We start from the raw sequence: 144,179 nt of genomic DNA on the forward strand, positions 1-144,179 counted from the left end.
TTTCATCCTCCCATTTACTTCTTAGCTCTAATAAGTATCCCCACCCCACTGACTCCATCACTTCAAGTTTTCAATTTTAAGCATCCCACTATCCAACCACCACCTCCACCTTTCCAGTAAGAGAAAACCAATCCAACAACCCTTCTGCTTAATAAGACTGACAAGCCATTGATCCTACCACCTTTTTACTGTCCTTTACCCCCTTATATCCTCACATCTCTCCTTCCATAGTCCATCACTATAATTACACTCTTGCTTACACCTGCAACTCCCTAGTTGCATTTTCCTTGTTGTGCTCACTTAGCAAAACTTCAAACCTGATTAAATCTAACCCTACCCACCCCATGCCTGCAGGCATGGCTGTGGCATGCTGACAGATCCACTTAAAATTCATGACCACTAACCTCCAGTGGGCCTTCCATTGCTCAGCAGTAATACTATATTTCCCTTAATCTCTTCACTTTCCTACTCTCCTAAAAATTTTTTATATCTTCTTCAGGACCCTCAAACCCTCCAAATTTCCTCCATTCTCACTCAGTTCATAACTTTGCATCTTTATTCACTGAGAAAATAGAGGCAATCAGAAGAGACTGTCCACAGCTCCAACTAGTACTATGCCTTCCTTGTTAAAATATAATTTTCAAAAAGTTAAAATCGGGCTTCCCTGGTGGCTCAGGCGTGCGGGCTGCAGTAGCTGCAGCACGCAGGTTCAGTAGTTGTGGCGCACGGGCTTAGTTGCTCCGCGGCATGTGGGATCTTCCCCGACCAGGGATCGAACCCGTGTCCCCTGCATTGGCAGGCGGATTCTTTTTTTTTTTTTTTTTAATTTTTATTTATTTATTTATGGCTGTGTTGGGTCTTCGTTTCTGTGCGAGGGCTTTCTCTAGTTGTGGCAAGCGGGGGCCACTCTTCATCGCGGTGCGCAGGCCTCTCACTATCGCGGCCTCTCTTGTTGCGGAGCACAGGCTCCAGTCGCGCAGGCTCAGTAGTTGTGGCTCACGGGCCTAGTTGCTCAGCGGCATGTGGGATCCTCCCAGACCAGGGCTCGAACCCGTGTCCCCTGCATTGGCAGGCAGATTCTCAACCACTGCGCCACCAGGGAAGCCCGGCAGGCGGATTCTTAACCACTGCCCCACAAGGGGAGTCCCATGATGGTGGTTTTCTTTTGATGCTTTGAAGATTTTCTTTCTGTTGTTGGTTTTTAACAATTTGTATGCTGTGTTTAGGTGTGGATCTCTTTGTAGTTATCCTAGTTGGGTTGGTTGAGCTACTTGGATGTGTAGATTAATGTTTTTAATCAAATTTGTGAAGTTTTCAGACATTTTTTTTTTTTTCTGACCTTTTCTTCCCTCTCCCATTACACATATGTTGGTCTGTTGTCCCACAAGTCTCTGAGGCTCTCTTCACTTTTCTTCCATTTTCATTCTTTCTATTCTTCAGTAGATAATTTTGGTTGATCTCTCTTCAAGTTCACTGATTCTTTTTCTCTGCTATCTTGAATCTTCTTTTCAGCCCCTCTAGTGAATTTTTTGTTTCAAGTATTGCTTATTTCCACCTCTAGAAATTACATTTTTAAATTTTTAAATTATGTGTTTCTTTATTGAGCATCTTTATTTGTTGATATATTATTGTCCTAATTTCTTTTGATTCTTTAAACATTGATTTCTTTTAGTTCTTTGAACATATTTATAATAACTGCTTTGATGTCTTTGCCTGCTAAATCCAACTTCTCCGAGATAGAGTCTATTGATTTTTTCTTTCCCTCAGAATGAGTCATACTTTCCTATCTCTTTGCATATTTTATTTGAAAGCTAGATTTTTAAATACTACATTGTAGCAACTCTGGATTCTGATTTCTCCCTTAAGGCTGTCTTTTGTGTTTGTGTGTTTAGTAACATGCCTTGGTTAAATCTATGAAATATGTCTCCTCTGAAGGGTGTGGCTGTTGATATCTCTGCTCAGTTGATTTTTTCTTGTTTTTATTTTTAAGTCTGGCTTCCTAGGGGTCACTCCTGTGTCTAAGTAGCCTAATGGTTAGCCAGTGTTGGGAAAGAAATTGGCTTCTGTCCTCTGGTAATGGGTGTGTGGGCAGGGGAACACATTTAAAGTTCAGGCTGTTTTCAATTCTATTTGGGCTTTTATGTTTACTTTTCATTGGGCCCTTTCACAGCTCCTCCATGCTCAAATCCTCAAAGTCAGCCAGGAGTATGTGGCTATCTTAGATCCTCTGTTCTCAGCTGCAAATGTGCACAACCTCAGCCAGGAATACTCTTCCCCCAGCCACAACTGCAACCTCAGGTTAGTAGTACCACTGGCCCTCTCCTGCTCCAATTCAAGTGAGCCCTCTTTGACTGTGGCAGCAAAGCTGCCAGTCCTCACAGCATCCCCCCATCCTGGCAAAATCTCCATGCTGACTGGGCTGGGAAGAGGGCTGGAAAATGGAAGCATCCTCAAGCAAGGATGCCACAGAGTCCCACTGTTATTACTGAATTTCAGCAGCTGTTCAAGCACAAACACTTCTCAGATTATTCTATGCCTTTGGTCGGTCGATTTTCAAGGTGCTAAAATGGTGGTTCTCACCAATTTTTTCCAGGTTTGTAGTTGCTTTTGGGGGGAGTTGATTTGTCCACCTCTTCACTCTGCCACACCTGAAGTCCCACCCTCGTCAATAAATATTTGATGAATAATAAGTGACTAAACCCTGTGTTATCTGTCTTCTACCTCTACCACACTTTTGAGACTGTCCCATCAAAAATTATCAGTTGCCTCCCAGGAAGTAAAACAGGCTTTGAGTAAAGCAGACATTGGTTGAATTCCAGCTCTGCCACTTAGCAATTGTGTATTTGGCAAGTATACTTACCTTCTCCAAGTCTTGTTTTTTTTTTTTCTTTCTTTTCGTCTGTTAAGTGGTTAAAACAATGCCTATGGAGTTATTGTGAGGAGGGTGGGGTCTGAGTAAGCGTCTGGGTGGACACCTCAGGGTTCTTTTCCAACACAGTTTTTGTCAGGAGGCCTGAGCTTCTGTTCAGACTGAGTCTGGGATGCCTCTTGACCTCTTTTATCACTCTTACACTCAATAGAGAGGTAAATGGTGGGAATGCAAGGATAAGATCATGAAACTCCTTTGAGAGCAGATCTATTATACACAACTATAATGTATCATTATGCCTTATGATGTTCTTTGGGAACTGTTAAAAATCCCTCTCCCTGGGAAATTTTGATCACAGAATTTCTAAAAATAGGGAAGCTACTGAAATTACTCCCCTAACTTCCTTTTTCCCTGGACATTTTAACCATTATGTTGATATCTTCTGAAGGACCAGGACTATGGATAAATCCTTTTTAATCTCACATTTTTAGGTATTTCTTCTTCTAAGAACTGAAGAGCATGGTCTCCTGACTCAGAAATAAAACATCAATTTGGTGGTTAAAGATGGAGAAAAAGAAACATGACCAAATAGAATGCTTGGAATTTGAAATGAAAATAGTGTGGCAAGACTATCACCATTTTAGGGCCTTACTGAAAATTCAGCTCTTTCTGCAGGAAATGCATTTTTAAAAACAGAATAAAAAACAATTGCTCTTTCCACATTCTTTTAAATTTTTTCCCGTTTGTCCTCCCTTTAGTTAGCCAAGCATTCACTACTATTACTTGCTTTTTCATGTGTCAGCCAGGCTGCCAGCTCTCTGAAGGCAGGGAATACCTCTTTGTATCTTCCCTGATACCTGGCACTATTCCTTGCTCTCACCTGCAGTCAACAATTATGCTCATTTTATATAAACTGTAAACATCTACCAACATAGGAAGTTTAAGAGGATGACATTTAAAAAGTATAAACAGAATGTGTAATATTTCCTTTCTGTACCTCTTATATATTCCACTCTGGAGACCACTGTTCTGTAGGATAAAATGCAGGTTTTAGTTTTTTGTGTTTTTTTTTTTTGGCTTCGTTGGGTCTTTGTTGCTGCGCGCAGGCTTTCTCTAGTTGCGGCGAGCGGGGGCTACTCTTCGTTGCGGTGCGCGGGCTTCTCATTGCGGTGTCTTCTCTTGCTGCGGAGCATAGGCTCTAGGCGCACAGGCATCAGTAGTTGCAGCATGCGAGCTCAGTAGTTGTGGCACACGGGGTTAGTTGCTCCGCGACATGTGGGATCTTCCCGGACCAGGAATCGAACCCGTGTCTCCTACATTGGCAGGCAGATTCTTAACCACTGCGCCACCAGGGAAGTCCAAGATGCAGGTTTTTTAAAACCACAGTCTTCAAACTGGAATCTAGGTAACTTAAGGGTACATAGCATAGATAGTATTAAGGGGCTCAATTTCCAGATTCTGAAGTACCAAATGTTTCCTTTCCTGAAAGTGATCTGCCTAGGAATGGCTGACATTGAGCTGATTTCTCTTTTCCAGCCTCCCCTTTCCAATTGCTCTGACCCTTCACAACAGAAAGGCACTCCTCAGACATCCTGAACTGTGTTTTGTCCCCAAAGCAAGGGATGATTTGAGAATGCATTATGCCTGAGGGAGAATCTCTTGAGAGCCAAGTAAGAAACACTGACAGAGCAGCAGCTTCTTTCATCCCCTGAACAAATTCCTGGCAAGCCTCTGTGCCTTGCACAGTGGCTATCTTAGAATTAGAAGTCACAAGTGGGGTGGTGGAAGACCTTGAAGTAATATACTGGGTTCTTTTTTTTTTAATTTTTAATTAATTAATTTATTTGGCTGTGTCGGGTCTTAGCTGCGGCACGTGGGATCTTCGTTGAGGCATGTGGAATCTTTTGTTGCAGCGCACAGGCTTCTCTCTAGTTGTGGCGCTCGGGCTCTAGAGCATGCAGCCTCAGTAGTTGAGGCACACGGTCTCAGTAGTTGTGGCTTGCAGGCTTAGTTGCCCCGCGGCATGTGGGATCTTAGTTCCCCAACCAGGGATCGAACCCATGTCCCCTGCATTGGAAGGCAGATTCTTAACCACTGGACCACCAGGGAAGTCCCGTAATATGGTGTTTTTAATTTAAAAATGGAGCTAAACTTTTTCTGATAGAAAATAAGTCTATTTAACTGCCCAGTTTGATCATGTACACCAGTTTTGCCAATTCAGTGATATTTTCCTTAAGTGAAAAGGGGTAGATCTGTGACTCCACCTTGTTAATGAAAATACATGCAAAGTACTCATCCGATATACAATACACCAAAAATGTCACCATTTGCAACTATTTCAACTTCTGATGACCACTGCCTTAAACTAACATTCACAATATTCATAACCACCCCAGACTCTTTCCCATCTTATCTCCTGTCAGTCCCTTTAGGCTTCAGCCAAACCATACTCATGCTCCTGGGCACTCTTCCAAGTCTGTACCTGTGTGTGTGCTCATGCCAGTTCCTCCATCAGAAATACCCTTTCTTCCCATCTCTGTATGTTGAAAACTTAATATCTGCTTGGACTGAAGCACTAATCAGGCATTGAGGATGCAAAATGAACATAATAATAACCTTAGCCTGTTTTCACAGGGTTTAAGAGTCTAGTATGGGAGACAGATAAGCAATGGAATGTGGTATGACAGAGCTATGATGGGGAACCACAGCGTGTTGGGAACTCAGCAGAGACACCCTCCCTTCACCTGGAAAGGTCAAGGAAGTCTTGGAGGAAGTGACCAGAAAGCTAAGAACCACCGATGAGCAGGAGTTAGCTTGACATTTTGCAGGGAGTGAGGAGAAGAGGACTGATTGGCGCTGAGAGAACAAAAGTGAGCTGAATTGACATTGTTAAGGCAAGTCCTCTGTGAAGTCAGGATTTTGACCATGAGAGACCCACTTACCTAATTCTAGGGTCCAGATAGAAATTTCTACCAAGTTCAGTCTGTTTCATGTTTTTGAAAGAATGGTCACATTTCTCTCTAAAGCCCAATTTAGAACAGGCTGAAAGTCAAGGGAGAGGTCATCTCTAGAAAAAATTTCCCTTGCGTTTTGCCAAACACAAAATATTTGAACCCCAAGCTCAATTGCTGGGGAAATGTGTAGACTTTTTATATTGGGTTCACCAGAAATAGTGCTCAGTGAATACTCTTGAGACATCTGTGAAGAAAGTCACAGGAAGTTTGTACATGGGGCTCTGTTCTGAGGGTGCAGGCACCCTCTAAACAAACAAGCTAATGAAACAAGAAGAACCATAGAAGAGAAAAATTCAGTTTCCAGGGACTGCCTTGTGCCATGCGAAAGAAGAGATCATGAGGGCTTAAGTTATCTGGCTCTCACTGCTCCACCTCTGATCCCCTCCTGCACTGTCCTAAACCAGAGACCCTGAAAGTACCTTCACCGAGGGATGCTCAATTCCACTGCATGCCACCACTCACACTGCTGATTTGTTATCAAGCTATTTATTTCTATGAAAGACACTCTTCACAAATACATTGGTAGAAGAGAGGTATGAGATGTGGCATCAGCCATCAAATATTTCCTCTACTTGGGCTTCCCTGGTGGCGCAGTGGCTAAGAATCTGCCTGCCAATGCAGGGGACATGGGTTCCATTCCTGGTCTGGGAAGATCCCACATGCCACGGAACAACTAAGCCCATGTGCCACAACTACTGTGCCCGCATGCCACAACTACTGAAGCCTGCACGCCTAGAGCCTGTGCTCTGCAACAGAAGAAGCCACTGCAATGAGAAGCCCGCGCACCACAAAGAAGAGTACTCCCGGTTCACTGCAACTAGAGAAAGCCCGCACAGCAACGAAGACCCAATGCAGCCAAAAATAAATAAATTAATTAAAAAATATTTCCTCTACTGGTAACAATTTGGTACCCAATAACTCTTTGCTCATTCAAAACAGAAAATATACTCAATCTTCTAGTTCTCTGATAGTCCATCCATGCATCATCACAATGGATTCTTATTTCTCATCCTGTTTTCCTAGTTTATTTTCTTCAAGCATCCATATGGAGGGTTAACATTTTCTCTATAAAAGTATTCACTGTGGCAGTAGAATCAGGTATGTCTCATCCATGAAGGCTTAGTTATCGAAGTACCAAAGGATGTCTTTATAAAACACTGACTGTATATGGAAGTCACATGACATGGACCCCAAGAACTACATAACCAGTTAGGTTCCAAAAGGTTATATTGTTGGTAAAGTTACTTCATCTTTTTCAGGAAAACCATTATAACCTCATCCCAGAAAACAAAAACTCATTTTTGTTAGAATGTTATTATCAAGCTCTGGAGGGTCAGTTTGATAACATTTTTCCATTACAAATGTTTCCTATGAGTGATACCATATTTTTCCAGATGGGTGGGCCAACTGTAATTCTGCTCTAAATCTTGCTTTCTTCCAGTTCCCCAAAAGCTTTCTAATTATGGCCTTTAACAAAGTTTCCAGCAATGGTGAATTGAGATTTGTTTTGAAGTATGAATATAAATGTGTTTGCAAACGGGTTTAGACCCTTGTGTGGAAAGAGCCTGAAGCCTCCTAAACAGAAAAATCATCAAGTAAATCAGAACTGACTTAAGAGTCTGGAAAATGGTAGCAGGGTTTAGTGACCTTATATCAAACCACAGCCAAGGCCACATTTTAACACCTCCCCACTCCCAGATTAATTTTATTTCTGTCACCCTCTTCAGCTTTTAAATTTCCTTCCATTCAGCAAAATCGGTTCCATTCAAGAGAACAAATACACTGTGACTTCTGTGCCTGATACTTCTCTGTGTGCACTGGTGGAAAATACAGTTTTAGTTTTCAGCTTTGCACCTGAGAATCGTGCGGGAGTAATGAAATGAGTTAAGCCTCCTCTTCTAAAACCCCAGGTTTTCCTAAGAACACCCATATAACATATGCCAGTTCATTTAGGCCGGAAGTCTCCTCAAAACTGAGGCCATTTTCTTGTAGGGTAATTTTAGTCTCTTTTTAGATAAGGGGACTGCATGTAAATGCTACCTTGGTGGCAGAGGCTTTCCTGGGCAAAAGGCCACACCTTCACCTGCAACCCATTTTCTCCTTCCCCGGCACGGTCTTGCAGCGTCGCGGCGCTTCCAGCAGATGGCGCCGCAGCTGAATTTTCGCGACCCTCTCTCTAAACCTGCAGAAGAGTCTGGAATAAACAGGAAGGGGAATTTGTTTTTTTAACCACTCCAATTTTCAACATATATTGCTTTCTTTGTCGGGTCAGAGGCTCTTTTTACTTAACTAAGTTGAAATGTATTTGAGACGTTTTAAAAAAAAAAATCAGTGATTACGCAATCCCAAATACATGTTTTTTTTAAAGAATTTCCACTGTCTCAAAGGACTCAAGAAGCAAGTTTTCAAGTAGCATAAACTGTCACAAGAGCACAGTGGTTCACCAACGTCAGTAGGCAGCGCTGGGTGAAGAAAGACTGCCTCGAAAAAGACCAACAAGGCGTGGCAGGGCATAGCCTCGCGGGGCCGCAGCGGGAAGTGACCTTAGAGGCGGGCGGGGCGGCGGCCTTGGGCGCCCGGAAAACAGCGCCGCCTGCTGGTCAAAAAGGAGAAAGCGCGGATCTCGTCGGAGGCTGCGGTATGGCTCCCCCGACACTTGGTCCCGACAGACATTTCAAACACGTTTGCACTCAAGATGCTGCACGTTATGCCCTCTACCCAACAAAAGTGAAAGTAATGGGCATAACCAGAGTAGTCTTTCTGTCGAGAAGAGACACCTTAGAGGCCCGTCGTGGTTTGGGGATACAATGTTTCAAAGGGCTTGGCTGTTGTTAATACCTTCCTAAAGCTAAAAAGGGTGGATTTGATTTTTATGGAATAATTGTTATTTAAAGCAATCATAAAGGAGAGTGAAAAATAGAACCTGATAGGGGCTCTCTTTCATATTTCCCATCCTGCTTTAAGTTATTTACAAAATAGTAAAAGAGGTTATCAGAAGCAAGTTGGAAAAAAAAGGGCAGAGGGTTGAATTTCAAGGTGATTGTGCTTATCATTTCTTATTATGGCCCCTCATTTTTATTCCAGGGTTGTTGCAGTTCCATTTCTAGAGTCCCTCCTCCTCTCCCCACTTCCTTTTTCTCTTCACTCATTTGACAGGAGCCTCCGCAATCATCTGCCTAGAAAACGTCATCATCATCCACTGGGAGAGAAGTGTGGTACCACCTTTCTCCACCTATGGCTGAATCCCACAGAAAGAAGATGACGGTTGCGCTTCTGCTCTTGAGCCAGCGTGATTGCTGGGAACTGTAACCTGCAAGATGATGCCAAAGCGCAGCTTCCCCCTTTTTATGCGGTGTAGAGCTTTATGTTGCCCTTCATTAAGCTGATGCTTACTCCTACAGAGCCCTGTCCTTCCCGTTCCCCAGAATGATGCGCTAATAACCTTCTCGTTCCTTCCACTTGCAGAGATTCAGTGCCTTAAGCGGAAGAATTGTACATTTCCATTTTTCTTCTTGTAAGGTAGTGAAGGCCCATAGGTGGACGGTTTCATTTGGGCTAGTCATGCTGTTTATCAGGTCCCTGTTCTCCGACATGAAAATTCCCATCTCCCATCAAGGCATAGCTGTAGGCATTAATTATAGGCTCTAGTTCAAAACATGCCCTCTCTTTTGAGCAGTAGCACCAGAAATTAGGAACCCAACTGGAAGAGAACCTTCTTGAGGGTTCTGGAGAAGGAAAGTTGGGCCCCCAAGTCCTGTTCACGACTACTCTAGCCTTCACAATCTGGACCCAACCAGATGAACACTGAGAGCTCAGTGTTCGGAGGACAAAGAAGAGTAATGGATACACAGTAACTTGACTGAGTCAGGGACAGGATCCAAGACATGCCTGACATTTGTTTATCTGCAGAGAAACAGAAGTAAAGGAGAGGAATGTCTCCCTAAGAGTTACTGTGTTATAAAAGTGTCCTTCGGGGAGAGGACACATGAACAGGGCAGCTGATAACATTAATGCTGTGCAGGCAAGCACACATCTCCCCAGGACTGCTGAACCAAGTGTTATTAAACTATTCGGCAGGGACGCAGCTCTGAACCTTCCCTGCTGCAGTCCTCAGAGGGAGTCGGCTCAGACAAAGCAAAGTGGCTTTTCGGAGGGGGAGGGGTGCCCGCTTTCTCTTTGTTCTTCCTTGGAAAATGGGCTCTCTCTCAAGTCTAATACAACAGCTGCTTACATCTCTCAGAGGAGGGCAAAATAAGTTAATTCCCAATAAAGATTTGGACAGCATATTTTGGAGCCCTGAACTCTGACTGTGAAATTGCAGGGTCAAACTGTTTTTAGAATTCTAACATGCTGTGAGTTTTATTCTGGGTTTCTAGGCAAAAATTTCAGAAAGGTGCCTCTCTTTATCAAATAAAAATAAAAAGATCACCTTCAGAAAGGGGTGGTAGAGACAGTGTTCTGAATCCTTCTTAACCTAATAATAGATGTCCTGCACCTTACTCTTAAGAATCTCTTCCTCACAGAGGTATATGATTTAATGAGCATACTCTTTTGTCTGCTAGGAAATCCCTTCAGCAGTAAAACGGCTCTCTGAGAAATCACACTTTTTTACACTACAAGTGATTTTTTTCCTCATAAGAATGATTTACTATAGCTCCTTTAAAGGTAAAAACATTCAAAATTGTCTATCCCTGACTTACGTGTGGAATCAAGACAAAGGGTATTTGTTCTTGTGTCAGGAATAGGCCTGCCACTCCCCAAGCACTCAGAGCATCTGCTCCCTGGACTGATTCTTAAACCAAAAGCCACACATGGCTTCTGTGCTTGACAGCTGAGGTGGCCTTTTATATCCAGTTGGAATTTCAATTTGAGCTGGCTGGAATGGGTTTGCACACACAACAGAAAATGGGCTCTGTTGGTCAGAGAAAGCTTACTGGGCTAAAGACTAGGCTGACATTTTGGAAATACTGTAGGTTCATTTCCTGGGAATTTACCCCCCAAAATAAAGTACCTTCAGTCCCTTCAAGTGGCATCCTCAGGCTCTTCAAGACAATTCTGACTCTTTGGGGATTTTATCTGCCCACTAAATATCAGCTATTTTGTCCAGAGTAACACAATATCTGCACATTTGTACTCCGCCAAGCCTTGGGTCCTGTGGAGAGAGCTCTTCTCTACCAGCTCCTGGGGACCTCATTCTTTCCAGCACTTTAAAGAGGAAGTGAGAGCAACCCCCAGCCAGGAAACCACCCAGCATAAGTGTATGATCTGATGGCTCAAGTCCTACAGGTAAGCTTCTAAAATGATTCTGAAGCTAGACAAGAAACGAATAAGCAGGTGTTAAAGGTTATATATACCTTTGTCATTAACAGAAAATTTTGATAAAATGGCACTGGGCAGGTATAGTCATACTACTACCCTGTGTTTATGTTATTATCTGTTACCTGGAGAGCATATTACAGAATGCCTTTCATCTGACAGGTTCAAAGTTCTTTCCAGTGTTAACGTCATACATTAAGGTACTTCAGTTTAATAACTAACAAGCACTTTGAGGGCAAGAGCCCTGTCTTGCACTTCCTTTATGCTTCACACCATACCCAGCAGGGTATTAGACATGCAGTAGGTGCTCAGGGAATACTTGCTTAAAAAAAAATATATATATATATATTTATATATTTATATATATATATATATATATATAATATATATATAAATATATAAATATATATATAAAAGGAACAATGGCTGTGCTTTAATCCTGAGATTAGGCCTGTCTTTATTGTCACATCTGAAGAAAATGGATAGTGATACTTTGTAGACAGAAAATGGAAGTGGGGATATTGCAACTTCTCTGATAATGATGACAGCAGCTGACTTCCCTGTATGCCAGAAACTGTATACTTTATATACATTATCTCATTTAGACCTCACCACAATCTCACAGGCTAAGTCTACTATGATTACTACTCTTATTTTACATATGACAAGATATTACCCAAGTCACACAACTAATAAATAACTACATCAGGACTTGAATCCAGAGATCAGTCTCCAAGGTGCATTCTTTTAGGTACATCCCTGCTCCAGAATACCTAATAATGACATTCATAGTTCCATTTACTAACTGCCCTTCTTTGAGGGATTGCCTCACAACATAATGTCTGAAGTGGGAGGGAAAGAGGGAAGATGGTAAGCAAACACAGTTCATAATGTACACATTTCAGTTTGCATGGTTTTGATGTTCTTTCCTATATGTTATCTCATTTAATCCTCACAGCATGCTGTCAAGTATGTTACTATTATCTCTTATATATAAGGAATAGATTTCTGGAGAATGGGTGGGTTTTGAAAAAAAGTAAATGCTAAAATTCAGAAGCTGAGAGGCAACAAATCTTCTGATAACACTGTGCCTACCCCAGGCCTCTTAGCTCAAGAGTGTTGGTTCGCACTTCCTATGTTTCCTTCCTTTCTTACTTATTAACACTCCAGTGAGTCATAAAGCTTATGCTTGTCTCTACCTGCCCCATAAATACAAATATGATTAAATGTTGACTTGCCATGCCACCAAGCCATTTCCAAAGCAGAGGCAAGGTAGAGAGGAAACAGTAAAAGTGAGAGTGCATGGAATGCTAAGTGATGTAACAATTAAAAAGAATGAATTAGATTTAAATGTACTGCCATGAAAAGATCTCCACAAGGCATAGTAAGTTAAAAAAAAAAAGAAAGAAAGAAAAGCAAGTTGCAGAGTAAAAAGTACAACAATGGTACCATTTATGTTTTGGAAAGATACAAAACAGTATAATACAAACACACACACCTATGCAAACACACATATAAACAGTTGGTTACACCCCAAATTGATAACTGATTTCTCTGGTGAGAGGATTGGGTCCAGGGTGAGGTACATAGCATTGGTAGACTTTATCTTTCTATGAGATAATTTATTCAAATAACGTGTATGTAAGAAAAAAAAAAGAAAGGACAGGAAAGAAACAAGTGATGGTGTTTTAGAACATAAAAGGTTAGCAATATGCAGTAAAATAAGTGGTACAAATACACAAACTAAAATCCACTGCCACATTCATGTCCATAAAAGACCGATAGATTAGAAGAGAGTCCTCATGTTGGCATTATTATTATCAATTGGACGATTTTTAACATGTAATGTCTGACTCTACCAGAAATACAGAGCTGTGAAGTACATTAGGCTTCGAGCCAGACGACCTGGGTTCAAGGCATGACTCTGCATTTCTCTGTAACCTTGGGCTAATCTCTCAGGGTTCCTTAACTATCAAGATAATAGTAACATACTTCAGAGGGTGCTTTGAGCATTAAACGAAATAATGCTCAGGAAAGAACAGCAAAATCATGCAGACTGAGATTTATAAATTGTGTTTGTGTTTCCTCTCTTCCCATTCTCTCTCCTCCACTTCAGAGAATTATTTATTTACACACCTTTAAGATGTCTGAATGTCCCACAATGAGGCAGAGTTAAATTAACAAGCCATTAGTCTTCAGTATAATATTTGCTGATAATAGATGGGCCTCCATTATTTGAAGCTTTAGATTATGCACATGCGTAGTTTTTAGGCTTCAATAACCTGTATTCATGTATTTATTTTAAGGAACATATCTATTTGATTCTATTTATAAAATATACTCTTTTCTTGTAAAACTTACTTTTGATGCAAGAACTAAAATATACAAATCAGAGGGGCCATTTAAAGTATAAGCCAAAAATGCAATAAATATTTTTGCATCTTAAAATGTGTTTATTTGTGGTTCTACTAAAATTTCAGGCTGTTCTGAAATTTGAGAATCTAATTATAAACTTTACGATAAAAAGGGTTGCCAAAATAATAAGAGAAATACTATCACCAATATAATTAAACACAAAAGAGAAATATGAACAAATTAAAAAAATATCAGTTGCCTACACACAGCACCATGTCCACACTGCATGATGTAACTATTTTCAATTACAGCCTCATCTTTGAAACAGAGCCGGGTTCTCATCTGCTTTTGCTGGATGTGCCTGTGTTAAAAGGCGCAGGGACATAAAGATTTCTGGTGAACTAAATAAGAATCCAGTTTAAGCTGTTTTGCAGTTTGAGTTCAGAAAGGATTCATTTGAAGGAACCTATTCCAAGCACACAAAGCACACATCCCTCCCAGGCTCCTCCACACCATTGAACTGGGCTGTCATTTTAGAGCTGGGTGCCCATTGTTCACTTTCTTCTACACTAATTAGACTTGACAGATTGCTCTTTCTAGCTAGACTGGCCCTTGCCAAGAACAGAGAGAAGAGATGAGGCTGACCTTGTCTTTATGCCCTTGGGATTAGTGCCCCACCCCCCATCCTAGTCCACAAACACAGAAAGGTATCCCCAGCAGCTCAAATCTGTTCCCCTTCTCCTCCAGCCTCTTTCGTACTTAACCCCTGGCAGTCTCAGCACCACTGACTTTTCTTACTTTCAATACCGTGAGATTCAAACCCTAGTAGGCTGTGGGAGTGGAATAAGCGTACGGTAAAATTTTTCATACTAATATTCTGACCTTTGTTTTTTTTTTTTCTGCAGGCCTGGGGGGAAAAACAGACCACCTTTTCTAAAGGGAAAGATACTGCAGTTCCACCCAGGAGCAGGAAATATCAATTGCTTCATAAAACAGAGCGCAGGAAGGATTCAGGCCCTGGCACTGCCTGCACGTTTCTGAAGCAGATCCCTCACCCCGCTGCCCTCAGTTTCCATGTCTGTGAAATTCCATCAATAATTCTTGAACCTTTATCATATCAAAAACATGTTATACTGGTATTATATAAGAATTAGAGAATAAAATTACAGAGCTGGAAACAATCTTAGAGATGATCTAGTCCAGTATCTTTGTTTGGAAGACTGAAAAACACAGGCCAAAAGAAGGAAGTGACATGCAGTGTTATGAAATTAGTTCATAGACTTTAAACACATGGTGCTGAACAACAGCTTGCTAATCAGCTTTGCCACTAACATGCCTTTTCCTAGTTTATCCTATGCCTGATAATAAGCCTTATTGGCCAGGAAAGCAACTTTCTTTCTCCAAGGAAGGAATTCCCCTCACCCAAGGACTATGTTTTCAGAAATGCTTCCCTTTACTAAGAATCCAATGGTCTTGTAATAGAACCTGAGTCACCCAATGCCACATGCCTCTTGTAGGGGCACAGGATGAAATTCAACAGGCTGAAGGTCTGGGGCCCTGCTCTCAAATATGAGTGGGCCTGTCTTTGACCTAAGCCTGACTGTGAGCACAGCCTCAAGAGCCATGAGCAGTAGAGATTGTTAGGAATTTCTTCTTTGAACAAATCTAGTGTTTCCCAGGTTGGAATGTAAACCCATTCATTTGTCATTCATTCACTTACTCACAAGCACTTAATAAAAGCCCATTTTTTGCTAAGCCTCTGAGAGCTGATAAGACTCCTACAATGAGTAGCCTCAAGGAGCCTCAGAAGGAACCAGCAGTGTAAACACTTATGTGTAGTAGAGCACTGTGGGCACTAGGATGGAAGGAGGAGATGGTCAATTTGCCTTGGTTGGGGTTTAAGGAATCAGGAAAAAGTCATAGAGGAGGTGATACTTGAGCTGAGCTTTGGGAAATGAAGGTTATTTTCCAGGTGGAAGTGAGGCAAGTACACGGCATTCAGATAGAGAGCCTGGCGTCTGGGGGGAAAAAAAAGAAAATTTTGGTCTGCATCGTATGAGGAAGCATCATACTAAATTGGAAATTTAGTATGATGTGAAACATTATATGACAAAGGAAGAAGTTTAGATTTTATTGTGGCAGCTCACGGGAACCTTTTTTTTTTTTTTAAACATCTTTATTGAAGCATAATTGCTTTACAATGGTGTGTTACTTTCTGCTTTATAACAAAGTGAATCAGCCATACACATACATATGTTCCCATATCTCCTCCCTCTTGCATCTCCCTCCCTCCCACCCTCCCTATCCCACCCCTCCAGGTGGTCACAAAAAAATATGGAACGCTTCACGAATTTGCGTGTCATCCTTGCGCAGGGGCCATGCTAATCTTCTCTGTATCGTTCCAATTTTAGTATATGTGCTGCCGAAGCGAGCACTCGTGGGAACCTTTGAAGAGTTTCAAGCAGGGAAGTAAAGTGATCCAAACTGCATTTTTGAAAGATGGCTCCAATGGCAGTGTAGAAGATAGAATGGGGAAGAGGTAGGAAGAAGCAAGACCCAAGGCAAATAGACAATACAAAAATTTAGGTGAGACAAGACAGCTGACTCAGTCTCTTCAAAAAGTCAGTGGAGGGAATTCCCTGGTGGTCCAGTGGTTAAGACTGCACTTCCACTACAGGGGGTCTGGGTTCAATCCCTGGTCGAGGAACTAAGATCCTGCAAGCTGCACAGTGTGGCCAAAAAATTAATTAATTAATTAAATTTTTAAACTTTCAATGGGAAGGATCAAATAGAGGGAACTGTTTTACTTTCCAAGAGGATTCAACTACATGAAATGTGTGGACCTTGTTTGCATCCTGATTCAAACAGGCCAGCTGTAAAGAGAAAATTTGGAAGAAAAACAGAGTATTAGATAATATTAAGGCATTCTTGCTAATATTGTTAGGTGTGAAAATGCTACTGTGGTAACATAATAAAACAGCATACTGAAGTGTTTATGGGTGAGTTGTCATGATGTCTGGATTTGCTCTAAAACATTGTAGAAATAATAGATGAAGTAGCTATGGCAAAAAGTTAATAGTTATTCAATCCAGATGATGGATATGTAGGAGTTTGTTATATTCTATGTATATTTGAAAATCTTCAAAATAAAAAGCTAACATTTTAGGCAAAGGATAATGAGATCCTAAATTAAAGAAGTTATACTGAAAATGGGGACTTCCTGGTGGTCCAGTAGTAGAGAATCCTCCTTCCAATGCAGGGGACTTGGGGTCAATCCCTGTTTAGGGAACTAAGATCCCACATGCAGGTGGGGCAACTATGCCCGTGGAATGCGACTGCTGAGCTTGCACGCCTCAACTAGAGAAGCCCGTATGCCACAATGAAGAACCCGCATGCCTCAACGAAGATCCTGCATGCTGCAACTAAGACCTGATGCAGCCAATAAATAAATAAATAAATAAATAAGAAGTTATACTGAAAATGGAGAGGAGAAGAGAGCTATGAGAGACAGTAAAAAGGCAGAATTAACAGTACTCAGTGACTGATTATAAGTGGTTAGTGAAATTGAAGAGTTGAAGTGACTTCTAGGCTTTTGCTTGGGTGCCTGGGGAGACGGGAAAGAGTTTACTCTTTCAGGCATGTGGAATTGGACTTTCAGTGAAACATTGACTTAGTGCTGCTTAGTAGGCAGTTGGACACGTAAATTTTTAAAGCTCAGGAGAGAGCCTGGGGCTGGTGGTGTGGATTTGTGAGCTGTCAGCTCACCAACACTTGGGTGGTGATTCAAATCATTAGAGGAGCATGGCAGGTGAGAAGGGAAGATGGCTGAGGAAGAAGCCCAAGGCACACTTACATTTAAGAAGTGGGGATAGGAAGAACTTGCAAAAGAGATTAAGAAGAATGGCCAGTGGGGTATGAGTAGAAACAGGAAAAAATAATTTCTAGAGAATCTGTCAAGAAACAGTAGTCAATAGAATCAAATGCCCCAAGTTAAAATATGAAACCCATTGGATTTAGCGTCTAAATGACAATTGCCAAAGAACTTTCAGTAGAGTATAACGTAAGAGCGGAGAGTAAGTGAAGCCTGGAAGATGAGGGAGGGCTGGATGGTCCTCACAGGAGGAGCGAGGTGGCTAGAAATGGTTTGCAAATGGGCAAGCTCTGGTCCAATGGGATGATCAATTACCTCTGCTCAAGGGGGCTCAGTAGAAGTGAATTCCTGAGAGAAAAAAAAAAAGTTTCAGTTAGGGCAAGGAGGAGAAGGGTATACTCTGTAGAGATAAAGAATATAAGGTTGGTCCAATGAAGCAAAGATTCCAGAGGGCATTGTGGAGAGAGTTTACAAGAAGGTCAGCAGTGTCTGAGAGCCAGGAGGGTAGAAGGGGACTCCTGTCCTCTGGCTGGAATATTTTTTATTTTTATTTTTTAATATTTATTTATTTATTTATTTTTGGCTGAGTTGGGTCTTCATTGCTGTGTGCGGGCTTTCTCTAGTTGCGGCGAGCGGGGGCTACCCTTCGTTGTGTGGGTTTCTCATTGCGGTGGCTTCTCTTGTTGCGGAGCATGGGCTCTAGGCACGCGGGCTTTAGCAGTTGTGGCTCGCGGGGTCAGTAGTTGTGGCACGTGGGCTCTAGAGCACAGGCTCAGTAGTTGTGCTGCACGGGCGTAGTTGCTCCGTGGCATGTGGGATCTTCCCAGACCAAGGCTCGAACCCGTGTCCCCTGCATTGGCAGGCGGGTTCTTAACCCCTGGGCCACCAGGGAAGCCCCTGGCTGGAATATTTTAGCAACCTCTTTAATAGTCTTCCAAATACAATTTTCTCCATTCTCTGCCATCTTGCAGGTATCAAATCTGGAAAATGTTTATAAAGTATGGCCTTGATCATGTCAAACCCTTGCCCTAAAATTTTCATTAGCTCCTAATACCTACTGAGTTAGGTATAATACAGATATTGAAAGCCCTTCCATAATCTGATTCCAACCTGCTTTTATCAGCCTGATCTTTCTGGGTTTATTTGTTTGTTTTTGTTATGTTTTGTTTTATTTTGTTTTCCTTTTCATGAACCTTCCTTTCAGGATGCCAGGTATTCGCTCTTCTCTGAACATATTTATTATATGAAACATCAGTATTATAGGAAAAAGGGCATATAGTAGTGTCTAGCATAAAGTAGCATTCAACAGATGTTAGTTTTTGGATACTGAACTATTTATAATTCCCCTCCAACCATTTCATGAAGTTCTCTTTACCCTGAAGTCTCTTTCTACCTTTCTTCATGTCATACGGCAAGATTCAGCTCAGGTGTCATCTGTTCCAGGAAGCCTTTCCTGGGTTCTCAGGCTGGACTGTGGGTGCCCTTGTCTGGGCTTCTGCAGCACCCCCATCTCTCCTGACACTCAGCCTATTAGATCTGTTTATATGTCTGTTTCCTCATTAGAGTATAAATTTCCTGAAGGCCATGGCTGAATTTTTTTTTTAACATATTTATAGCATCAGTACCTAGTACAGTACATGGCACTATATATGCTTAAAAAAAAAAAGATATACTGAACAAAACTTCACTTCCTCTCTTCTTTAACTGCATTTTTATAGATGTGTGATATGGTTTCTTATATGATACCCTCACTCTACTCCTGAATGGATGTGGACATTGTTTTTGTCACCACAGTGTCCCTTCCTGTTCTTCTGGCAACAGGCCTGATTTTCTCTGTGAATTCTCTGCTGTTGGTCTTTGTGATCTGGATGGGGCTTCCCCCAACACCTTGCCCAGGGTGGAGGACAAGACACAGGCCTAAATCAGCCAGTTATTGTTCCATTTCCTGTGGCCTCACTGGTTTAGGTGAGCCACGTGCTCTAAGCCTTTCCAATCATAGTAAATCTCAGGACTGTCTTCAGTTACTGGAAGAGGGATTCTTCTCTCTCTCTCTCTCTCTTTCTTCCGCACATGGTCATTAGGCACAGGGCTATTTTCATACCACAAGAGACAAATATGTTTGAAAATGAAGGCAATAGTTGGAGAGAACACAACCAGGAGAGAGAGAGAGAGAGAGAGAAACAGAGTCCTGGTGATGGAAAAAGAACTGAATTCAGCCATACTTGGAAAGAAAACTATTGCTTGTCAGTTTGTGTTGGATTTTCTGTCATTTGCAACAAAACCATCTTAACTAATATAATATATATGGGTATCTAGTACATTGCTCGACACATGAGACTATTCAACAAATGTATTTAATAGATAAATAAGTTGTTGTGAGGAACAGCAATTATTTACTTCTACAGGGCAATTTGGCAATATATAGCCTTAAAAAAGATCATCCTTCTGGAGGTGGATGATGGTGATGTTTGTACAACAATGTGAATATAATTAATGCCACTGAACTGTACACTTAAAGATAGTTAAAATGGTAAACTTTGTTATATCTTTTACTACACTAAAAAAATGAATAAGAGAAAGGAAATGATCATCATTAGACCAGAAATAAAGGTTTATAGCCCAGTTAACACATGAAAACATAGTGTCAGGAAAACTTGCTGCACTCGTATTACTATTAATACTAGTAATCATTCTCTACTTTTAGAAATGTATCTTAGGGAAATAATTAGGTAAGTATACAAAGTATGTTTATCTGAACATTATTTATAATATCAGTAGGGATTGGCTAATAAAATTATGATATATTCAAATAATGGAATATCATATAGTCATTAAAATAAGGTAGATTTATGTGCCACTTCTTATGAATATATACATCAGAGTGCTATTGGAATTATATTAATATCAAATCATTTCAGAAAAATCAGGCAAGACTTTTATGAGATTTATGAATTAGAACGAAATGATTGGAAGGAAGAACATCATTCAGTGGCTGGTAGGAGGTAAAAAAGCTCATCAGAAAGAACTTACGATATTTCACTGAATTTCAGATACCATTGGTTGTGAGATGCTTCCTGATTTCAGAGATATCAAAATGTGAAAAACTATACAGCAGAAAATTATGCATAGAGATAAATGGGATGAAGGGAAATAGGACATGAAAATCATCAGACACAGTAAACTCAAAAGGAAAAGTGTTATAAGGTTTATAGAATAAAATTATTTTATACCTAGTGAAAGGAAGCTTTGAGGAGGGATGTAAGATGGCCACAAAAACATGCACTGAAGGTTGATTTTGTAACTAATCTAAATTCGGAAGCAAGTAACTCTCCCTGATAATTTGAACACTTCATATTAGGTAATAGTGAGTGTTAATTCATTTACATTTGTGAGGTTTCTTTCTCTATTTTTTCTTAAGTGGAGGCCAGGCTTGTAATTTTAGCTTCCCCTTCTCCTGCTTTAAGAAGGGGTTTGGCAGCTGAAGAGAGATAAAAAAGAATGGGAACAACAAATTGCTAATACTCAAGGAGAAGGTCAAATGTCTACATTTTTCATGTAAACAGAATATAGGGAACTCAAGACTTCCCCTTAAGAGTGTTCAGTATCTCTTCCCATCTTTTTTAAAGTAGCCTCACAGGTTAGGAATTTGACCAGCTGTCTATCGGGAAATGGGCTTTTAAAATGTCAAGCATTCTCTCTCTCTCTCTCTTTCCCCTCCCCCCCCCCCCCCCCCCCGCCTCTCTCTTCTCTCTCTCTCTCTCTCTCTCACACACACACACACACACACACGCGCGCACGCACACGCACATTCACATTCACAGATTTCAGTGCTTAGCAATACACTATACGTATGCTATTTACTCACGTAGCTTGTTCCTTATTTTCAGTTATTTCTGTCCTTGGTAAAGTGGGAAGCATTCGGGAAGGCAAATTGCTCTTAGTTTTACTATGACTCACAATGAGCTCAAGTCAGGCGCCCAGGACCACTGCCACCAGCAACTGTTGCATCCAGAGCATCATCATAAGGACCTTCCATTTGATGTAATTACTGACCACAGACAGAGGGACTTGACCAAAAGCCACAGATATGGGTCTAGGCAAAATGCATTGGTAAATAAATTTAACCTCATAGGTAAACAAATTTTCAGTTCTAGAAGGAAACCTAAAGAACATGTAAGCCCTGAAATTCTTAACTTTTGTCAAGCAACAAACTTACCTCAGGACTCTTGAAACATCTTGGGATGAGGTCCCAGGGTTGTATATTTTTCAGAAAGCTTCACATGCAATTCTGCTGTACATTAAAGGCTAAGAATCACTGTTCTAATCCCACTCTTCTTATTTTACAGATGGTGACCTGGGGCCCAGACAGGTGCTGCCTTGCCCAAGATCACACACCTGGTTAAAAGCAGAAACAAGTCTAGAACTCAAACCTCCTGATTCCTGGCCCAGGGTCTTAATTCTTACACTACCATCCTGCCCCACTGACTGTTTTCCAAATATTTACTATTATTCCTTCCTAATACAATTGAAAATATATAACCATTGGTTATTTAATGACAAATCATAGAGTTGCAAAATCTAGCATTTATGAAAGGAGCCAGTCACAAAAGACCACATATCATATGATTCCATTTATATGAAATGTCCAGAATAGGCAACTCCATAGTGATAGAAGTAGATTAGTAAATTACCAGGAGCTGGGGCAAAGGGTGGAAATGGGTACGGGTTTCTTTTGGGGGGTGATGAAATGTTCTAAAATTAATTGTGGTAATGGTTGCACAACTCTGTGAATATTTAAAAACCACTGAGGGGACTTCCCTGGTGGTGCAGTGGTTAAAAATCCACCTGCCAATGCAGGGGACATGGGTTCGAGCCCTGGTCTGGGAAGATCCCACATTCCGAGGAGCAGCTAAGCCCATGCGCCACAACTACTGAGCCCGCATGCGTAGAGCTGGTGCTCTGCAACTAGAAAAGCTGCTGCAATGAGAAGACCGCGCACCACAACGAAGAGTAGCCCCCGCTCGCTGCAACTAAAGAAAGCCCGTGCACACCAATGAGGACCCAACGCAGCCAAAATAAATAAATAAATTTATAAAAAATAAAAATATATAAAAATAAAAATAAAAACCATTGAACTGTACACTTTCAAAAGATGAATTGTACGGTATATGAATTATATCCCAATAAGATTGTTTAAAAAAGTCTAGGACTAACTTCTCACTGGACTCTGAAAGATAATTTAAAAGTTTTACTTACTTCATTCTTCAACATATCTCTAAAATAATAGTTTCCAAATGGGTCTTATCCTTAAATGTAGTTTATCCCTACTTAGGCGCATTTCCCAGTGCCCTATACCCCCCAAAACAGATTAATCTTCCCAGAGCTTAGTCTGGCATTTAGGATTTTTGTCCTTCATGCCACCAGACTTTGTGCCTTTGCCAAGACTGTTCCCTCCACTGAGGAGGCCAAATTGTGTGTTCAAGGCCTGGCTCATATGTCATCTCTTCAAGGGCCTTTTGTCTCCACCACACTGGAGGTGGTCTGCCTTCCAGGGTATAAGAGGTGACTTTTTTTTTTTTTAGAAACAGACTGTATTAAAATTTTTAATTAATTAATTAATTAATTTATTTTTGGCTGTGTTGGGTCTTCGTTGCTGCGCGCGGGCTTTCTCTAGTTGTGGCAAGTGGGGGCTACTCTTTGTTGCAGTGCACGGGCTTCTCATTGTGGTGGCTTCTCTTGTTGCGGAGCACATGCTCTAGGCACGCAGGCTTCAGCAGTTGCAGCACACGGGCTCAGTAGTTGCGGCTCGTGGGCTCTAGAGCACGGACTCAGTAGTTGTGGTGCACGGGCTTAGTTGCTCCACGGCATGTGGGATCTTCCCAGACCAGGGCTTGAACCTGTGTCCCCTGCATTGGCAGGCGGATTCCTAACCACTGCACCACCAGGAAAGTTTCTGTTTTTAATGTATTTATTTTTGACTAATACATCAAAAATAAACAAAAAATAAATAAATCTATTAAAAGAAAAGAAAAAAAAAGTCTGTTTCTAAAAAAAAAAGTCACCTCTTATACCCTGGAAGGCAGACCACCTCCAGCGTGGTGGAGACAAAAGGCCCTTAGATGACATATGAGCCAGGCCTTGAACACACAATTTGGCCTCCTCAGTGGAGGGAACAGTCTTGGCAAATGCACAATACACATGTGGTATACATTTTTGGTGTATTAGTCATGTTTCTCCCAACTAGACTATAAATTTACTTAGGGTAGGAACCATGATTTATAGTTCCTTAAGATCATACATTCTGGAATCAAAATATGCTCAAATCCTGGCTCTCCTACTTGCCAGCTGTATGACATTGGGCAAATGGCTAACTCCTCTGTGCCTTAGTTCCTAATATTTAAGACGGACATAGTAAAAGTGCCTATCTCATAGGAGTGGCTATAAGGCTAAATGAGGCAGCTCATGTACAGTGCTCAGCAGATACCTGGCACGTTGTAAGAACTCAATAAACATTAGCTATTACTATTACCCTCCACATTGCTCAGCATATCACTGAACACTGAGTAGATACCTAAAAATTAATTGTTGCTGATTTATTAGGTTACATATAAATTTCTTTTAGATGCCTAAAAGAATCAGAAACTCTTGTATTAAGACAAAAAGGGTGTATTTGTACAGACACTAATTATTTTTAAACATTTATCTGGACAATTTTACTTCCCCATTTTTGAGGAGCATCTCACCATTGCCCCCATATATGCTCTCACCTGGTCTTGGAGACCAGGTGAGGAAAGCAAGAGGATTATCTCCCTCACTTCATAAGGAAATAGGGAATGAGCATTAGATGATAAGATAAAACTCAGATGCTTGGAGTATTCTGGGTGCCAAGTACCAGCCATCTGCTAAGAATTCATACTAAAGAGTCCATATTTGCATAGTTTTTTTGTTTTTGATTGTGTGTACCTCAAAGAAATAAACATAAATTACTGTATTGGCCTGTTGGTAGTTGAGGGGACAGTATGTCTAGTAGAGTACAAGACAATAATAAAGGTGAGAAGAAGGTAATTAAAGACCCAAGGCTGAGCTCTAGACACACACTACTATTATATTTTATATTATACCAATTACCATGCAGGCCCCTCCCCCCAATACTCTACAAGCTAAATGGCTTCAATCAGCTTATCTGGAAGAGCCAACACCTTAAGTCCCATGTGGTCCCTGGACTGCATCCTGGTAAAATCCTTGGGACTCAGGTTGCTACAGAGAAAAAAATTATTGTTGGAGGGGGAGGGGATATGAGACTGCAGCAGATGATACTACCTAGACAGTTGTGGGATGTGTGTGTGATCCATACCATTAAAAAAAGATCATAGAATGTGAATTGCTTTGTAAAAAAATTCTTTGGGGCTATTCCTCTTCTTTTACACTTAAGTGTCATATTTTCCAAATGAAAGATTAAAAAAATAAGAGCTGATTGAAAATCAGAATTGATTTATTTATTTTAGGATGTGATGATACAAGACAAGGCTAGAAGGCAATTGCACTGAATCACAATCCCATCTGCTGACTGTTCCCTTTGTCCAAACCCTCTGACGGATGAGGGGCCAGAGCTGTCAGGCAAGGTGGGAATCAAATGCAGATGTGATGGGAGGTCAGGATGCCATGAGAAGAGCGAGCACACCTGGCTTCCAGCCCAGTTCTGCCACCACTTGGCTCTGCCTCTTTGGACAGGTCACTCCACTTTTCCTCATCAGTAAGATGACCAGTGAGGGACAGGAAAATCATCGCTAAAACTCTTTCCAGCCCTGACATTTTATGATTCTGCTGAGTCTGAGAAAATCTATGCATTATCCTGCAATGTAGGTTACTATTTACCTAAAAAGTTGATCTTTCTCTCTCCCCTCCTCCTCCCTCTTCCTTCTCCCCAAAACCTCCCAGCATGCACACACTGTCCCTTTCTCCCTCTGACTTTCACTTCAGAATCCGAAAAATATTCCCAAACCTAAAACTATTGGTTACAACAATGTTTTCCCCTGGATGTGTCTAGGAGGCATTTGCTGAAAGCTTGAATTTAAATTTGTAGTTTCAAAGGAGCAGGAAGGATGATGATACTGAATGCCTGGCCATGTAGAGCTGTCTCAAGGCAGTTTCGCTACACAAGCTGAACAGTAGTTCCACATAAAGCAAATGATTATATTGCTTCTCTATTTCCCTTCAAATGGTTCCTTAGAATTAGGATTGCTCTAAAGTCTCCATAATTGTTTTAAATGACTGGGTCTTTCAATACCGTTCTCTAATATAATTTCTGGGTAGGCAGCCAGCATAAAAAAGGACTAGGTCAGCTCTCTCTGTGTCAGTGCTTGGCAGCACAGCTTCTCTGGGATGTGTCTCCTGGCATCCACCCAGCCTAGCTATCAACAATAAAAGCTTCTGTTTGTGCTTCCAGTAAGTCATAAATAAATCTCCTCAATACCACCTGTTTTCTGAGAAGAGCTTCAACAGTGTCCTTTATCTTGGGTTAAAAAAAAAAGAGACATGATTGTTGCTTTAGGAAAATAGGTTTTAAATGTCTATTAAGCAATTGTTCCTTTTCATTGTTCCCTACTCCCAACATTTAGATGTGTAATTTGAGTTGCAGTCCCATTGGTTGCCAAGTTTCTGAGACTGGACTGCTTTCCCACTTTATGTTAATTGCCTTTTTGAAGCTGCTCAGCCTTAAGCGACCCTCCTGGGTATGGAAAGTGTTAGTTGTGGAAGAAGGGCTCTTGACCTGAGCAGCAGGGAAGGCATACCCTCCGGTAACGGTAACGCAACCACACAAGGGGCAGAGGCAGTGGCCTACCTGGCTACGGCTTCAGGAACCCTAATTATCATCCTCAAAAGGTGAGAGGTCCAGGACTGTTGGCCTCTGGGGGAGTACCAGGCACCCAGGCTGGTACTAAAGGAAGAACAAAATAGGGTTCCTGTTTAGCTAAACAAGAAAACAGGCAATCTCAGTTGCTGCCCAAACAGGTTGGATATCTTAAACACTACTCGTCACAAACCTCCTCTGAAACATTAAGCCTCATATTACTGTTCTGAGGTAAACATTAATCTTATTTTCCGGCAAGATGTAGAATGAGATCAAGCACATTGTTTCCTACTGCAGTCAACATTGGAATTAAAGAAATCTGAATCTCTTCTCAAAACTACATAAATGAGTCATTTCAGGTGATTCATCATTGAGTTCATATGAGCAACATGTTTCCTGAAGCATTAAAAATGGAAGCAGGGATTTTTTTCCCCTCTGTCACATTCCACTGGCCATGAAAGAAACCCAGAAGGACCAGAAGTGAATGTTACCAAAGAAAGTCTCCTATCTGTACTTTGGTCCTTATGAAGAGACATAGATTTCTGTGCTTGTGCATACTTCCTTCTCTTGTTATTATCCTTTTTTTTTTTTTTCTTCTTCTTTCCCCCGCGCTGTGTGACATGCGGGATTTTAGTTCCCCAGTTCCCGGACCAGGGATTGAACCTGCGCCCTCAGCAGTGAAAGCACAGAGTCTTAATCACTGGACTGCCAGGGAAGTCCTCCATACTTCCCTCACTTGTAATGCCAAACTCTGCAAGAGAACTTTGCAAATGTTCCCACAATTCAGATATGTCCAAGTTTCACTTTTTATAAAAATACCAGGGGATTAGGGCCCACCCTAATGACCTCACCTTAACTCGATTACCTCCTTAGAGACTCTATCTCTAAATAAGATCACCTTCTGAGGTACTGGAGGTTAGAATTTCAACATATGAATTTTAGGGGAGGATACAGTTCAACCCATTAGACTGTCACAAGTAGGATTCCCAGGGAAGCAGACACTGAGACGGAATTTAGCATGCACAGTGTTTTTTCTGTTTTTTAATTTTAAATTTATTTTATTGAAGTATAGTTGATTTACAATGTTGTGTTAGTTTCTGCTGTACAGCAAAGTGATTCAGCTTTACACACACACACACACGTTCTTTTTCATATTCTTTTCCATTATGCTTTATTACAGGATATTGAATATAGTTCCCTGTACTATATACAGTAGGACCTTGTTTATCCATTCTATATATAATAGTTTGCATCTGCTAATCCCAAACTCCCAATCCATCCCTCCTCCACTCTTCCTCCCCCTTGACAACCACAAGTCTGTTTTCTATGTCTGTGAGTCTGTTTCTGTTTCGTGGATAAGTTCATTTGGGTCGTATTTTAGATTCCACATATAAATGATATCATATCGTATTTGTCTTTCTCTGTCTTACTTAGTATGATAATCTCTAGGTCCATCCATGTTGCTGCAAACGGCATTATTTCATTCTTTTTTTATGGCTGAGTAGTATTCCATTGTATATACATATACCACATCTTTTTTATCCATTCATCTGTTGACGGACATTGAGGTTGCTTCCATGTCTTGACTATTGTAAATAGTGCATGCACAGTGTTTATTGAAGCTTGTCCTTGGGATCAACATCTGGGGAAGTGGGGGAAAGGAAGCAGGCAGGATTAGACAGAGGGATGTCAAGTTGTCATGCAGGTCCCACAGCTGCCTTAGCCAACCCCACAGAGCTCTCTGGAGCAAGAATGGCCCTTCAGAGTTGTACTAAGTTGCGCTGAGATGGTCAGGGCTTTATACTGCCACATCAGTCAGTCATTGGACCTAGCCACCTCAGGAAGTGGCATGACTTTGGGCGAGGCAGTTCTCTATAGCTGAGGCAGTCTCTGAAGGGGCTGACAGCTGAGGGCATCTGCCAACAGCACGCCCAGCAGCTGGGGCAACAAGCCCTCAGTAAAGGGAGATCTGGGCAGTGTATCACAGAGCCCACCACACTGGCTACAAAAATGGAATATGGTGTAGGTCTTCTGCAACTTGCTTTTCAAAAATGTTAATGATTATTTTCAAACAATTCCAAAGTAGAGAGAATAGTATAATTAACTGCTATATACCCATCATCTAGATACTTCAATTATCAAGATTTTGCAACACTTGCTTCATCTATCCCTTTCTCATTTTTGATTTATTACTTTAAAGTTGACTTCATGTCATTTCACCCCTGCATACTTCAATATCCATCTCTAACAAATATGAACATTTTCTTACATAACCTCAATGCCATTTTCATACCTAATAAATTAATAACAATTCCTTGGTCCATTTTTAGATTTCCCTAATTATCTAAAAAAATCCATTTTTATAATCAGCATGTTTCAACTAGAATCTAAATAAGGGGAACACATTATTTTGGTTATGTCTCATTTCTTTTCATCTAAAGCCATTCCTTTCCCCCTTTATCTCCATGCCATTTTCTTGTTGAATAATTAAAAGAATGTGGGCCAGTCTTGTTTATTTGCTTCTTAATGGTTCTTTTAACTTGTCCCTCTATCCTCCATGTTTCCTGTAAATCATAAGCTAGCGCTAATGCTTGCTTAGATCCAGGTTCAAAGATCACAGGTAGTGCTGTGTGCTTCATACCGCACCACATCAGAAAGCACACAATTTCTGGTTATTCAACTGTTAGTGATACTAAGACTCATCAGCAGGTTCAGGTTGTGACTATCTGAGCCCTCCATTGTAAAATTCTCCATCAATCTTTCTTGTAATTGCATCATCCTTTGGTGATCTTTGCCTGAATCAATGATTTGACATTGAGTTGCAAGAGTGATTTTCTAATCCTGGACTTTCCCCTACATTTATCAGCTAAAATTATTCTGTAAAGAAGTGCTATTTGGTTGCCTGAAACATAGTTTATATGGAAAAGATAGGATAAAGCTTAATTCTTTCCCTTTATATTGCCAACTTTCAGAATATAGCGATGAATGTTTTTCACTTTCTCTCTGTAAAATCTCTTCATGAAATCATGATTTTAAAAATATGATCAGTGTGTTTCCATCAATTGCAGTAATTGTTCTTTTGAATACTATGGTGTCCCATTTTTTACCAAGAAGAGTCTCTTCGTGTTAGCTCCTGTGTCCTTTTGACACAATCCAACTAATTTTTTGAGAACTTACTTGCTTTCTGGAATAACAAGATATCTCAGGCTCATACTGTACATTTTATTCCCCAGACAAGGAATTAGCCATTTCTCCAAAAAGCTCTGCTTCCTTTTAGTAGGAAATTGTTTTTTTTTAAATAAACTTTTTGTTATGGAATAGTTTTAGATTACAGAAAAAATTGTAGAGATAGTACAGAGAAAAATCTCATATACACCATACAGTTTCCCCTATTATTAGCATCTTACATTAGTATGGTATATTTGTTACAATTAATGAACCAATATTGCTGCATTATTATTAACTGAAGTCCATACTTTACTCAGATTTCCTTAGCTTTTATGTAATGTCTTTTTCTGTTCCAGGATCCCATCCATGATACCACATTACATTTAGTCAACATGTCTCCTCAGACTTTTCTTGGCTATGACAGTTTCTCAGACTTTCTTTGTGATGATCTTGACAGTTTTGAGGAGTTATGGTCAGATATTTATAGACTGTCCAACAATTGGGATTTGTCTGATGTTTTTCTCATGATTACCCTGGGACTGTGGGGCTTGAGGAGGAAGACCACAGCGGTAAAATGCAGTTCTCATCACATCGTAACAGAGGTTCATGCTGTCAACATGACTTATCACCGATGATGTTAACGTTGATCACTAGGCTGAGGTAATGTTTGTCAGGTTTTTCCACTGTAAAGGTACTCCTCTCCTCCCTCTTCATACTGTACTCTTTGGAAGGAAGTTATTATGCACAACCCACACTTAAGGAGTGGTAAGGTATGTTCCATCTCCTTAAGGGGGAAGTATCGACATAAATTCTTTGGAATTCTTCTGCATAGGAACTTTGTCTATTCTCCTCCATTTATTTATTCATTCAATTATCAGATATTGATTTTATATCCTGGGTGTTTTTTTGTTTTTTGTTTTAATTAATTAATTAATTTATTTATTTATTTATGGCTGTGTTGGGTCTTCGTTTCCGTGCGAGGGCTTTCTCTAGTTGCGGCGAGTGGGGGCCACTCTTCATCACGGCGCGCGGGGCTCTCACTGTCGCGGCCTCTCTTGTTGCGGAGCACAGGCTCCAGATGCGCAGGCTCAGTAGTTGTGGCTCATGGGCCCAGTTGCTCCGCGGCATGTGGGATCCTCCCAGACCAGGGCTCGAACCCGTGTCCCCTGCATTGGCAGGCAGATTCTCAACCACTGCGCCACCAGGGAAGCCCTAAATTCTGTTTTAAAATAAGATACCAGTAGTAAACTGAGCCATGGCATGGAGCCACATATACAAAAATCTGGTACAGTGAATTTCAAACAGTAGGTTTACTACTCATTAGTAGGTCAAGAAATCAATTTAGTGAATTGTGGCCAGCATTTAAAAGGTGAAATAGAATAGAATTTTAGGTAGAAAATACCAGATGATATTATGCATAGTAAGAGTATTATTCTGTTTCGGATATATAATATGAATGCAAAATGTATTTTTTACAATGGGTCGATGGTCAAAGGTTGAAAACACTGAACTAGTGGTATTCTATATATTATGTTAAACCTAAATGTTAATCTTGATCTACATTTAACATAAAAAAATATACCAGAGGGCTTCCCTGGTGGCGCAGTGGTTGAGAATCTGCCTGCCAATGAAGGGGACACGGGTTCGAGCCCTGGTCTGGGAGGATCCCACATGCCGCGGAGCATCTAGGCCCGTGAGCCACAATTACTGAGCCTGCGCGTCTGGAGCCTGTGCTCCGCAACAAGAGAGGCCGCGATAATGAGAGGCCCGCACACCGCGATGAAGAGTGGCCCCCACTTGCCGCAACTAGAGAAAGCCCTCGCACGGAAACGAAGACCCAACACAGCCATAAATAAATAAATAAATATTTTAAAATATATATATATATACCAGAAGGCCTATAAAGGATTAGAACTCAGATTTCTTGGGTTTGAACTCTGGCTCTAATATATACTTGGTGTCTTTCAGCAACTTACTTATAAACATTTTGTGCCTCAATTTTGTCATCTGTAAAATGTGCATATTTGGCACATAGTAATAAATTAAGAAATAAATATTCTCACATCATTTAGCAATAGAAAATTCCATTTTTCTGACAGTTACCGTTCTAAGTTGGGTCATAGGCTTCTCACACATAGGCCCATAGTCTATAGACTAGGCCCATCATCTATAGATTTCAATAAAGACTCTTTGGGCTATCATCTCAGAATCCAAAAGCTACCTACAGATGTTGTTATGAGAAATTATGCTGTCCCTGCAACCTGCTTTTACTTTCACTCTTAGACATTCCCAGATATACCCAACATTCTGACAAGATGTGGATCGTACCATAGCCTGTTCTGTGTCAAATATCGAACATAATTTCTACCAAGTCTTATGCTTGAAGAGTATAAGCTGTATGCCCTCATTTAATACTTGTACTAGTACACATCACTGAGCTGAGGACTTCATTTATACAATACAGGAGAAGTTCAGCAACATTATGCCAGTAACACAAGGATTGACTATGTTTCACTGAAGTTAAACTGTTGATGCATTGCTTTTTGAGAACTCCTCTCTTAGTGGTTTTCTAGTAAATGTTTAACAACTAGCTCTCAGAGAGGGAAAAAAGCCCTGATTTGTAGCACTGGCCAGTTTCCATGGTGTAAATTCTTCCCTCATGACCAATTTCAAGCTACCGATGTGATTCTGATCATTAAATACAGAACTGGGAAGAGGTACATACAATCAATTCTCACGAGCCCTTACAAGCAGACCACCGCACACCACCTGCATGTAACTATTTCAAGCTTTTTGCCCAGTGCGTGTGGAAGAATGAAACCTTTTTTAAATAAAATATTTTTTAATCATCAAATATTTCTTTGCTTTGAAATATCAATTCAATGGAGTTGGTTATGCAAAGAGAAAGATTTATTCTGGAATGAAGATTTTAAAAAATATTTTCTTTTTCTTTATCTTTTAAAAATGTTTGGCCACACCATGCGGCATGTGGGATCTTAGTTCCCCGACCAGGGATTGAACCCATGCCCCCTGCATTGGGAGCACAGAGTCTTAACCACTAGACTGCCAGGGAGGTCCCTGGAATGAAGATTCTGAGACAATGTGGCTCCAAGGCACTAAACCACTCTGGATAATGTAAAATGTTACAGCTCTCCAGATTGTTCTTTTAAAAGGTTTTCTTTTCTAAATTAGAATTCAGACCAAACAGCCCCTAAAAATGATCTCCTGTTCTTATTAGATAAGGAAATGAGAAGAAGAGATCAGGTGAGTACAGGAAGGCTCTAGAGGCAAGCCTTCCTCACACTGAAAAAGAACTGCCAGGTTGACGGGACTGGGACTGCAGAGCCCAATCTGAACCATCCATCTAAAGACTCTACTAGGTGTTATTACATATGGAATAACCTAGATTTGGGGAAATGCAAGGATGGGGAATTGCAGGGTTCTGGAGGACTGTCCTGGTAGGGCCGTTATGGCAAAGCCAACCACAGAGAGAGCAGACGTTCTGAGTTTCAACTACCCTACAAGGGGACAGAGGAACACCAGAGCCTATACTCTTCACCTTGACACAATGATGTACTACACAATTTATTCCCACATGAAAAGCATTCTCTAATAAATGGAATACATAGAATAGTAGTTCAGAGTCAAAAGCTGGAGCAGGATAGGTCCAGGTTTAAACTATCATTTTGCCACTTAGCTGTGAGAGACCTTGGGCATATTATTTAACTTATCTGAACCTCAGTTTCCTCAACTGAGGAAAAAAGTGAATATAACTGTACCTACCTCCTAGAATTATTTTAAGGATTAAGTTAGATAATACATACAAAGTCCTTAGCCTTGATTAGGTGCTCAAAAATTAGTAATAATGACAATAATAAATAACTCTCAGTCCTACTTTTGGAGGCTAGATACCTGATTTTAAGTAGATATTATGTCTTAGCATTATAATAAATCTCACCCCAGATTTATAATTGTTTCCAGGTAAATTCAGAGCTAAAACTGTCTATGACTGGGCAGGTGTTACACAGGAAACAAAATTTAAAGCCTGCATCTGTACAGGATGGCTTAAGTAAGTGGGCTGTATTGATTGTGAGGTTCATCTAAGAGCTGATGTTTAATTTCAAGAGACAATGCCCATTATTCTGGGGATGATGCTGACATGGATCCTTTTTTTTAATTGAAGTATAGTTGATTTACAATGTTTCAGTTGTACAGCAAAGTGATTCAGATATATATATATATTCTTACAAGATACTGAATACAGCTGACATGGATCTTTAACAGAATCTTCTGGATTCCTATTTGAAATGATGCCATCATTTGCACCACGGCTTCTGTGGTCACTACGGTGTCATGCTGTCAGCAAACATTAAGGGGACCACCCTACCTCAGAATAGGAAGTCATCTAAATCTAACAAGATCTTTCTTGTCTGTGTTCCCTGTCTCAGACTCTTTACTGTGTATTTCGTCAAAGCTGGTGACACCAGAATATAAACCTTATTTTATTAAACCATCCCCCCAGAGTCCTCTTAGTGCTCTGCACTGAGAGCACTGGCATTCATGAAGAGGAAGCTGAGGATGAACTCTTTGCGTGAAGTCTCCATTTTACACTGATTTTCACTGAACACAAGATGGACTGTTTGCAGCAGGACCACTGGGGACAACAGGCTCTGGATTTTGCGCAATGATTTCTATCTCTGGTCTTTCTGGCATTGATTAAGGTTTCAGGCAAACAGAGGCACTGAGGACCTAGCAACAATCGCTAGGGAGCTTCCTGGTTGCCAGCAACAGTAAATACCACAGAGACACAAAGACTCAACCTTTCACATGCACACAATGAAACCTAGAGCCTGGTTTCTTATTTCAGATACAAGAGTCCTCTAGGTAGAGCACAATAGCTTCTTCTTTCCCTTCTTTATTTAGATTTGTTAAATTTTGTACAGAAATACATACCACCCAGGAGCCTATATAACCACCTTGTTTCTAAATTTGTACAAGAACATTTATATTATAACCTCCCTCTTAATACTATCTTTTTTTTACTATTTTGAGGGAGAAATGGAAGGGAATAGTGTTGTATATCTGACTTTGGAATTTTAAATAATGTATGACTTGTTTAATGTGTTTGTAATTGGCAGTCTTCTGTAAGAGTTACAATTGATTTCCACCCTTCTGAAAATATTCAGGAATATTATCTGAAAGCTCTTCTCCAAGTTTACTGTCTAATATGCTTCTAGAAAAGATAGAAGCATACAGAATATGAAATAGAGGACTAGCAATTTAAGGTTTTTTCATGACTCATTTAAGGAAATTGCATAATAGCCTTCCTCGGCCAACCTCACACACTCTTCTCAAATACCTTGCTGTTTTCCTTATTCTATTCCCTCATCCTGGTCTCTTTTTCCATCCTTTCTATGGGCCATTAACTTTTCTCTCTTTTATCTAAGGCTGTAAAACTCTCTAGGGTACAGTCATGTGGTATGCAAAGTGATGAGGGAAAACTGAACTACCCTCAAGCTTGCTAGTCTGTCTCCCGGCAACTGTATGATACGTTGCTTAGTAACACGAAGGGTGAGAGTGAAGTCTCTCTTACATACCTAAAAATACTGAAATCATTTAAAAATATTAATACTGGGCTTATTTAGTAAAGTATGCTAAATCCAGAGACCATCTTACCATCATGAGGAGGGACTTATTTCAGGGCGTGCTACCTTGAGTAAACCTCTACATCTCTTATAATCTGTATACTAAATAACAGGTTGCTGTTCTTATAAGCAGATGAAGAAAAAAACCCGCAGCCTTTTCTAATCCTTTCTCTTCAACACATGCATAATCAATGTTTAAGGGGAATAGAGAAATGATCTTTTAGGCTGAGCAGCCTTTCCTCTCTTCTGCACATGCATAATTGATTTTTAAATCTAAGGGAAGATGGAGAAATGTTTCCCAAAACCTTTTGCAGTTGGACATCACTGGGAGTTGCATCTTTCAGGATTACGACTGTCTGGCGAGTAATTCTCTGTCAATTTATCCAGGGGTTATCAGAATTTAGAAGTAACTGAATCACACTACTCCAAAGCATTAAAACTCTTTAGTTCCAAGCAGTAAATTATTAATTCTAAGAGAATACTATTTACTGAATTAGACCTACTGCATCAGACTCTTCAATGCAGGAACTGGAATCAGTATTTTTAACTAGCACCCTAGTTACTTCAGCACATTTAGGAAACACTGGTGTAGTGGATGATTCCAATATGTTACAAAGGGTTATCTTCTACTATTTTGGCTCATGGATTTATACATGTAATGCTTAAAGAGGAAGCTTCAAAGACCAATTCCTAAATATTCTGCCACATCCTCCCCTTGAGCTAAGCCCTTTGGCTAATAAAATTGGTCAAGCTTTAGATGATTAGTCATTTGTTCATCCTGCAAATATTTATTAAGACAATTTTGAAATATAATTGACAGAATTTAGTGATTAGTTGGGATTAACTTAAATCAGTTAATAATATATATAAAGTGCTAAGAATAGCGCCTGGCACATAGTAAATATTATATGAAGTTATTATTATTTTAATCTAGCTTGATAGACTAGAAAGATGGTGACAATGAACTGATATTGAGAATAGAATAATTGAGAGTATAGAATACTGAGGAGGGTAATGGAGAAAAATAACTAATTTCACTTAGATATATTGAATTTGAGATGCCTGCAGGTCATCCAGGGGGGTAAAAACCAGTAAGAAATATAAGTCTCAAAGATGGGGGCATGTTGTATAAGACTTTTAAAAATAAATTCTTACTTTTTGTGTGGCTAGCTCTACATAAAAATGGACCAGTTATAATTCATCAGTATTTTACTTCTAACAATATCAATGCATCTATAAACAATTTTGGAGGCAGTAAAAATTTTTTCTCACTAGTAAATCAATCTCACCCTGATTTCTCTATAACATGGAATTAATTAAGAGAAGGACTTGAGAGAAAAAAAGAGAAACGCACATTTGGATGGTTGGGGGAAGGGACTCTGGAGTTTTTTTTGATTGCTATTAAATCCCTGTAGACAGTACACCATGGCAACCTTCCCAGTCTGATACCTAATTTCCATCTGCTTTGAGGTAGAGGGGCAGGACTGAGGCAGTTCAATGTGCATTCTTGTGAGTGTATGTAATTTGGGTTAATGAAATGCAACTAAATTATAAATTGTGTTTCATGGAAAACTGAGATTACCTACTGTCTTTTACACTTCCTTCTCTTTCTTCTCTTCTCAGGATGCCTTTGAGCCTCTTCAAGTTTTGTCCCCTTTTTCCAAATGTCAGATTCCATCAGTAGACTTGGGTAAAGCACCTGCTCAATGTACCAGAGCAAAATTACAAATTAAAATGTGTATCTTAGTACATAAATATTTTGTTAAAAACAGTGGTTCAGTAAATGACTGAACATCAATGAGTGACCTCAAAACATTGCACTACAATACCAGAGATATATTTTTCATATTACAGAGTACAGGTGTTTAATGTGTTATTTTATAAGTCTTACTTCTGGAACAGAAATTCATTAATATTTATCTCTGCTATACTACATATAAACGTCCTTCCCAAAATAGATGAAACTCAGGTACCAGAATCACCACAGATAATTTTCTTAACCACCATTATCCAGAAAAAAACTATTATTTAGTAATAGTGCATTTGTTGCCCAGAGGTTGAAAAAGTGAATGTTAGGCTTTAAATAAAACTCTGAATTTAGGTGTAGGGTCATATTCTTACCTAGACCTTACCATTGAAATTTTGCCAAGGGGAATGCAGCAGATAGTTTTTAAAGGCCATACTTAGTGAGAGCCAATTCACTCAATACCTTGATCAGTGCTGAACCCTAAAATAAAGATAAATGTAAAAAAAAAAAAAAGGTAAATGTAAATTCAGCATGTCAGCATAATCATATTCACCTCCTTGCTTAAATTTAGAATTTGAGGTGTGTTTTTGTTGTGGAATTCAAGGGAAACTTAGTTGTTTGAATTTATCCATTTACAATCAAACCTACATGAGGAAGGCAGCATGAGGTGGACAGGTATGGTCATTTCAAAAGGATGCAGAGGCAGTGTACACCATAGTGGGATGAAGTGGGGAAATGTGACACAGTTCTTTGTGTGTGAAAGCTCCTGCACTGACCTCTCTCTCACAGCACTCAACACAGTTTCCATTCTCGGGACCTTGAACTCCTCTGGGCCAGAAAACATGTTTCATGTCTTTTCGCCAAGCCCTTGCTGTATACTTATTTCCCTGTAGCTAAATCCAACGAACACTCTACTGTCCTTATTAACAACCCCTCTACAGTATTTGATGTTACTCAGCACTCTATCCTGACACTGTCCTTCCTTTGTTTCTATAACATCAATGTCTTCTGCTTTTTCTCCTCCTTCTTGGCCAGTGCATCTGTGTGTCCTTTTCTGACACTGCTTTCTCTTGAAGTCCTTTACTGTTTTTTATTTATTTATTTATTTATTTAATTTTTTTGCTGCATTGGGTATTCATTGCTGCACGCGGGCTTTCTCTAGTTGCGGCGAGTGGGGACTACTCTTCGTTGCGGTACGCGGGCTTCTCATTGCGGTGGCTTCTCATGTTGCGGAGCACGGGCTCTAGGCGCTCGGGCTCAGTAGTTGTGGCGCACAGACTTGGTTACTTAGCTGCTCCACAGCATGTAGGATCTTCCCGGACCAGGGCTCAAACCCGTGTTCCCTGCACTGGCAGGCGGATTCCTAGCTACTGCGCCACCAGGAAAGTTTCTGTTTTTAATTTACTAAGTCTATTCCCAAATCGGGTAAGTCAAACTCCAAAATATCCACCAAATCCATCACTTTCCTTCCAACCACTCTCTTTCCCTCTATCCCCATGACTTTCATCATAAAGCCTGGATGATTGCAATAGCCTCCTAATTAGTCTCCTTGTCTTCCATCTCAAACGCTTCCAATCCATTCTTTAAATCCATAATGGTCTTTCTAATCTGGTCTAAAGTATGACAAAAAGGAGAATTAAGCCCAAGGCTGCCTGGCTCTGGAGGCAGTAGCCCCATGCTTCATTCCTTGCTGCTCCTCATTCCTACATATCACCAGCTCCTCTAGATTCAACCTTCCATATATTTCCCAAATATATCCACTGTTTTCCATTGCCACTACCACTTCCTTAAATCAGTGTTATCATCAACTAACCAGCCATCTTCTAACCAGTCTCCCTGTCTCGTGTTCCTCCATCCCCAACTTTGTTCTATCTATTCTCTCTGCACAGAGCAGTCAGGATCTTGCTGAAATGCAAAGTTCATTATTCCTCTTTCCTTTAATGGCTCTCATTGAGTTTGGAATAAGGTCCTTTCATAATCAATTCTTTGCATAATCCTCCAGACTAGTACTCCCCAATCCCCTTATACTTTATGTAACAAACCATAACAAACCACTTCCAGTTTCGTAAACTCACCCAGTTGTCTGTGTATTTGCATGTGGACTCTCCTCCGCATTTGTACCTACTACTCCTATTCATTTTTCAAGACAGCCCCAAGTATCACCTCTTCCAGGAAGCCTTCCTGCATCCTCTACACCACACCACCCCCCAAAGACCTGGAGATTATAAGTAATACATATCTCTTTGCACAGGATCATGCCATGCCTCTTCCTTGAGACTTATCAGAATGCATTATGTCCAGTTAAATCTTAGCCAAACAAGCACCTATTAATACCCTAGAATATGCTTGGCCCAATATATGCACCTTAGAAGGCAATCAATATGTTTCCAGAAAGAAAACAAATGAATAAACATGTGAAGCCTACAGGGTTGTTCATCCATATGAGTTAATCACTTGGGTTAAAAAAAGATTTTAATAATTTAGAAAATGATTAAGTAGGAATATGTATGAGCTAGAAAGAAAGGAGGCTTTCCATATATATATGGTACCTTGATTTATGACAAAGGTGTCACTGCAGTCCAGTGGGAAAAGGATGGTCTTCTACATAAATAGTGCTGGGTCAACCGTATATCCATATGGAGAAAAAAATAAATCTTAATCCCTACATTGCACCATACACACATAAAAATATCAATTTCCATGTGTATTGTGGAACTATATAAAAGGTTGAACAATAAATCCTTTAGGAGAGTATGTTAATGACCTTGTGGGTAGGCAAAGATTTCTTAATTATAACTCAAAAAATGCTAACAATAAAGAAAAAATGGTAAATTGAACTACATTAAAATTAAGAACGTCTGCTCATCAAATGACATCATTAAGAGAGTGAAAAGGCAAGGTACAGAGTGGGAAAAGATTTTCTTTTTCAGTCTGTAAATCCAACAAAGGACTCTTATTCATAATATATAATGTATTCCTACCAACGCTTAAGATTGGTAAAAACAGGCAACCCATGAGAAAACATGAGAAAGACTTGAACAGGCATTTCAGTAAAGAGGATATCCAGATAAAAAAATAAATAAACAAATGAAAAGGTGTCAACCTCATTAGTTAAAAATTAAAGTCACGGGATTTCCCTGGTGGTCCAGTGGTTGAGAATACATCTTGCAATGCAGGGGACCCCAGTTTGATCCCTGGTTGGGGAACTAAGATCCCACATGCCGTGGGGCAACTAAGCCCACGCGCCACAACTAGAGAGAAGCCCATGCACCGTGACGAAGAGCCCGTGTGCCGCAACTAAGACCCAATGCAGCCAAAAAATAAATAAATAAATATTTAAAAAAATAATTTAAGTCACAATGTGACAGATATACTATAAACTCTCCTAATGGCTACAGTGAAGGAGGATGAGGAATAACCAGAACTCTCCCATACTACTAGTGGGAGTGTACATAACCACAACCACTCTGGAAAAATTAACATTTTTTTCTACTAAACTGAACATATACATGCCTTATTACCCTACAATTCCACTCCTAGGAATTGAAATTCCTAGCAGCAGAAATGCAAACAGCAGAAATTTGTAAATATATTCACCCAAACACATGTACAAGAATGCTAATAGCAATGCCATTTGTAATAGCAGAAAACAATGCAGATATCCGTTAACATTGGGAAATAGATAAATAAATTATAGTATATTCATACAATGGTACTACATAGAAATGAGAACAATTTACAATTGCATTCAATGGTATGAGTAAATTTCACAAACATAACATTGAATAAAAGAACCCACATATAAAAGAGTATATTCCACTTATATAAACTTCAAAAACAGGCAAAACAAATCCATTGTGTTAAAAGTCAGTGGGGATTACTGAGAGTAGATAGTGACAGGGTAGGGGAACCAGAGGGAGGCCTCTCAGATAGTTCTGTTACTTGATCTGCATACTGGTTACACTAGTAATCATAAGTTTGCAAAACTGTACATTTATGATTGGTGAAAATTTATGTACGTACGTTATCCTTCAATAAAAAGTTTTCAAAATAAAGAATAAAAAAGAAAGAAAGGCTTTTCACTTGGTGAACATAACTGTACCTGTGTTGCCCATTCAACAGCATAACTTGAAATTCTGGGTTACACTTGGAGAATTCTATTCTTATACCACACCACTGGCACATAATGCTGTTGTCATTAGGTTCCAAATATACATTGTCACACCTCAGATGCTGACCTCTCTCTGAGCAGTGCCAATCTCAGATTCCCAGTGGCCTCTACGACTTCTCCACTCAATCCACCTATCATCTCAAACAGTATAACATTCAACTTGTAAGATCACATTGACTGATGGGTCCTGCCCTTAACACCCTCCCCAAAACACACACACAAACGCATTTCCTGCTTAGACATGTATCCCTTCTCAACTTCCCTATTTCTGTAAAAAGCAGCACTACCATTTCATTCTCTTAGTTCTCCAGGCTCAAAACTTTAAGGGTTAATTTTGACTCTTTCCTTTTTACCTCATGTCTCACCAATCACCAGTGGGATTCTTCCTTTGGATGGTCTCTTCTATTATTACCTTCTACCCATTCCTACTGTAATTACAATGGTTTGACACCTTCTGCTTAGATTATTACCATAACCTTCTTATTGATCCACTTATCCCCAGTCTCTTTCCCTGCTCCACTTACCTGTCAGATTAATTTTACAAAAATGCTGTTCCTTTCCCTCCACTCTTATCTATAAGAATATAAAGGCTTCACACAGTCTATGTGTGTGAACTCAGCCCAAACTCCTTCTTCAGACTGGGGTTCAAAATGCTCCACTCTCCTCATATAACACATCACCCACAATTCTCTTGCATGCCCTAATCAAGTCAATTTCTTTGCCCTCCCTTATACAGGCACCATATCATCATCATACTATGTCTTTCTTTGCTAATATTATTTTCCCTATTTAAAGTACTCACTCTGGGCTTCCCTAGTGGTGCAGTGGTTAAGAATCCACCTGTCAACGCAGGGGACACGGGTTTGAGCCCTGGGCCGGGAAGATCCCACATGCCGTGGAGCAACTAAGCCCGTGCGCCACAACTACTGAGCCTGCGCTCTAGAGCCCACGAGCCACAACTACTGAGCCTGCCTGCCATAACTACTGAAGCCCGCACACCTAGAGCTCGTGCTCCGCAGCAAGAGAAGCCACTGCAATGAGAAGCCCACACACCGCAACGAAGAGTAGCCCCCACTCACCGCAACTAGAGATAGCCCGTGCGCAGCAACGAAGACCCAACGCAGCCAAAAATAAATAAATAAAATAAATAAAGTTTTAAAATAAAATAAAGTAATAAAGTACTCACTCTACTCCCAACCCATTCAGTTAAAAGCCACCATTCCCAATGAAGGTTTTCACGATGAACCATAGATCATAATATAAAGACTTTTTCCTCCCTCTTAAATTTCTATAACTTTCCACTTAAGGCAGTACAGAATAAATTGTGAAGTATAGATAAAATTTGTCTTCAGCATTCACAATTTCTTCTTTTTATATCCTTTAAAATTTTATTAAGAAATTTTCAAACGTACTCAGAAATAGAGAAAAAAGTATAATGAACTCCATATACTCATTATTAAAACTCAACAACTATCAAGATTTTTGCCACAATCTTTTATCTATCATCGTTTCCCTTTTTCTTTGCTGAAGTATTTTAAAGCAAATCTTAGACCTTATTTCATTTAACCTACCACTTCTGCATGCAACTCTAAAAATTATGGAAATTTTCTTACATAACCACACTACCATTATCACACTTAATAAAATTAATAATAATTTATTGGTATTATCTAATAACTAGTCCATATTCAAATTTCCCTGGTTATCACCAAATGTTTTACATTGGTTTGTTTGAATCAGGGTCCAAACAACATCTGCTGTTACATTTAGTAGTTAGTCTCCAAAATCTCTTTTAACCTAGAGCTGTCTCCCTTTCCCACCTTTTCCACCCATCCCACCACTGACTTGTTGCAGAAACAAGATAATTTGTGCTGTAGAATGTCATACACTCTGCAGTTGTCTGTTTTCTTCCTCGTGATGTCATCTGACTTCACGGAAGTTGAAGTTGTCAGACTAAACGGAAGTTGGCTCTAAAGGCTTAATTAGATTCAGCACAACTGTATCTGCTAGATCACTTCATAGGTGATGCTGTGTATTTCTTACTGGATCACATCTTAGGTTCACAGGGTGTGACTGTCCCACTTTTAGTGATGCTATGATTGACTAGTGAGTTCAGATGGCAACAGCCTAACCTTCCATTAAAACATTCCCCATCAATATTTTATCTGAGTTTTCATCCACTGATAATCTTTGCCTTAATAAATTATTTCATTAGAGGATATAAAGGGTGATTTTTCTAACTCTATTATTACTTCCACATTTACAAGCTGGCATTACTCTGTAAAGAATGATTTTCTCTGGTTAACTAGGGCCATTTGGTCACCTTGAAATACAATTTGTACAGGAAATGCAGGACAAATGCTCAATTCTTTATTTGACTATATGATTGCCAGTGTATAGAATATGCAGTTGGTGCCCTAGTTATTTCCAATGGTGCAATGGTATCAGATGATTATTTTTAATTCACTTTTATCTTTTTTTAAATTTTCTTTTGCTTTGTGGGGATAACTTTATGAACTCACGAGTTTATACTGTTAAAATTAACATATTATAACTGTATTACGACATGATCAGTGATATGTATTACAATAAGATCACTCCAGCTGTTGTATGGAGCCTGAACTGGACAGGGGTAAGAGTGAGTGAATGTAGAGGAAATCTAGAAGGGCACTGAGGTTTCCTGGGCAAGGGATGATGTACTTATTAGAGTGGAGGCAATAGAGATGAAGAGAAAAGAATACTATTTGAGAGATATTTAGGAGGTAGACTTGACAGGACTTAGTAATTAATTCTATGGTGTTCAGAAAAGGAGATGGAGATGTCAAGAGTAATTCTTGTTTCTGATTTGAGAAAACAGATGTGTGCTGCTCTATTTACTGAGCAAGAGAAACTTGTAGGAGGTGCATATTTGTGAGACGATAACTAGTTCAATTTGGGATACATGTGAGAAACCCAGCCAGAGATTGGAAGTTTACTATAAGATCTGGATCTAAAAGATGTCAAGCAAGACAGGAATAAAGACACAGATGTAGAGAATGGACTTGAGGACACAGGAGGGGGAAGGGTAAGCTGGGACGAAGTGAGAGAGTAGCACTGACATATATACACTACCAAATGTAAAATAGATAGCTAGTGGGAAGCAGCTGCATAGCACAGGGAGATCAGCTCAGTGCTTTGTGACCACCTAGAGGGGTGGGATAGGGAGGGTGGAAGGGAGACGCAAGAGGGAGGGGATATGGGGATACATGTATACATATACCTGATTCACTTTGTTATACAGCAGAAACTAACACAACATTGTAAAGCAATTACACGCCAATAAAGATGTTTTAAAAAATTAAAAAAAGAAAAAGAAGATGTCAAGGAGCCATCGGCATACAGAAAGGATCTGCAGCGTTGGGAATGAACACACTTACTAGACACGAGGGTAAGATCCATAGAATAAAATTAGGAAAAAGTCTAGGACCGAACCTTGAGGAACTCCAACATTTAAAGATTAGGAGAAGAGGAAGAACCAGCAGAAACTGAGAAGAAACAAAAAAAGTAGGAGTGAAACACAGAAAATAGAGAATTTTTGAAGCCAAGGGCACAAAGCGTCTCAAGAAAGAGATAACAGTCAACTGTGACAAAGCTTATCACAGGTCAACAAGAACCAAAAAGTGTCCAATGGATTTAGCAACAAATGGAGAGGGCATTTGGTTTCAAGAAGTGGTAGGAGCAGAATCCAGACTGAAATGTATTTAGGGATAAATAGGAGGTGAAGAAGTAGAAAAATTGTTAGCCAACTCCGTTGTTTCCTACATAAGTTATGATACATGGGGTCATGCAATGGATTCTACAAGGCTCCTCCCCATACACACACAGAAACACATGCCATTCTCAAAACTATGTACTTGTACTTGTTTTATTTCTTCGATTGGACCAGAAGATTCTAGAGAAAAGAGACCATGTTACTACCTCTGAATTCTCCATGCTACACTGGATGGTCCAGGGCTTATTGCAGACAGCAAGTAAACGCTTATTGAATAAGCAAGGTAAAATACTTTATTAAATACCTTTAAATTATTAACCATGATAATAGTTATGAAAATATGCACAGACAGAAATCATTCATTTAATTCAACAAACACGTATATGATGTCTACAATATGCTAGGCAATCTGTGACTCGGTTTCACATTTTAATGGAGAGGAGATGTAGACACCCAAATAAATAATTTAAATTCCACAAATACTATGAAAGAAAAAATGTTTTATCCTAATTTTACTGTGGACAAGAAAGAATACATTAGTAGAATATTTATACATATATACTGATGTAAGTTAAAGAATGTGGCAGTAAATATAAAAAAATGATCTAGTAGGACTTCCCTGGTGGTGCAGTGGTTAAGAATCCGCCTGCCAATACAGGGGACACAGGTTCGATCCCTGGTCCAGGAAGATCCCACAGGCCGCAGAGCAACTAAGCCCGTGCGACACAACTACTGAGCCTGCGCTCTAGAGCCCGCGAGCCACAACTACTGAAGCTCACCTGCCTATAGCCCGTGCTCCGCAACAAGAGAAGCCACTGCAATGAGAAGCCTTTGCACCTCAACGAAAAGTAACCCCTGCTCGCCGCAACTAGAGAAAGCCCGCACACAGCAACAAAGATCCAACGCAGCCAAAAATAAATAAAATTAAAAAAAAAAATGATCTAGTAAAAAAATTTTTTTTTGCTTCCCATAGCTTGTATGCTATTAAGTCAGATAATCAGGAACAAAAAGAATAGATTATTATTTCCCCTCCTCTCCCATTTATATATTTAAGATTAACAGTGCTCACATAGTCTATTTCTGACCTAGATCTTATTGTTACTTATGTCCAAGGGGAGGGAAAAAAATCCTAATTTTCATGAATACTTCTGAGATAGAATTACAAAGAATCAATTGCATGAACCCTCCTCTCTTTTATTTAATCCTCTGTAAATTGCAATAAAGAACTGAGACTATTGGGGAAATGACATATTGCTTTTGTATTGTAAAGAAAATAAAATTCAAGACTGTGCCTCTCATTCCAAAAAAGGAGATTTTACACTTTACCATGGTCCAGTTGTGTGTAATTTATTTCTTTATTAAACTTTTGAAAGAAGTATTTTCAATGAGCTACTTATTAATCCTTATACTTCCCTATGCCATTTAATTCTTACTTTTGTTAAGTGTATTTCCTGGTTCAGTAAAAAGTATTCAAGTCATCCTTAACCCTTCTGTCTCTTTACTGAAATATACTTTTATTTGCTAAAGGGATAGACACAAGATAATGAAGATTATTTTTCCTGTAAAATATGCAAGAAATAGATAAAATTATTTGTGTGTTGGGTCTCATTTTTTTCTAGGGATGACTACTGCAGCAAATTTGAACAAGTCAAGCAGAGCTGTGGCTGGCAGGCTAGAAAAATCCATGGTCGCCACTGTCACACCACAACCTGCAGCAGCTGTCTCAAGTCCCTCCCTCCCACGCCCAAGCACTGCCTGCCAGCCCAGCAGGAATGAATGGGCTCTGCAGAGCACTATAAATGGTGCTGCAGACGCTGAAAATCTGTTGCTAAAAACCAAAAGGAAAAATTATCCACCAAAATACAAATTTTCAACTTCGGTGGCAGTAACAAACTTCTTTACCTATGAAATTTCATTAGCAACGTCAAATGGTACCCAGTCAGAGTCATATTCTGCATACCACATCTTTGTTGGTAATGGAACCTTTCTAAATAGCAAAAGAATGTTACTGCAATCCATTTCCTAGGGCTGAAAGCAAAGCCTTTTGTCCCAAGAGGCAATTGAGCAACCACCAGAGTCTCTAGTTGAATAGCAACAGTATGAGGCTGGCTACAATTCCCACAGTTAAAAGCCCAATCTTAGAGGAGGAGAATTTACTGAATTCACATAAGAGCTACATAAAAAAGAAATGCAGTTATTGAGCTGACATCTACACGGTCATCTGTGGAAGGAGACAATATTACAAAACGGTTTTCTTTTTTACACTATACAGCTTTCCTCCTTTTTAATTTTCTCTTTCCGGAAGAGAGAACAATGCAGAATATAACTGCATGCACAGGTAGTACTAGCTTCTGAACTCAGTTCTTTCTCTTTGTATTTTCTCAGTTCTTTATTAGGAAAGATGATTCATTTTAAGGAACAATACACTACATAATATATATTACATAGACTTCTGGTAAAGGAATATTTCTAGCCGACTAAGTATGGTATGTTCATTAGATCTTAATTATCTTCATGTTAGAACTACTTGTGTGCTTCCATACTTAGTATGATTATTCTTTCCATCTTCTGTTTTTGTTTAACTATTAGGGAGAGGGTTGCAAAAGGTATGAAAATAAATTACTTGAACCCGAGAAACCATTTTGGATGGTCCTATTATTGAATCTTATTTAATTAAAAAAATTTACATTTACCCAAGCCATTTTAAGCAACATTCCCATCTTCTCTTCTACTTTATTTTTAAAGCAATTAGAGATGTTGAATCCTCACCGAATGCAGTTTAGTATACTTTGAGGGAGGGGCTGGGAATAATTTTCCATTAAATATCTCATCGCAAATTCTGCGATTACACGTTGGGGAAAAAAACTCTTACATTGGTAATTTTAACTGTAGTTTGAGGTTTAAACAATATAAAATCATCCAACTCCAGTTCTCTTTCTTCCCTCCCCTCACCCCTTCCCAACCCCACCCCATAATGGATGTTCGGCTGACTGTTTTTGCACGGTCTCTTTGTCTGAGGGATGCAAACAGTCTATGGATGCTAGGGAAAAAGGGGTGGGTGAGAGATTACCTCATCCCATGTCGCTTGCACCAATCACCACTCTTCTGTCGTGGCTTCTCCGGGCAGATTGAGCGGTCTGGACCAACAGGAAAAGGCCCCAGCCCATCCCCATGGTGACCGAGTTGTATATAGGGAGCCGCATCCGCCCATGTGCCGCAGGTTCTCTTACATCGACCGCCTAAGAGTCGCGCTGTAAGAAGCAACAACCTCTCCTCCTTCTCTCCGCCATCTGCTCGGCAGCCACAAAACAGCAACTATGGTAAGAATGTTTTCTCCGGCTCTTTGTGACCGTTGGGTGGGGTCAGCCTCCCAGGGTCTACTTGGAAAATCTTAAGCCCTTCTTCCTTTACAACTCGTTTGGATCAGTGGAGCTTTACGCTTTATTTGCGAGGTTGAGATTTGCCCCAAATCCTTGAGCCCGGCCGCCGCCGCAGTGCGGGGTGCAGGAGCCCAGCCAGAACCGCGTCCAGGGCGCAGCGGAACAGTGAGGGGAGAACAAAGGCGGCGCGGGGGGAGTTTTTGTTATCCGAGCCCTTCGTGGCAGCAAGCAGCTCATCTGTCGGTGATGAAAGGGTCTGGGGCAGGGAAGGCGAAATTGGCGTCGCCTGCTCGGCCCCTGTGTGTGCGCACGGTATTCGTGTGACTCGAAGAGCCCTTCCTCGCGTTGTTTCCCAGGGACAGGGAGAGGAGGAGTCGACCAAAAAGTCGGGGGTCGGGGGGTGTTGCTGGGAAGAAGAGGGGGAGAGAAGGAAAGGGACAAAGCGGAGCTTCGGGTTAATATAAAAAGATCCCTCGCCAGTTCGTTGGCGTTTTAGAAAGATACCCATGTATTAACGGGGAAGATGGTTAGTTTCTGTTGGAACCCGTGGCGGCCGGCGTCACGGCGGCGCAGGGGCGGAGTTGTTTGTTTTCTGCTTCTCTGGCCTTGGAACCACAGGGCGGGGTTCGCCCTCACTAAGCCTCCTCTGTCAGGAGAAGACTTTTAATAAGCCTTTCATCTTTGCAGAACCGTAGGCGTTAAAAGGTTTTTCATTCACTGTTAAAACTTAGATGAAATTTTTTTTTCTTGAGGAGCAAAATCACAATTCACTTGACAAGCCCTTTAATGTCTGGTCTGGGGCCGCCCAGCCCTGACTGACTCGTTTGTGTCCGTCTTCGCCGCACGTTCAGCGAGAGAGAAAGCCGATTTTGTGAGCCAGGGTGCTGTATTGCGGAGGATCCAGGGAAACGCCCTTCCCTCCCCCCCCCCCGCCCCCATTTGTCAGTGAATAGACAACGGATAGACAAAGGAAGCTGTAGCCATAGAAGCCATAGAGAAGACACTCTCTGTTGAAGGTAATGAGTACGAATATTCTGTATTCTGTGATGGTTACAGAATCTCACAATGAAAATACTATTTTGTTGTTTTAAATAATATTTCATTATCCTTTCACTGGGCTTTTATTCCTTGTTTGGTAGCTTCTCATGTGCTATTTATTTGTAATTTAGGAACCGTTGTTTTAAAGATACTAATAATTTTTCAGTTTTATGCAGTGGAGAAGATTCTGGGAAAACTTTTTTTTTTTTTTTTTTTTTAAGTAATGAAAATGCTGCAGACAAAGAAGACATACTCTTGTGCAGCTGTCTTTTGTTCTAGTGCATCTTCATTAATTCATTTCAATGTAGGCATATGGTCCCAGGCTGGGTCAGAGGAGGAAAACTGGCAGAATAGCACAATGAGATCATGTAGGCAGTTGCTGGAAATAGAGCTTGTTCTGTTAAATAATGTAGCAGACAGTACAGGCTGGCACCAGGCACAGCAAATGCAGCAATGCAGCAATGCAGGAGGCATTCCTTGTTTAGCTTCTAACCCGCTAGTACTGGTGGATTCTGCAGAAAGACTGCAAAAGGGTGTGGCTTCCAGCCTCAGCTGCAGTACAGATGTCCATGTTGGAATACCAAGTCCTATTTAGCAAAAATGCTCATCTTTATTTAAAGGGAAAGGAGGCAGTAATATTGATTACAGTTAATTACTGATTGAATTTACTTCATTTTACAAATTCTGTGCTTTGAATATTTTTTAAATATGAGAAATCTTCTATTCAATCATGGCTGTTGGAACAATGGGCTTGCACCATGTGCTAAACAGTGCAACATTATTATTCGGACCACACGCATCTACAGCATTCACAGCAGGTGGTTTTCCTTAACTGTTTCTATTGTGTTATGGATATGACCTCAAATAAATTTGAAGAATACTTCTACATTACTTAGTTTTAGAAATTTACTGAAAACTGAAAATGCTAATATAACTAATTTTACAGTTTTTTTCTGTTCCTTCCCACAGCGTGAGTGCATCTCCATCCACGTTGGCCAGGCTGGTGTCCAGATCGGCAATGCCTGCTGGGAGCTCTACTGCCTGGAACACGGCATCCAGCCCGATGGCCAGATGCCAAGTGACAAGACTATTGGGGGAGGAGATGACTCCTTCAACACCTTCTTCAGTGAGACAGGCGCTGGCAAGCATGTGCCCAGGGCAGTGTTTGTAGACCTGGAACCCACGGTCATTGGTGAGTTGACCTCAGTAACCCCAATGAGATCCCAGGGGTCTGGGACAGGAGGTGTGTCCTGGGGGCTCCATTGATGCCCTGGGGTCGAGCAGACTTGTGCAGGTTGTTAGTGATGGGTGGCTGCTTCGTTTTCCTTTTCCAGATGAAGTTCGCACTGGCACCTACCGCCAGCTCTTCCACCCTGAGCAGCTCATCACAGGCAAGGAAGATGCTGCCAATAACTATGCCCGAGGTCACTACACCATTGGCAAGGAGATCATTGACCTCGTCTTGGACCGAATTCGGAAACTGGTATGTTTATTCTCAAGAATAAAGTAAATTAATGAACCTAAGGGAGATATTTGGAATATGCTCTTTTTTTCACACAGAATTGAAATGTAATAGTGAGGTTAATTATTCCTTTAAAGTTTTTTTTAAAGTTCAATTAAAATATGAACTATTTGATGTCATTTTATAAATATTAATAAAGATATTTTTGATAAAGAAATGCTGAGTAAGGAAGGTCTACAATTTTTAAAAAACTGTTTCTTGTCAAAATATGATCTAAATCTTTGGAATTAATATGAAAAGTGAAAATATTTACTATGATTACTATGATGGTATCACAAAGAGCAATAACTATGTTTTTTCTATTCCTCTTTTCTAACAGGCTGACCAGTGCACAGGTCTTCAGGGCTTCTTGGTTTTCCACAGCTTTGGCGGGGGAACTGGTTCCGGGTTCACCTCCCTGCTGATGGAACGTCTCTCTGTCGATTATGGCAAGAAGTCCAAGCTGGAGTTCTCCATTTACCCAGCCCCTCAGGTTTCCACAGCTGTAGTTGAGCCCTACAACTCCATCCTCACCACCCACACCACCCTGGAGCACTCTGATTGTGCCTTCATGGTAGACAATGAGGCCATCTATGACATCTGTCGTAGAAACCTCGATATTGAGCGCCCAACATATACTAACCTGAATAGGTTGATAGGTCAAATTGTGTCCTCCATCACCGCTTCCCTGCGATTTGATGGAGCCCTGAATGTTGATCTGACAGAATTCCAGACCAACCTGGTGCCCTATCCTCGCATCCACTTCCCTCTGGCCACATATGCCCCTGTCATCTCTGCTGAGAAAGCCTACCATGAACAGCTTTCTGTAGCAGAGATCACCAATGCTTGCTTTGAGCCAGCCAACCAGATGGTGAAATGCGACCCTCGCCATGGTAAATACATGGCTTGCTGCCTGTTGTACCGTGGTGACGTGGTTCCCAAAGATGTCAATGCTGCCATTGCCACCATCAAGACCAAGCGTACCATCCAGTTTGTGGACTGGTGCCCCACTGGCTTCAAAGTTGGCATTAATTACCAGCCTCCCACCGTGGTACCTGGTGGAGACCTGGCCAAAGTACAGCGAGCTGTGTGCATGCTGAGCAACACCACAGCCATCGCTGAGGCCTGGGCTCGCCTGGACCACAAGTTTGACCTGATGTATGCCAAGCGTGCCTTTGTTCACTGGTACGTGGGTGAGGGCATGGAGGAAGGAGAGTTTTCTGAGGCCCGTGAGGACATGGCTGCCCTTGAGAAGGATTATGAGGAGGTTGGTGTGGATTCTGTTGAAGGAGAGGGAGAGGAAGAAGGAGAGGAATACTAAAGTTAAAATGTCACAAAGGTGCTGCTTTTACAGGGAAACTTATTCTGTTTTAAACATTGAAAAGTTGTGGTCTGATCAGTTAATTTGTATGTAGCAGTGTATACTCATGTACAATTACTGACCTATGCTTTAAAACACGATGCTTTGTTATAGTTCCAAGCTATCCATTTCTCTGGTGGGTTTGAATAAAGTATTCCCTGTCTTAAATGAGCTCAGTCTTGTGCTTTCTATTTGGGTGTCTGAAAATTTTCGTCTATTCAGTAGATTGAGAAGAAAGAATAACTATTGACTGTGGTTTATACATATTCTATGCAATGATTTATTTTTTAATTTTAAATTGTCTTAGTATATTATAAAACTTATGTATAAAATATAACATGCATATCTAAAGATTAATATTAGATGTAAATCAACCATACTTCAATTTTAAAAATCGATTAAAAAAAAAAGGCGGTAAAGATTACCATTAGATAACATCCATGCTACTCTTAAGTTTTGACTCCATTATAATAGTTACTTAAATTGCTAGTACTTTGAGAATTGATATTTGCTAATGCACAACCAAAATCTGGTTGACTGCTGAGTCTCATACAACTAACAGATAAAATGGTGAATATTCCAAATGCATCATCAGGTCTTATAAGCTTATTTTCATGCCCCTCATCTCCTTGGCAAGTGTCTAGTTCCATCATGCTTCCTCTGCCCTGGGTTCTCAAAAGTAGTCTGTTCTCTCCAAGCAATTTCCTACTATGCTAGACCTAGTTCTTTACTTTCTTCTCTCCAAACTTATTTTCAGCTGAATATCACACTGGAAAAGCCTGATACACTTATTCACTCTAATGTGTTAGTTATATGTCTGAACTTTAACTCTCCAAGGATATTCTTATTTTAATATGGGCCAATAACTTCAAAGAACAAAACTCTAACAATGTAATAGTAGGCATAAACAACCAACACAGTGAATGAAACAGTTTTGGACCAAGGGGTTTTGTCAGCAATAGAGTTCAGCTGCCAGTCCAAATGACCAAAAGGCTAAGAACCCAAGGACAGCAAGTTGTTTTGTGCCATCACATTATCTTGTTCTGGGATAATACCCAGTGGTGATGAAAAGATTTTTTTGGTATTAACCGCCTATTTAATCTGTTTTTTTCTTGGCACTGCCAACTAAGGGGTGTAATAGAATTGTAGTACTGGAATCTGAGTTTAATGTAAGTTAATGGAGATAATGAAGAAGAAATAAGCCAAGATCAGCTAATTTGAGGAACTTGCCTGGTGGTGCAGTGGATGAGACTCCACGCTCCCAATGCAGGAACCTGGGTTCGATCCCTGGTCAGGGAACTAGATTCCCACATGCATGCTGCAACTAAGAGTTCACATGCCACAACTAAGGAGCTGGTGAACCACAACTAAGGAGCCCACCTGCCGCAACTAAGACCAGGTGCAACCAAATAAATAAATTTTTTTTAAAAAAAAAGATCAACTAATTTGAAAGCCAATTCAGAATTGCTCAGTTTTAATTAAAGCTAATGCAAACAGATCTGATGCACAAGAGTAAAAGGTCTTGCTCATTCAGATAAAAAACAATGTGGAGGGACTTCCCTGGTGGTCCAGTGGTTAAGACTCCACGCTTCCACTGCAGAGGGCATGGGTTCAATCCCTGGTTGGGGAACCAAGATCCCACATGCTGCACGGCACGGCCCCCAAAAAAAATTGGCAACTAGATCAAATGTCAGTTTTTAATGTACATTCCCAGCACACAGCAAAATATAAGGGATATGGTAGATGCACAGTGGTTATTGGTTGAATGAGTAAAATGTAGGATAAAAGAGATACAAATATAAAAATCATAGAAGTTAAATAAAAGCCCTATGATCCTAATCTCAATTGTGAATATCAGTATGAATTTGTTATACATTCTCTATTATGAAAGAAAAAAAAAACATTTTATAGCTTTGTCCACTGAAAATGCCTAGAACCAATGTAACAGTAGTATCCCCAGCACTCAGATGGTGGTCGCTAAATACCATTTCTCACTGAAAGGAAGCAGGACATTTTAGAGAAATGACTAATTCCAAGCCTGGAGCAGGAAATATACAAGTTCAGCCCAAGTATTTTCTCATTCCAGAAAGCAAGGAAGATATAAAAGACTAAAGTCAAATCAAAGGGACACAGGAGTCAGGTTGAAGGGGCTCTCACTGACGATACAACGTAAGTATTGAAAACAATACTGACTGCAATGTATTGAACCATACAAAATTTGTTAAAATCCATGAGATCATAATGGCTTTTGTTTAGTTTAAAAAAGAATGTAAAAATTACTAAAAACATTAAATAGAATGACCATATGATCCAGAAATTCCATTTCTGGGTAAATACCCCAAAGAATTGAAAGTAGGGACTCAGATATTTGTACACCCATGCTCATAGCAGCATTATTCACAATAGCCAAAAGGTGGAAGCAACCCTAATGTCCATCAATTAATGAATGAATAAACAAAATGTAATATACATACAATGGAATATTATTCAGCCTTAAAGAAGGAAATTTTGACACATGCTATAACATGGATGAACTTTGAGGACATCATTCATAAGCCAGACACAAAAGGACAAATAGTGTCTCATTCAACTTATGAGGTAACTAGAATAGTCAAATTCATAGAGACAGAAAATAGAATAGGAGTTCCCAGGGGCTGGGGGGAAGCATATAATGGGAAGTTATTGTTTACTGGATACAGTGTTTCATCTGTTTGGAATGATGAATAGTGGTGATGGTTGCACAATGATGTGAATGTACTTAATGCTACTGAATTGAACCTAGGGGCAGGACAGGAATAAAGACGCACACGTAGAGAATGGACTTGAGGACACGGGGAGGGGGAAGGATTAGCTGGGATGAAGTGAGAGAGTGGCATTGACATATATATACTACCAAATGTAAAATAGATAGCTAGTGGGAAGCAGCCGCATAGCACAGGGAGATCAGCTCGGTGCTTTGTGACCACCTAGAGGGGAGGGACAGGGAGGGTGGGAGGGAGACGCAAGAGGGAGGGGATATGGGGATATATGTATATGTATAGCTGATTCAATTTGTTATACAGCAGAAACTAACACAACAATGTAAAGCAATTATACTCCAATAAAGATGTTAAATAAATAAATAAAATGATGATAATAATAATAAAAAATGGGTTAAAATGGAAGCAACAGGGATATATTGTACAGCACAGGGAAATATAGCCATTATTTTGTAATAACTTTAATTTTTATTTTTTAAGTATAGTTAATTTACAATATTTTGTAATAACTTTAAATGAAGTATAATCTATAAAAATACTGAATCACTATGTTGTACACCTGAAACTTGTATAATATTGTAAATCAACTATACTTCAGTTTTTTAAAAAGGTTAAAATGGTAAATTTTATGTTTGCATATCTTACTACAATTAAACAAATAAACAATGGAAGCATAAACCAAAAATTTTTTAAAAAATTACCTGTAGGGGAAGGGAATATGGTCTAACCAGACTTCTTTGAATGTATTTGTTGTATCATTTGACTGTAGAAACATGTGACTGTATTATGTATCATACAAAAGAATTAAATCAAGGTGGAAAAAATATCTAATAATTAAAAGCAAAATGAAACCAGTGAATCTAACCAAGTATGAAGTTGGTGGCTTAATTACAAACTGGAAAATTATTTCAAGTGACTTAAAAACAAAGTAATTTGGGAATTCCCTGGCGGTTCAGTGGTTGGGACTCTGTGCTCTCACTGCCGAGGGCCCAGGTTCGATCCCCGGTCGGGGACCTAAAATCCCACAAGCTGCGGGGGGGACAGCCAAAAAAAAAGAAAGTAATTTGGTTGTATATCCATAGTAAGTATATAGCCTAAGGAAGAAAAGCAACTCCAAAAAACCAAGCTGTTTTCAGTAATCATATAGTTATTAATAATACTGATAATGTTATTTTGAAACTATTACATATTAGAATAAATGAAATAATTCATTAATGTTATTAGTAAACAAAAACCTTAAAAGTTATTATAATTATATGATATATGTTCAAGAAAGTAGAGATATGAGGAACAATCCAAATCAAAATTCTAGAGATGAAAAATATATCTGAGGTTTAAAAAAAAAATACTAAATGGGATGAACAGGGGACTTACCTGGCAGTCCAATGGTTAAGACTCCATGTTTCCACTGCAGGGGGCACAGGTTTGATCCCTGGTCAGGGAGTCGGGGAACTAAGATCCCGCATGCCACACAGTGAGGCCAGAAAAAAAAACGGATGAACAGTAGATTAGACCACAGAAGAAAAGATTAATGAATTGAAGACGTAACAATAAAAAGTATCCAAAATGAAAAAAATGAAACACAGAACAACAAAAACTGAGGAAAAAAATGAACAAATATATGGATACTAAATAGAACGTAAGCAGGAGCACATTGATGATGACACAGCATTTTTAAACAGTTTATAAACCTTCAAGAATGAGATTTTAAACTTCTGGCTTTTATATTTTCTCAATTACAAACTACTTTCAACATAAAATACACTGCTACAAATAAATTTAAAATAAATTTTATAAATTTATAAGGAAATATTTTTAGGATTAGAATTTAAATAACTTTAAAACACTTTTTTAATATATCATTTATTTTACTTTATTTTTTATTTTTTTAATTTTAATTTAATTTAATTTTATTTTTTGCCACACAGCTTGTGGGATCTTAGTTCCCCAACCAGGATTGAACCACCAGGGAATTCCCTATTTTACTTTATTTTTAATTGTGGTAAAATACACATAGAATAAAATTTACTATCTTAACCATTATTTAAGTGTACAGTTCAGTACTGTTAAGTGCATTCACATTGTTGTGCGACCAATCTCCTAAATTCTTTTCACCTTGAAAAACTAAAACTCTATACCCATTGAACAATAATTCCCCACTCCACTCTCCCCTAGCCTCTGGCAACCACTGTAATAGAGAAGAACAAATCTGACTCCATATTGGATCTGTTTCTTTTACTTTAACCTTTGTATTCTATTACTTTATCTGTAAGTTAAGAATGTTGGGGGCTTCCCTGGTGGCACAGTGGTTGGAAGTCTGCCTGCTAATGCAGGGGACATGGGTTCGAGCCCTGGCCTGGGAGGATCCCGCATGCCACAGAGCAACTGGGCCCGTGCGCTACAACTGCTGAGCCTGAGCTCTGGAGCCCGCAAGCCACAACTACTGAGCCCACGTGCCACAACTACTGAAGCCTGTGTGCCTAGAGCCCGTGCTCCACGACGAGAAGCCACGACAATGAGAGGCCCACGCACCGCAACGAAGAGCGGCCCCCACTCGCCACAACTAAAGAAAGCTTGTGCACAGCAGCGAAGACCCAACACAGCCAGAAATAAATAAATTAATTAATTAATTTAAAAAAGAAAGAAAGAATGTTGGGCTTCCCTGGTGGCGCAGTGGTTAAGAATCCGCCTGCCAATGCAGGGGACCCGGGTTCGATCCCTGGTCTGGGAAGATCCCGCATGCAGCGGAGCAACTAAGCCTGTGTGCCACAACTACTGAGCCTGCACTCTAGAGCCCGCGAGCCACAACTACTGAAGCCTGCACGCCTAGAGCCCGTGCTCTGCAACAAGAGAAGCCACCCAATGAGAAGCTTGCACACCGCTATGAAGAGTAGCCCCCGCTCGCTGCAACTAGAGAAAAGCCACATGTGCAGCAACAAAGACCCAACGCAGCCAAAACAAAACAAAAAAAATGTTGCGGGAATTCCCTGGCTGTCCAGTGGTTAGGGCTCTGCACTTTCACTGCCAAGGGCACGGGTTCGATCGCTAGTCAGAGAACTAAGATCCCACAGGCAAAAAAAAAAAAAAAAAGAATGTTGCCTATAGCCTGAAATATACAGGATAGCCCATTCTCAATGTTCTTACTTTCAAAGGTATAAATCTTTTCTATTCCTATAGAGATAAAAAGTTTCAGAACAAAATATACAAATAGTTCATACAGCTCAATAACAAAAATCAAAAACAATCCAATCAAAAAATGGGCAGAAGACCTAAATAGACATTTCTCCAAAGAAGACATACAGATGGTCAATAGGCACATGAAAAGATGCTCAACATCACTAATTATTAGAGAAATGCAAGTCAAAACTACAATGAGGTACCACCTCACACCAGTCAGAATGGCCATCGTTAAAAAGGTTACAAATAACAAATGCTGGGAAAAGGGAACCCTCCTACACTGTTGGTAGGGAACCCTCCTACACTGTTGGTGGGAATGTAAATTGGTACAGTCACTATGGAAAACAGTATGGAGGGTCCTTAAAAAACTGAAAATAGAGGTGCCATACAATCCAGCAATCCCACTCCTGAGCATATATTTGGAGAAAACTCTAATTCGAAAAGACATACGCACTGCAATGTTCATAGCCGCACTATTTACAATAGCCAAGGCATGGAAGCAAGCTAACTGTCCATCGACAGATGAATGGATAAAGAAGATATGGTGTATATATACACAGTGGAATACTACTCAGCCATAAAAAAAGAATGAAATAGTGCCATTTGCAGCAACATGGATGGACCTAGAGATTATCATACAAGTGATGTAAGTCAGAAAGAGAAAGACAGGGGAATTCCCTGACCGTCCAGTGGTTAGGACTCTGCACTTCCACGGCCAAGGGCCCACGTTTGATCCCTGGTCAGGGAACTAAGATCCCACAAACCACGTGGCATGGCCAAAAATAAAAAAAATAAAAAATAAAAACAGTCTTACAAAACAGTGAAAAAAAATAATAAAGAGAAAGACAAAAACCATATGATGTCACTTATATGTGGAATCTAAAATATGATACAAATGAAGTTATTTATGAAACAGAAACAGACTCACAGACATAGAAAACAAACTGATGGTTACCAAAGAGGAAAGGATGTGGGGTAGTGATAAATTAGGAGTTTGGGGTTAGCAGATACAAACTATTACATATAAAATAGATAAACAACAAGGTCCTACTCTATATAGCACAGGGAACTATATTCAGTATCCCATAATAAACCATAATGAAAAAGAATATGAAAAAGAATATATACATATAACTGAATTACTTGCTGTACACCAGAAACTAACACAACATTGTAAATCACCTATACTTCAATTAAAAACTTAAAAAGTTGCATAACAGAGAATAACATTTGTCTTGTCAGAGGTTTATAGGAAAATTCTGACCAGACCTAGGTGGACAGTTGCAACAACAAAGGATTCTGGCACCAAGAAGTTTGCAGCAACCAACCACCCCCCCTCCCCTTTTAGTATAAAAGAAGCTTGAATTCTAACTCGGGGAAAGTGGTTCTTTGGGACACTCGTCCACCATCTTCTCAGTCTGCTGGCTTTCTGAATAAAGTTGCTATTCCTTGCGCCAAAGTGTCTCTTGATATATTGGCCTGTGGTATGGCAAGCAGTACAAGCTTAGACTCAGTAACACCATTTATTCCACTTTCTGTCTCTTAATGTGTCTATTCTAAGTACCTCAAATGATAGAATCAGACAATATTTGTCTTTTTGTGAATAGCTTATTTCACTTAGCATAACAACCTCATGGTTTGTCCATGTTATAATATAGTCAACATTTCTTTCCTTTTCAAAATTTCCTTCCTTTTTAAGGCTGAATAATATTCCATTATATGTATATACTACATTTTGTTTATCCATTCATCCATTGATGGACATTAGGGTTGCTTCCACATTTTGGCTATTGTGAATAATGCGGTCATGAACATGGGTATATAATATCTCTTCCAGACCCTGCCTTCAATTTTTTGAGTTTTATACCCAGAAGTGGATTTGCTGGATCATAATATATGGTAATTCTATGTTTAATTTTTTTTGAGGAATTGCCACACTATTTTCCATGTAGACTAAACCATTTTACATTCCTACCAACAGTGTATAAAAGTTCCATTTTCTATATATATCCTTGCTAACACTTGTTATTTTCTGTTTTGTTTTTCTTTCCTTTTCTTTCTTTTTTTTTTTTGGTTGCATTGCACGGCTTGCAGAATCTCAGTTCCCCGATCAGGGATTGAACCTGGGCCACAGCAGTGAAAGTTGGAATCCTAACCACTAGACAACCAGAGAACTCCTCTTGTTTTTCTTCTTTTTTTTTTTTTTACAGTAGCCATTCTAGTGGGTGTTAGGTTGTATCTCATTGTGGTTTTGATTTGCATTTCCCAAATGATTACTGATGTTTAGTATCTCTTAATGTACTTATTGGCCATTTGGATATCTTCTTTGGAGAAATGTCTATTCAAGTCCTTTGCTCACTTTTAAATTGGGTTGTTAGTATTAAAACACATTTATTGGGACTTCCCTGGTGGCGCAGTGGTTAAGAATCCGCCTGCCATTGCAAGGGATACGGGTTCAAGCCCTAGTCAGGGAAGATTCCCACATGCCGTGGAGCAACTAAGCTTGTGTGCCACAACTACTGAGCCTGCACTCTAGAGCCCATGAGCCACAACTACTGAGCCCGCATGCCACAGCTACTGAAGCCCACACACCTAGACCCTGTGCTCCACAGCAAGAGAAGCCACTGCAATGAGAAGCCTGCGCACCACGGCAAAGAGTAGCCCCCGCTCACTGCAACTGGAGAAAGCCTTGGTGCGGCAGCAAAGACCCAACACAGTCAAAAATAAATAAATAAATAAATAAATTTATTTAAAAAAAAAAAAAAACACATTTATCTTGGGACTTCCCTGATGGTGCAGTGGTTAAGACTCTGAGCTCCCAATGCAGGGGGCTCAGGTTCGATCCCTGGTCAGGGAACTAGATCCAACATGCACGCCTCAACTAAGAGTTCGCATGCCACAACTAAGGAGCCCCCCTGACGCAGTGCCACCAAATAGATAAATAAATATTTTTTAAAAACCACATTTGGGCTTCCCTGGTGGCGCAGTGGTTGAGAATCTGCCTGCCAATGCAGGGGACACGGGTTCGAGCCCTGGTCTGGGAAGATTCCACATGCCACGGAGCAACTGGGCCCGTGAGCCACAATTACTGAGCCTGCGCGTCTGGAGCCTGTGCCCCGCAACAAGAGAGGCCGCGACAGTGAGAGGCCCGCGCACCGCGATGAAGAGTGGCCCCCGCTTGCCGCGACTAGAGAAAGCCCTCGCTCATGAAACGAAGACCCAACACAGCCATAAATAAATAAATTAATTAATTAATTTTAATAAATAAATAAATAAATAAAATAAAAACCACATTTATCTTGCTATTTAATCTATGAGGTTATAATAATCTTGAGAAAATCAAAATGTAAAAAATTGACAGCAAAAAGAATATTTTGAGACCATTATATAAATTTTATAATTATCTTGTATGTAACAATTTCTTCATATTAAAAAGTATGGTGCTCATCCTATCCTTTTCTCTATCTTTAATTGGAATGTAACTCTTGGCCTTGAGACAACATATGTTTTGTAATTTTTTTAATCAAATGTATGGAAAGGATATATCTCAATGTAAGAATTTCTATCTTATTTATATAATGTTAAGAATTTTTATCAGAATGGATATTGAATTTTATTAAATGTGTTTCCAGTAATGTTTGGAGGCTGACATGATTTTTCTCCTTCAGCACATTATAATGAATTATTCTAAAAGCTTTTCTAATGCTGAGTCATCACTGCATTTCCAATACAAAAAACTTGGTCATGGTGATTACTCATTCTTCTAATGTGCTACCAGATTCTATCTGATGATGTGAATTTTCACTCCCACCAGCAATGTTTTGGAGTCTTATATTATTTTTAATGTAAGTTCACTAGAGTCCTGAGAATGGGCTGAAGGTGAAATATTTTCTCCCTAGATTTTTACCAGTCTCACATGTTTCCAACTATCACCTTGTGCCACCAAACCTTGATTGGTGTTTCTAATTGTCCTCCTTCCAGGGAGGGATTTTGCAGCTTTTTAGCTAAAAGGCAGGTTTGTGTGTGAGTATCTCTCACACTCATACATTGTCCTCTACTATCTTTTTATTTAGGTTGGGAGTGTGGGAGGTTGTGGGCAGGGGGAAGGAGGAATGGGAAGGCTTCACTGTCTTTGAAATGAGAGTTTCCTTTTACTTTCTTCTATTGTCTCTGAGAGCTTTGGGTCTGGAGGCCTGACCACGAGGCCATCAGCTGCCTGAGTCTAAAGCCTGGAGATGGTGGATGATCCCCAAGCCACAGAATTTTTGTCTCTGGAGAACTGCCTTCTTCAAAGAGGAGGTAGGGGGATGTGAATTGGCTATTAGTTTCCGAGTTTTGCCAAATAAAGTAGAATCTAAGAAGAAAAAATACCCCATATGAGTCATATTATGTATTTTTCAATATAGACTGTACATCACACTAGAGTACATTCCAGAAAAAAAAATGTGATTCCACCAGAAGCCTATATCTTGCAGTCCAGGTAAGTAGGCCTTTGATGACCTAGCTTAATTCAGAGATAGAACTTAGAGTATCTAAAGCAGGAAGTCATTCTCAATGACTACAGGTAGTGAGAGCAGATATCCTCGTCTTGTTTCCAATCTTAGAGAATGTTTACTATTTCACCATTAGGCATGAAGTTAGCTGTCAGTTTTTCATATATGCTCTTTATCAGGTTAAAGTTTCTTTCTATTCCTAATTTGCTGAGAATTTTTTTTTATAAGTGGATATTGGATTTTGTCAAAAAATTTTTCTGAAATGATCACATGGGTTTTTTTCCTTTATCCTACTAATATGGTGAACTGGGTTCATTGCCTTTTGAATATGAAACCAACCTTGCATTTCTGGGATACACTATACTTGGTTTATATTTTAAAGCTGAGATTCTTAACCTAGGACTCTGGAAAACATAGATACTTTAGGGACTTGCCTGATGGTCCTGTGGCTAAGACTCCGTGCTCCCAATGCAGGGGGCCTGGGTTCAATCCCTGGTCAAGGAACTAGATCCCACATGCCTCAACTAAGAGTTCGCATGCCGCAACTAAAGATTCTGCACGCGGCAGTGAAGATCCCGTGTGTCACAACTAAGACCCATCGCAGCCAAATAAATAAATAAATATTTTAAAAACAAACAAACAAACAAAACATAGGTACTTCATAAAGGATTCTCATGGGTTGGTGAACTCCCTGATGTTGTATGCAAAATTCTGTGTGAATACACTCACGGTAGACCGTCGCCAAAGATAGCCACTAACTATTTCTCTCATCCCTGTAGGTACATGCTATGTCTCCCATCAAGAGGTGGAGTCTAGGGGCTTCCCTGGTGGCGCAGTGCTTGAGAATCTGCCTGCCAGTGCAGGGGACACGGGTTCAAGCCCTGGTCTGGGAAGATCCCACATGCCGTGGAGCAACTAGGCCCGTGAGCCACAACTACTGAGTCTGCACGTCTGGAGCCTGTGCTCTGCAACAAGAGAGGCCGCGATAGTGAGAGGCCCGCGCACCGCGATGAAGAGTGGCCCCCACTTGCCGCAACTAGAGAAAGCCCTCGCACAGAAACGAAGACCCAACACAGCCAAAAATAAATAAAAATTAAAAAAAAAAAAAAAAGAGGTGGAGTCTATTCCTCTCTCCTTAAAACTCAGTTGGCCTTACGACTGCTTTGACTAATAGGATGTGACAGAAGAGGAGCTACACCAGATCTAGGTCAAGCCCTTAAGAAGTCTGGCAGCTTATTTTCATTCAGAGAGGTCATATGGAAAAAAACCAGGACACCCCATCCAACAGCGAGCACAAAGACCCCAAACATGGGAATGTGACTGTCCCAGGTATTCCAGCACCAGCTGAAATCCCAGCTGAATGCAATTACATGAGTTAGCCAGATGACACCACAGGGAACAGAACTGTCCATAACCCACATAATCATAAAAAATAATAATTGTTGTTTTAAGTCAATAAGTTTTGGGGTAGTTTGTTACACAGCAATAGATATCTGATACAGGGCTTACCCACACATCTGGAGAGAAAATATACAGTTTGTTTTTGTTTGTTTGTTTTTTAAAATTTCTTTTTGGCTGTGTTGGGTCTTCGTTGCTGCACACAGGCTTTCTTTAGTTGCAGCAAGCGGGGCCTACTCTTCGTTGCGGTGCACGGGCTTCTCATCGCGGTGGCTTCTCTTGTTGCGGAGCACGGGCTGTAGGCTCACGGGCTTCAGTAGTTGTGGCATGTGGGCTCAGTAGTTGTGACTTGTGGGCTCTAGAGCACAGGCTCAGTAGTTGTGGTGCATGCGCTTAGTTGCTCCGTGGCATGTGGGATCTTCCCAGACCAGGGCTCGAACCCGTGTCCCCTGCATTGGCAGGCGGATTCTCAACCACTGCACCACCAGGGAAGCCCCTAATTATTCTTTTTTTTCAGTGTTTTTGATAGATATTAGCAGTAATGTGCTTAAGATTATAATCTTTTGCCCTATGTAAGTAGACTATAGCTACTGAATTTGGCAATTGAATGAAAGGTCATATGCTTTAGCAATCTAATGCAACTGACAACCTAAGGTGAAAAATGAGAAAACTTACTGGACCATCCCTCCTCTACTCTGAAGCAAGTTTAGGTAGTGCTTGAAGGTTCTTCAAAACTCTTCACAAAAAAATATACATATGAACATGTGAAAGTATACACACAAAAATTATATGCAGAGGAATGAACAAAAACAAACCCAAAGTTTTACACCATAAAATGTCGTAAAAATATAGTTGCATACATAAACCAGCTGAATGTATTCAACTGTAATCATAAATAGTGCACCCATGGTGGGAAGTGAGTGTGATTTGAACCTGAGCTACAATCTACCTGGGTAGAGTCTGGATAAAAAATGACTGAGACATAGGGCATGGCTTCCATCTGATAAGTGGGGTGGGGTAGAGAAGAGGGTTGGAAGGATAATGATAATACTGTAGACAACTAGTTCCTATCGAGTAACAGGCATAATGAATCAGAAGGGTCCAAGATAGTATGGCAAAGAGAAGCTAACCCTGGAAAAAGGAGCTTGAAGAGATCAGGTGAGGTACCCAGATAGTTCAAAGAGAATATATCAGGGACCCAGGCAAGGCCTGCTAGGCAGATTGGCTCCCATGTTAGGCATTATTTAGGGAAACAACAGCTAAATGTTCCTTTAAGTGTCCAGGATGTTGAAGGCCAAGATATCCAAGGTCTGACCTACAGAGGAAGGACAAACCCAGGATTCTGGGTGGCATTCATAGAAATCCTTGCTGCAGCATATCACAGAAGGAATGACCCAGCCCAGTGACAATATACAAGAAAGCATACCAAATGAGTTACATACTGGAACTCATGGGGAAACCCTTGATGAAGGAAACACAAGAAAACATGGTGAGAACCAAGGAAGCTGATCAGTTGTAATGCCGTAATGGAAAGATTAGAGCAGCAAGCAGTTGAAGAGATGAAGTGAGGGTCAGGAATATGGGTGCAGCCAAGATGGCTTCTACTAGAAAAGATCTCTCATGAGGTTTCAGTCATGCTGTTGGCCAGGGCTGCAGTCTAATCTGAAGACTCAACTGAGGGAGAATTCTATTCCAAGCTCACTCCCATGGTTGTTGGCAGAATTTAGTATCTGGACAGCTGTTCAATCGAGGGCCTCAGTTCCTTGCTGCCTGTTAGCTGGAGACCTCCTGCATGCAGTTCCTTGACACATGGGCCTCTTCAAAGGGCAGCACAACCTGGCAATTGGCTTCCCTCAGAGCAAGTGAGCAAGAGAGAAAAAGAGAGCCCTCAAAACAGAACCCACAGTCTTTTTCCAACCTAACCTCAGAAACAACATGTTATTACTTTTGCTGTAGTCTGTTAGAAGTGACTCACTGGGCCCAGCCTACTGTCAAGGGGAGAACACAGGACATGAATACTAGAAGAAGGGGTACAATGGAGGCCCCATCTTAGAGGCTGTGTATCATATTACTCAGATCTAAAAACTCTATCCCTATATTTAATTGTCACAAATATCAAATTTCTGGCAGTGATGATCTGACTGGCCCAGTTTGGGTTAGAATTTCTCCTGTGGGTCTGTTAGCCTTGGCTAGATGGGGCAAGATCATGTAATACATTTTATTATTTTTAGACACTTCTAGAGAATAGGAAATTGTTGTAGGCTTGTTAGTCACATGAAAATTTGTTACAAAGATACACTATCAAGCTATTATTACAACTATATAAAAACTAAAAAGATTACTTGAGATTTAGTATTGGGAAATCAAGCTAAGGAATGTTTTCACTCAGTTTCATTGATGATTGCCTTCTTCTCTAGAGCTAAAGGGAGAGAGTGAGCCATAATTTTATCACCTGCAGAGACAATTTAATGGGACAATTTAGACACATCTTGTCTAAGTCAAATTAGAAGACTCTCAGAATTATGAAGGAAGTAGTGGGGGAGAGAATAAAGAAAACAGATATAGCAGAAATAAGACCAACAAAAGGAGAGATTTTTAAAGAAAAATTCACTTGATGCCCTTGAAAGTCAAGGCGTCTCAAAGGTAAATAGAAAATCATCTTTGCTGACACTGACACAATATTTACATAAAGGCAAATAACTTAAGGTAGGCTCTGAGTATCACTGCTTTGCTTCCATTGTCTTATTTTTAAAGTTATTCTGTAGGGAGTTCTGCTCTCAGTAACGGTGGAGTTTCTTGCAGACCAAGCCTACAGCAAAAAAACAACTGGAAAATATGAACAAAATTTAAAATTAAAAAATCTATTTGTAGATATCAGAGAGGTACCAAGGCAGCAAGGACTTGAGGGGCTAAAATCTCAGACAGAAAAGAAGTTCTAAGAGATAAGCCTGACGTTCAGTGCCTCTTTTCCCCTTAAGGCATTACTGATTCAAAAGTAGTAATGACAGTTTGAGAAGCTGAGCAAAAAGCAGTAGCTAAATGGCTGAAAAACTAAACTGGTCTTCCTGTAGTCTTACAGAGCTTGTGGGGGGAAAAAAACTGGAGGTTCAGGACCTAACAAGATAGAGGAACACTGGCAAGCACCCCTTACTTTTAGTTGAAACCCTCAAAGGCCTACACCTAAGGAGAGACCAGCTCCTATAAATACTAAAGCTCAACTTCTCATTACAAAATCCCTGGCTTGATTAAGATAGTCTAAGCTTACCCTAACTGACCGTCAGAAGCAAAAACAAACCCTTGCAAGAAGAAGACTACACCATTCAGGGCTTCAAATTATCTCTTTAATTTTTCATAAACCATTTTCAGTATTAAACAAAAAATTACTAGTATTCCAGACAAGATCAAATGACAAAAACTGAAGAGATATCAGAGAAGAGAAACAGATCCACAGAAGAGCCAGATACTGGAATTATCAGACTTGAACTTTAAAATAACCATAATGAATAGGTCTGAGAAATTAAATGACAAGATGGAGAAATTTCGTAGAGGAAACTGTATGAAATATGAAATGGAAATTCTAGAACTGAAAAATAATCACATTTAAGAACTCAACAGGGCTTAACAGCACACTGCACACAAATAAGAAGATAATTAGTGAACTAGAAGACAGGTCAGAAAAATCATCTAGACTGAAGCTCACAGAGATAAAAAAGAAAAAGAACGGGAATTCCCTGGTGGCCCAGCGGTTAGGACTCCTTGCTTCCACTGCAGGGCACCTGGGTTCAATCCCTGTTTGGGGAACTAAGATCCTGCAAGCTGTGCAAAGGAACAACAGTAAGGCTAACAGTTGGCTTCTCAACAAAGTGATGAAAGCAAAAGATAATGGAACGACACATTCAAAGTGTTGCAAGATAATAACTGCCAAGCTAGAATTCTATACTCAATAAAAAAAGTCCTTCAAAAATAAAGACAAAAAAAAAAAAAGAAGAAGACAAATTAAATACATTTTCAGACAAAAACTGAGAGAACTTGCCACTGGCAGACCTGAATTAAAGGAATACTAAAGGGAATTCTCCGAATAAAAGGAAACTAATCCTAAATGGAAGCACAGATATGCAAGAAGAAATTTAGCAATAAAAAGGGTAAATAAGAAGATAAATCCTAAAGATTACTGAGCTGATATTTAAGGATATATGAGAACAGGTAAAAATAAAGAATTTATGGAATGAAAAGCTATGATCTTCCAGGAAAACAATTTGCAGATGAATTAAAGGAGAGAATGTTTACTGTCCAGATCTGATTAAGCAGAAGGACTATCTCAAAGCAAAGAGCTTAAATACAAACAGAAATACAAACAGAAATCATGATGGAAAATACAAGACTTAGAGGATAGATCCAGGAGACCTAATACGCAAATAATGGCAGTTCCAGAAGAGAAAAGAGAAAAACAGATGGCAATACTTTAAAAAATACTATAGATTGCTGGATATAAAAATATACAAAGGCGCAAAAGAGCACGCGTCCGTCGGGTGCTCGCGTGGGGCTGGTACGGCGCCGCTCAGGGCTGTGGGAACCTGGTAGCGCGGCTGCAGCCTTGGCGAGGCCAGGAGGAACCGAGCGGAGGGACGAGCCAAGGACTGAGCTAACTGGACAATGGCAGTTAAGTAGGTTTTGGAAAATGTCTGAAGTTTAGTGAACTGCATCTACGTTCTGCCTTTTCCCCATCCTTTACAAAAGAATAAATAGGATGTTTGAGAAGAGAGCTGTATTAAAAGAAGAGTGTTACAAATGGCTTCAGAATCTATGAATGCAAAACAAGCTAGGAATCGCTTCACAAAGGGGAAAAGGCAACAGCACCAGCAAATAAAGAACAGATCTTCACCTGGTGATGGTGATGGAGAAGACTCCTTTATCTTTGAAGCAAATGAAGCTTGGAAAGATTTTCATGGTTCTCTTCTTCAGTTTTATGAAAATGGAGAACTCTGTGATATCACATTGAAGGTTGAACTGGTGGCTAGAGCTTGTTGTGAATACATGAAGTTACATTTTCATCCCTCCACTTGTTTGGCAGTAAGAGCCTTTGCAGAAAGTCACAATCGTATAGACTTACTAGACATGGCGGATCAGTATGCCTGTGAGCATTTTCCTGAAGTGGTGGAGCATGAGGACTTTGTTCGTTTGCCGCTGTTGCCAGTTGATTTTCTTATGCGTGCTGTGGCAAAAGAACAGATTGTCAAACAAAACCTAAAATGTAGAGATTTATTGGATGAAGCAAGAAATTACCACCTTCACTTGAGTAGCAGGGCAGTACCTGACTTTGAATACTCCTTTTGGACTACCCCAAGGAAACATACTGCTGGTGTGCTATTTTGTGTAGGTGGTCGAGGTGGATCAGGTGACCCCTTTCGCTGTATCGAATGCTATTCTATCAACAAAAACAGTTGGTTCTTTGGACCAGAAATGAACAGTCAAAGGCGACATGTGGGTGTAATCTCAGTGGAAGGTAAAGGTATGCAGTGGGTGGACATGATAGAAATTAACATTTAGGTAGTATGGAGATGTTTGATTGTCTCACTATTAAATGGATGATGAAGGCATCAGTGAACACAAAGAGGTGAGGAATTGCCTTGGCCTCCTTGGGAGGCCCAATTTATGCAATTGGAAGGTTAGATGACAACACTTGCTTCAACGATGTTGAGAGATATGACATAGAATCTGATCAGTGGAGTACAGTGGCACCAGTGAATACTCCCCGTGGAGCAGTTGACTCTGTGACTCTTGTGAACCATGTTTATGCAGTAGGTGGCAAGGATGGAGTAGCTTCTCTATCTAGTTTGGAGAGGTGTGATCCACATCTCGATAAATGGATAGAAGTTAAAGAGATGGGTCAGCGAAGAGCAGGCAATGGAGTTAGTGAGCTCCATGTTTGCTTACATGTTGTTGGTGGTTTTGATGATAATTCTCCTCTGAGTTCAGTTGAGCGGTATGATCCTCGAAGCAACAAGTGGGATTATGTAGCAGCCCTTACCACTCCCGGGGGTGGAGTGGGGATCACAACAGTGATGGGCAAAATCTTTGCAGTTGGTGGTCATAATGGCAATGCATACTTAAATACAGTAGATGCATTTGATCCAGTGCTGAACAGGTGGGAGCTTGTTGGATCTGTGTCTCACTGCAGAGCTGGAGCAGGTGTAGCTGTGTGTTCCTAACTAGGCAAATTCGAGATGTAGGTCATGGATCCAATAATGTGGTTGACTGTATGTGACTTGAATTCTAGCCACCAACAATTTAATCATATCTGATAGGCAAGAAAGACTACCAGGATTTTGTAATGGCCACCTTTGAACATTTTTAACTACTACTAGAGTCTCATTTAAATGTAAACTGTTGTATTGTGACTACGTGCAACTTTTGAAATGGTAGCTGAAACTACTAGTAATAAAGTTGATACTTCCCACTTGAACAAATAATGAAGTAGGGAAGGAAGACACTCTAACCTGAAACCATACGTCCTCCAAAGAAAATGTGTTTAAAGGAGTGCCAAAACCTTGAAATTCCTTTTTTCTAAAAACTATGGATGAATCAAAATGTAAAATGAAGTCATTTGCTGAGCTTTACCTTTTGCCTAAAGGTGTTAACCTTAGGCAGTGGACTTTTCCTAGAGGGGAGATTGTGAACCTATTCATCAACACAGGGATATCAGGACACATAACAGACCTGCAACATTTGAAGATCTTTTCTACTTGGTGCTGATGAATTTATGCCTTGTTTTTTTCTAGGTGTTGATTTTTCAGTCCTTTGAATATTTACAGAAATAGGAAAAATGTTTCATCTTTCTGAGTGCCCTTTGGCTGTGTTTTCAGAAGCTTATAGGAATGCTGTAGGAAGCCCTTAATTTCAGTTTGAATTGTTAGGACACCAAAAGATCTAACTGAACTAATTCCACCTGAATGAATCTGCACTTTTATTTTTTCATCTCATGCCAAAAGGATTTGTTTCATAATCAAAAATTGAACCAGAGGGGATATTAGAGGAGAAGGCTTTAAAGTCGACATTATTCTAGTGCCCACTCGAGAGCCTTGAGAGGGAATGGTGTCCGTTACATGACTCCCCAATGAGGGGACTCCAAAAATATGTTTAACACTCTTCTTTGATTTAATCATTTCATTTTGAACCCAAGATTTATTATCTTTCTATTTTGCTATTTGCCACCATCATAGTTTTTCTAAACTGTACAGAGTCTGGATTTATTTATTATCAGAAAATGAATGCATTTTTACAAAAACCCTTTATAGACTGTAGCTGAACTGTTGATTACCTCAAGTCCATCATTACCAATAAAAGATATTGTAAAAACAAACAAAAAAAATAGAAAAATCAACTACATTTTTATATACCAAAAATGATTAGAAATTTTAACTTTACAAAGGATATTGTTCATAACAGTATCAAAAAACATATAAAGTGCCTAGGGATAAAATTACCCAAAATATGCAAGACATATTTTAATAAAACTTTATTGAAAAACACTAAAACACACTTAAATACATGGAATTATATACTTATTCTGTGAGTTGGAAGAGTCACCTAATAAAATGTGAGTTCTTCTCAAATCAATCTATAGATTCAATGCAATTCCAATCAAAATCACAAAAGGTTCCGTGTGTGCGTTTGCACATGTCATCTAAGCATGCACTTGACAAAGAGCATATACCATAGATGGCACCATACCAGATTTTTTTTAATACAGAATGAATAAAAGTTCCTGTGGACCATTTTATACAACACAGGGAATAGTGGCATCATGAGACAAAGTGCTTTCAGGGGGTCTGCTCTTCTAGAGCAGACTTCCTCATCCTTCTAAGGCTTGGGTAAATATCAATTATGTAGGCACTATGTTTATTTAGACACTATGCTATAAATTGCCTTTCTCTGTAAGAAAGTTGAAGGATAAGAATATTTACTACTCAGAAAGCTAAATACAGATCCTTTTTATCTGGCTATTCAGGCTAAGGTGAAGGACTTAGGTAAGATTAAATTTGACTGTGTTCTGTTCTCTGTGTTCAGACTTTCTCTGTTATAACAATTTTCTTGACAGATCATGTAAAGAGACAAGGATTTTGTGTGTGTGTGTTCCTCAAAACGTTATGCTACAGAGTCTATCTTTACCATTCTGGAATGTAGCCCCTTCACTCCAAGACTTGGGCTAACAGCAAAATTTTACAATATGATTTAGAGAATTAAAGAGAGTCACAAATATATCTATAACAGATTTTTGTTAGTTTATAAATTGTACCAGCTTTAATCAAATAAGCTATTAAGATGATCTTACTAGCTTTATATTAATTTAACCAATAACCATATATGCTGTATAGATTCCCTAGTTAGAAAAATCACAGATCTTGGATCTAGTTTTCTCTTGGCAAGCTTGCAAATTATAAATAAAGAAAAATGCCTCTAACAGATTCATAACCAAATACAAATCCAAGTCTTCTTTTTCCACGATATATAGTATGTATAAATCCGTTTATATAAAATTATGTACATATATGTATATACATAGAGAGATATCTAAAAGGATCTTTATCAAATATTACAGTATTTTTACTAATGACAAGATTTCACATAAATTTTACTTTCATCATAACTTTCTAAGTTGTCTGAATTTTCTAGAATGAGTATACAGAACAAAGGAAAGAGGAAATGTTTAAAAAGAAAGGAATTTTTCTGATTTGAACTTAAAAAACTGTTTATACTGGATATATAGGCTGGGTGTCTAAAAAAAATCCAGGGTATTCTCAATGATGCACTCTCTTAGTTTTACAAGTCTATTTATAGCTGACGGCTACCATGTTCTAGATGCCACTCCCAGTTAAGAACCTCTCCAAATCATTATCTTATAAATCACTTTGTGGCAATGAATTAGGAAGTCATTTACTTAAAAGAACACATTAGAGGTGCTAATCATGGGACTTCCCTGGTGGTCCAGTGGTTAAGAATCCGCCTTCCAATGCAGGGGACGCCGTTCAATCCCTGGTCAGGGAACTGCCACGGGGCAGCTAAGCCCGCATGCCACAACTACAGAGCCCATGTGCTCTGGAGCACACACGCCACAACTAGAGAGAAGCCCACGTGCCACAACTAGAGAGAAGCCCACACGCCACAACTAAGACCCGATGCAGCCAAAAAAACAAATAAATAAATGAAATAAATAAATATTTTAAAAATATATTTGAAAAAAAGATGTTAAGCAAATGTCTCACCTGCAACCTTGAGCCTGAGCCATTCTCATTCTTTCAGTTTTTTTGGTAAAGAGCAAAAAATCTTAATTTTATCAAAAGAGTATAGGGTTTAAGCAATGTAGTCATAAATAATAGCACCAACTTTAGGAATACTCTGATGTAAATGAAGTTTTCTTCTGAAGAGTCTCACATCCTTATTCAGCACCTCACTTTCTGGTACTGGCCACTCTCAACCCTTACCCATACTCTAATACCCCATTCTGTTTCTCTTACCCAAAGCTTTAATTTCTATCAACAGCCTACTAGTATCTATAAAAATAGTAACTGATTAATTAAAATATCATCTTTTACTAAAGTACTGGCATTTAAACAGGGAATTTTTAGGAACTAAAGATTTGACTTTTAAAGAAACCACCAGGAGAAGAATTTTAAGCACTGTCTTAGGCAAAGCAGATGACATTTTGGGTAGCTATTTCAAGTATCCTGAGACATTAAAATCCGAGTACACAGTGATAGACTAGCATCCATTCTCCCTACCCCAAGGTTAATGCCTGCCCCTCACACTTTATCCCTTGTAGGTTTTTTTCCCTAATATAACAATTTTATTTAAATATAATTCACGTCATACAATTTAATGTGCACAATTCAATGATTTTCAGTATATTTAGTGTGGTGCGACCATCACCACAATCAATATTAGAGCATTTTCATCATCCCACCCCCCACGCAAAGAAACTCTGTAACCTAGGCAACCCCCACCCCTAAAGAACCACTAATCCACTTCCTGTCTCTTTGTATCTTCCTATTCTGGACATTTCATATAATGGAGTCCTGAAAGCCCATAGGCACACCTTCCCATCAGGGGCTCCCCATGCCCTTCCGGCCAGCTTTCGATTTTCACCTCCCCCCAGTCTTCCATTTTCCTGCTGCGCAGTTCTGTAAACATTAGTAAACTCATAAAGAAGACCCAAGCTCCAAACACAGCCCCCAGTGCTGTGCCTGACCTGGCAGGAAAGTTTCCCCAACAGCCAACGGTTCCTTATGGACATGAACCTTCCTCCTCTCTCCACCACTCTGGGCGTCTGGGGCTGCAGAGAACAACCCACAGGTCCTCTCCCCTGCCATGTTCCTCTCCAAGGCAGCAATCTTTGCTACCACCCCACCAGTGCAGCACAGGTGGGTGTCTTCCTTGCCCCATTCTCCCTTCCCTCACCTCCCTTTCCCCACCACGCGCACAGAATAAAGTCCTGGGGGAAAATAATAAAGAAATAAGTAAATAAGTGAATAAATAGAGTACACAATATGTAGGTGTAACTGGCTTCTTTATTCCTTTAAAAAAAAAAAAAGTCAAGTTGACATTATTTTTTTTAAAATATTTATTTATTTATTTATTTTGGCTGTGCCGGGCCTTAATTGCAGCACGTGGGATCTTCGTTGCTGCACTCGGGATCTTTAGTTGTGGTACGCAGGCTCTAAGTTGCGGCATGCATGTGGGATCTAGTTCCCTGACCAGGGATCGAACCTGAGCCCCCTGCATTGGGAGCATGCAGTCTTACCCACTGGACCACCAGGGAAGTCCCAAGTAGACATATTTTTGAAATATTTCTTTTAAAGTACTCCAGACTGTTATAGGGTTAGGAAACACCAGTAGGGCAAGAAATTTTAAAATACAGCAATTTCTCTGCCTTGTTAATCAATATATACTTCACATACCATAAAATTCACTAATTAGTGTACAATTTTAGTGTACAATTTGTTTTTAGTATATTCACCAGGTTGTGCAAACATTACCACCATCTAATTCCAGAACAATTTCATATTCTACAAAAAAAACCCCTAAACTCTGTACCTATTAGCAGTCACTCCCCATTCAAACCTCCCCCTAGCCTATGGCAAACACTAATCTATTTCCTGTACCTATGGATTTGCTTATTCTGGACATTTCCTGTAAACAGAATCATATAATATGTGGCTTCTTTTACTTAGCATGATGTTTTCAAGGCTCATCTATGTTGTAGTGTGTACTTCATTTCTTTTTATTGTCAAATAATATTCCATTGTATAGAGATACAACATTTTCTTTATCCTTTCATCAGTTGATGGGCGTTTGGGGTGTTTCCAATTTTTGGCTATTACGATAATGCTGTGAAAGATAGCAGAATTTGCCACCCCAAAACATGCCACTTTGTCATAAAGATTATTTTGAACTGAAGGCAACTGAGAAGAAGCAGATACAAAAAAAAGCTCTCTGGGCTTCCCTGGTGGCGCAGTGGTTGAGAATCTGCCTGCCAATGCAGGGGACACGGGTTCGAGCCCTGGTCTGGTAAGATCCCACATGCCGCGGAGCAACTGGGCCCGTGAGCCACAATTACTGAGCCTGCGCGTCTGGAGCCTGTGCTCCGCAACAGGAGAGGCCGCGATAGTGAGAGGCCCGCGCACGGCGATGAAGAGCGGCCCCCGCTTGCCACAATTAGAGAAAGCCCTCGCACAGAAACGAAGACCCAACACAGCCATAAATAAATAAATAAATAAATAAATTAAAAAAAAAAAAAAAGCTCTCTGCTTTCCCCATTTGCCTAAAAGCAGGCAGGACATAAATTTGCACAGAAGTTAATCACTGATAACTCCAGACCTTTATCAGCACAGAGACAGCACCAGAGGTTCTCTACAGCAAACTTTACAGACGAGCCCTTATCTTCCATTAGTTCCCCCACATATTTACCTTCCCACAATTTGCCACCCCTAGAGACTCAAGATCCTTTCTTTGTCTTTGTCACTTTTCTAAAAATTTGTTCCTTTGCTAAGATGCTATATAAGCCCAAGTTTTAAACAAACCTTTAAATTACTATTCCTGAGTTTCTCCCATGTATATATGAGATATACGTGTTAATAAACTTCTATTTGTTTTTCCCTTACTAATCTGTCTTTTGTTACAGAACTCCAGCCAAGAACTTAGAAGAGTAAAAGGAAAATATTTTTTTCCTCCCCTACAGCTGCTATGAACATTTGTGTATGAGTTTCTGTGTGGCCATATGTTTTCATTTCTCTTTGATATAATCCTAGAAGTGGAATTTCTGGTTTATAGGTAACTCTATGCTTAATATTTTGTGGAACTGCCCAACTATTTTCCAAAGTGGTTGCACCATTTACATTCCTAGCAGTAGTGTAGGAGAGTTCCAATTTTTCTATACCCTCACTGAGACTTATTATCTTTCTTTTTGATTGTAGCCATCCTAGTGGGTGTGAAGTGGTATCTCACTTGGATTTTGATTTACACTTCCCTGATGGTTAATGATGTTGAGCACCTTTTCATGTACTCATTGGCCATTTGTATATCTTCTTTGGAGAAATGTATATTCAGATTCTTTACCCATTTTTTAATTGGATTATTTGTCTTTTATTATTGAGTTGTAAGAATTCTTTACATGTTCTAGATATGAATATCTTATAATTTGGAAATATTTTCTCCCATTATGTGAGAATGAATAAAATGGATAATATTATATACATAATTTTTTTTTTTTTTTTTTTGGCCATGCAGCATGTGGGATCTTAGTTCCCCAACCAGGGATCGAACCTGCGCCCCCTGCAGTGGGAGCACAGAGTCTTCATCACTGGCCCACCGGGGAAGTCCCCATACTATTTCCTGATAGAGTCCTTTGAAACACATGTTTTTAATTGCCTATGCTTGGGGTGTCATATCAAAGAAGGCTTTGACCCAGGGTCATTAAGATTTACTTCTATATTTTCTTCTAAGAGCTTTATTGTTTGATCTATTACACTAGGTCTATGATCCATTTGAGTTAATGCGTGTATACATGTTTGTGTATGTGTGAGGAAGGGATCTAACTTTATTCCCTTACATATAGATGTCTAGTTGTCCCAGCAATATATGTTGAAAAGACTATTTTTTCCTCATTGAATTATCTTGAAACCTTGTCAAAAATTGATTGACTATAAGTGTGCAAGTTTATTTCCGGACTCTTAATTCTATTCCATATATCTATACTTATGCCAGCACCACACAGTCTTTTATTATTAATTTACTTATTTTTGGCTGCGTTGGGTCTTCGTTGCTGCATGCGGGCTTTCTCTAGTTGCAGCAAGTGGGACTACTCTTCATTGTGGTGCGCGGGCTTCTCATTGAGGTGGCTTCTCTTGTTGCAGAGCATGGGCTCTAGGCACTCGGGTTTCAGTAGTTGCGGCTCGTGGGCTCTAAAGCACAGGCTCAGTAGTTGTGGCACACGGGCTTAGTTGCTCAGAGGCATGTGGGATCTTCCCCGACCAGGGCTTGAACCTGTGTCCCCTGCATTGGCAGGCAGATTCTTAACCACTGTGCTACCAGGGAAGTCCCACAGAGTCTTGATTATTGTAGCTTTGTAGAAAGTTTTGAAATCAGGGAATATGAGTCCACTAACTTTGTTTTTTTTCAAGTTTTTTTGGCTATTCTTGGTCCCTTGAATTTTCATATAAATTTTAGGATCAGTTTGTTAATTTCTGCAAAGAAGTCAGCTGGGGGTTTTGATAGGGATTGTATTGTATCTGTATATCAATTTGGGGAATGTTGCCATCTTAACAATAGTAAGTCTTCCAATACTTAAACATTTTTCCATTTATTTAGATCATCTTTAATTTCTTTCAACAATGTTTTATAGTTATTTGATGATGTTAAATGCAATATTATCCATTGTTAGACAGAAGTATTAGTTATAATTAATGTTCCCTGAAGGAACACTATTGTGCTGCACAACATATTCTCTATACTCATCAGGGATCCAATATGATCGTTCCACTGGGATAGCTTTTTACATCTGTGATAAGATGCAGGGATTTTTCCCTACTTGGGTTTATTAAGTAGAATATTTTATTCTACAGCTACAGTAGAGAACAGCATTAAGACACCTTCTGTAGGGACTTCCCTGGTGGTCCAGTGGTTAAGAATCCGCCTTCCAACGCAGGGGATGCGGGTTCGATCCCTGGTTGTTGAACTAAGATCCCACATGCCATGGGGCAACTAAGCCTGCGCGCTCTAGAGCCCGCGCGCCACAACTAGAGAGCCCGCGTGCCGCAACTACTGAGCCTGCGCGCTCTGGAGCCTGGGCGCCGCAATGAAGAGCCCGTACTTTGCAATGAAAGATCCGCATGCTGCAATAAAGATCCCACAACTAAGACCCGACGCAGACAAATAAATAAATAAATATTTTTTAAAAAAAGACACCTTCTGTAGAATGTATTAAAAGGGGCAAGGTAGGTTCTAATTTGAGAGAGAGAGTTAACTTTTAAAGCATCCTTATTTAATATTCTGAACTTGAAGTTCTGCCAGATGGGAAATTTAAACACAGCATAATTTTCTCCTAATATATATAGAAGCAGAATATCTGTCTGCTTCCCCTACAGAATCATATTTTGGTTGGTTGAAAATATGCCAACAGTCTTCATAACTTACATATTTTGTATCTCCCAATTTATACTTTTTAGGAGTATTGAAGCTAGTATAGTCAGTGAGATATAGATTTCATTAATCTTAAAGAAAAGCCTTACTTAGATAATTCCCCCAAAAAAACTATATAGGACTAAACAACAATTCTCTTCCTTCATATATAAAATATATTGTTTTAAATTTTCATTAATGGAAATTTAACTTGAGTGAATATTTCAAAATTACCAGCTTCTCATTCATTTTTACAGTTTGTCCTCTCTTCAGAAACACCAGAGGTAAAGTCAGCACTTTTTCACTGCTGACCCGACATAACTGCTATTCTTTCTAAGTTACTAAGGATAGTACCTATGTGCAACTATGTTTGATAATGTGATTGATATTTTTACTGTTTAAAAAAAAATTCCTTGTTTTCTCTATCATCCAGAAATGAGTGTTATTTGATAGTACACATGAGAATTCGTTCTTGAACCTGGATTGTGCCAAAATGACAAGTAATTCCTTTTTTGCAAGATGAAATCACTTTATAATATTTTCTGTGGGACAAAAATGTTTATATTATAGGCAAGAAAAGTGGCCTAAGCTCATTTTGATTAGGTTGAAAGGCAAAAATAAAATTTACAAAGTTAATCTAAACTCTAAAAATCTAAAAAATAATTTGTTGTCTGTCCTTTAAATTTTCACTGGGCAGGCTTCCTGTCCATACTGTTAGAAGTTAGGGAATGGAGACCCTATAAAGTCATTTGAAGTGCTGAGGATTAAGATTGAGAACCTGGGTTGGTATCTCAAAACCTAACAAACTGAGAAGGAAACAGTCCTCACATTATACACAATGTAATCTTCCCAAATAAAGGAAAACAATGAAGTACACGAGTGATACTATATCCATTCATTCATTCATTTAATATCTTTTCAAAACTAAATATATAAATAGCCCTATGGCAGGCATTGGGTGATACACATTTATACATTCAGTTCATATTCAATACATGTTTATTCACCACCTACTACAGAAGATGCTGGGGTTAATAAGGCAGTGAACAAAACAGACAAGATACTCCCCTTTTATAACTTATATTCCAGTGAGGAGGTAGAAAATAAGCAAATAATAAATGTGCTAAGAAGTTAAGGGGGACAGGAAGGGATGGAAGATGCTATTTTACAAAGAAAGGTCAAGGCCTGTTTGAGGTGATAATATGGAAGGAGAAACTTTAAGGAAATGAAGGAGTGGATATCTGGGGGAAGAGCAAACTAGGCAAAGGGAACTATAAAAGTAGAGGCAAAGTACCATATTTACTGTGTTCGAGGTGCAGTAAGAAGGCCAGTGCAGCTGAAGTGGAATGAGTGAGTGGGAAAATGATATAATATGAAGCCAGAAAGGTGGCCAGGAGCCAGACCACATAGAACCTTTCAGAACAGTGTAAGTATATTTGGATATTATTCTAAGAATGAAAAGAAGCCTTCAGAGTGGGCATGATAAAAGTTATATTTTTAAAGGAACACTTTTTAAAAACAGACGGTAAGAATAGAAATAGCAGGGCTTCCCTGGTGGTGCAGTGCTTAAGAATCCGCCTGCCAATGCAGGAGACACGGTTCGAGCCCTGGTCCAGGAAGATCCCACATGCTGTGGAGCAACTAAGCCCGTGCGCCACAATTGCTGAAGCCTGTGCGCCTAGAGCCCGTGCTCTGCAACAAGAGAAGCCACTGCAATGAGAAGCCCACGCACCGCAACGAAGAGTAGCCCCCTCTCGCCACAACCAGAGAAAGCCCGCGCACAGCAACGAAGACCCAACGCAGCCATACATAAATAAATAAATAAATAAATAAATTTTTTTAAAAAAAAGGATAGAAATAGGGAGAGCAGTGAGTAGACTACTTTTACATCTAGAAGAGAGATAACAGACAACTTAGGATATATTTTGTAGGTAGAGCTGACAAGGTTTGCTGATGCATTAGATGATAAAAAACATATTTTAAAAAGAGGAGTTAAGAATAACTCCTGAGCAGCTGAGTGAACAGAGGTAACATGTACTCAGATGGAGAACACTAGGAGAGGAAAGGAGCAGACTGTGTGCATGTGAGTACTGTATAGGGAGAGGGTAGAATTCAAGAATTCTGTTTTGGACATGATAAATTTAGGATGCCTGCAAGGCATCCTATTGGAGATGAGTAGGCAGCTGGATATGTGCTTCAGGGAATAGCGGAAAAGTCTAGGTGGGAGATATAAATTTGGTATTCACCATTATACAGATAATATTTAAAGCCATGAGATTAGGTGGGTATAAATGTCTTCTTAAACAATTGTGTGACCATTCCTCTAAATTGGTGGTCTTCACATTTTTGAAATACCTAAAAATTTTCAAGTTAAGTTTGTGGTTAAAAAAGAATGTAATTTTAAGCATACTGTAAATTTTGACATTGTAAAGTAAAACTTACACTATTCTGTTACAACTAATAGAATCTTAAAACACAGTAATTTGATATCTGCCATCGTCCATTTTCAAGTGATAAAAAGTTGGCACTCTGAAGGGTTAAACCTTCAGTGTAACGTTGAGCTTGAAGTAAATCTACCCCAACCCTCTCTTCAGGGGATTGCAATGAAAATTGCCTTAATATAACCAGGTAAAAGGGGAAAAACAAACGAAAAAGAATACCTGAGAAATGGCCAGAATAACCAGCTCTTCCATGAATTTGCAACTCTAATTCACACAACTTGGGTGTTCCAAAAATCCTAAAGCCACGAGTTTAGTTTAAAGTCTTCCTACAATGGTAGTGCCCCCGGGCATCTGGCAGAAGAAAAAGCAAATCCTTAATTTAGGCATTAAAAGATTTCCCCCTGGGCTTCCCTGGTGGCGCAGTGGTTAAGAACCCGCCTGCTAATGCAGGGGACGCGGGTTCGAGCCCTGGTCCGGGAAGATCCCACATGCCGCGGAGCAACTAAGCCCGCGAGCCACAACTACTGAGCCCACGTGCTACAACTACTGAAGCCCAAACACCTAGGCCCGTGCTCCGCAACAAGAGAAGCCACCACCATGAGAAGCCTGCACACCGCAATTGCCCCCACTCTCTGCAACTAGAGAAAGCCTGTGTGCAACAAAGACCCAACGCAGCCAAAAATAAATAAATTTATAAAATTTTTTTTTAAAAGTAATGCATTTGGATTAAAGAAATTTTGCTAAATATAGAAAAGCAGAAGGAAATTTTTTTCAATCACCACAAATCTTACCAGTCAATATTGAGATTTCGTTTTCTTTTCACGGGTAAACATCAGCCTATTAAGTATTTCCTTTGTGGTAATTCCCTGGCAGTCCAGTGGTTAGGGCTCTGCACTTCCACTGCAGGGAGCATGGGTTCAATCCCTGGTTAGGAACTAAGATCCCGCATGCCATACTGCGCGGCCAAAAAAAAAAAAAAAAGTATTTCCTTTGTAACTACTGTAGGAATTTGCTTTCTCAATTTTTAAATTATTTTCTGAATCTGTACTGCTTTCTTATAGACTATAGTTCATATACATAAATTCAGATCATGGTTAATCTCTACTTAATATTCTACTTAATCCTCTTTAATTGTTATTGGTACTTTATTTTCATTACTTTCAAAATGCCTTGTCACCAGTTCTCATTTAACCTGAGGAAGTTGAGCTTTCCTTTCTTCTCTGTACAGAAACTTTAAATACTCAAGTCTCTAGATGTTCATTGTGCAATATGGTAGCCACTACATGTGACTATTTAAATTTAAATTAATTAGAATATACAATGGAGAAAGACAGTCTCTTCAATAAGTGGTTCTGGGAAAACTGGACAGCTACATGTAAAAGAATGAAATTAGAACATTCTCTAACACCACACACAAAAGTAAACTCAAAATGGATTAAAGACCTAAATGTAAGAGCGGATACTATAAAACTCTGAGAGGAAAACATAGGCAGAACACTCTTTGACATTAATCGCAGCAACACCTTTTTGGATCTACCTCCTAGAGTAATGAAAATAAAAAACAAAAATAAACAAATAGGACCTAATTAAACTTAAAAGCTTTTGCACAGCAAAGGAAACCATAAACAAAACAAAAAGACAATCCAAAGAATGGGAGAAAATATTTGCAAACAATGTGACCGACAAGGGATTAATCTCCAAAATATACAACAGCTCGTGCAGCTCAATATCAAAAAAAAAAAAAAGGGACTTCCCTGGTGGGTGGGTGGGTAAGAATCCACGCTCCCAATGCAGGCGGCCCGGGTTCGATCCCTGGTCAGGGAACTAGATCCCACATGCATGCAGCAACTATGAGTCCGCATGCCGCAGCTAAGAAGTCTGCATGCTGTGACTAAGAAGTCCGCATGCCGCAACTAAGAAGCCCACGTGCCACAACTAAGAGTCCACATGCCACAACTAAACACGCCGCAACAAAGATCCCGCATGCCGCAACTAAGACCCAGCACAGCCTAAATAAATAAATAAAAAATTTTTTTAAAATAAATTTATTTATTTTTGGCTGTGTTGGGTCTTCGTTTCTGTGCGAGGGCTTTCTCTAGTTGCGGCGAGCAGGGGCCCCTCTTCATCGTGGTGTGCGGGCCTCTCACTATCGCGGCCTCTCTTGTTGCGGAGCACAGGTTCCCGACGCGCAGGCTCAGTAGTTGTGGCTCACGGGCCCAGTTGCTCCGCGGCATGTGGGATCTTCCCAGACCAGGGATCGAACCCATGTCCCCTGCATTGGCAGGCGGATTCTTAACCACTGCACCACCAGGGAAGCCCATAAATAAATATTTTTTTAAAAACCAACAAAAAATGGGCAGAAGATCTAAACAGACATTTCTCCAAAGAAGACATACAGATAGCCAAAAAACACATGAAAAGATGCTCAACATTGCTAATTATTAGAGAAATTCAAATCAAAACTACAATGAGGTATCACCTCACACCTGTCAGAACAGCCATCATCAAAAAGTCTACAAACAATAATAAATGCTGGAAAGGGTGTGGAGAAAAGGGAAACTACCTACACTGTTGGTGGGAACGTAAATTGGTACAGCCACTATGGAGAACAGTATGGAGGTTCCTTAAAAAACTAAAAATAGAGCTGTCATATGATCTAGCAATCCCACCCCTGGGCATATATCCAGGGAAAACCATAATTCAGAAAGATATATGCACACCAATGTTCATAGCAGCACTATTTACAATAGCCAAGACATGGAAGCAACTTAAATGTCCATCAACAGATGGATGGATAAAGAAGATATGGTACATATATACAATGGAATATTACTCAGCCATAAAAAAGAATGAAATAATGCCATTTGCAGCAACATGGATGGACCTAGAGATTATCATACTAAGTGAAGTAAGTCAGACAAAGACAAATATCATATGATATCACTTACACGTGGAATCTAAAAAAATGACACAAATGAACTTACTTACAAAACAGAAACAGACTCACAGACTTAGAAAACAAACTTATGGTTACCAAAGGGGAAAGGTGGGAGGGAGGGATAAATTAAGAGGTTGGGATTAACGTATACACACTACTATATATAAAATAGATAATCAACAAGGACCCACTGTATAGCACAGGGAACTCTACTCAATACTCTGTAATAACCTATATGGGAAGAAAATCTGAAAAAGAATACATATGTATATGTATAACTGAATCACTTTGCTGTACACCTGAAACTAACACAACACTGTAGATCAACTACATTCCAATATAAAATAAAAATTGAAAAAACACTGAAAAAAATTAAATAAATTAAAATTTACAAAAATAAAATATTCAGTTCCTCAGTCAGACTAGTCACATTTCAGGTATTCAATAGCCACATGCAGTTAGAGGTTACCATATTGAACAGCACTGCTCCAGATTTTAGTAGTATTTTCAAAAGCAGTATTATCAAAAGCATTTTTCTCTCTCCTGATAGCTTAACTCTTTAGTATTATTAAATATCTGTCAAAGAATATATGTACATGGTTTAAAAATTAAACATTCTTGATCTGGTCACTAATTTACACAGGTTTGTTCACTTTAGGTTAATTTATCAAGCTGTACTTTTATGAGTTGTACCCTTTTCTATATGTAGGTTGTTACATATATGTTATATTTCAATAAAAAATTTACGAAAACCACAAATCTAGTAGTTATTTTAAAACAATGGTTTTCCTGTATTATTCCTCCTCTACTCTAGACCTGTTCACCAGAGGCAATTACCCGTAATTCATCTAACCATTTCCCTTGGAATTAACCTACTTATTTCTAAATAATGTGTCTATGCAGCTATGTCTTGATTTATCAATTGTAGACATTACCTATTTACTTTTCACCATATTAGTTGAGAACTTAGTTCTTTTATACTCCTCACATTTCACCTCCTGGCTATCTCACCAACAAAGTTTCGATTTAAATAAGCCAGTGCTTATATTATTATGATTATTTAAGTATTACTCATTGCTGAAGCAAATAGTGCACTGTAATCATGCTTCCTTTTTTAAAAAAAAAAATTATTTATTCATTTATTTATTTTTGGCTGTGCTGGGTCTTCGTTGCTGCACGCGGGCTTTCTCTAGTTGTGGGGTGAGTGGGGGCTACTCTGTTGCGATGCAGGGGCTTCTCATTGCGGTGGCTTCTCTTGTTGCGGAGCAGGGCTCTAGGCGCGTGGGCTTCAGTAGTTGTGGCGCACGGGCTTCAGTAGTTGTGGCCCATGGGCTCTAGAGCAAAGGCTCAGTAATTGTGGTGCAGGGGCTTAGTTGCTCCACAGCATGTGGGATCTTCTGGGACCAGGGCTCGAACCTGTGTCCCCTGCATTGGCAGGCGGATTCTTAACCACTGCGCACCAGGGAAGTCCACTGCCTCATTTTTTGCTTGATTTTCCATATAAAATTTTCCAAATGCTCCCACATCTCTGTCAAAGGCCTATTAGTAGTACTAATTCCTTTTTTTTTTTTTTAGTTCATTTGGGTTTCCCTTCTCTATAACTGAAATTCATCATCTCACAAACCCCCAGCAACTGAAAAAAACTTAAATACTACTTTTAAGATAAATCAGTTACTTCTTGTTTAGAATAGTCTCATTTGAGTGAATATGTAGTCAAAATCAAGATTTAAACTCTTCTACCCTCTCCTTCTCTTATCCTCTCTAAGGTGATTTAAGTTCCTAGAGGGGCTTGGGTATAATTCTTGAATTGGAGGAAGGGAATCTGATCCCTGTACTTTCTGTCCTTGCTGGCCTCTGCTGAGTTGTAGTTTGCCCCACCTGTCTTTAGACTTCTTGTGCTGATATCTAGGGTTCCTACCTTGACCTCTAGACTAAGTCCTTTTTATTCCAGCTCCAAGTCTCTTTCAGTTTGCCAGCCTTCTCAGAACTTCCACATCCCATTGGGTACTTGGGAGCTCTCAGGTGCTTTGGTGGGGTGTGGTGAAGGAATTTGTAAGATTGCTTTTAGTCTGCCTAGGCACCTCCCTCAGCCATGGCTACTTTCCTGCTCAGGCAATATGTTAGATGTTGCACTTCCTGAAGAGTCTTGCAGTCCTTCAGGCTATATCCTAGAAAGCAAAACACAGATTTTATCTGCTTAGAACGTCTCCTCACCTGGCTAATCCACCCTCACTTCAACTGCCAGGGCCAAGGCCCAGTGGAGTAAGATATAAGAAAGCTGGATCTTGTCTCGGGAACCCACAAGCAGCTAAACCTTAATCACTCTGCCTCAGATTCACCACTTCCTGTCTGTTGGTTGAATTCTTACTTCTTTTTGGAGATATAATGATTTTTTTCATCATCATGCATTCTTCACATTTCTGTGGATCCTGGAATAAATTTCAAATATGAAGTCCTGGGACTTCCCTGGTGGTCCAGTGGTTGAGACGCGTGAGTTAGATCCCTGGTCGGGGAGCTAGGATCCCGCGTGCTGCATGGTGTGGCCAAAAGAAAAAAAAAAAAGAAAAAAAAAAAAACATATATATATGCGAAGTCCTGCTATACTAGCGCCTTCAAACCCACAAAGCCTTAACAAAACCTAGTTCTTCCAAATAAAGGCCTTGCTTTCAAAATATTACTAAATCATGATATACCTATAATAACAGAATACTCTGTAGATGAAAAATAAAAATAATGAGGATACTCTCCAGGTGTTGATATGGAAAGATATCCAGCATATACTGACAAGTGAAAAAAGCAAGGTACAGAACAGCATGCACTATAGTTTGCTACTACCCTTTTGTATGTAAGAACAGAGTGAAATAAGAATAAACAGACTGATCAATTGATATTTGTATTTTCATAAAGAAAACATAAGCATTCACAACAAATAATACAAATGCTTATCAATAGGGGGCAGAGGGGAGGAATGGGATGATTGGGCACATGGGTGTGTACTAGTGAGGATTCTCCAGAGAAACAGAACTGGTGGTGGGGTGGGAATGAGGGTGGGGAGAGAAAGAGAGAGAGAGATTTTATGGCTATAGAGGCTGAGAAGTCTCACTCTGCTGTCCATCTGCAAGCTGGAGACCCAGGAAAGCCAGTGATGTAGTTCAAAGGCTGGAGAGCTAATGATGCAGATTCCTGTTTGGACCCGAAGGCTGAGAACCAGGAGCACAAAGGACAGGAGGAGATCCCACTTCAGTCACTAGTCAGGCAGAGAGTGAATTCAACCATCCTCTGCCTTTTCGTTCTATTCAGGCCCTCAACAGATTGGATGATGCCCACTCATATTGGGGAGGGCCATCTGCTTTACTCAGTCCACCAATTCAAATGCTAATCTCTTCCAGAAAAGTCCTCACAGATGCACCCAGAAATAATGTTTAACCAGTTATCTTAGCATCCTGTGGCCCAGTCAAGTTGACACATAAAATTAACCATTGCAGGGTAGGAGCAAAACTTCTCAATATATCTTTTTATCGCTTCAATTTTTGAATCATGGAAATTTTTACCTATTAAAAAATGTGTTTAAGTTTTATTTTCTAGTCTATTGTTTTTATTACATGTTTTTCAAAATCCATTCAGATATTCAGTTATCTTCCCAGTGACTCTAGTCTACCTTGTCTTCTGTTTCACAATGGTGACCAGTAGTTTTAGCAAAACACTGATCCTGAATAAATCCAACTCTCTACCTATTTCATACCTCACCCGAGCAGCTGAACCAGACTAGAGAAAAACATAACCAGGATGACTGATCTCATTTTATATATATTTACAGCTACAAATGTCTAAAAAGCCTACTATACCTTCAACAATACCTGGAAATTCTACTCTATTTTCCTAGTTAATTTACTCTCAGAGATGACTAATTTATATATTTTCTCTCCTCAAACCTCCAACACTCCCTCCCCAATCCTCACAGTTAGCCAATGACCTCTCCCCTCCTCATTTCATTTTTAAAAAAAGAAAAGAAAAATAAATTCAGAAGAAAAATTCCACAAGGTCCCACCACCATGTCAGTTATGAATTACAAACAGCTGCAAATAACAGACAGACAGACAGACATACACATACACACACACACACACACACACACACACACACACACACACACAGGGAAAAAAAGGAAAAAATCAGTGAGGCATAAACAAATTGTTTTATTTTCTCCCATAATGAGAAGTCCAGAGGTAGGCAATCCACGGTTTATGTGGTAGCTCCACAGTATCATCAGGGATCTAGAGTCCATCTTCCTCCATCCTTAGCAATGGCTTAAGATCACTTTATTATCATAGATGGTTGCTAGAACTCCAGTCATCATGTCCACATTCTAAGCAAGATAAAGAGAAAGGGCCAAAGACATACACCAGCTCAGTTAATCCCGTTTCTCAGAAAACCCACCAAACAACTTCCACTAATAAGTTACCAGAACTTAGTCACATGGATGCCCATGGAGTAGCTGGAACAGAAGCTCAGCACCCTGCTCTCAACAAAATCAAGGTTCTGTTCTTATTAAGGAATAGGGGGAGAAAGAGGAGAAATTACCTTTACTCTCTTAAAGCAAAATTCCTCAAAAGAGGTTATTATTCCATTTTCTCCACTTCCTCACCTTGCATTCTCTCTTGAACCCACCCCAATCAGGCCTTCATTCATCCCTACTGTTCCACTGAAGCCACTCTTGCCCAAGGCACCAGTGACCTCCACAATGCCAAATCTACTAGCCAGTTCTCAGACTTCATCTTAACCAGACTACCAGAAAAATCTGACACCGTTATCACTTTCCTGCTTGAAACACTTTCTTCATTTGGTTTCCAGAACATCACACTCTTCATGATTTTCTTTCTGCACCACTATCTGGTCCTTCTCACTTTCAATTACTGGATCCTCTTCCTAATTTTTAAAAGCTGAAGTGCTCCAGGATTTAGCCCTCGGACCTCTCTTTTTTCTTTTTTCTTTTTTGTCTGCGTCGGGTCTTCATTGTGGCATGCGGGATCTGTTGTTTTTGTTGTTGGGGCACGTGGGCTCTTCCTTGAGGCGCGTGGGCTTCTCTCTAGTTGTGGCGTGCGGGTTTTCTCTCTCTAGTTGTGGCGTGCGGGCTCCAGAGCGCGTGGGCTCTGTAGTTTGCAGTATGAGGGCTCTCTAGTTGAGGCACGCAGGCTCAGTAGTTGTGGCTCGTGGGCTCTAGAGTGCAGGCTCAGTAGTTGTGGCGCACAGGCTTAGTTGCCCCTCAGCATGTGGAATCTTAGTTCCCCGACCAGGGCTCAAACCCGCGTCCCCTGCACTGGAAGGCAGATTCTTTACCACTGGACCACCAGGGTAGTCCCGTTGGCTTCTTTTAATCTACTTTCTTCCTAGGTGACCTCATCCAGTTTCTATTATGATGACTCCTAAATTTATCTCCAACGTGACTTCTCTGCACTTCAGCTTTCTGCCTAATCATCATCTCTATACTGCATCTCAAACTTAACATCCAAAACTGAACTTTTGATTCCCTCCATTTCCCTATACCTGTTCCTCCTTCAGTATTCCCCAGTGTTGCTCAGGCCCAAACCCTTGGGCTCAGGATTGATGTCTCTCTTTCTTTCTCACCCTCCATTCAATGCATTAATAATAAATCCTGTCAGCATCACCTTCAAAATATCAATACATCCAGAAACCCACCACTTTGTACCAGCTCCCCCACTGACTGGCTCACCCTGGTCCAAGCAACTATCACATTTTATCTGCATTACTGCATTCCCTTCCAGCTCATATTCCTTACTCCACTCTTAACCTCCTATGATTTATTCTCACAGCAGCCAGAACAAGCCTTTTAAGATAAGATAGAATATGTCACATCTTTGCTCAAAACTATGTAATGGATTCCCATGATTTTTAGAATAAAACACAGTCTTTCTATGGCTAACATGAAAGACCCTAACATGATCTAGACTATTTACATGGCTACTTCTCTGAGCTCATGTCATAACTCTCCCTCTTACTCTGCTCTGGTCTCATTGACCTTACTGATGTTGCTTAAACAAGACATACACCCTCAACCTCACAGCTTCTGTACTTATGTTCCCTTTGCTTGAAATGCCCATTCGGTCACTTATTCAGGTCTTTGTTCAAATAACTACCTCATCAGGGACTTCCCTGATGGCGCAGTGGGTAAGACTCCGAGCTCCCAATGCAAGGGGCCTGGGTTTGACCCCTGGTCAGGGAACTAGATCCCATGTGCATGCCACAACTAAGAGTTCGCATGCCACAACTAAGGAGCCCACATGCTGCAACTAAGGAGCTGGTGAGCTGCAACTAAGAAGCCCACCTGCTGCAACTAAGACCTGGCACAACCAAATAAATAAATAAAATTTAAAAACCAACAACAACCAAAAAAACCCCTACCTCTTCAGAGAGGCCTTCTCAGATTACTCTATCTAAAATAGCACCCCTCTGTGGACTTCCCTGGTGGCGCAGTGGTTAAGAATCTGCCTGCCAACGCAGGGGACACGGGTTCGAGCCCTGGCCCAGGAAGATCCCACATGCCTCGGAGCAACTAAGCCCATGTGCCACAACTACTGAGCCTGTGCTCTAGAGCCTGTGAGCCACAACTACTGAGCCCACGTGCTGCAACTACTGAAGCCCAGGTGCCTAGAGCCCGTGCTCTGCAACAAGAGAAGCCACAACAATGAGAAGCCCGCGCACCGCAACGAGGAATAGCCCCCGCTCACCGCAACTAGAGAAAGCCCACGCAAAGCAATGAAGATCCAACACAGCCAAAAATCAATCAATAAATAAAAAATTTTAAAAAAATAAACAAAAATTTAAAAAATTTAAAAAATAAAAAATAGCACCCCTCTGTAACTTCAGTCTCTTTTCCAGACTTATTTTTCTTCATAGCACCTATTAGTACCTGACATTATATTTCATATTGCTTTGGATATGTTCATTTTCTTTCTCCTTCCTAGAATATAAACTCCATGAGGAAAGGACATATTTTATTCATTGTTATATCTACCCAACACTTAAAAGGAGTACCTGCCATAGTAGGCTCTCAATAAATATTGTCTAATAAATAAATAAAAATAGAAGCCATATTGTTTTCTACATACACACAGTGGACACTTTACAGTCTTTATCCTACTTAACCTCTCTACAGCATTTGACATTGTACCACTTCTCCATCTTGAAACTCTCTCTTTCCTTGGATTGTGAGAGTCCCCCAGTTCTCCCTCTCTGATCATTGCTTCTCAGACTCCTTTTATAGAATCCTTTTCTCTACTTCAAATATGGTCATTCTTCAGATTCCCTACTAAAGCCAGGTTCTCTATTAAGACCATGACTCTCCTAGCTCTACATATTCCCCCTGAGTGGTCTTAACCATTCTCATGACTTAATTATCATCTTTATGTTGAAAACTTTTAAAATCTATATCTCTCTCTCCTCTCTTCATATCTGCATATATGACTGACTAATGGATATCTCCAGGTATATGTACCATACCACAAACACTTAAACCTCAAAATGTGTCTAAAGCTAAACTGTTAGCTTCCCCTGTGTCCCTTCTTCAGTTCCCACCTACTTCTTCCTTCAGGATTCTGATCTCATTGAAAAATACCACCATTCAACCAGTTATTTAAACCAAAAACCTGAAAATTAACCTTCATTTCTCAGTTTTCTTCACACCCTATATCCAGTCAATCACCAAGTTCAACATTTCAACAACAAATTACATATTAAACACCTACTATGTAGTAATACATCTGGAGAAAGGTGGTTTTAAGGTTGGCTAAGCAGCTTCACAATGTGAGAGCACTGAGTTGGCACCTCTGATTCTCTTTGCATTAAGACCCTCAAGGTCTTAAGTTGGTTCCAGGCATCATACCTTCACAGAACATCTCCAAAAGCAGAAAGCAAGGGATAGGAGTGAAACACGAGAGCTTTCCTCAGGATGCAATCTTTTTTGATTAGGGAGAAAAAACATTTCCAGAAACACCCTTTGGCCAGAACTGGGTCCAAATATGAAGAAGACTGAGAAAGCAAGTATCTGGCAAAGGGAAGCAGGGTTCCCTCAATCCCTGGGATTGAGCACGTGCATACGCTTAAAAAAAAAAAAGAAGAGGGTTATCTTGGCAAAGAATAACGGAAAAAAGTGTTTTGGGGGAGGGCAATCAAAACTGATTTCCACAAAAACAGGCACGGAGCCTGCATTCTAATTAGGGAGAAATTTTAAACAAGTAAATAAATATACAAACAAAGTAATTTCATATTCTATAAGTGCTATGAAATAAGGTGATGTGATAAAAAGTAATAGGCATATTTTGAAGATAAAGCTGATAGAATTTACTAACGGAACTGAATGTGACAGCATGATAAAAAGATGATTCCGACTTCGGGTCTCTCCTCGCGGTGGAGGCGCAGAGTATGAACTGCAGCAGGGGCCAGTCAAGGCAGGACAGACATTTGGAAAGTTTCTTCCCCTCTTTGACCGAGTATTAGTTGAAAGGAGCACAGCCAAAACTGTAACCAAAGGAGGGATTATGCTTCCAGAAAAATCTCAAGGAAAATTATTGCAAGCAACAGTAGTAGCTATTGGATGGGGCTCTAAAGGAAACCAGTTAGCATGAAAGTTGGAGATAAAGTCCTTCTCCCAGAATATGGAGGCGCTAAAGTAGATCTAGACAGCAAGGATTATTTCTTATTTAGAGATGGTGACATTCTTGGAAAGTATGTAGACTGAAATAAATCACTATTGAAGTGGCATAGCGTGAAGCCACCCATTCCATGGAAGTTCTGAAATCTTTCAATTTCCATGTCTCCCTTTTATAATAAACTAATGATATCCAAACTAATGACATCCAGTGTCTCTAAAATTCAGTTTCACTGCACTGATTTAAACATTTCCAAATGAAAACATAAATAAATAAAAAACAAACAAACAGGGGCTTCCCTGGTGGCGCAGTGGTTGGGAATCTGCCTGCTAATGCAGGGGACACGGGTTCGAGCCCTGGTCTGGGAAGATCCCACATGCCGCGGAGCAACTAGGCCCGTGAGCCACAACTACTGAGCCTGCGCGTCTGGAGCCTGTGCTCTGCAACAAGAGAGGCCGCGACAGTGAGAGGCCCGCACACCGCGATGAAGAGTGGCCCCCGCTTGCCACAACTAGAGAAAGCCCTCGCACAGAAACGAAGACCCAACACAGCAAAAATAAATAAATTAATTAATTAATTAAAAATAATAATAATAAAAAAAGAAAACAAACAAACAAACAAAACTCCAAACAGGGAATTCCCTGGCGGTCCAGTGGTTAGGGCTCCACGCTTCCACTGCAGGGGTCACGGGTTCGATCCCCGGTCTGGAACTAAGATCCTGCATACCGCGGGGCCAAAACAACAACAACAACAACGAAACTCCAAACAAACAAAAAAGATGATTCCAAGCTAATACTGATTTCCGTCCATAAATGAAGCTTGAGAAAGATAATAAAGGGTCTAAAGTCATACCACTATTAACTGATAAAGTCAGAATTGAAATTAGTACTATCTGAAATCAAAGCACATTTTCTTTCCCCTATACATCTATCTGTGAAAAAAGCAGAACGCAAAATGGCATATATAAATTTATAACAATGTAATAAATAAGAATAAAAGGCCAAATGTTTGAAAATAGTTGATGCTTGGTGAGTTGTTTCCATTTATTATTTTTGTCTTTCCTTATAGAGCTGGTTAAATGAACAAAATACTTTGTGAAGTTTTGTGTCTAAACCACAAAATGGAACTATCAAAAATGTTACTGACTGTTAGAACAGTAGCAAATGGCCAGGATATTAAGTAGGAAAGATAGGAGGCTCAAATACCAACACAGGGTTTTCCCACTACATCAAAGACTCAAAGCAAATAGTTACAGGCCTTGAAACAGTCTGACAAATGAAAGACCTATACAATCAGTTAAAATGTTAAGGGCTTCCCCGGTGGCACAGTGGTTAAGAATCCGCCTGCCAATGCAGGGGACTTGGGTTTGAGCCATGGCCCGGGAAGATCCCACATGCCGCGGAACAACTAAGCCCGTGCGCCACAACTACTGAGCCTGCGGTCTGGAGCCTGTGAGCCACAGCTACTGAGCCCGCATGCCACAACTGCTGAAGCCCAGGCGCCTAGAGCCCGTGCTCCACAACAACAGAAGCCACCCCCAATGAGAAGCCCACACGCCACAACGAAGAGTAGCCCCCGCTCACGGCAACTAGAGAAAGCCCGTGCACAGCAACGAAGACCCAACACAGCCAAAAAAAATAAATTAAAATAAATTTAAAAATAATAATAAATAAAATGTTAAGACAGTGGATAATACTGTGTTTCTATTCCAGCAATAGATAACTACTATTTAGTTGTTAAATATAGACAAAGTGTATACATCTATACATAATATACATAAATAGACCCATGTAAGTTTAATATGGGTAAAAAAAAAGTCAGACTTTCCTCTCAGGTACTATAAGAGGTAGCAAAATAAACTACCTTAGCATTATTCAATATTTTTCTTGCATAAAGATACCAGACTAAATTATATTTAAAGGTCCCTTATGGGTCTATTACTCTCTGAAATGTAAGGTATCATCAGGGACCTAAATAAACCTCAAATACTTCCTCATTCACAACAGGGGAATTCACAGATAACAAGGCTAGCAAAGCTAATGGTTTTAGAAAGGTACCTGAGGAAACACATAGGCCTACAGGAGAAATTCTCTGCAGTGAAAGCTCTAAGGTTCTGCAGAGCTAGGAGGAGGGAGGTGCCTACTTTCAAATGGCTTTCATCCAGAGCAGACAGCAAAATAGAGTTCAGCAGTGTGGTTCCCTAACATTCATTTTTCCAGTCAAGGCAAGCTAATTATTTTCCACCTTCTTTTAAGAATAAGGGAGACAATATTCAAATATATTCCTGTCTCCAATAACCCAGTTTGGGAAACGTGTACAAATTTGGATCTTGGGACTTCCCTGGTGGTCCAGTGGTTAAGAATCCTCCTTCCAATGCAAGGGATGCAGGTTCGATCCCTGGTTGGGGAAACTAAGATCCCACATGCCGCGGGGCAACTAAGCCCCACGCGCCGCAACTAGAGAGCCCACGCACTCTGGAGCCCGCACGCCAAAACTAGAGAAGCCTGCGCACCACAGCAAAAGATCCCACGTGCCACAACTAAGAGACCTGACACAGCCAAAAACTTTAAAAAAAGAAAAAAAAAAAGAATAAAACAAATTTGGATCTTGACTTGAAAACCTTTTAACATAACTACAAAAATATTTATTAGAAATAAATAAGAGCCTCCTAGTTTGCATTCCAGGTGTGTGTGTGTGTATATATATATATATATATATATATATATATATATATATATATATATAAAATATACGTATATGTATATATATATATATATATACTACACACATATTAACAGTGTAAGCTTGTTATTTGTCTGATATGAAGGGTGAAAGCTTTACCAAATGCAAATAAGAAAATAGCTGACTATGAACTATGAATTTTTACAGTCTGTGTTTACCTTTTTTGTTACTAATACACTATCACTGGGGGGATATTTTCAGTAGTGTAGTAACAGGAATAGGTTTCTGCTAGGTCCATTTTAAAGCCACACTTTAACCCTAACTAACCACCTTATGTATTTCCAAGGGATAACAATGAATTTTATGGTTTGGGAATAGATTTTCCTGAAAGAAAGAGAAAAAACAAAACAAAACAAAACAAAAAAACTAGTCTATTCACTCTATTCTGGGCCTCCTAGCACTAATTTATAACTTGTTAATCCACCTTTACTTAGGAACAGAAAGCAGTTATTATATAGACAGTTTACAATGATGGTTGCCAGAGAGGAGCGGGGTTCAGGGCATGGACAAAATAGGTAAAGGGGATTAAGAGGCACAAACTTCCAGTTATAAGTCATGGGGATGTAATATGCAGAACTGGCAATTTAGTCAATGATACTGTAATAACTTTAACTGGTAACAGATGGTAACTAGACTTATCAATGTGATTATCTCATAATGTGAAATAAAAGAAACCTCCTTTTATTTATTTATTTATGGCTGCGTTGGGTCTTTGTTGCTGCAGATGGGCTTTCTCTAGTTGCGCAGAGCGGGGGCTACCGTTCGTTGCGGTGCGTGGGCTTCTCGTTGCGGTGCGCGGGCTTCTCATTGCGGTGGCTTCTCTTGTTGCGGAGCACAGGCTCTAGGCACGCGGGTTCAGTAGTTGTGGCTCGCGGGCTCTAGAACTCAGGCTCAGTAGTTGTGGTGCACGGGCTTAGCTGCTCCGCGGCATGTGGGTTCTTCCCGGAAGAGGGCTCTAACCTGTGTCCCCTGCATTGGCAGGCGGATTCTTAACCACTGCACCACCAGGGAAGTCCGGAAACCTCATTTTAAATGGAGTCAGGAAACCCTGAAGTCCCTGGGGAGCTCTCATGTAGTACCGTTCTTTTTTTTTTGTAAGTACCATCCTTGAAGCCTGCATAACCAGCATGAAGACGGAAGACTGAAATGTTACTTTTCTTCTGGTGCAAGTGAGGAATTTTATCTCCTGCTTTAAAAAAAAAAAAAAAAAGGAAGATCTCTCCCCATACCAGCAACAACGATCTATCCACTACTTGCAGCCAATGAAAAACAGTCACAACCTTGAACTCTCCAATGAACTTTTCTTCAAAACAACCCTCCCCAATTTCCTCCTAAAACCTAATAAAAGCCAGCCACGCTCCTTTGTTCTTTGGGCTTGCCTGTGATTCCCTACAGCCTGTCTGTTCCAAATTGCAATTCTCTGCTATTCCCAAATAAACCTATTTTGCTGGTAAAATAACTGGCTGCTTTATTTTTGAGATTGACATTACTTGGTGATCTGAAGTGGGATCCAAAGAAGACCCCCAACAACTCCAATGCTGGTGTGCAAACGGGTGCCAGTACCCATAGAGCCCATTGAGCTCACTCCTTTCTCACCAACCCTGGAGTTTGAGGGTAAGTCTCTTCTGGATCTGAGCTCCACATTCTTTGCATTTTAAGTTCTCTGTCTTTATTTAAGATCTGTTTTTATGAAGCTTCCTGGTAAGTCACCCATTTTGTTCAAAATGGGGGAAAACACATGATTCCCAGTGTTTTAGAACAGCTGTTGGAAAAAAGGGCCCTCATAATTAAGATGTTTTAGGGAATCAAAGGCAAGAAAGGTTTCACCTGGTCCTTGACCAGGCTCTTGTGCCTTTCTGGAAAAATAGGTGAACTTTTGGATAAGTTGGAATTGCAATGGCCATTCTGGGGAACTTATGTTTTAGATAAGTCCACCTGAAGGGGCACCCTTAAAAGAGAGGATCCCAAATCTCTCAGAGACACTGGAATGCATTATTTGATTGTTATGCAGAAGCTTTTAAAAAACAAAATGACTTACAGTATGCAAATAAAAAATTTTTTAGTAAAAAACTGGCCATCTGAGGGACTTCCCTGGCAGTCCAGTGGTTAAGATTCCAGGCTTCCACTGCAGGGGCACAGGTTCGATCCCTGGTCGGGGGAACTAAGGTCCCACATGCGGCGCTGCATGGCCAAAATATTTTTTACTTTAATTAAAAAATAAAACTGGTCATCTGAGCAAGTAACCTTAACTTATTCCATCTGCCAGAAACACAATTTGGATCCAACTATTTCTTTGAGTTTTATACCTAAGACATGGTTAATTTTTTTTTTTTTTTTTTTTTTTTGGGCCGTGCCGCACAGCTTTTGGGATCTTAGTTCCCCGACCAGGGATTGAACCTAGGCCCTCCACAGTGAAAGCATGGAGTCCTAACCACTGGACCGCCAGGGAATTCCTTATGGCTAATTTTCTAAAAAACAAAAGCTATCGGGACTTTCCTGATGGTGCAGTGGTTAAGAAACTGCCTGCCAATGCAGGGGATGCAGGTTCGATCCCTGGTCTGGGAAGATCCCATATGCCGCGCACCACAACTACTGAGCCTGAGTTCTAGAGCCCACGAGCCACAACTACTGAGCCCACACGCCACAACTACTGAAGCCTGCATGCCTAGAGCCCGTGCTCTGCAACAAGAGAAGCCACCACAATGAGAAGCCTGCGCACTGCAACAAAGAGTAGCCCCCGCTGGCTGCAACTGGAAAAAGCCCGTGTGCAGTAACGAAGACTCAATGCGACCAAAAATAAATAAATAAATAAATAAATTTATAATAAATAAATTGACTTTAAAAAAATTTTTAAAAAAGCTATCAGATCTCTGTATCTGTATATTATGTACGTCTATATGTGTACATTATAAGTATATATTTTTCTACCTCTGGATGATATTGCCAAAATTAATTTCTTAAGAGCTCTATTTAATTGCCTTAAAGAAAAACTAAGTATTTATATAAATCAGGTACACTCTCAGAAATATAGAAACTAACCCAAATGTTTTTCAAGTTCTCATGATCTGAGATAATCTTCAATAAATAAAAGCCCGTTTAAATTTGTTGGCTTAATGAAAATAGGCATGTCTCCAGAGTTACCAATATTGAAGCAATGCAAACACACAACTTTTTCTACCTGAGTTTACTGATCAAATGAGCTCATGCTATTTGTTACACAATTTGTCAACAGCAAAAAAAAACAAAACAAAAAAACCCCTAAGATGATGGTTAGCTGTTTAATGTCTAATCCAAGCATCGCTGTTAAAAACAAGTGTTTTCAGGGAGATCAGCTCGGTGCTTTGTGACCACCTAGAGGGGTGGGATAGGGAGGGTGGGAGGGAGGGAGATGCAAGAGGGAAGAGATATGGCAACATATGTATATGTGTAACTGATTCACTTTGTTGTAAAGCAGAAGCTAGCACACCATTGTAAAGCAATTATACTTCAATAAAGATGTTTAAAAAAAAAAAAAAACAAGTGTTTTTTTTTAATGAAAATAAAAGTTTTTATTGAGTTAAACTAGATAATGGATTTTCATTGAATATCTAAATCATTTCTAACTAAAATAAACATTAAATGGTAAACATAAATGTATCTACTTTTGGCTTTTTAACTTTTACAGAGATGAAAAATATTTACGTCTATTAACAAACGTTTTATGCCACACTGAAAAAATTTATTATGAAGAAGCATTTTAAAATGTATTTATAAGTTTGCTAATCTACTGCAGGATGTTCATATATGATAGACAGTTCACAATTGCCTGCTTTCTAGTTTTCACTGGGAAGCAAAGATTATAAATAGTTAAAAAGATCAGAAAGAGAGCTGAGAATACAAAATGAATCAAAGAGAAAATGTCAAAACATTTTGAGTAAGAAGCGTAAATTAACTCTGCACAAACTATGTGCATTGATACTGAGAAAATGCAGGCAAAGCAGCAAGCACCCCTTTGGAAGCTAAGAAGCACTGGAACGCCCATGAAAGCTTTCTCCTACTGTGGGACGATTTACTGTAATTTCTTGTTTTTCAAACTGTGATCACAGAACATTGATGAATTATGATTAACATGTACCTAAATAGAAAATATATATATTTCTATATTAATCTGTATAGATAAATGGATAATATGTACCTTTAATTTATCTATAATTTATAGATAGATTTATATTTATTATCTATTTATAAATAAAAGAATAATTTCATAAAAGGCAAACTAGAATACATGCATGGCATATACTTAAAGTAGGAAATACATGTCAGCTTATTAAACTTTTTTTTTAATAAATTTATTTATTTATTTATTTGGCTGCATTGGGTCTTTGTTGCTGCGCACGTGCTTTTCTCTAGTTGTGGCGAGTGTCGTTGCCAGGCGTGGGCTTCTCATTGCGGTGGCTTCTCTTGTTGCAAAGCACGGGCTCTAGGTGCGTGGGCTTCAGTAGTTGTGGTTTGCGGGCTCAGTAGCTGTGGCTCGCGGGCTCCAGAGCGCAGGCTCAGTAGTTGTGGTGCACGGGCTTAGTTGCTCTGCGGCATGTGGGATCTTCCCAGACTAGGGCTTGAACCTGTGTCCACTGAATTGGCAGGCGGATTCTTAACCACTGTGCCACCAGGGAAGTCCCTTAAACTTTTATTTCAGTTACTTATATGGTTTTATATATGTAAGTATGTGCTGGGCCATAAATACACTACATTTCTTACTGTGAAATGATCCAACACATTTAAAAGCCACTGTTCTTATGCCACAGTAAATTGAGCAACAAAAAGGGTCTATGCAGCCAGCTGAAAAGGCCAAAACAAGAACCACCTCCCTTTCTGCCCTGTACATAATCGATGATAACTCCTCAAGGCCAGGAGGTAATCACTCTCTGATAGGCTCATACTTTGTTGCCTTGACAGCCAGGCAGCAATCTTTGTTTAAAAGAACACCCCCGCTCCTTTCTTATAACTATTGCAAGGCTGGGAAATCTGCTGGTAGCTTACCAGATATTTATAACTCTGCCATCAGTTTAGAAGTTGTTGTCCCATCTTTCAAATCTTTATTCTGCCTACTTATCTTAGAGCAACTCTCTTCAGCAATAATGCAGGGATCCTGTTGCCCTTCCCTGTTCTATCATTCCCAGTATAGCAGAGCCATGTCAGAATGAGCCTCTACACTGTAATTTCCAAAAAGCATATGGTTTAACTATATTATGTAGAAGGAGTTTATATTCATTTAATGTAATGCATAGGCAATTACACTATCCTCTAAGAGTAAATCTGAAATTACTCTGTAACAACTGCCTTGAATCATTTTTTCTCTAGATAAGCTTTGTAAGTTTTTGAAATTGAGAAAACAATATTTGAACTAATAAAATTGAAATTGTGAGAAAAAAATACAGATTGCTATAAAAGATCCCGTGCCAAAATCAATTTGTAAAAGAGCTAAGGCTTCTTACAGCTAGGTAAGCTTCTATAATTGCTTTTGAAATCTTTTTGTCACTTGGGTTAAATGAATAATTAAATATTATTTCACAATGATCCATGATCCTATTTAGTTAAGTGTCCAAACCTTTTGATCTTTTTGACAATCATCCCCCAAATCAAATTCTAAATGAAGACTTTTTGACCTTACACTACCTCTGGGATATTTCCAGAGGGCCCCTGGAGCATCTCAAAGGATCTGTTCTCTTACCTTACAAAAAGGAAGATATTAAAGTAATTAGGCTTATTTGATATGTTAAATTACATGGGAAGCACTTTCAAATAAGAAATAATACTGGATTTCCCTGGTGGCGCAGTGGTTAAGAATCCGCCTGCCAATGCAGGGGACACGGGTTCGAGCCCTGGTCCGGGAAGATCCCACATGCCGCGGAGCAACTAAGCCCGTGCGCCACAACTACTGAGCCTGCGCTCTAGAGCCCGCGAGCCACAACCACTGAGTCCACGTGCCACAACTACTGAAGCCCGCACGCCTAGAGCCCGTGCTCCTCAACAAGAGAAGCCACCGCAATGAGAAGCCCGCAAACCGCAACGAAAAGTAGCCCCCGGTCACTGCAACTAGAGAAAGACCGCGCGCAGCAGTGAAGACCCAACTCAGCCAAAAATAAATAAATAAATAAATTTATTGGGGGAAAAAAAAAATAATACTAAGCCTTCTTTACGTTACATCTGTATAGGTATATAAGTGTTTCAGAAATTATATGACATTCCTGAGAATCCGATATGTCCTGGTATAACGTTATCATTTGTAATTTCAGCTATTATCTTTAAATGTTGTATGTCACAGAAATAACCAAATTCTCTTGTCACCTGCATTATAATGAACTCTTAGATCTTTAACTTTTGCTATTTTTAAGTCTTTTGTCATTTATAGTTATTTACTCTGATGCTTTGCAAAAATGTTCCCACAACCTGAAGGAATTTCATCTTCAAAGAGATTCATGGGAAAGACCTTGACAAGTACTCTAGAATGCAAGGTTTTTTGTTTTGTTTTGTTTTGTTTTTGGCCGTGCGTAGTTCCCCCATCCAGGGATCAAACCCGTGCCCCCTGCAGTGGAAGTGCAGAGTCTTAACCACTGGACCGCCAGGGAAGTCCCTGGAATGCAGGTTTCTGATAACTTTAAGATCATAACACTGAAGTGGATAAAAATTTCTAAGACTTTAATGGCAAACTGATTGATTCATAAAGTTGCTAACCCAAGATCAAGATCAACAAGAATTAATTACAGGAGACTAAATGAACCTATAAGGATGATTATAAATTTTGACTTCTTATGCTGTTTCTCTAATGTTTTATTTTTCCAGATTTAAGGAAACTTTTTCTCTTAAGCATCTATGACTTACAGCAATTTGGTAAAAGATATCTTTGTAAGCAAAGATCAAATATATATCTTTTTTTCCCCTTCCTGATCCCTCCAGAATTCAGAGACTCATTATTCTTATTGTTAATCACAACATATGTATTTGCATAAGTTCAATAAAAATCTACTCTCCTTGTAACAGAAAACAATTGGAAATATTGGCTATTTTACCAAGGCTTTAACTAGCTTATCATACTTAAGAGAGATATACATAGACTCAGAAATAATCAGATAGTTTTAAGGAACTACTTGTAAAAATTGGCCTAGTACCTTGCTTTCAAGCTTCCAACAAGGTAAGCTTAAAAAGAGCTTATATGATCAATCACTATTCTCGTTGTGTTTATGTAAATAATCAGGCCAAATTTAATACAACCAAATTAGTTTTACTATGATTATCTTTGACAAAAAGAAGGATAATTATGAAGAGAGAAATTATGTTTGCACCTTTGTAGATACTAGATTCTTGTCCTGCTAATTATCTTTAAGGTTATACACCTGAGCTGGACTGGATCCTAAACTCTTCTAGTTTCATCATATATCTGACTACCAATCTCCAAACTAACGTTTCCAATTTCTCTCACCCTTCTGATTTCAAATCACTAAAAACAACAATTGCCCTTAAATCTCCTTGGAAGGGACTATAATAGGTCCTCCTCACTACACAGGTGAATGGCCAAACTTGAGACTCAAGCTTTGGGTACACATTTCACAGCTAAAGAAGGCTCCAACTGACATCCAGTCCTGTACAAGCACTGGAGGCCTCTGAATCAAACTGACCAGGAACTGAAGTAGATGACAGCTGAAGGAGACAGCTTTCCCAAGATGACCAGACCAGGCCTGTATACCATTTCCCACTGTTACTTCCTACCTTATCCTTTCCCTCTTTTTCTTGGGATGAAATGCTCTTATCTGTATTTCTCAGTCTATTACAAAAGGGGAAAACTTATCTAATTGTTGGGTTTGCCACCAGAAACCTTGATCTGTTCACAACAATAGTGAACCTTTAGTCCATACTGTAATGAATTTTTTTTCACTTTTCCCAAGTGCTACTGCTAATTTCACCTGGTGTTCCTTGATGACAGCTACAAAGTAAGATTTTTGAAGCTTCCCATTGTTCCACCCCATTAAGCCTCCATGGTCACCTTAAACAAGAACTTCAAGAAGGCATACATGACTCCAAGTATGCCTCCATAGGGAGAACCTTTCTCCTTTGGGTCAGAATAAGTGCCAATGAAATGCATGATCAGAGATCTCTCCCGAACATCAGGAGTGCTAGCTGATTCCGCAGCCAAAGCAACAGCAACCCAACAATGACCACTTGACTTGTTGACTAAAGTAATTTTGGATAACTGCATGGCCTTTGATTATCAACTTGCTGAGCAAGGAGGCATTTGTACGACAGCAAATACCACCTGTTGCGTACAGATAAGTGCCTCTGGAAAAACAGAAACTCAGTTACACAAAATCAGGGAACAAGCCCATTGGTTACACCTTCCACCTGATGGCCCTTGCCTGGTCTTTTGACCTATTTAGCTGATTACCTTCAGGTGTGGGCTCCTGGCTTCGAACCATCATACAAACTGAACTTATATTAATTTAAATTCTGCTTCACATAATCATTTTTAAGCTTTGTGCCTGTTGCCTGTTAAATCTTTGTAGAAATGACTTACCCAAGAGAGTGACGTTAGCTCAAACTTCAAGATGATCTCCAATGCTTAAGACCTTGGTAAGATATAGAGTTGGTTTTTTAAAAATTTATTTATTTTTTATTTTTATTTTATTTATTTTTGGCTGCGTTGGGTCTTCCTTGCTGTGCGCGGGCTTTCTCTAGTTGCGGCCAGCGGGGGCTACTCTTCATTGTGGTATGCGGGTTTTTCATTGCAGTGGCTTCTCTTGTTGCGGAGCACGGGCTCTAGGCGCGCAGGCTTCAGTAGTTGTGGATCGCAGTCTCCAGAGCACAGGCTCAGTAGTTGTGGCGCACGGGCTTAGTCGCTCTGCGGCATGTGGGATCTTTCTGGACCAGGGCTTGAACCCATGTCCCCTGCATTGGCAGGCGGATTCTTAACCACTGCGCCACCAGGGAAGCCCCTTTTAAGGAAAGGTCTTGATCAAAAGGGGTAAATGTGAACATAAATAAAGGAAACTTCATTTTAAATGGAGTCAGGAAGCCCTAAAGGGGGGACTCTCAATACAGGTAACACCAGTTGCAGTCTGCATACTAAGCAGGAAAAAGGAAGATAAGAATGTTACTTTTCTTCTGGTACAAGGGAGGACATTTTTACATAGGAATTTCACCTCCTGCTTTTAAAAGAAGGAAGGAAGATCCCTCCCAGCTCCAGCAACAACACTCTAACCACCACTTGCAGCCAGAGAGAAACTCAAAATCTTGAACTCTCCTTCTTCTCCAGAGAACTTCTCTTCAAACAGTGCCCCCCAGTTTCCTCCCAAAATCTAATAAAAGCAAGTCACTCTCCTTTGTTCTCTGGATTTGCCTATGATTCCCCATTGCTTGCTTGTCTCAAATTGTGATTCTCTGCTATTCCTGAATAAACCCACCTTGCTGGTAAAATAACTGGTTGCTTTATTTTTGAGGGTAACAATGTATATAAATGTAAAATCACTGTTGTACACTTGAAAGTAATGTAACATTGTATGTCAGTTATGCTTCAATTTAAAAAAGTTTTACAAAACTCTAAATAGCACAAGGAATCCCTACTTCCTAAATATCTTTCAGGGTCAAACAATTTCCTCCCTCCCCAAGTTTCTGTCCTCCCTCCCCAAGTTTCTGTCCTCCCTCCCCAAGTTTCTGTCCTCACTCCTTCAATTCAGCTACCAAATTTGAAATGTGTCTTTAAATCTCTCTTTCTAAAAGACCCTAGAGCTGTTTCATAAAGTTGGTTGGTTTAGGCCTAAAAATGGGGCCTACCCTACCCTTTTAACAGCTTAGATGTTCAATGCTTAGGTGCTTACTCTGAATGACTGAACTACTGTTTGGTACCTTTAGTTTAAATAACAAGTAAACCAAATAGAACTATTTTTTTCTAAACCTTGCTCCTCCACATAATCAGGTAAATGCTTTCTGAACTGCCTTTAAAGGAAGTGGGCAGAGAAAAACAAAACTCATTGACAAATGGTGACAACGTGAAAATAATCAGCTGAGCTATCTGGACGAGAAGTTTCTCGATTTCATGGTGCTTCATCTTTAAAACTATGTGGACTTCTTAAATCTTAGGATTCGTCCAAATTAAAGCAATCGAGCACCCATTCCCACGTTGGTTTCTTCCGAACATGCGCCCTTCCCCCCATCCCGATCCCCACCCCACCCCCACCCCCGCCCCCGCCCTGGCCCTGGCGGTCATGCGCCAAAGACTGCAGCACCGGAGCTCGCGGCCCGCAGGCGCGGCGGACCCCGCCCCGCACGCCCGGCGCGGGGAAGGGCTCGGGGCCAGGAGACCGCCTCTGCGGCGGCCGAGCCGGGCGCCGAGTGGGTACGCCGGGCCGGGGGTGGGGCCTGCGGCCATGGCACCGCCTGTGCCCGCCAGCCCCTCCCCGGACCGTTACTTAAGTGGATCCCGCACCACCCCCGCCTCAGTGCGTTACTTACCTCGACTCTTAGCTTGTCGAGAACGGTAACCGGGACCCGGTGTCTACTCCTGTTGCCTGCGCCTGCTGACCCGTAGCCACCATGGTGAGTGGACCGCCGGCCTCTCTCGGGAAAACGGGGAGAAGCGAGCCCGGGGGAGCACGGAGGGCCTCTAGCTAGAGAGGGCTGGCGCCACCGCTGTCCATTTGGAGGGCGAAGAGCAAGGCGAGGGCCGAGGATGAGAGCAGATAGATCCCGGTTTGTGGAGAACGGCTGGGGCCCGGGAAGAGGGAACGGAGGGAGCCCACCGCCTTTTCTTCTGGGACTCTGGAAGGGGATGGCGGGCCACTAGCTCTCCTTCACCGTGGTTGGGACTCTCATTTAGCCCTTAACTCCTGGGCGCGGTGCCCTCAGGACTGCATTCTTTTCCCGCGCGTTCCCATCCCCCTCTTCCCCCAAGCCTTCGGCGAGCGCGCGCGCGGGCTCTCCCCGCCCTCACTTCCTCCTCAGCACGAAAAGCGGAGGCGGGAAGGCGCTGGACACGAACGCGCACGCGCGACCGTTACCTTCCCGCCAGGGAGTGGACGGGAGCCCGCCACTGCAGTATGCGCAGGCGCGCTGCGGCGCTGCAGGTCTATGGCTGGAGGGCGTGTCTCCTGTTACCCTGAGTTCTTTCTTTTAAAAAAATAAAAACGGTAAGATGAATGTGGAGAAGGACTCCTTATCGGTGTACTGCGCTACGCCAGTGTATTAGGGCAGTTAGCTCCCAACAGCCTGTAGAGGCCATCTGTCCCTCCCTGCCCTCTGCTGTGTTAGGAATGCGTCTGGGAGCAGGTGGTAGCGGTGAGGGGTTTTGAGGGAACGGAAATCGGATCTTGGTCCAGATCTGGGCCGCCGATAATCCCCTGCTGCGTCGTGACACATGTGGAGGTGCTAAACTGAACTCAATGCCTACGGGAAGCGGAGGATGGTTGGCCATGGCTGCGCCTCTGCAGACGTGGCTGTTGAGAGCCTCTGCAGCTGCGCGGCTCCGCGAACCGCGGCGGGGGTGGTGCGCGGGCGCGGGCGCGCGCACCCGGAATTGCTCATTCATCCTTTGCCGCAGAGCCCCACCCCTCGTCCCTGCAGCCGGACATTTCCTCTGCCCTGTTCTGGCCACGTGCTTCCTGTGTTGGGAGCTGCCCAGAAATCTGGCCACCTACTCTAAAATGGGATTCTGGGGCCTGAGCGCTAGATGGATGACCTTCTCCTTATCTTGATCCTCCAAAGGAGGAAGCAATGACTAAGGTCTGTTCTTGATCTGGAAAGAGGCCTTCCCAATTTAGAGGGGAAAAGGAAATTAATTTAAACTAATGGAGATCAAAAGTATAGCCCTTCTCCTAGGTTAAGAAAAAAAGCATTACACTGTAATTCGTTTTGAAAGGAAATTTGTAAGATTAAGTTTCCATAAACATTTTGTTCTGCTTCACAGTCACCACTAATTGGTTTTTAATGGTTTTTTTTTTCTTCCCTCTCACAGCGTGAGTGCATCTCCATCCACGTTGGCCAGGCTGGTGTCCAGATCGGCAATGCCTGCTGGGAGCTCTACTGCCTGGAACACGGCATCCAGCCCGATGGCCAGATGCCAAGTGACAAGACTATTGGGGGAGGAGATGACTCCTTCAACACCTTCTTCAGTGAGACAGGCGCTGGCAAGCATGTGCCCAGGGCAGTGTTTGTAGACCTGGAACCCACGGTCATTGGTGAGTTGACCTCAGTAACCCCAATGAGATCCCAGGGGTCTGGGACAGGAGGTGTGTCCTGGGGGCTCCATTGATGCCCTGGGGTCGAGCAGACTTGTGCAGGTTGTTAGTGATGGGTGGCTGCTTCGTTTTCCTTTTCCAGATGAAGTTCGCACTGGCACCTACCGCCAGCTCTTCCACCCTGAGCAGCTCATCACAGGCAAGGAAGATGCTGCCAATAACTATGCCCGAGGTCACTACACCATTGGCAAGGAGATCATTGACCTCGTCTTGGACCGAATTCGGAAACTGGTATGTTTATTCTCAAGAATAAAGTAAATTAGTGAACCTAAGGGAGATACTTGGAATATGCTCTTTTTTTCAAATACAGAATTGAAATGTAATAAAGAGTGAGGTTAATTATTCCTTTAAAGTTTTTTTAAAAGTTCAATTAAAATATGAACTATTTGATGTCATTTTATAAATATTAATAGAGATATTTTTAATAAAGAAATGCTGAGTAATTTAAGGAAGGTCTACATTTTTTAAAAAGTGTTTCTTGTCAGAATACAACCTAAATCTTTGGAGTTAATATGAAAAGTGAAAATATTTACTATGATTACTATGATGGTATCACAAAGAGCAATAACTATGTTTTTTCTATTCCTCTTTTCTAACAGGCTGACCAGTGCACAGGTCTTCAGGGCTTCTTGGTTTTCCACAGCTTTGGCGGGGGAACTGGTTCCGGGTTCACCTCCCTGCTGATGGAACGTCTCTCTGTCGATTATGGCAAGAAGTCCAAGCTGGAGTTCTCCATTTACCCAGCCCCTCAGGTTTCCACAGCTGTAGTTGAGCCCTACAACTCCATCCTCACCACCCACACCACCCTGGAGCACTCTGATTGTGCCTTCATGGTAGACAATGAGGCCATCTATGACATCTGTCGTAGAAACCTCGATATTGAGCGCCCAACCTACACGAATCTTAACCGCCTTATTAGCCAGATTGTGTCCTCCATCACCGCTTCCCTGCGATTTGATGGAGCCCTGAATGTTGATCTGACAGAATTCCAGACCAACCTGGTGCCCTATCCTCGCATCCACTTCCCTCTGGCCACATATGCCCCTGTCATCTCTGCTGAGAAAGCCTACCATGAACAGCTTTCTGTAGCAGAGATCACCAATGCTTGCTTTGAACCAGCCAACCAGATGGTGAAATGCGACCCTCGCCATGGTAAATACATGGCTTGCTGCCTGTTGTACCGTGGCGACGTGGTTCCCAAAGATGTCAATGCTGCCATTGCCACCATCAAGACCAAGCGCAGCATCCAGTTTGTAGACTGGTGCCCCACTGGCTTCAAAGTTGGCATTAATTACCAGCCTCCCACCGTGGTACCTGGTGGAGACCTGGCCAAAGTACAGCGAGCTGTGTGCATGCTGAGCAACACCACAGCCATCGCTGAGGCCTGGGCTCGCCTGGACCACAAGTTTGACCTGATGTATGCCAAGCGTGCCTTTGTTCACTGGTACGTGGGTGAGGGCATGGAGGAAGGAGAGTTTTCTGAGGCCCGTGAGGACATGGCTGCCCTTGAGAAGGATTATGAGGAGGTTGGTGTGGATTCTGTTGAAGGAGAGGGAGAGGAAGAAGGAGAAGAGTACTAATTACCATTCCTTTCAGCCCTGCAGCATGTCATATGCAGAACTTCAGCTTCAACATTAGCTGACAGGAGTAAAAGCTTTCTGACTAGATTGTCTTCACTTTAAACTGATCATGTATTGCTTTTCCATGTGTACCTGTAAGATTTTTCTGTCATGTCTGAAAAGTAAAGGCTTTAAGAAAAGAGTTCTGTGCTTCTAAATTGGTTTCTCCAATTCAAGATGTGCTACCACTCCTACACCTGAAAGTCTCTGCAACAGGGTGGTAATATCAAGGATTTCACTCTAGAAATCTCTGTGGGGGGAAGGAGCACACTGGTCTGGAAAAACAGAAGAGCTGGATTCTGAAACTGGTCTGTTAACTTTACCTCAACCAATATTTTTTGTTTTCAGATGTACAACATAATTTTTTTTTAATTTTTATTGCAGTATAGTTGATTTACAATGTTGTGTTTCAGGTGTATAGCAAAGTGAATCAGTTATACATACATCCACTCTTAGATCAACCAGTGTTGAAATCCAGGTCAGGGGGCTTGGGAAAATGTAAATTCAGATGAGAGTGGTTTTGCTAATCTAGATCTTGAAGTTATTGGGTAATTACAAGTTAGGTATGGGAAGTAGTTTTTAATATGCTACAAATACTACTGCTGTTTAAAGAGGCCTGCTAATCTATCAGTGGAACAAAAAAATCTTAGTGACCCTTGAACAGGTAAACATCAGGCTGGAGAATATTTGAGCAGGAAGATGTAAAAGCTGTTTCCCACCTGTAGGGAGGATGGGAGAAGAAAAGTTGCAAGATCAGAATTCTGGTGATCAAAAATCCTAGTATAGAAAAAAAAAAAAGTAAGCTATGTGCATGTGTGGGAAAGCGGCTGAGTGGCTGCTTTACAAGGGACGAAATGGCAACATTTGCAAAGGTTAGGATAAAAGTTTAGTTTATAGCACTTGGCATAGTTTACATTATTTCCAGTATAGTTTGGCTACATCTAAAGTTGACTAGAGAGATAGGTTAAATCCTCTGCATCTCATTTGCCTCCGAGAAGATGTACATTTCAAATTCAGGAAGCACAGGGATTATTAAGGTCTGAAGACATTGATGTTTTGGTTTAAGAGTAGAGAAGACCAAAATTTTATCAGTTTTTTCCTTAGTCCATAAATCCTATAAACTTAAAAATAGCTGCCCTCAACTGAAAAAATCTATAGACTTTTCAGAGAGAAAGCTCAGTTGGGTGGCACAGCAACACCCATATAGCCAGATACCACAGGTCCCAGGGGAAGGCAGATCCCAGGGCTTTAAAGCACTGAGGGGAACCCTAGCAGAATTAGTGACCAAATGCAGATAGGATTTTGAGTTACTGTTGAACTCTCAGAGAAAGACCATCTTGAGAGATGACTAAAGAACCTTTGAAAAGTTGCTCTCTGTTCTGCAATATAAGAGGGAAAGATAACTAGGCTGGAGCCTGGGAAATGAAAAAACAGAAGAGCTTTTCAGGAAAAGCACACACTAGGTATCCAGTGTGCCATGGTGCTTTTTTTAGGAGTTCTGAGGCGCAAGGCAGGGGCAGGATAGAGAAGAAGCCAGGGTTTCAACTATATCTAATGTTTTATTTTTATTTTTTTGTTTTTGGGGGGAGGGGTGTTTGTATTTTTAAGAAAAGATCTGTAGTAAATAAAGCGTTATGACTGCTTGGGTGGTAGGTTCATAGATGTTTGCAATGCCGTTATCTATTGTCCAAAAACTTTGTGACTTAATGTATGTGTATAAAAAAAAAACCTGTGTATTCTGTATATATTTTTATATGTAAAACCTCATGCAGTTTCTGAGGGTCAGGAATTCAGGAGCACCTTAGCTGGATGGTCGTGACTCAGGATTTCTCATAAGGTTTCAGTAAAGATGTTGACTGAGGGTGCAGTTATCTGAATGCTTGATTGGAGCTGGAGGTTTCATTTCCAAGGTGGTTCACTCACATGCCTGGCAAGTTAGTGCTGGTTGTTGGCAGGTGGCCTTAGTTCTTCACCACATGGACCTCTCCATAGGGCTGCTTGAGTGTCCTGATGACATGGGAGCAGTCTTCCCCCAGAGTGAGCTAAGAGAAGGTAAGTTGAATACCACAAAGTCTTATGACCTAACCTCGAAAGTCACACTCTAATTTCTACAATATCCTGTCTGTTACACATGTCAGTCCTATTCAATGTGGGAGGAAACTACACAATGATAGGAGGCAAGTATCAGTGGGAGTTACATACAAAACCCTAAGGGTTAATGTTTCTATCAAATAGAATACCAATTATCCTTTTTTCCTGTATGCTTGAAATATTTCATTTTTTAAAAGAGGAAACCTATAGAGGGAAGGGATTTTCCATTTTCTACAATTCAAACTCCAATTTCAGTGTCTTTGGTTGTTTTTTAGAACAGACACCTCCTATCTACACTCCTAGACTATCCAGTCCCCTTTATACCCTAGTTATTTGGTTGTTGATCTGACTTGCTGCTCAAATCAGTATTTCCCTCTGTCCCCCCTGTTCCCATTCATCTTATAGGTCAAGATGATAACTAGCAGGTACTAGTAGTCAAAGCCTTTGGTAATATGAGATATTCAGTGTGGGACATGGGGGTGGGGGGTGGGAAATGGCTATATTGAAATGCCGAGGCAACCAGGAAATGCCATCAAGCATTTCTTTGGTGGGGGGTTTGAGAGTATTATTATCCACATCTCTGCCCCAGCAGCAATCACAGTGCCTGGTAAGGTTTAGGGCTCACAGAGTACTTTAATGGAAGTAAAAATAAATAAAGATTATTTATTTCACTCTTAAGCCAGATTCTTTATTGCTCTCTTTAATATAAACAGCAAACTCTAGGGTTTTGTAAAACACATTCACTTTCTTTCCAGGCCCAAGTCTCTTTTAGCACCCTCTGAGAAATTGAGCCTCAGGGTAGAGAGGCCTTGGAAACAGATTGACTGAGACAGTTGATTCCTTGTTCTGTCACTAGTCGGGCTCTCTGAACCTTCTGGGCCTATTTCCCCTTTTGCGCTATAGAGTTCCATCCTGTCTTTCTCCAGGTGTGTGGGGAGTTGAGGGGTGGCAAATAGGGCAATCAAGTCTGGAAGGACTTGTAAGCTTAGAGTTGTGTGTCCAAACTTGGGAAGCGAGGGGCAGGGTACCCCAGGACTTGACAGCTCTGCTCAGCAGGACACCAGAGCCACTGCCAAGGAAGAATGAACCATTTATTTAGAAAAGAAATAGAAAGAAATAAAGCTCAAGGAGGGTTTACTTAGAGATGGCGAGGGTGATGATACTGATAATAATGATTATTAACCTTAACAACATCAACACCTTCAATTTACACCCACCCACATTTAAAAATTTTTTTTTAATTTATAATTATTTATGTTTGGTTGCATTGGGTCTTCATGCTACGTGTGGGCTTTCTCTAGTTGTGTTGAGCAGGGGCTGCTCTTCGTTGTGGTGTGCGGGCTTCTCATTGCGGTGGCTTCTCTTGTGGCAGAGCACAGGCTCTAGGCGCATGGGCTTCAGTAGTTGTGGCATGCAGCCTCAGTAGTTGTGGCTCGCAGGCTCTAGAGCACAGGCTCAGTAGGTGTGGTGCACAGGCTTAGTTGCTCTGCGGCATGTGGGATCTTCCCAGACCAGGGCTCGAACCCATGTCCCCTGCATTGGCAGGCAGATTCTTAACCACTGCGCCACCAGGGAAGTCCACATTTTACAAAATTTTAACACCATAATATAATGCTTAAGTGCCTTCACAACCCAGCATTCTCAGCCTCACTGAGGTGACCTTAAAATGGGAGGAGCCCACTTCTTCGTTTTTTACAGAGTACAGATTCAATTGGCAGGGAAGAAAGGAAGTGATACCACAGCCCTGGTCCTGCCTTGTAGGACCAGGTTCCTTAAATATTGCCTGCCAAAAAGTCACAAGAAATAGGGGTCTTTTAGCCCTATGGAGGACCAGGGCTATGATTTAGGGACGTGCTCAGATTAAGAGTTTGAGGGAGGGAGGAGAGAGATGCCATTTTCCCCTCCCATTCCCATCAAATTCCTGGCAAATTCTTTAATGCCCTGCAGATGGCACCACTGACAAGGAGTTCTCTGCCCAGAAAAGTCAAGCTCAGATTTGTGAACTCTGCTCTCCCTGTCACTTTGGAGCTGAGCCTAAAAGATACACCACAAACAGGAAGTGACTGACCTGGCATTCCTGGCATTCACGGGCTTGTCACTTTTTGTTCTGTCCATTCCTGGAGGCAGCTGAGCCTCCTGCTAGGCCACTGTGAATCAGTCAGCCACAGGAATCCCCACACTGTTGGAGCTCTTGACTTCAGCTCCTGCCTCTAGGGTGCTTCCCAGGGTGGAATGAGTTTAAAAATATGGGTTTGGGGTCAACATGTAATAATGGAGGAGCATGTTGCCAGATCAAACTGAACTCAATACTGATACAAAATTAATAACCACCCGATGATGTGGACATCATCATGTAGATGCTGATATCACTGTGTTTCAGGGGCCAGCTTCTTCCTCTCTGCCAAAATAAATACCTTACCCCACCCATCCACCCCTCAACTGACCAACCCATCTCCCAACTGACAGCCTGCTGTATGTTACTGTGTCCAGCAGTGATGGAATCAAGCCCATCACCTCATTCCTGGGGCCTTCGAACACTCTTCTCTTCTCTCTGCCTATAATACCTTTTACAACCATAACTGATCCCACCACTTTTGCCCAGTTAACTCATCCTCTCTTCCTTTGATGATGAAAACCCAAGTGTCTCCTATTCAAGGCCTTGAAGGCTAGGTAAGACTAGGTCAGATTCTCCATTATATATTTTCATAGTCTAAGAATTAATTTTGAGCAAAAGCAGATTCATACTTTTAACTCTGAAAGCTAGAGGTGACTGTCCCTATACTACCTTCCTTTTTTCCCCAGGCCCAAAGATCTAAGATGCCTCAGGAAGACACTATAGGGTGGACAGTGGCATCAAATGGAGGTAGAAGGGAAAGCTGCTCTTCTGTTCTAAAGATTCTTCATAAATAATATCCTTCAGGGACTTCCCTGGTGGTCCAGTGGCTAAGACACCATGCTCCCAATGCAGGGGGCCCGGGTTTGATCCCTGGTCAGGGAAGTAGATCCCACATGCCACAACTAAGAGTTTGCATGCCGCAACTAAAAGATCCCACATGCTTCAACAAAGATCCCGCATGACGCAACCTAGACCCAGTGCAGCCAAATAAATATTAAAAAAAAAAAAAGAGTCCTTCAGCCTCTCTCTGGCCCAGCTTTAAGGTCTCAGCTCTAATGTCTCATGATACTAGCATGCAGGAACTTCTACTGGCTCACATTGATCAAATGCATGTGTGCCATGAGTGAAGGTGTGACCCAGCTGCCAGAACAGGCTGATGTCACCTTAGACATTCCTTCTATACAACACTGTGTAAAGCTAGGCAAGTGAGCGATCCCACCATCCTCTTCACTGGTCACCCTACTATGCAAATTGTTACCCAGTTCTGGGCACCTCAGGAAGGAAATGGACAGACAAGTGAGTTTCCTCCAAGGGGTAAGTAGAATGGCAAGGGGTACTGGGTAAAGCAACTCAGAGAAATGAGGATGTTTAGATTACAAGAGAAACCCATGAAGAGTTGCTGTCCAGAAATGGCAGCAGACTCATTCCTTAAAACCCAGAGAGCACAGTAAAGGATGAGGAAGAACATTGCAGCTCACTTTGTAACAATTAGCTAGGCCCAACGATGGACCACAGTGCCATCCATGTCATGAAGGACAAACAGGCAGAACTGAAGACTTCTAATATCCTTCTAAGATTCCCAGAGTCTAAGATTTCACAAATTTTCCTGGTGTCTCAAGCCAATCTTTAATTATGACTATTCTCTCAAGTATTTTTGGAGAAGTCAGAGATAGGTAGGAACAAAGGAACAGAATCTCTCAAAACATGTTTCTTAAACCCTTTCCCTCACCCCTGCCAACAACAAAAACAACGAAAGTTCTCAGACCCAGAGAGGCCTTGCCTAATGGGAACCTCTGGTTTTCTGGCTTCCCTGGCAACCTAGACAAGAGGGCGATTCCAAAGTTGCTGGTCTATTTCTAGGAATTAGTCCAATTTCCATCAGAGATAAGGAAGAAAGTTTATAGCCTGTCTTAGTTTAGACTGCTATAACAAAATACCATAGATCAGATAGTGTAAACAACAAACATTTATTTCTCAAAGATTTGGAGACTGGTAAATCCAAGATCAAGGTGCTAGAAGATTCAGTGTCAAGTGAGAGCCCTCTTCCTGGCTTGCAGATGGCTGGCGGTCTTCTTGCTGCGTCCTCATGTGGAGAAGAGAAAAAAACTTTACTCCCTTCCTCTTCTTATAAAGATGATAATCCCAGGACTTCCCTCATGGTCCAGTGGTTAAGACTCCACACTCCCAATGCAGGGGGAATGGGTTCAAGCCCTGGTGGGAGATCCTGCAGCAGTGGCCCCCCCCCCAAAAAAAGAAAAAAGATAATCCCATCATGAGGGCTGTACCTCTTGACCTCATCTAAACCTGATTACCTCCAAAGGCCTCACCGCCTAATACATCACATTGAGGGTTAGAGTTTTAACATATAAGTTTTGGGGGGACATATTCAGTCCATGGTATTCTTAGAGTGAGCAGGAATTTTTCCGTATTTATTGTGTTTTCTGTGGGAAAATTAGGACATGTAGGTAAGCAAAGAGAAAATGAAAATAACCTATAATCTGAATGAAAAGTTTTTGAAGTTTTCATTTAAAGAAAAGAGCAAATTTTCCTAATGCCCCTTTCTGTCCCTCTCCCATCCCAGTCACCTCTGGGATGGGTGGCCCTGGGCCTTCTGTCTGCTCCTCTCAAAGTGCTGTTCAGCAATAAGTCTTCATCATTTGGAAGCTCAAAGGTAGCCCCACAGGAAGGAGCAGAACAGTGAGCCCTTTAGATACAAATGGAAGGTACCAGGGTTCTTGAGGATACTGAAGTTCAAGTTTTAGCCTTCTATTACACTAAGTATCTAAGCAGTAGAGTAATGAAGGGAATACAGAACTAGGGGGGTATATCTACTAAGAGGCAAGTGCAGAATATTGGGGAAAAAGGAGGCTTTGGAGTCAGAGAGACCAAGTTCAAATCCCAGTTACACCACTTACTATTGTAGGTCCTTGTACAAGATACTTAATCTGTTTGAACTGTTTCCTCATCTATTAAAATAAATAAAGTCTATTTTGTAGGATCCTTGTGACACCAAATAAACTAATCTTTGTAAAGTATCTGTTAATGCTTAGCACTTACAGGAGGCTCAGTCTGGATTAGTTCCCTTCCCTGTGTTGCTTGAGGACATTGAAATTTACTCTCCACAGTCAAGATGGCCCCTTCTCTACTAAGAATAGGTAACTTATCTCCTGGACAGATCAAATCCACAAACATTGTTTCAAGTGTTCACTGGGAGAACTGCACTGGGTTAAGAACTGGTGTTGGAATGAAAGGGGTGAATTAGAAGCCAAATACAGGTTTCCAACTCTCTAAGGGGAGAGGAAAGGAGAAAACACATAAATGGTGGTAAAGTTAAACAACACAAAAGATTTAAATAACACCTCAAGGTAATGAATGGTCGGAGACGGTGCATATATGTCTAACTGGTCACTGACAGAGACGGTGCATATATGTCTAACTGGTCACTGAACTATACAACTGGATGTTGCTTCCGGAGTTTAGAAAAGGGGGAAATCCCTTCAAGAAAAGATGGAAGAAAAGATATTTGGGTTGAGGCTTGGAAGTAGATAGGATTTGGACAAAGGGAGATTTGGTAAGTTTATTATTATTATTATTATTATTATTATTATTATTATTTACTTATTCAGATTGATTTCAATCTATTTTGTTAACCAGATTGTCTTTTTAAAAATTTAATTTTATTTATTTTTTTATACAGCAGGTTCTTATTAGTTATCTATTTTATACATATTAGTGTATACATGTCAATCCCAATCTCCCAATTCATCCCACCACCACCACACCACCACCATCCCCCCTTGGTGTCCATATGTTTGTTCTCTACATCTGTGTCTCTATTTCTGCCTTGCAAACCGGTTCATCTGTACCGTTTTTCTAGATTCCACATATATGCGTTAATATGCAATATTTGTTTTTCTATTTCCGACTTACTGCACTCTGTATGACAGTCTCTAGGTCCATCCACATCTCTACAAATGACCCAATTTTGTTCCTTTTTATGGCTGAGTAATATTTCATTGTATATATATGTACTACATCTTTATCCATTCGTCTGTTGATGGGCATTTAGGTTGCTTCCATGACCTGGCTATTGTAAATAGTGCTGCAGTGAACATTGGGGTGCATGTATCTTTTTGAATTATGGTTTTCTCTGGGTATATGCCCAGTAGTGGGATTGCTGGATCATATGGTAATTCTATTTTTAGTTTTTTAAGGAACCTCCATATTGTTCTCCATAGTGGCTGTATCAATTTACATTCCCACCAACAGTGCAAGAGGGTTCCCTTTTCTCCACACCCTCTCCAGCATTTGTTGTTTGTAGATTTTCTGATGATGCCTATTCTAACTGGTGTGAGGTGATACCTCATTGTAGATTTGATTTGCATTTCTCTAATAATTAGTGATGTTGAACATCTTTTAATGTGCCTCTTGGCCATCTGTATGTCTTCTTTGAAGAAATGTTTATTTAGGTCTTCTGCCCATTTTTGGATTGGGTTGTTTGTTTTTTTAGTATTGAGCTGCATGAGCTGTTTATATATTTGGGAGATCAATCCTTTGTCCGTTGATTCATTTGCAAATATTGTCTCCCATTCTGCGAGTTGTCTTTTCGTCTTGTTTATAGTTTCCTTTGCTGTGCAAAAGCTTTTAAGTTTCATTAGGTCCCATTTGTTTATTTTTGTTTTTATTTCCATTACTCTAGGAGGTGGGTCAAAAAAGATTGTGCTGTGATTTATGTCAAAGAGTGTTCTTCCTATGTTTTCCTCTAAGAGTTTTATAGTGTCCAGTCTTACATTTAGGTCTTTAATCCATTTTGAGTTTATTTTTGTGTATGGTGTTAGAGAGTGTTCTAATTTCATTCTTTTACATGTAGCTGTCCAGTTTTCCCAGCACCGCTTATTGAAGAGACTGTCTTTTCTCCATCATATATCCTTGCCTCCTTTGTCATAGATTAGTTGACCGTAGGTGTGTGGGTTTATCTCTGGGCTTTCTATCCTGTTCCATTGATCTATATTTCTGTTTTTGTGCCAGTACCATATTGTCTTGATTACTGTAGCTTTGTAGTATAGTCTGAAGTCAGGGAGTCTGATTCCTCCAGCTCCATTTTTTTCCCTCAAGATTGCTTTTGCTATTCGGGGTCTTTTGTGTCTCCATACAAATTTTAAGATTTTTTTGTTCTAGTTCTGTAAAAAATGCCATTTGATAGGGATTGCATTGAATTTGTAGATTGCTTTGGGAAGTATAGTCATTTTCACAATATTGATTCTTCCAATCCAAGAACATGGTATATCTCTCCATCTGTTTGTGTCATCTTTGATTTCTTTCAACAGGGTCTTATAGTTTTCTGAGTACATGTCTTTTACCTCCTTAGGTAGGTTTATTCCTAGGTATTTTATTCTTTTTGTTGCAATGGTGAATGAGATTGTTTCCTTAATTTCTCTTTCTGATCTTTCGTTATTAGTGTATAGGAATGCAAGAGATTTCTGTGCATTAATTTTGTATCCTGCAACTTTACGAGATTTGGTAAGTTTAAAAAGAGAATGTGTAGTGTCTTTTTGCATAGTGTTCTGAGTGGTAATTTAGTAAACAAAAGCTTTCACCAATTCTAGACATAGGCAATGGAAAAAAGTTATTGTGCTTCCAATAGATTTGTAAACAAGGACTCAAGGACCTGTGGGCAAATAAATCAGATTGCTGCTGGGCTCAAAACTACTTTCTCAAGGGAAGTCTTCTAGATTCTTTCTCTCAGTTCTGAGCTCAAGTTTGTGTTATACTACGAGGTTTCCAGTTTATTTGTTTATTGATATTTTGCCTCTTAAAGTTCACTTCAGTTGTACATTCTGGATGATGATAAGTCTCTAAGCAGAGTTTATGTTAGCCAACTGTTGAAAGAATCAGATGTAATAGTCTGTGACTTGGGTGATGTCACAGCACTTTGTAAATTGTAAAGGACTGTGAGCATTAGATTCATAGATTTGGAAGTAATCTTAAGGGTCTTCTAGTTTTGCAAATGAGATCAAGCATAGCCCAGGATGACAGTGCTAGAATCAAAACTCAGCTCTTCTGATAATTAGCAATGCCTGCCATCTTTCTCACTACATTTACCAATATTTGAGCGCCTACATGAATTAGGCATGGGGCTAAGAGCTAAGGAAATAACCACATTCAAAACAAATATGATTATTTCCCTTTAGGAGCCTATATGGGAGAAACAAACAAATGCAAACAAATTAGATTATGGCAACTAGTGATAAATGAAATTACAAAAATAGGTTGCTTCAGATAAGGCAGTGGGGTAACATTTAAGCTCAAACCTGAAGGAGACCAGAGCCAACCAAAAGTGAATTGGGAAGAAGCAGGGGAAGGGGAGAGCTCTTCCAGGCAGAGGAAACAGCAAGTGCAGAGCCCTGGGGAAGGAAAGAGCTTCGCAGGGTCCACCAGGAACTGACCAAAGGTCAGGGTGAAGATGATGCCAAGTTGAAGCAGTAGAGAGGTGCTAGCTCACAGGTCACAAACTCAAATGCACAGCTGGGCTGACAAGGGCATGTTTGTTCAAATTTATTAAAGATTCTGTGAGCCAAACAAAACACAGCATGTCTAATGCAGCCCAGAGGCCACCATTTTGTAATCCCTAGGGCCTTTTTTTTTTTTTTAACATCTTTATTGGAGTATAATTGCTTTACAATGGTGTGTTAGTTTCTGCTTTATAACAAAGTGAATCAGTTATACATATACATATGTTCCCATATCACTTCCCTCTTGCATCTCCCTCCCTCCCACCCTCCCTATCCCACCCCTCTAGGTAGTCACAAAGCACAGAGCTGATCTCCCTGTGCTATGCGGCTGCTTCCCACTAGCTATCTATTTTACGTTTGGTAGCGTATATATGTCCATGCCACTCTCTCACTTCGTCACATCTTACCCTTCCCCCTCCCCATATCCTCAAATCCATTCTCTAGTAAGTGTGTGTCTTTATTCCCGTCTTGCCACTAGGTTCTTCAGGACCTTTTTTTTTTTTTTCCCTTAGATTCCATATATATGTGTTAGCATACTCTATTTGTTTTTCTCTTTCTGACTTACTTCACTCCGTATGACAGACTCTGACTCCATCCACCTCACTACAAATAACTCCATTTCGTTTCTTTTTATGGCTGAGTAATATTCCATTGTATATATGTGCCACATCTTCTTTATCCATTCATCCGATGATGGACATTTAGGTTGCTTCCATGTCCTGGCTATTGTAAATAGAGCTGCAGTGAACATTTTGGTACATGACTCTTTTTGAATTATGGTTTTCTCAGGGTATATGCCTAGTAGTGGGACTGCTGGGTCGTATGGTAGTTCTATTTTTAGTTTTTTAAGGAACCTCCATACTGTTCTCCATAGTGGCTGTATCAATTTACATTCCCACCAACAGTGCAAGAGTGTTCCCTTTTCTCCACACCCTCTCCAGCATTTATTGTTTCTAGATTTTTTGATGATGGCCATTCTGACCGGTGTGAGATGATATCTCATTGTAGTTTTGATTTGCATTTCTCTAATGATTAATGATGTTGAGCATTCTTTCATGTGTCTGTTGGCAATCTGTATATCTGCTTTGGAGAAATGTCTATTTAGGTCTTCTGCCCATTTTTGGATTGGGTTGTTTGTTTTTTTATTATTGAGCTGCATGAGCTGCTTGTAAATTTTGGAGATTAATCCTTTGTCAGTTGCTTCATTTGCAAAGAGGCTTGTGGAATCTTAGTTCCCAGACCAGGGATTGAATCTGGGCCCTCGGCAGTGAAAGTGCCGAGTTCTAACCACTGGACCGCCAGGGAATTCCCAGGGCTTGGTATTCTTACTTTAAGGCAGGTGAATTTCTAAGTGCAAATGGATTGCTTTTGAGGGATTTTGAGCAGGGACAGATCTGATTTGTGTTTTAACAGGATCGTTAAAGTACTTTGGCTTGAGATAAAGATAAGAGTTAAGCACCAGGGTCACGCGATAGGCCCAAGCCACCTCCCTGTGCTCTCTTTTCCTTCCCTGCAACAGAGCCAAGGACCCAGCCAGCTATCTTCTCTTTCTATCTCTGCCCACTCTCCCCACTGGATTCTCTTCACTCCAAGCTTCGCTGCTAAAAGGGAAATCAGCTATTCACGCCCTCTCATTATCTTGCTACTACCAAAGACACACATATATATATATATATTATATATATATACATATATACATACACATGTGTAGTATATTTTATATAACATACACACAAATATGTATGTATATACAAGTATATGCTTTTTATTTCCCAAGGTTCTACTTCAAATCACTGGGGAAACAGAATAGAGATAAAAGTACATGCCCTGTTTCAAGAGTACAGAATTCATTTGTTCATTCTGGCCCCTGACTCTTGCTCAGATAGTAACGGGACACAGTCTAGTCCTCTAGAATTGCGCTCTTATTCTTCAGTGGGGGGCTTTGCAAAACTCAGCCCTTCTTTTAAGTTTCCCTGTACTGCTCCCTCCACTTTAGAGGAAGGGTTTAACTTCATGAAGGTGGGACTTCCCAACCAGTACATGTATCAAGGTCACAGGAAGGTAACTTGCAACCCTTGTGACAACCTCTCACCATTTTCTAATCTCTAAAATGCTAATCATAATACCTTTCCCTGGGTAAAATGAGATAAAATCTATAAAGTGAGTGGCACCTAGTAGGTGGTCAGCTAATGTTTGACTCAGCCCATGATCCCCTGTGGGCATTTCCTCACAAAGTTTCAGATGGATATTTCTGTAGTTTCTTATCCACTTTTCTTTGGTATTTGTTCTAGCATACACTAGGGCTCCCACAAAAGTGACTGGGTGAAAACTCCGTGGCAGCAGTGGGTTCCTCACCCCACAATAAACACTTTCAGAAAATGCTACTATGCAATGGAATATTACTCAGCCATAAAAAGGAACGAAATTGGGTCATTTGTAGAGACGTGGATGGATCTAGAGACTGTCATACAGAGTGAAGTAAGTCAGAAAGAGAAAAACAAATATCCTATATTAACACATATATGTGGAACCTAGAAAAATGGTACAGATGAACCGGTTTTCAGGGCAGAAATAAAGACACAGATGTAGAGAACAAACGTATGGACACCAAGGGGGGAAAGCGGGAGGGGATGGTGGTGGTGGTGGTGGTATGAATTGGGAGATTGGGATTGACATATATACACTAATATGTATAAAATAGATAACTAATAAGAACCTGCTGTATAAAAAAATAAATTAAATTAAAAAAAAAAAGAAAATGCTACTACGGGCCTGTGTTACTGAGCAGCGGTACCTTTCGGGACCCTATGGTGCTCTCACATCCCACCTGCATGGCCTGATCCAAATGGCTTATTTAATCAAGGTCACACTCTTTGCTTATCAACTACGGGAGGTGAAAAAGTCAGTTGCTTAGTTTTAGAACGAGCACCGGTGAGCCCCAAAGACCCCGCCTCTTTCCACGGGGCGAGCCTATCAGCGTTCCTCTAGTGAAGAGCGGCAGCTCCGTAGGAGCCAATGAGTTCCGCTCCCTGGAATGATCCCGCCCATCCGTTGTGTTGTCACTCTGCCTCTAGTAAAATATAACCGGGACTTGCGCTTCCTCTTAGCGTGCCTATCGGCGCGTGTCTGCGTTGAAACTCTACGGAAGCTTGACCTTAAAGGGGAGGGAGCAGCGGGGGGCCGGGGCCCTTTAAAACGAGGCCCGCGGGTGCCTGCCCCTTTAAGGGAAGGGCGTCCAGACGACAGAATCTGAGCCCCAGATTACCCCGAGTCTCCGTCACAGGCTGCAAGAAAAGGCTCCTTCGCTGGGTCCGGGTGCTTGGCGGCGGCGGTTTCACCCCCGCTGGTCCTCCCCGGGCCCGGAGACACCCCCGCCCCAGTCATGCTGAGCAGAGTATGGAAGCAGCTGACCACGAAGTGCTATCCGTGCGAGAGCAGCTATTCCACGAGAGGGTCCGCGAGTGCATTGTGAGTGCGGGACCCGGGCAGGAAGGGTAGGACCAAGTGGGGAACGGGAGTCGCGGGAGAGGGAGAGTCCGGGTCGCAGTGAGACCACCTGGGCTCAGAGCGCCGGCAGACCCTGCTTGGTCCAGGGGCGAACGACGAAGGGCCCTGGTCCGACCAGTGCTCAGGCTGGCGAATCCCTAGATCGGGTCAGCTGGGTAGCTGCGCAATAAACAAAGCCGATCGGTTTCCGTTCTTCCCACTCTACACGCCCCTCCCCCCTCCTGTCCCCCACCCCCACCCGTGTTCGGAGTGCAGGTCTTCGTGTGTCTGGGAGTCTGGTGAGCCTGCCGGTTTTAGTCAGATGGTCGGAGAGGGATGAGTTTGGCTGGGGGAAGGCTTATTTGCACTTACCCCTCAAACCCAAATAATGTTTGATGAAGGGGAGACGAACAGTGGACTTTGGTGGGTTTCCCACTTTAGAAGAAAGTACTCTTGATGATGTGGATTCTACTGTGTAGAGATGGAGAACAACTAAAGTTTCCCCTTCTTTTCCTCCCCGTTATTGGTGTTTGTTAGAAATCCTGCAAGCCGAGTTTCCTAGCTTCCCAGCCATTCAGGGATTTCCTGTGAGTGGTTTTCCCTGGTGCTACAGAGGGCACCTGGCTGCTTTCCTTACAGCCTCACTGCCACCTAGAGTAACAGCTGAAACTGCCACACAGCAAGGGACTCCTCGCTTCTGGGCCAGGGGCACCCAGTGGAGTTTAGGGGATTGCATCTTTCTCAGGCCTGCTCTGAACTCTCATCTCTCTCCTTTCTCCTCTGTCTCCTCCCTTGGAGCTCCCCAGGGTAGCCCTCACCCCCAAATACTAAAGGGAAAGGGAAAGGTTTAGAAGAATAGAAGTTAGTGAGTGGAGAACCCACTGATGGGGTCATCCTTCATTTTTCTCAGACTTGGCTCTAGTCTGCCCTGGGCAGCCTCAGATTGGAGGAGGGCTAAAGTGAGCCACGGCATAACTAGGTCTGCCCTTATCTGTGAGGACTGAAAAGTAGGGAGTATATCTGTCCATGTGTAGAACTCCAGATCTGCTTTCAGGAAGCTTTCCTTGTGTGTTTCTTAGTGGAGAGTTCCACATGGCAGGGTTGGGCATGTCGTGGAGGCACACCCAGGCCTTGAGGCAGTGTAGAGCCAGAGACCCACATTCCTAGAGAACAGGGAGGGATGAGACCTTGGACAGAGAAGCAGCCTCCTGGCTGTCTCCCCCATCGTTTAGTCCCATTAGCTGAGGACATCAGTGCTGGCCAAGGGCAGCCTGAAGGCTTCTAGTACCTCCCCCACCTGGCTCCAATCCCCTGCTCTAGAAAATGACCTAGACTCTGCTGGAACTGCATGGAACTGCGTGGAACTCCAGTCTGACCTTTTGAGCCCTCCCACCTTCCTGCTTATTAAGCAAGCCCAGGGCAGAGCACTAGGCAGTAAAAATCTTGCAGTTACAATCTGAGTGGCTCATTCTACCCTACTTCCCTGATATTAAAAGCTACGGTTTTGTCCTGGACCCTTGGTTCTCCTGGGGTCTATGGCTTCTCTCTTTGCATAGATAGCTGTGTGCAGATTCCCTGTAGGGTCAGCTCCTCTTGGGGACTGGAGCACCTATGAGACTGATTCTGCCTTCTTTTTTTTTTTTAATATATTTATTTTTGGCTCCGTTGGGTCTTCATTGCTGTGTGTGGGCTTTCTCTATTTGCGGCGAGCGGGGGCTACTCTTTGTTGCGGTGCGCGGGCTTCTCATTGTGGTGGCTCCTTTTGTTGCGGAGCATGGGCTCTAGATGCGGGGCTTCAGTAGTTGTGGCACGTGGGCTCAGTAGTTGTGGCTCCCAGACTCTAGAGTGCAGGCTCAGTAGTTGTGGTGCACGGGCTTAGTTGCTCCGTGGCATGTGGGATCTTCCCGGAGCAGGGCTCAAACTCGTGTCTCCTGCATTGGCAGGCGGATTCTTAACCACTGCGCCACCAGGGAAGTCCCTTATCCTGCCTGCTTCAAACACAATAAAATCTCAAGATTCTCTGGCCCTGGTTGTGGAGCCAAGCTGTCCAGTGGCTCCTCCCCTGGGCAATAGCAGCTTACTTGCGGTAGAGTAGGGATGCATGCATGTGTAGAATAACCTGGCCAAGTCCTGCCATAACTGTCCATTGGAGGACTAGTCACCCAGGGGCATGGGACAGACCCTTTGAGGCCTACCCTGCAGTTGGAAATCACCTTAGGTAGGGACCAGGGATTGATAGCTTTTAAAGGGGCTGATGCCAGCTCTAGAAACTTTATAGATGTGGGGCCCCAATTAAAACCTACTATTGGGCTTCCCTGGTGGCGCAGTGGTTGAGAATCTGCCTGCCGATGCAGGGGACACGGGTTCGAGCCCTGGTCTGGGAAGATCCCACATGCTACGGAGAAACTAGGCCCGTGAGCCACAACTACTGAGCCTGCGCGTCTGGAACCTGTGCTCCACAACAAGAGAGGCTGCGATAGTGAGAGGCCCGCGCACCGCGATGAAGAGTGGCCCCCGCTTGCCGCAACTAGAGAAAGCCCTCGCACAGAAACGAAGACCCAACACAGCCAAAAATAAATAAATTAAATAATTAAAAAAAAAAAATCTACTATTAAGGACAGGGCATCAAAGAGGCTCTAGTTTGGCCCAGAGCAGACCTGATCTTTCAGGGCCCCTGAATAAACAGAGTAGAAGCTCTGAGTTGGACTAGGAACATGATTCCTCCTTATTTTCTCCTAGAGCTTGGATCAAGGTGGGAGTGGAGGAAGAGGGGGGTGGAGCACCAGGACAATGCAGACATCCCCTTCTTCCCCTCAAACCTGCTTCCTTTTCCAATAATGTGCTAGGAGTAAATTCCCTCTGGTTCTGTGGCCTGTTTCAGGTGTGTGGATATGTGCATCTCTAGGAGTCTGCTCTGACAATTTACCAACCAGGGTTCAGTTGGAACTATTTTTTTTCCTAGGAAAAAACCCTTGTAGAGCTGGGCATGGTGCTGTTTTCCCAAGTGCATGGGACAGCCCCTGTTTGATGCTTCTTGTAGGCCCCTGAGGCCTTGACTAGAAGGAAGTACTGGGGAGAAAGATGGAACCCCTGGAAGTATGGAGCCTAGTTTTGGGAAAGTGTCCCTGTGGAAGAGAGAGGCCACTGGGGCTGTGAAACGTGTGGGGCTTAGAGCTTCTTATCTCTTCTCGCACTCTGCCACAGATCTCAACACTTCTGTTTGCGACACTCTACATCCTCTGCCACATCGCCCTGACCCACTTCAAGAAGCCTGCTGAGTTCACCACAGGTATCTGTGACTTCCCTCCCTTCTGCCTGCCCTCTGCCAGTGTTCCCGTTGCCATGGCACCAGCCTCAGGGGAAGAGGCCTGTGGTGCCTGCTGGGAAAGGAGAGGTGGCTGTTCTGGAGCCTCTGCCTCTTCTGCCTCCCCCGCTCCACAGGCAGAGACAAGGTGGTAGAGTGGAAAGTCTAGATGGAAGTCCCTCAACTAACAGAGCCACAGGGCAAGTAATGTAACTCTTATGACCCTCAGTTTCATCCTCTACAAAATGAGCCTAACAGTCTCTACCCAGTCCACTGTCATTGTGTAGACCAAATATGATGGCTAATGTGAAAGCTCTCTGTGAACCTAAAGCAGGCAACTGCAGGGTGAATGTTATCATGGGCACAAGCTCTGTCATCTCCTCTCCTAGTGCTCCTATACCCAGGACCAGAGACCTCCCTGACCACTGGGGCCCCAGGACCTGGTGATGGTGACATTTCTCTTGGTAGAGCATTCAGATTAAAGCTTTCTGTAGGCATTGTGTGGTTAAGGAGAGGGACACACTTACCCCAGTTCCTAGCTACAGCCCGTCCAGATCTTCCTGTCCTGGCCTGAACCTTTCCTCCCCTCCAGACGGCTTTTTGCGCCCTCAGCCAAGAAGGCAGCTAGTCCTCAGTGTGATTTCCCTGGGGACTTTCTCCATGATTCTCCCCTCCCCCACTGCGCCCCCCCCCCCGCCATTTCCCTTTGCTATACCTAGCCGCTGATGTAACCAACCTCACACACCAGTCATTCATTGTATTTGCAGCTTACAGAGAGGAACCTATGATGGAGGAGAGCTGGGGAAGGAGGGAAGTGGGGGAATTTCTGGTCCATACTCTCTCCACCTGGGACCACTGAGTTTTAAGCTGCCACCCTGGCCAGAAAATAGGTTGTGGGGTTCATAGTGTGAGCTCTCCCAGGGCCTCCTGTCCAGCTGTGCCTCAGTGGGCCCAGGCCCTTCTTTCAGGAGACAGGAGGGAGCAGGAGAGCACACTGCAACACAGATGGCTCCCAGAGCTGCACACTGATGGCCTGCCTCTTCCCCATGCCTCTGTCTTTTGTAGCGGATGATGAAGATGCTACAGTCAACAAGATTGCGTAAGTGTCGTTGCCTCAGCACCTGGCACTAGTAGCCTTTAGAAGCTGGGATCTAGTGAGGCCCCTGGAGCTGGGGGAGAGTAAGGTGTCAGAAGAGAGAGTTTCTGCTTCCGCCCCATTTCTGGCTTCCTCTGGCTTTACGCTATCCTGGGGATGCTTGGAAAAGCTGCTGTTCCTGTCTCCCTGGTTAGGCCGGGAGCTTCAAGCAGCCTCTTGGCCAGGAACTCTGAAGCCTCTTCTGCGGGCCTGAGTCACCAGAAGTGGCTCCAGCTTGGCTTCACCTCCCAGCAGCCACTGGAGAGGGAGTGGGGTGGGGATACAGACTGATGGAAACGGCAGGGGATGGGGAAGGTGGAACCCCCAAAGGCAGGGCATGCTTAGTTCTGAGAGGATGGCCCTTACTCTAGGCTGTTATTATTCACTAGCACCTAAAGAGAAAAATATAGAGATGACCCCTCTGATTCAACAGGCAACAGATTAAAAGGCAACCCCCGCTCTCACCTCCCATGGACCAACTAGATAATTGTCCCTTCTTTTCAGCTGATGCAGCCCAGGGCACAGGCCTTGGCTATGGAGCTGGGTTTCAACTCCCCTTGTCCCCCCTTTGCCTTAGTACCTTCACATAGGGCTTAGCCATATGGGGTGACCCTGCTCTGTCCAGGCTGAAGAAGGCAAGCTCAGAAATCCACTTCCCTGAGTTGAGCAGAGAAGTCAGGCCCCTTAACTTGGCATCATGCCTGGCACACCCTATAGGCAAGTGCGGGAGGACCACATTCCTGGGGGCAGTCTGGGCAAGTGACATGGCAGGTGACCAGTTTCCCATAAATGCCTGAGGTGTTCCCATCCCACATGCCAAGGCTTTCCTGGAGGTAAGGGCTAGGGTGGGGAGGCAGTGGGTAGAGCCCCAGCTAGACAGCTCTTTCCCTAGGTCTGTCACTGCTACAGCTGGTTCTAGGAGAAGTCACAAGTGCTTGTGGGGACAAATGGGGCTTCTTGGGCCCAGGGAAGTGAGTGTCTGAGCTAATCAGAGGCACTACCCCTTCTCTGCCCAGGCTCGAGCTGTGCACCTTCACCCTGGCAGTCGCCCTGGGTGCTGTCCTGCTCCTGCCCTTCTCCATCATCAGCAACGAGGTGCTGCTCTCACTGCCTCGGAACTACTACATCCAGTGGCTCAACGGCTCCCTCATCCATGGTACATCGATCCTGGTTGCAGCTGAGGGTGGGGATGGGGAGCAGATAGGGTAGGGCAGACACAGACAGCCTGGGGCTAATCAGTCATAGAGCACCCCATCCCTCCCGCCTTCCCTGCCACATGGTCAGTCCCCAGTGGGTTGGGGTCCCCCCTTAATGACCATCTCTGCTTCTCCTTTTTTGCTCTAGGCCTCTGGAACCTCGTTTTCCTCTTCTCCAACTTGTCCCTCATCTTCCTCATGCCCTTTGCATATTTCTTCACTGAGTCTGAGGGCTTCGCTGGCTCCAAAAAGGTGAGTGAGGGAATGTATCAATCAATCTGTGCAGACAGGAGACAGAAGTCCACTGAGATGGTTCAACTGAAGAGATTTTAATGAAGAGACTATTTGCAGAGGTTTAATCAGCATTAAGGAGCTTGAGGCACTAGTGACAACAGGAAGTCATTACCACCCCTAAGCCTGTGGGAGCCAAAGGAAGAAATAATTTCTGGAACCCACTGATAGTGGAAGCTGGGGAAGTGTGGCCACCCAGGAGAGGAGCTAGTGTCAAAGGTGCCCAAGGTGGGAGGAAGCACAAAAAAATACCCTGGACTCTTTCTCTTCCTACCTTCCACTCTCCTGCCAGCCCTTCCCATTGGGCAAGGTGAACAGGAAACCAGAGGGCAAAGAGCTTACGTGACACAGACCTCGGGGTCAGCCTCCCAGGGCAAGATAAGGATGGAGAAGGGATCTGGGGAGGGGGATTGCAAATGAAGAATATCCAGTAGAGGGAGTGGTCCCGGACTGTGGGGTAGGAGGACAGAGTGACTTAGCAGAATAAGAGGGAAACGCCCTCCCCTGCCTCCTGAATCCGGTCCTCTCTGGTTCCCCAGCCAAGCTGCCATCTCTGCCATCTCCTTCCTTCCCCACACTGCCCCCCCGCCCCCCCCCCCCACCTACTGCCTCCTCCTGTAGGGTGTCCTGGCCCGGGTCTACGAGACGGTGGTGATGCTGATGCTCCTCACTCTGCTGGTGCTGGGAATGGTGTGGGTGGCGTCAGCCATCGTGGACAACAATAAGGCCAGCAGGGAGTCCCTCTATGGTGAGAAGGCCAGCTTCCTCCCCACCCTCCAGGCTGGGTGACTCTTCAGCTGGCTGATGTTCCCTTGCCTGGACCAACTGTATTCCTCTAAAGTGGAGAAGTTTGGGACCTTCTCCCTGAGACTAAAGTTTCAAACTGATGGATTTCAGGCCAAATCCAACCTGTACAAGTGTTCCATTGGGCCCAGGCAATGATTAAAAAAAATGTGAGTCCATTGAAACGGGGAGATTTGACATTAATATCCAGGTTTCTGGCTTTGCTTGACAAGGTTGAGGATCTGGCCACACTAGGCCCCAGTGACTTGGGCCAAATAGTGGTTGTGCCCTGTAGATAGGGCTTAGGATCTCCAGTTTGCTATGGTCTCTGCCACTCCCTCTTCTGCTGGCCAGCTTTCCTCATTTACATTACTTGCCTAACCCCTATAGGCTTTTGTCTTGTGCCTTTGCCTAGACTCTGAGGCCTGTCATCCCCCAGTAAGCAGGAGGAGAGAGAGACGGGCTGATGTACTTTTTTTTACCCTTAGACTTCTGGGAGTACTACCTCCCCTACCTCTACTCCTGCATCTCCTTCCTCGGGGTCCTGCTGCTCCTGGGTGAGTGTTCAGGACCTGGGAGGGAATGGGCAAGGTCCTCAGGCCAGAGCAACCAGGGTGGAAGACGGAATGGAAGGGTGGGTAGGGGAAGCGGTAGAGAGAAGGGTCTGGCAGGTGACTGGCTCCTGTCCCCACAGTGTGCACTCCGCTAGGTCTCGCCCGCATGTTTTCGGTCACTGGGAAGCTGCTGGTCAAGCCCCGGGTATGTAGTGCTCCTTGTCCTTTGATCCTGCAAGGCGGGCTTCCTGCAAAGCTGGAGCCAAACAATGAAGCAACCCTACAGTTGTGCAGTGCACACCTTGCAGAGGGCCACAGCCTTTGCTGGCTCCTGTATCCTTGACCCTCATCGCCTGGAGCTGGTCACCAGACATACAAAGCAGAACACAAGGCAGTTGGGAGGGACTGGATAAAGTTGCTGGCCACAGGGTGGTGAATGAGGGTAGGGGAAGGAATAGGACAAAGGAGCCCTGAGATGAGCAGGGTTCTCCTGGGGCCTTTGGGATCAGGGAGCCTCTGACAGTCCATCCCTCCCTTTCCCCCGCCCACAGCTGCTGGAGGACCTGGAGGAGCAGCTGCACTGCTCAGCCTTTGAGGAGGCAGCTTTGACCCGCAGGATTTGCAGTGAGACGCAGCTCTTCCCAGTTGGGATGGTGAGCGTGGCTTGGGCAGGGCCTGTGCAGGACTTGGGGACAGCACCGTCTTCTCTGCCCTCAGATCCCACTTCCTGCTGGCTGCCCTTGGACATGGAACTGCTGCACAGACAGGTCCTAGCTCTGCAGACACAGAGGGTCCTGCTGGGTATGTGGGTTGGTAGGCACTGGGATGCCTGCTTTCCCCAAGGAGAATAGCGCCTCATTCTAGGCCCTTGCTAACTGCTTCCCATCCCTGCACAGAGAAGCGGCGGAAGGCTTCAGCCTGGCAGCGGAACCTGGGCTACCCGCTGGCCATGCTGTGCTTGCTGGTACTGACGGTACGGATACCAGCCTTGGTGGGGGTGGGAGGTAGTAGGCCCTTGAGTACCTTAGGCCTTCTCAGGGAGCAGGGAGGAGATGCAAGGACCTGGTTATCATCAATAATAGTAGTTGCCTCTCAACGAGTATCTACTTTGTGTCCCGCCTTGTGCTGAGCACATCAGTTCCCATTTTGTAGATGACGAAACTGAGAAGTTAAGGAGTTTGCCCAAGGCCACGCAGGGCCTAAGCAGTTATGCAGATTTGTTCTGGGGTGAAAATAAGGGTCGAAATCCAGTCCATCCCCTCATTTGCTACATCCTGGACTTGGGAGTAAGTCTTATTTGTCTGGAGGAAGAGGTATATTTTTCTATTTGGCCTTTTTGCAATCCTTCCATCTGGAGAGGGTACATCTTACGATACCCTCAAAAGTGCTCTGTTGCTAGCATCAGCCTTCAGGAGGTCCCACACAGCTAACTGGAAACTGAAAATGTTGGACCAGAGTGTCTGCTCTTAACATTCAACTCTGGATACAACTGTGGGCTGGGACAGGGATGGGAGTCCATGACCTTGCCTCACACAGGGTCTGTCTGTGCTCATTGTGGCCATCCACATCCTGGAGCTGCTCATCGATGAGGCTGCCATGCCCCGGGGCATGCAGGTACTGGGCTGCCCTCTCACCGTATCTTTTGGGGAGGGCCTAAGAAAGGCCGGGTGAGGGGGCAGAAGCTGAGGCCAGAGGGTAGGCTGGGTGCAGGTGGCATTGATGATGGTGGGGTGTGCTGCACAGTGACACTGCTCCATCTCTCAGGGTGCCTCCCTGGGCCAGGTCTCCTTCTCCAAGCTGGGCTCCTTTGGTGCCGTCGTTCAGGTTGTACTCATCTTGTATCTTTCTGGAAACCCACCGTTGCCTCTCTTCACCAAACCTGTCTCCTCTGGGTTGCTGGGCAGAGCTACAGTGGGAGTGATAGGGAAGGGGGCGAGACTTGGCTACCCCGGGGTTCAGAAAGAAGGAAAAGACTTGATTTGAAAGGAGCGCTGGGGGAGAGAGGTCTGTTCCCTTTGAGATGAGGCATTAATCCTTGGGAGCAGAGCAGTTCTTCCCTAACCCAGTGACAGTTACCTGATGGTTTCCTCGGTCGTGGGATTCTACAGCTCTCCACTCTTCTGGGGACTGCGGCCCAGATGGCATGACACAGCCATGACACAGGTAGCTGGCCTGGGGGGAGTGCCTGGACACTAGGTGCTGGCAGCTCTGCTACCCTGACCTGCCCTTTCCTTACTCCCACCCAGATAATTGGGAACTGTGTCTGTCTCCTGGTCCTAAGCTCAGCACTTCCTGTCTTCTCTCGAACCCTGGGTAAGTAGCAAAAGGAGGTAAGAGAATTGGCTTTTTTTGAGTACCTACTGGTACTAAGCAGACACTTTATATTCATGCTCTCTCTAATTCCCACAACAAACCTATGAGGAGGGGTTATCTCCATTATACAGATGGAGAAACAGAGGTTCTATCAAATGCTATGCTGAGCTTCAGAGTAGTGTTGCTTCAAAGCTCATACTTTTTCCATTTGCTACATCCATCCCACAGCCTCCCCTACTTACTTCCATTTTTTTTTTTGGTGGAGAAGCACCACTTTCCCCCAAATCTTCTTTTGCGGTGGATCATCTGATAAACAGTTCTTTCTTTTTCTGTGGCATGAGGGATCAACCCTCGCCCCCTGCAGTGGAAGCACGGAGTCTTAACCACTGGACCGCCAGGGAAGTCCCAACATTCTCATTTAAAACACGAAAAACAGGGACTTTACCGGCGGTCCAGCGGTTAAGACTCCGCACTTCCACTTCAGGGGGTGCGGGTTCCATCCCTGGTCAGGGAAATAAGATCCTGGCTTGCCGCGCTGCGTGGCCAAACTAAGATAAAAAAAAAAAAGAAAAAAAATGAGAAACAGAAAAGCTAATTGATTTACCCAGAGTTATACAGCTAGTTTGAAGCAAAGCCAAGTCAGGCTAGAACCTCTGTCTCCTGAACCCCAGTCCAGTGCTTTTTCTACACGCTGGGCATCAAATAACATGCTCAATTCTTCTCCCATCTTTAGCTATGATCTAGCATTACCTGGTGAAAATGTTCAAAAGTGTAACTGGTTCACCCAAGGTAGTAGGGGAGTTGCATAGGTTCCCCACCTCCCCGCCATCATCATCCATATACTGTACATGATTTAGTATTTAAATCAGTTCTATTTGATTCTTAAGTTCATATTCTCTCTACTCTACCATTTGTACTTATGCCATGGCGATTTAGGAAACTTGGCCTGTGAGTCCACCAGTTAGTTCCTTTAGGTTGGATGCTGGTAGGAATATTTTTTAAGGTGGGGGGGGGCAGGGCTCCAGAATTTAAATTTATGATGATTATATTATTATTGTTAGGGGCTCGGTAAGTGTTGGAATAGTGCCTGGCACATATAGTGCTTTATGTGTGTTGTCTCATTTAATTCTCACAGTCCCATTATTTTCTCTACTTTATAGTTGAAGAAACTGAGGCACAGATGTTTAAGGAGTTTGCCCCAGATCACACAGTTAGATAGGGTGGAGTTCGGATATGAACCAAAGCAGCCATGATCAGAGTCAGAGCTCTTAGCCTCCGCACTGCTCTGTCTACTAAAAAAAACATTTGGTGACCTGCTTGTTGGCTCCTGGCCCAGGAACAAGTAGCAGGCCCAGGATGCTCCTCAGGACTCCTGGAGCCAGAGGGGACCCCCCATGGGAGGAGAAGATGCCAAACTCTGGAAGGGAAGTTAAAGCAAGCCTAGCTGCTGACACTTTCTTCAACAGCCCTGAACTGTCCCTGAGACAGAGCTTGGGAGACAGGAATAACTAATGAATAGAAGCCAACCTATCAGTTGCAGTGTTGAGATGTGGCCACCAGGAGGCAGCAGAAAGCTGGGCTCTGAGCCAGGGAAGGGTTGGGGAGCCTACCTCCCATCCTGGCCTTTGTACTTCAGGGCTCACTCGTTTGGACCTTCTGGGTGACTTTGGACGCTTCAACTGGCTGGGCAATTTCTACATCGTGTTCCTCTACAACGCAGCCTTCGCGGGCCTCACCACTCTCTGTTTGGTGAAAACCTTCACCGCAGCTGTGCGGGCAGAGCTGATCCGAGCCTTTGGTGAGAGGGAGTGGGGGTGAGGCTGGTAGGGTGGTTGTGGGGTGGAGCCCTCTGGAACAGTGGTCATCCCAACAGGGGAGATGGCATGCTGTCTGCTTTGTTTGCAGCATACCTCATCCACCCATTCTGTGGCTTGGTTGTCTTATCCCTGAGGACTGAACCTATACCCCGCTTTTGACAGCCCACCCTGCCTCTTCCGCAGGGCTGGACAGACTGCCGTTGCCGGTCTCCGGTTTCCCCCGGGCATCTAGGAAGACCCAGCACCAGTGACCTCCAGCTGGGGATGGGAGGGAGAAAACTGGACACTGCCATCTGCTGCCCACGCCTGGAGGGGTGCCCAGGGGTGGGTGGACCTCAGGACCTGGAATCTGAGAGGGTGGGTGGAAGAGGGGAGCTGAGCTGTCTGCACTGTTGCATCATCTGAGCCAGAGTTTGGGACCAGGCCCCCCTGCTTTTCCAGATTTAACTGTGGGCCCCAGCGTGAGGTGGGGCTGGGTGACTGGGCCTGGCTCCTGGTCCCAAATTCGTTTACACGTCAATCTGCCTCACTGCTGTTCCGGGCCATGCCCATAGCCATGTTTACATGATTTGATGTGCAATAGGGTGGGGTGGGGGCAGGGGAGGGACTGAGCTAGGGGCAGACTTGGGAGGCAGATTGTCTCCCTTGCCTCTGGCCCAGCAGAGCCAAAGCCCTGTGCTATCCTGGAAGAGCTATGGACCACTGGAGAGACGGGGGCATAGGGAGGAAGAGACCACAACCATCAGCAATAAAGTTGATCCCAGGGTTTGCTTTGGTTTTTTAAAGGGCCTGTCTCTGTGTCTGTTTGAACAGCTTTGCTCCCACCAGTCCTGAGTCTACAGAGAGAAACAGAGGGGTCCTTCCAACCATCCTTTCCCTTCCCCTCCATCCGCATCCTCAGTGACCTTTGGGGACTTGGGTCTGGTGTTAGACCATACAATTAGGCAGTGGGAAGCTCCTCCTCCCTTAGCCTTCCTTAAAGCTGGCTGGTCACCTGACTTTTCCCTATGCCCAGGCCTTATTTCTGTGCCTTGGTTATTGGGGGTAGGTGGGCATCAGTGTAGGAATGGGATAACATCCCCCTATATAATATCCCCTTCCCCCCTACACCAGCCCTTTCCTCCTTGACCTGCCTATTGGATGTAGAGTAAAAGAAGTGGCTGCCTGACAAGGGTTTATGATTCTCAGAGAAGAACCTAACTCCATCTTTCCAGAGGCTATCAGTGCCTTGAATACTCTGCAAGCCCCCCTGCTATGTTGGGGGTAGAGGCAAAGTTTCCCCTCATGGTTATGTAGATTGTACATTGCACAACTTCTAGGGGCACCATTCACCTCACAGTCACTGTATGTATAGTTACTATGACTTTTCTTGCAAATGGCGATCAGGTGGCTTGAGGAAGGGCTGCTTTTTTCTAATGTACACAAAGTTACTGTGAATGCTAGCCATGGAGCTGAGTGAGGAGTGAGTATGGAATACAAAGAAAAAAAAAGAGTGTAGTTGCCACAAATACTTGCTGAGCACCCTACTATAAGCCAGGTGCTCAGCTAAGATTGTGTTTAAGTGTGTGCTTAAGAACTGCTTTGTGTAGTAAGTGTGACATAATTTTAATACCATACCACAATGGATGGCAGTTAATTACTGGTTCTCAAGGAAACAGAGAGGTCCAGTGTCAGGACATCAGGGAAGGTTTCTTAGAGAAAGATTTCTAAACGATAGTAGATTAATGGGTGAAGTGTTGTTGCAGGCTCAAAGCCTCTGAGATGAGACCCGAATGGCTCCAGGGGGTGCAGAGAGGGAGAAAGATAAAGAGGTGACTAGATGGAGGGTAAAGGGAAGAGATCATTAGCCTGTTAGAGACTATGACTTTAAGTACCCACTGCCCTCCAGCAGTTTCCAATCCACAAGTTGGGTGTTTGGCAAGGATAAGAGAGGGGACAAAAGTTTGAAGTCCTAAACCAGACTATAGCTATGAAGCTCTGTTCCTGATTCTGGGGAAGCTCCCAGCAGAAGACTGCAAAGCTACCAGGGAAAATGGTTCCCTGGTATCCAGCCCTTCCAGTCTTGGTTACTGCTAAGGAGGAGAGATGGAAGTGGGGGAGGTTGGGGGAGGACCACAGAAGGGAGGCTCTGGTTGTGTGCCCAAAGGGCTTGGCTGGCCTTGGGCAGAAATTGGATCCCATAGCTCCTAGGTGATAGCGGGGGACATGGCCTGCCAGGGTAGGCTTGGGGAGAGCAAAGATCCAATTCGAGTATCAGAGGGTGGTTTGGTGCCACACATAGGCTTAGAGGTAGAGGGATGCTTATCCAGGCAGCCAAGGACTGTACAGCTGTTACAATTTCCTAGGCAGGTGCCTGCCTGGTTTCCAGGGTGGAAACGAAGTGGACCAGCGGTGGCCGACTAGAGCCCCCGCCCCGGTGGTAGGGGGCGGGACGGTCCTGGGAGAAGGGCGGGGGGCGGGGCCAGGGGCCACTTAAGGCGGAGCCCCGGCGTTCTGGCAGAGCCGGAGCCTGACGGCAGAGCCCGGCAGGGTTGGCACTTACCCACGACCCCCCTTCCTTGCTATGATGGCCGGTCAGTAGCAGGTTCCAGACCCCCCGGGGGTATGTAGGCAGAGCTAGCGGCAGCCAGGTGTGCTGAGCCACAAGAGCTCTAGGGCACTCTGGGGGCAGCTCTGCCTGCTGCGCTCTCTGGTGCAGGGGGAGATGCCCAACTGACGAGCGAGCTGGTGAGGACAAGAACGTTCCCTTTTGGCCCGAGTCCGCTGCATCCATGGCGCTGCCGGCCAGTCTGGTGCCCCTGTGCTGCTTGGCACTTCTGGCGCTGCCGGCCCAGAGCTGCGGGCCGGGCCGGGGGCCGGTTGGCCGGCGCCGCTACGTGCGCAAGCAGCTCGTGCCGCTGCTCTACAAGCAATTTGTGCCCAGCGTGCCCGAGCGGACCCTGGGCGCCAGTGGGCCGGCCGAGGGGAGGGTGACAAGAGGCTCTGAGCGCTTCCGGGACCTGGTGCCTAACTACAACCCCGACATCATCTTCAAGGATGAGGAGAACAGTGGTGCAGACCGCTTGATGACCGAGGTAAGGAAGGCCTCTCCCCACCTGCTCGAGGGCACCGCCAATTTCTCTGCTCTCCTCCGGCAGCTGGCGGAGGGGACGGGGGATGGTGTGAGCTGGACTTCATCTATAGAGACCTTGATCTCAAGGACCTACCTACACTCCTCACCCCTCACCCGCCCCCCCCCCACCAAAACACACACACTCACACACACACACCTCTGCTGGCTGTACTGAGTGATCAGGAGGGATCCAGGGAGAGGCTGCATGGGGAGGGGGAGAAGGGACTAGTGAGAGTGAAGCTGGGAGAGACAGGGAGGGCGGGGAAAGGAGGATGGCGGCAGGCGAGACGGGAAATGGCTGAGGCGTGGACCGGGGGTCAGCTACCGAGCCAGGCAGGAAGGGCTGGGGTGAGCTGGGGGCCAGGAGCTGGCTAGGCAGCAGACAGAAAGCTCTACCCTTAGCCTGGCTCCTGACCTGATTGTGTTAAAGCTCTGTGGGCCCAAGAGACTGAAGGGGCTGGGAAAGGGGTGACCAAGGGTCAGGTCATCAGGCCATCTACCTGAGGAGGGGCTGGGCAAGAATTGTCTTTGGTGCGGGGGAGGCATCCCAGAACCAAGTAAAGCTATTCTAGAGTCTAAACGACTGTTCTGGAGTGAAAAGTGATCTTTGATGGGAAGAACAGATGGGCCCACCTGAGAATCATAGGGTTCCTGTGTCCCTCAAACTCAGCATAGCTCAGGGACTTTCCTTGGAATTAAAGGGTTAAAATGAATTCAACTACTGTGTATTAAGCATCTGCTGCAAACCAGAACCTAACCAACCTAGGGTGAGGTGTGAAGGACCACCTCTGCTCTGTGATCTCAAATGTCAGAGCTGGAAGGAAACTTGGAGGTCACATTCTTCCACCCCCCCCCCACTCCGATTTTTACATCTGAGAGCTGGGCCCCAGGAGGAAAAGTGATTTAATCAAAATCTTGCAACTAATTAGTGGCATGCCTGGGACTAGAATTCAGGACTCCTGACTCTAAGTCCTATACACTTTCCATTACACCACCTAATTGTGTATGGAGTGGGGAGGTGGGGGGGAGAGGGAGGGGTACGGATTTCCTCTGATTAACTGCCATAGTTTTCCAGGTTACTTTGTTAGGAAAACCTGTCCAGGGGAGAAAGAATTCCTTCTTGCTCTTGCCCTGAAGCATTCCTCCTACCCAGAGATTGGGAAGGGGATACTCCTTCCCTCCTGGCCAGGGATGGAATATCCTGGCCCTTTCCTCTGGTTTCCACCTGCAGCAGAGGGGGCAGAACAAGGGATAGGCCCAGGAGAGGCTCTGACAGGCCTGGGAACCCCCCTCGGTCCTGCTTATCTCCCACACCCTGGCTGCAAAAGGCCTCCATTGAGTTGGCTCTGCACTGGGCTGCTGCCCCCGCAGGTCAAGGCCTCAGGGCCTCCTTAGGGGACAAAACGACAAAAAGTTGGAAGGAGTTACCACTTTTCCTGTCTTCCCCCTCCCCTCCTCTCCAACCCTGCGGAGGTGTAGAAGACTCGGGAAGAAGGGCAGGGGGGAAACGTCCCTCTGGCAGTTAGGAGAAAACCAAGTCCGAGGAGAGGTCAGAGCGGAGAGAAGAAAAGGAAGCTGTCCTCTCTGTGCCTCCTCCCGCGAGGTCCGTGCTGTGGTGCGCGCCAAGGTCTCCGGCTCCCAGACTGGAGCGGCCGAGATAACCGTGGTCTCACTCCCCCGGCGCAGGCTTCCAGCCGCTGCTGCTTTTCCTCCTCTCCACTCCCACCCTGCAGGGGGCCCCCCAGATCCGCGCAAGGGCTGCTCGCGTTATTCTCAGGTGTTACTCCCACGCCTTTCTGCGCTGCCTCCGGAGCAGAGACGGAGAGATGGGGGGCTCTCAGGGCTGGCGGAGCCTGAGCTGGAACTGGGAGGGCTGGCCGCGCTGGGGGAGGGGACCCGGCGGGCCGGAGCAGGGATGGGGGGCGCGGCTTTCTGCCCTTTCCTCTCCCTGAGCCGGGGCGGCTGAAAAGCGCCTTTGTGGATGGAGCTGCTGAGTCCGCTTCTCCCGGCGCGTCCCCGGCCTCGGCCCGGGATTCTCGCTCGGTTAAGTCATCCGGGAGAATGGCCATTGTACTTCGTGCAGCCCCCGCCACCCCAACCCTTTTTCCAGCAGCCTAGACCCCGCACGGCTCCGCTTGGGCACCTCTGTCGGGGGGCACTCGCACCACGAAAGGGTTAATGCTAGGGGCTGAAAGGAGGAGGAGGAAGGAAGGAAGGAAGCGATGCCCGGTGCCAGGGAAGGCAACGAAACAAAAGATGAATCAGGCTGAGGGAGGGCAGCCGGGGCTTGGGGCGGGGTCCAGGCCAAAACAGGGGCTCCTCTCGCGGAGCCGGGCTGCTCAACCCCTCCCTGACCAAGCTTACACCCGCTCTTTCCACTCTTGCCCTCTCCCAGGTTGAACTGAGGTCCCAGAACAACTAGGGATGAGGGGCGGAAATTAAAAGTGGGGGAAAGAACTAGGTTTGGGCGCTCCCTCTTGATCTCAGGGGTGACCCCACAGTTCGCCAACGACGCTCTGGAGAGCATAGATTAGCGACTACACCCATTCAGATTCTCACTTCCTCAGGACACTCAAAATCTGGGAGGGACTGGAGGGGTGTCGGGAAAACGAAGAATTAACCCGCCCGTCCAGGTCGCTTTAGCCCCCATGCTGGTGGTAGTGGTACCGAGGAGACTGACTCCTTTATTCCCCGCCAGCGTTGTAAAGAGCGCGTGAACGCGCTGGCCATTGCGGTGATGAACATGTGGCCCGGAGTGCGCCTACGGGTGACCGAGGGCTGGGACGAGGACGGCCACCACGCTCAGGACTCACTTCACTACGAAGGACGTGCCCTGGATATCACCACGTCCGACCGCGACCGCAATAAGTATGGGTTGCTGGCGCGCCTGGCAGTGGAAGCCGGCTTCGACTGGGTCTATTACGAGTCCCGCAACCACGTCCACGTGTCTGTCAAAGCCGGTACAGTATGGGGTGGGTGGTGAGGTCCCTCCGGGAAACTGAGGGTGCACAGCCCTGTTGCGACTCTAGGGGACACCACACGGACGTTAGTGTTGTAAACCCCCCTTCCATTTCTGCTCAGGTTAGGACCAGATCCATTGGAACTTGCATGTTGTTCCGGGACTGGTGAGGTCTGCGCTGGGCTTGACCCACGTCTTTGACAATCTGTACTAACATTCTAGAACTGGTCTCCATTCATCATCTCTCTGCTTGTCCCCTCCAGATAACTCACTGGCGGTCAGGGCAGGCGGCTGCTTTCCGGGAAATGCCACCGTGCGCCTGCGGAGCGGCGAGCGGAAGGGGCTGCGGGAACTGCACCGCGGTGACTGGGTGCTGGCGGCAGACGCGGCAGGCCGGGTGGTGCCCACGCCCGTGCTGCTCTTCCTGGACCGGGACTTGCAGCGCCGGGCCTCTTTCGTGGCTGTGGAGACCGAGCGGCCCCCGCGCAAGCTGTTGCTCACTCCCTGGCACCTGGTGTTCGCCGCTCGAGGGCCCGCGCCCGAGCCAGGCGACTTTGCACCGGTGTTCGCGCGCCGGCTGCGCGCTGGGGACTCGGTGCTGGCGCCAGGTGGGGACGCCCTTCGGCCTGCGCGCGTGGCCCGAGTGGCGCGGGAGGAAGCCGTGGGCGTGTTCGCACCGCTCACAGCGCACGGGACGCTGCTGGTCAATGATGTCCTGGCCTCGTGCTACGCGGTTCTGGAGAGTCACCAGTGGGCGCACCGCGCCTTTGCTCCTCTGCGCCTGCTGCACGCGCTGGGGGCGCTGCTTCCGGGGGGGGCCGTCCAGCCAACTGGCATGCATTGGTACTCTCGGTTCCTCTATCGCTTGGCGGAGGAGCTGCTGGACTGAGCGCTCCAGGCATAGAAACCTCGTGGCACCTGCCTAAACGGGAGTGTGCGGGCTGAGATCTGGGGGTGTGGGCGGCAGACGATGCTGATTGGGAGGGAGGGAGGGATAGGGAGAAAAATGGATGCGATGGATTAGGGGCAACCTCTAACTGAGAGGTTGGGTCCTAGGTAGGTGGGGTTGATGATGGGTACTCGTCGACGAGGACTATTTCTCCTCTTCTTCCCCAGTGCCTCAGCCCCACCCGATTATTTTATTTTATTTTCTATTTATAAATTGTAATATAATGATCTGCTTGCCCCGCCTGGCAAGATGAGGGGCTGGGGCACGACGTTAACAGTTATCTGACACGGGAGCCAATCTGACATCTGACATTTTCCTACAAGTGGGCTAATAAAAGGAAGGCTTCCAGGAGCTTATTGGGAAAGATCTCTATTCAGATGGTGATTTACCTCCAGATTGGGGGAAGGGGGTACAGAGAAAGGGAACCATACTTTACTTCCCATTCCCCTCTCCTTCCCCAGCAGGTCGTCCCACCCTGCTTCCTCCTCTCAGAAGAGGCATCCCAATCGACCAGCAACAGAGACCAGAAGAGTCTGCCCTTTTCTAGGCTGCTAGTTCTTTTTCCCACCCAGAGAGGACTAGCATTCTGCCCACATGTTTGCATACCGACTGTTGGAGGGACCAGGGTTACCCAAGGAACAAGAAAACCCAAAAACGTCCTTTTTCTGTTCATAGGGGCTCCAAAGGTGGCTCAGGCCACTGTGGGTACTGATACTTAAAGAATTCTGGCCCCCAATTGTTAGCCTGCAGTCCTGGTCCCTCCCTCAAGAATCACCGTAATCCCCATCCTACTCTGGTGTAAGGGGTCTACATGGGGCTGATGTTTTTTGGTGGGATGTAACTGGACCAACTGATGACTCATGGGAATCCCTAGCTAATTCATAACTGATAGTCCCCACACACTCTTGATCAAGAGAAAGAACCTGGACAGAGAGCTAGAACCTATCCTTCCTGATGGGCTGAGCCCAGATGTATGGGGGTAGAGGGGGCATAGGTTCTCCAAGCAAGGGCACATAGGAATTAAAACCTGAGCCCCCTTCCTGATCAGCTGTCCTGGTTGTTGTTTCTACTGGCTTCCTCCACCTTTCCCCTCTCCCCTCTCCCATTATTTCTAGCTCTGCTTTCCTGGACTGGGTGTTTCTGGAACCTCTGGGTCCAACGCAGCAGACACCTGGAATCCAGGCAGGCAACTGCCCCTGAGTTAGGAATGGAAGCTCCGAGGAAGTTGGACTGCACTGGAAGGAGAGTGTCAGGGCCTGGGGGATGGTAGGGGTTGGCGGTACCACCAGGAGCCCACCCTTCCCTGTAGCGGCTATGCTCTTCCTGCACAGGGTCCCTGCTATATACTGCCCTCTAGTGGCTTTCAGGATCGGTTCCCTTCCCGGCCAAAGGAAAAATGCTGCGCAGAGGGTGGACTGGATTCGTGCAGAGGAGCCTTCTCCCAGGATGCAAGAGATGGTGGATGGTACTTGTTAAGCTGCCAGGGCTGAGCCACAGGTGTCAGGGGCTGACGAGGAGCCCACCTGCCTCTCATTTGGAAAGTGGCACTTTTGTATCCCTTGCGCCTGGTTTAGCTCTGTGGCTCCTGGAAGCTGGAGGTATAGTTGTAGCCTGTAGTATTCCAGATTTCCATGTGCATCCAAGTTGCCCACTCACCTCCCTCACCCTGTGACACTTTGAGTTCAGTGTCTGGAGGTGAAAGCATACTTAGGGTTCCAGGTAGTGCTTGATAAAGCCAACATTTGGAAGCAGGCTAAGTTTACCTTTAGTATCTTTCCACCTCCCCTTTCCCTCAATCCACACCAGGTGCCCATTACCACCACCCTCCCCCTTTCAGAGTGATTTCAGAAACACACTCCAAGCTGTGGACCTTTCCTTCCTACTTTCTAAACCTGCCCTTGTCTCATTCTATCAGATCCTGATGCCCTACTGTCATGTCACTCCAGGTGATGACTAATCTGATAAACTAATTAGTATTTCTATGTTGATAGGCCTGTTTTCACTATTCTTTTCATGTAATGCATATATCTTAAAGGCCTGCTGAAAATAAGGCCTTAAACCATAAGACCATAATGGTGCTGATTCCTAGCACCTTAATATGTTGGGCAGGAGATATCTGGGGACAAGGAGAACTAATTGGTTTCCCTTAAACTACGTCTTGTAGATTACTCCCCAGGCCTGAGGCTCACCTCTCACCCCCAACTTCCATCCCTCCTTATTCTTGTCCCCTTGAGGCCCTCCCAGCCTCCTAAAATAAAATCCATTACCTTCCCTCAAGCAGCAAAGAGTACCATCTCTATAAAGATGGCCAGGAAGGCATATTTACTTGGCCACACAACATCTCCAAATGCAGCA

The 144,179-nt window shown here is 42.5% G+C and overlaps 4 protein-coding genes, 1 long non-coding RNA gene, 1 other non-coding gene and 2 pseudogenes across 12 annotated transcripts; 6 read left to right on the top strand and 2 right to left on the bottom strand.

Moving 5' to 3' along the window:
* Positions 1 to 15,882: 15,882 nt before the first annotated feature.
* Positions 15,883 to 15,989, bottom strand: LOC133101855 (U6 spliceosomal RNA). Its single transcript, XR_009702742.1, has one exon. It is a non-coding gene; the product is annotated as a U6 spliceosomal RNA (small nuclear RNA).
* Positions 15,990 to 27,815: 11,826 nt separating this feature from the next.
* On the bottom strand, positions 27,816 to 106,287 carry LOC133101277 (uncharacterized). 2 transcript variants are annotated; one of them, XR_009702610.1, is made up of 5 exons: positions 105,807 to 106,287; positions 56,171 to 56,248; positions 37,211 to 37,316; positions 36,676 to 36,788; positions 27,816 to 27,918 (listed from the first exon to the last, which is right to left on the bottom strand). It is a non-coding gene; the product is annotated as an uncharacterized LOC133101277 (long non-coding RNA). The 2 variants fall into 2 exon arrangements; XR_009702609.1 differs by lacking the exons at positions 27,816 to 27,918; positions 36,676 to 36,788; positions 37,211 to 37,316; positions 56,171 to 56,248 and adding exons at positions 88,102 to 88,282; positions 103,873 to 104,290.
* On the top strand, positions 47,962 to 52,205 carry TUBA1A (tubulin alpha 1a). The gene is made up of 4 exons (XM_061205943.1): positions 47,962 to 48,078; positions 50,146 to 50,368; positions 50,511 to 50,659; positions 51,018 to 52,205. The coding sequence occupies exons 1-4, from the start codon at positions 48,076 to 48,078 to the stop codon at positions 51,996 to 51,998; spliced, it is 1,356 nt and encodes a 451-aa protein (XP_061061926.1). The 5' UTR covers positions 47,962 to 48,075; the 3' UTR covers positions 51,999 to 52,205.
* LOC133101274 (kelch-like protein 8) lies at positions 68,653 to 70,129 on the top strand (annotated as a pseudogene).
* On the top strand, positions 91,953 to 92,671 carry LOC133101302 (10 kDa heat shock protein, mitochondrial-like; annotated as a pseudogene).
* On the top strand, positions 105,676 to 109,348 carry LOC133101275 (tubulin alpha-1B chain). The gene is made up of 4 exons (XM_061205942.1): positions 105,676 to 105,890; positions 107,305 to 107,527; positions 107,670 to 107,818; positions 108,187 to 109,348. Exons 1-4 carry the CDS (start codon positions 105,888 to 105,890, stop codon positions 109,165 to 109,167), a joined length of 1,356 nt encoding a protein of 451 aa, XP_061061925.1. The 5' UTR covers positions 105,676 to 105,887; the 3' UTR covers positions 109,168 to 109,348.
* Positions 109,349 to 123,085: 13,737 nt separating this feature from the next.
* Positions 123,086 to 135,393, top strand: LMBR1L (limb development membrane protein 1 like). Of its 6 annotated transcripts, none has more exons than XM_061204375.1 (17): positions 123,232 to 123,393; positions 126,616 to 126,700; positions 127,781 to 127,814; positions 128,867 to 129,006; positions 129,195 to 129,298; positions 129,959 to 130,085; positions 130,609 to 130,677; positions 130,815 to 130,879; positions 131,226 to 131,298; positions 131,392 to 131,475; positions 131,571 to 131,647; positions 132,211 to 132,288; positions 132,439 to 132,512; positions 132,747 to 132,837; positions 132,921 to 132,987; positions 134,624 to 134,785; positions 134,967 to 135,393. In XM_061204375.1, exons 1-17 carry the CDS (start codon positions 123,322 to 123,324, stop codon positions 135,053 to 135,055), a joined length of 1,491 nt encoding a protein of 496 aa, XP_061060358.1. In that variant the 5' UTR covers positions 123,232 to 123,321; the 3' UTR covers positions 135,056 to 135,393. The 6 variants fall into 6 exon arrangements, with proteins under 6 accessions (XP_061060360.1, XP_061060358.1, XP_061060359.1 ...); XM_061204376.1 differs by having other exon boundaries at positions 134,988 to 135,393; XM_061204377.1 differs by having other exon boundaries at positions 123,086 to 123,393; positions 131,226 to 131,475.
* Positions 135,394 to 137,389: 1,996 nt separating this feature from the next.
* DHH (desert hedgehog signaling molecule) lies at positions 137,390 to 141,810 on the top strand. The gene is made up of 3 exons (XM_061205372.1): positions 137,390 to 137,878; positions 140,615 to 140,876; positions 141,139 to 141,810. Exons 1-3 carry the CDS (start codon positions 137,576 to 137,578, stop codon positions 141,762 to 141,764), a joined length of 1,191 nt encoding a protein of 396 aa, XP_061061355.1. The 5' UTR covers positions 137,390 to 137,575; the 3' UTR covers positions 141,765 to 141,810.
* The last annotated feature ends 2,369 nt before the right edge of the window (positions 141,811 to 144,179 follow it).

The sequence above is a fragment of the Eubalaena glacialis genome, chromosome 11 (genome assembly GCF_028564815.1).
Source record: "Eubalaena glacialis isolate mEubGla1 chromosome 11, mEubGla1.1.hap2.+ XY, whole genome shotgun sequence".
Taxonomy (NCBI): Eukaryota; Metazoa; Chordata; class Mammalia; order Artiodactyla; family Balaenidae; genus Eubalaena; species Eubalaena glacialis.

Bases quoted from the DNA above. Each gene is read 5' to 3' on its own strand.
- TUBA1A (XM_061205943.1), top strand. The intron at 50,369-50,510 runs GTGAGTTGACCT...TTCCTTTTCCAG, and splicing joins CCTGGAACCCACGGTCATTG to ATGAAGTTCGCACTGGCACC. The intron at 50,660-51,017 runs GTATGTTTATTC...CTTTTCTAACAG, and splicing joins TGGACCGAATTCGGAAACTG to GCTGACCAGTGCACAGGTCT.
- DHH (XM_061205372.1), top strand. From the start codon at position 137,576: ATGGCGCTGCCGGCCAGTCTGGTGCCCCTGTGCTGCTTGGCACTTCTG. The intron at 137,879-140,614 runs GTAAGGAAGGCC...ATTCCCCGCCAG, and splicing joins CAGACCGCTTGATGACCGAG to CGTTGTAAAGAGCGCGTGAA. The intron at 140,877-141,138 runs GTACAGTATGGG...TGTCCCCTCCAG, and splicing joins CCACGTGTCTGTCAAAGCCG to ATAACTCACTGGCGGTCAGG.
- LMBR1L (XM_061204377.1), top strand. From the start codon at position 123,322: ATGGAAGCAGCTGACCACGAAGTGCTATCCGTGCGAGAGCAGCTATTC. The intron at 130,678-130,814 runs GTGAGTGTTCAG...CTGTCCCCACAG, and splicing joins CGGGGTCCTGCTGCTCCTGG to TGTGCACTCCGCTAGGTCTC. The intron at 130,880-131,225 runs GTATGTAGTGCT...CCCCGCCCACAG, and splicing joins AGCTGCTGGTCAAGCCCCGG to CTGCTGGAGGACCTGGAGGA.
- LOC133101275 (XM_061205942.1), top strand. The intron at 107,528-107,669 runs GTGAGTTGACCT...TTCCTTTTCCAG, and splicing joins CCTGGAACCCACGGTCATTG to ATGAAGTTCGCACTGGCACC. The intron at 107,819-108,186 runs GTATGTTTATTC...CTTTTCTAACAG, and splicing joins TGGACCGAATTCGGAAACTG to GCTGACCAGTGCACAGGTCT.